Source organism: Alligator mississippiensis, chromosome 8 (assembly GCF_030867095.1).
Source record: "Alligator mississippiensis isolate rAllMis1 chromosome 8, rAllMis1, whole genome shotgun sequence".
Lineage (NCBI taxonomy): Eukaryota > Metazoa > Chordata > Crocodylia > Alligatoridae > Alligator > Alligator mississippiensis.
The window spans coordinates 38006328-38150506 of NC_081831.1; positions in this window are offsets into that span (position 1 = coordinate 38006328).

The window sequence follows — 144179 nt, forward strand, 5'->3', positions numbered from 1 at the left end:
GCCCCTGGCCCCTATCTGGCTGCACACCTCTCAGGTGCTGGGCCCCTGGCACCTGTCTGTCAGGCCTCAGGCCCCTGTCTGGCTCTGCAGTCATGCACTTTGCATCTCTCTGGGCTCAACAATGGCTAGACCCTTGAGCCTGCCCCTGGCAAGGCTCAAAGCAATCATGTCTCCTTTGGGCACTACATGGGCACTAATAAGACCTCTGTAAACCACCTCTATAATCCCAACCCAAACCGCCAGTGTAAATATGTCAACACAAGCCCCCAAGCTATAACATAAATAACAGTAGTGAAAACAGCCGTCTGCCCCTTTAAGAGGGCAAATCTTCCTTCATCCCTTGCACTGGCATACCACCCGGCCTAGGCTCCTTGTGATCTCCCTGAGCCTCAGTGTTCCTGCAGGCAGCAAAGCAGGCAGTCTATCATCCCTGTGCAGAAACTCCTAGTCCTGTGGCTTACCAGCCCAAGCCCCAGGCTTATATCCTGCCAGGGCCCTGGCTACTTCCGGTCAGCAGGCTGCCTGCAGGTGCCTAGTAATTGCCTCACTGGCCTTTTGCCCCAACAACTGGCAGCTGCTGCAGCCTACTTAGCCTGCAGTGCTCCCTTGCTGGGCTGCTTTTATCTTAAAGGAACAGAGAGCCCCAGGCTCTCTGTCACACATATGTTTATACTAATATAATAATAATAATAATAATAATGTAACAAGGAGGCCCTTCTTGCCTGCATCCCCCATTTTGTGCATTTCTTTTTCCTTCTGAGTATTGGCAAAGACCTAGCACACTCATTGCATGGGTGTGGCAAGGCTCAGAGCAAGCCAGAAAGCTGAAGTGGCTTTCTGTAGGAGAAATTTATAAACTACACTGACATATTGATTGAGCTAAGTGTCACTAAAGAAAACAAAAGAACTAAAATATCCACTTCAAAGACTGTAAATATATCCTGGTGCTGTTCCCAGTAGCCTTTGATCCTCACCATCTCACATTGCATTTTTATATATTTCGCACAGTGCATTTTTATATTTCATCTGTCTCACCTTTGTCATGGCATTTTGTATTTTATATTTTATGCTTTTAAACCCTTAAGGAATGTACTCCCTGTAGAATGAAGTTACACCCTGGACCACTGTTAAAAAAACAACTATTGAAATTGCAATTGTAAAGTGATTAAATCTGCTATATTGGGCTGGACCCTTGAGTGAATGCAAGTATGTATGAGTCAGGACAAAGCAAGAACCTCTGGCTGTTAATTGACAATAGCCTATCCAGAAAAACTTACCATCACAAAAGTCTACTCTACAAGCCATTTTAAGCTAATCAAGCCACCTGAAACCTGAAAGCACACAGCCATTGAATCAATCAATCAATCAAGTCAAGGGTGGACTCCCCAAACTGCACCACCAGGTGAAACCCCAAGTGACTGTGACTAACAGCTGTCATGCACTACTCAAGACCCATGTGGGACAGTGACCTCTGGATTGGGCAGCCAAGATGATGCTGGGGGATCATACAAGTCTGCCAGAAAGGGATAAAAAACAGTGAAGCATGGCCCTCAGTGGTGCCCTTTCATCCAGCACCTGACCTACTGAGACAGAAGGACAAGCAGGCGACTCCCTTCTGGAGAAGACATCGCCTTGAAGGAAGCTGACCATCAACAATAGACCCCAGGGCTTTGGATAGGTAGATATACTGACACCAGTGCTCTCACAATCACTACAGCAGCTACTATACACTATATTACATGGGTTTAAATGACATGGGTTTGAATGAGTGAGTGCATGTGTGTGTGTGCGCGCTAAGGTAACCAGTACTTCTTATAACTCAAAGTTTGCATTTATGATTTTATTGGTAACTTCACATCTCGTACAATACATTAGAATTTATTATGATCCTGTGAGTTGGTCCTTTGTAGCCAACGTTACGATGATGATGATGTAAGCCATCCGCCAGGCCATGGATGGGGTTCAAATTTAGAGGTTTAACCCCAACTTTCTGGCTTGAGCCTGCACTCAGGAACCTGGCAAGACGAATCTTAACTGGGTGTTCTAAAGTGAACAAGCTTCCCCACTTGAAAGCAACATTTCACTAAACATGATTTGTTACAGGGGAAAAAGGGATAAACGCAGAACCTTAGAGAAAACCTTAACCACTAAACATTAAATGAAAACCAAATAGTTAATAACAGGAGTAGGCAATTATTTCTGCTGGTGGGCCACTTAACGAGTTTTGATAAGCTTTTGAAGGCTGCACACATAAAATCTTTCAGAAGATATCATTTAAACAAATTATAGATAAAACCAAATCATACACTAAAAATCAACCATCAACTATAACATATTTTATTTTATTTTAAAAAACATTTTTTGTCCCCATTTCTGTGTTTGAGTAGTGTATATAGAGGTGGTTGCCTAATCACTCAAAATAAAGTCTTTCTCTTGTATATTGTGTGTGGGTAAGGGGCTGGGGAGGTTTGCGGGGTTGGCAGTGTGTATGGGGAGGTAGGTATGAGGGGGGAGTATACGCATGTGTTTTGGGGGCTGCCTACATGCTAGTTCCTGGAAGCCAGCCAGGGGAAGGGGATCAGGGGATGCGTGCAGCAGAGCTTGCTGCACAGTGCAGTGCAGTTTAGATGCAGTCTACCCCCACACTCCATCCAGCCCACGGCTGCCCCTGTGGTGCTCTGTTTGGGGCTAAACCCTACCTACTTCTACCTGGAGAAGCCCACACCACACTTCTGCGTGCACTTCCCAATGATCCTGACCCTAGCGCAACCCTGTGGGTGGCCGATTGGGTGGAAGATGGCTGGGAGCTGGAGCCCTGTGCACTGGGGTAGAAATCACCCAGCTGCAATTTACCCCCACCTGGCTGGGCATGTGATGCATGGCACATGTCCCTATGGATGCCATCCTTCCCTGCACTATCTGCTGCCTGGAATGATGGAACAGCCCTGCCAAGAAGCTGTGCATGCTGGCTAGGGCCAGGACCATTGACAGGTACTGAAGGAGTGTGGCACGGGCTGCTCTGGGCTGAAGTGGGTGGGGCTCGGCTCTACGTGGAGCACTGCAGAGGCAGCCACAGGCTGGATACCATCAACTGGCAGGTGCCCAACCATGGGCCAAATTCAATCAGTTGGTGGGCTGGGTCCAGCCCATGGACTGTATTTTGTTCACCCCTGGTTAATAGTTTCAGTGTTGGGAAAGGAAACTCACCCAAGTATACTGTCTGGGGGCTGTACCCCCTATGCCAGCCAAACTGACTGCCAGACAGTAAGACCCTGGCCTACAAACAGTTAAACAGGCATAAAATAGCCTTCAAACTTCACATAATAATGAGGGTATGCAAAGGAGGAGTCCACAGTAGAACGTAATTGTGACGTCTTGTGCCCTTCTGGCCTCCTGGCCTGTTGGGATGTGGCCCCTCCCCTCAACTTGTCTGCCATGGCTTTGATGTTAAACTTACTATAAGAGGGGTCTTCAGTGGAGATCTTTCCCAGGTGGGCCCTCCCGATGGACAGCGGTATTACGATCGTCGGACGCGATGTTCCACAGGGCTCTGCCTCCCCTACACCCCGTCCACTTGCCATCCGGTTGGTGATGTGTTGATGATGATCTCTGCAGGATGGCTGAGGGCCTGTCTACCAGGTTCCAGTCGCTCTTTCTCCCCTCTCGGCGGTCATTTTACTTCAAAGAAAATATTCCTCTGAGTAGGAGGGGACTGCAGGGCTGCCTCCCTTATCCCAGCCCCCTCTAGGGATCTCAGATGCCTTTTCCCTCCTACTGTAAGCAGGGAGCTCCCCTGCCGCCTTGGTCTCAGCTTCTTCCAGGAGCTGTGGGGGGTGCCCCTGCTTTGCCTTCCACAGGAGGCTTAAAGCTTTCCCTGGTGCTTCCTGTAAGGGCCGTGCAAGCTGGGTTGCTTCCTCCCCGTGCCGGAGCCTGCCTAACGAGCTGCCGGCCCGCTTTCTCTCTCTCTGGCTCTCCTTCTGCCCCAGATCCAGTGGGGCTTTTAAACTTTCCCGCAGTGGTCGGTACAGCCACTGGGATTGGCTCAGCTGTTTCCAGCACCAGAAATAGCTGATTAAACAGCGGGCGTAATGTCGGTTCACACGGCTCCTGCTCTGGCTGCCCTGCAGGAGGTAAGTTAGCTCCACCAGAGGCCTGCTCTCGGGGTATGGGGCCCACGGGTTTCACTCTCTCCCCCTCAAGAGCCTGTGGTGGTGCCTCACTGCCACAGACCTCCCCCCTTAAGTTGCCTCATGGTGTCTGTTTTTCTCGTGCGATGGCTTGTACCACCTGATGCTCCTCCCCATGGATGTGACCCGATCATTCTTCTGGCTTGTCTGGGCCTTCCCATATGGACAAAAAATCAGCCACAAAGTTACCTTTGCTCGGATGGTGTACCACAGTGAACTTCAATGGCTGCAATGCCAAGGCCCAGCGGGTGATTCGGGCGTTCATGCTTTGTTTCTGTGTCAACCACTGTAGTGGGGTGTGGTCCGTCACTACCACAAATTCCCTCCCCATTAGGTAGTACTTAAAGTATTCTATTGTCCAGCATATTGCCAGACACTTCCTTTCAACCGTGGTATACCTGGTCTCTGCACAGCTGAGTTTTTGGCTGGCGAACGTGATCGGGTGCTCTTGCCCGCATTTCTGGAGTAATACTGCTCCCAGGGCCCGGCCTGATGCATCTGTCTGTAGAACGAAAGGGGCATTAAAGTTAGGGGTGTGCACAATAACATGGTGGTGCATTGCCTCTTTCAAGTCTTGGAAGCTCTTCCACATCTCTGGTGTCTAGTTCAACGGAGCTACGGACACCCCGGCCAATGTGTCCGTGAGCAGTGCAGAGAGAGTTGCGAAATAGGGTATGAACTGCTGATAATAGTTGACCAGCCCCAAGAAGGAACGCAGTTGTTTGTGGGTTTGCAGTTCCTGAAATTGCCTTATGGCTTCGATCTTGTCGGTAAGGGGCCGAATTGTCTCTTGGCCTACTCAAAATCCCAGGTATGCTGTTTCTCTTCCCACTAGCTTACATTTCTTGGGGTTGGCAGTCAGCCCCGCTGTTTGGAGTTCTCCTAGGACAGCTCTCAGGGCTTTAAGGTGTTGTTGCCAACTGGGGGAAAATATAATGATATATATATATCATCGATATATGCCGCCACATATGCCACATGTGGTGCCAACAAGTTATCCATCAACCTTTGGAATGTCGCAGCAGTGCTGTTGATTCATAGATTCATAGATTCATAGATGTTAGGGTCGGAAGGGACCTCAATAGATCATCAAGTCCGACCCCCTGCATAGGCAGGAAAGAGTGCTGGGTCTAGATGACCCCAGCTAGATGCTTATCTAACCTCCTCTTGAAGACCCCCAAGGTAGGGGAGAGCACCACCTCCCTTGGGAGCCCATTCCAGACCTTGGCCACTCGAACTGTGAAGAAGTTCTTCCTAACGTCCAGTTTAAATCTGCTCTCTGCTAGCTTGTGGCCATTATTTCTTGTAACCCCCGGGGGCGCCTTGGTGAATAAAACTTCACCAATTCCCTTCTGTGCCCCCGTGATGAACTTATAGGCAGCCACAAGGTCGCCTCTCAACCTTCTCTTGCGGAGGCTGAAAAGGTCCAGGTTCTCTAGTCTCTCCTCGTAGGGCTTGGTCTGCAAGCCCTTAACCATACGAGTGGCCCTTCTCTGGACTCTCTCCAGGTTATCCGCATCCCTCTTGAAGTGCGGCACCCAGAATTGCACGCAGTACTCCAACTGTGGTCTGACCAGCACCCGATAGAGGGGAAGTATCACCTCCTTGGACCTATTCGTCATGCATCTGCTGATGCACGATAAAGTGCCATTGGCTTTTCTGATGGCTTCGTCACACTGCCGACTCATGTTCATCTGTTCATCTTTCCACTTCCGTGCCACCCAGCAGGTCATTCCCTAGGCTGTAGGTGTGCTGGACATTTTTCCTCCCTAGGTGCAGCACTTTGCATTTCTCCTTGTTGAACTGCATCCTGTTGTTTTCTGCCCACTTGTCCAACCTGCCTAGGTCTGCTTGCAGCTGTTCCCTGCCCTCCGGCGTGTCCACTTCTCCCCATAGCTTTGTGTCATCTGCAAACTTGGACAGAGTACACTTCACTCCCTCGTCCAAGTCGCTGATGAAGACATTAAAGAGTATCGGTCCACGGACCGAGCCCTGCGGGACCCCACTGCCCACACCCTTCCAGGTCGAAACCGACCCATCCACCATGACTCTCTGGGTGCGACCCTCTAGCCAATTCGCCACCCACTGGACTGTGTAGTCATCCAAGTCATAGCCTCTTAACTTGTTCACCAGTATGGGGTGGGATACCATATCGAAGGCCTTCCTGAAGTCTAAGTATACAATATCCACCCCTCCTTCTGTGTCCAGGCATTTCGTAACCTGGTCATAAAAAGAGACTAGATTAGTCAGGCACGATCTGCCTGCTACGAACCCGTGCTGGTTTCCCCTCAGCATAATTTGTCCTGCTGGGCTCTCGCAAATATGAGCCTTGATAATTTTTTCAAAGACTTTGCCAAGGATGGAGGTGAGACTGACTGGCCTATAGTAGCCCAGGTCCTCCTTCCTCCCCTTCTTGAAAATGGGGACCACATTGGCCCTTTTCCAGTCCTCCGGGACTTGGCCTGTGCACCATGAGCGTTCAAATATTCCCACCAGAGGCTATGCAATGATGTCGGCCAGTGCCTTCAGTACCCTCGGATGGAGCTCATCCAGGCCTGCCGACTTAGAGGCATCCAATTCTTCCAAGTGACTCTGCACCATCTCAGGGTCTACGCACGGTAGTCTGACACCTTGCTGCTGCCTCTCTACAACCCCAGTGAGAGACTTGTCATGCCCCTCGCTTAGGAACACTGAGGCAAAGAACTCGTTGAGGAGTTCAGCCTTGTCCCCCCTGTCCGTCACCAATTGTTTCTGCCCATTTAGTAGGGGTCCTATTCCTCCCTGGGCCTTCCTTTTACTCCCTATATATCAAAAAAACAATTTCTTGTTGTCCTTTACTTGGGATGCCATCCTCAGCTCCATGGTAGCTTTGGCCCATCTAACTGCCTCCCTACAAGCACGAGCAGAGGAGGTATACTCCTCTTTGGTGATCTCTCCCTGTTTCCACTTTTTATGTGCCCCCCTTTTGGCTCTTAGGCTGCCCTGGATTTCTCTGGTCAGCCAGGGAAGCCTCCTGGCCCCTTTCCCTCTTTTTCCTCGCATCGGGATTGTCTCGCTTTGTGCCCGAAGGATCGTTTCCTTAAGGCACAGCCACCCTTCTTGGGCTCCCATCACTTCAAAACTCCTACTCTGCAGTGCGTCCTTGACTAATTGCCCAATTTCATTGAAATCAGCTTTCCTAAAGTCTAGCACTTTCACCCTAGTAGTTACCTTACCCACTCAACATCTTATGGTGAATTCTATTATTATGTGATCACTGTCCCCCAGATGGCTACCGATCTGTAGGTCCCCTACCATGTCATCCCCTGTTGCCGAAACCAGATCCAGTATGGCATTGCCCCTAGTGGGACTGTGTACCTCCTGTGTCAGGTGGAGGTCCTGTACACAGGTTAGAAACCTGTGTGAATGGTGGGACTTTGCTGTCTGCGTCTCCCAGCAGATGTCTGGGTAGTTTAGGTTCCCCATGACTACCGCCTCTTTAGCTTTTATGGTCTCCGAGAGCTGCCTCAGGAGTTCCGAGTCTATTTCTTCCCCTTGGTGTGGGGGTCTGTAGCAGACCCGTACCACCAAATCCCTTTCTCCTTGCCCCCCATGTAGCCTAACCCACAATCCTTCTACTTCCTCATCCTTTGATTCTGTCTTTATGAGGGTCGATGTATATTGCTCATTGACATAGAGCCAAAGGGGATTGAGGCCAAAGGGTTGAGGCCAAAGGGGATCCGTGTGAACTCAAATAAGCCCCATGGGGTTCCAAAGGCTGTTTTGGCATAATCCATGGAGTGCATAGGGATCTGCCAGTACCCCTTTGCTAGATCAAGCGTAGATATATACTGTACTTCACAGATCTTCTCAACGAGATGAGTGACATGTGGCATTGGGAAGGCATTAAAGGTTGTCAGGGCATTAAGCTTCCTGTAGTCTATACATATGCGCAGTGACCCATCCGGCTTGACCACAGGCACTATGGGACTCTGCCAAAGACTATGGGATGGTCGTATAATCCCCTGTTCCTGCATCTTCGTGATCTTCCGCCTTATTTCCTGTTGCCAACGTTGGCGTAAAAGCCTCCACCTTTCCCTAACCATGGCCCCCTGAGGTGTTCTGATCTCATGTTCCACTCACGTTACCTGTCCTGGGGCTTCTTGAAACACTGTCTGAAAATCTTCTATCAAGGCTAATAGTTTCTGGTGTTGTTGGCTATTCAGCTCCTTGCCTATTTGTACCGACCCCTCCTCTGGGGATCTCCCCAACCCGGGGCAGAGCAGTCCCAGGTCCTCCCTCATATCCTCTTCTTGTGCAATCCAGTCTTCCACTCCTTAAGCAGGTTCACGTGGTAAATCTGGTGCTCTCGGCAGTGACCTGGTTTGAGTAATTCGTAATCTAGTGGCCCCACTTGTCTAGCAACTGTAAATGGGCTGGGCCACATTGCCAGCTGTTTGCTTGAAGCGACTGGAAGTGATACCAAAACCCTGTCTCCTGGCTGGAAGGTTTGTGTTCTTGTCTTTTCATTATAGTGCATCTCTTGCTGCTCTTGGGCGCTCCTCAGATTTCAACTGGCGATCTGTTGGGTCCTGGTAATTCGGTTTTGCAACTCCTTGCGGTACCTTTCTGCCGATATTCCCAATCCCATCGGCCGCTCCCATTCTCCCCTGACAACCTGTAGCAGCCCCCTCGGACTGTGGCCATACACCAACTGAAATGGAGAGTACTGTGTCGATTCTTGAGGTGCATCCCTCAGGGAAACAACAAGAGCGTCAAGATGGTATCCCACCTCCGGGGGTCTTCCTGAGAGCAACGTCTGAGCAGACGCTTGATGGTTCCATTTAATCTTTCCACAAGACAGTTGGTTTGGGGATGATAGACCAAAGTCTTTAACTGGATGATGCCAAGGGTTTTACATAAGGCTTTCATCACCCCAGACATAAAGTTCATCCCCTGGTCCGTGAGTATTTCCCACGGTATGCCCACCCGTGCTATCCATTTGAGTAACTCTTCCACCACTTGCGTAGCTGTTATAGATCTCAGAGGAACTGCTTCCGGGAACTGGGTGGCATAATCCACCATTACCAAAATATATTGATATCCATTATGGGACCTCAGGAGGGGGCCCACTATATCCAGTGCAACTTGTGAGAATGGTGTTTCTATTATTGGCATGGGATTCAGGGGTGCCCTTGGGGGTCTCCACTCTTGTGCTCTGTGACACTCTGGGCACGTGGCCACCCACCTTTCCATGTCCTCTTGGAGACGTGGCCAAAAGAATTCTTGGGCCAGCCTAGCCCGGGTCTTAGTGCATCCCAAATGGCCACCCATGGGAGAGTCATGAGCCAATCTCCACATCGTGCGGCGAAGTGAGGACGGGACCACTAACTGCCTCCCTTTCATGGTGCACTCCTCACCCCATTGGACCCAATATAATAACCCCCCAATTACCTCAAACCCAGGACGACTCCGTGACAATTCTTCCCTGGAGTCTGTGTCCCATAGCCGCTGGAGTTCTGGGTCTTCATTTTGGGCCCTATGGAATTGGGCCGCGCTCACCAGCTGCTCCAGGTTGATGCTGCCTGACACTATTTCGTTTGGATGGGCCGAGCCCTCACCGGCCCATCCCTCTACCCTCCTAAGCCATTTCCTTTCTTCTTCCATTGCTCTCACTCATTCTAGAACTGTGTAGAATGGCCCCCATTCTTGTCCCAGGATCATCTCACAAGCCAGGGCCGGGGCTAGTCCGACTCACAGCTCCCCACAAAACTCCATCACCCGGAATGGCACGTAACAACTCTGGAACCGCATCTCTCCCCCTAATATACAGGTCATTGTCAGGGGTCCCACGTTCTTCCGTCCTGTCTGCGGGGCGAGGTCTGCACGTAGTAGAGACTGGGAACACCCTGTGTCCAACGTTGCCTTGACTGCCTTGCCTCCGATCCAGGTGGTTACTACAGGTTGGTTCCATCCTCCTTCTTGAGTGGCCAACCCAAAACTGCAATCCATAGGCTCCCCCTTCTCCGTTTCTTTGCCTCTCACGGGACAGAGGATATCCTGCTGGTGTGCGGCTCAACTCGCTCAGGCCCATACTGCATTCGCGGGAGATGTGTCCCATTTGCCCACAGCGATAGCACACCACCCCTCCCGGTGTTCCTGTCTCGGGCCCGTCCGCCTCTCCCCTTCATTTGTCTCCTTCGAGACTCACGAGCCTTGCCCATATCCTCTTTCCTTTTCTGAATTACTGAAGGCCTCGCCCAAGTGGAGTGCTTTTTCACTGGACTGTGGCTGGTGTCTTCATACCCATCTCTGGGTGTCTTCCTCCAAATCCCAGAGAAACTGTTCTAGTAGGATCTGGTCCATCACCCACTCCCGGTCAAACTTACCTGCTGCTAACCATTTATTAAGTGAATCTTTTAAAGCTTGCAACAAGCCCTGGGATTGCTTAGCCTCCCTGGGCTTTCAGGCCCTGAAGGCCTGCTGGTGACTTTCTGAAGAATCTCAAGCCTGTAGAGGATTGCCGCCTTGACTGTCTCATAATCCCGGGCTTCCTCTCTCGGCAGGGTCCGGTAGGCAGCTTGAGCCTGATCTATCACTAGCGCCCCTAGGTGATGACCCACTGACTACGGTCCAGCCCCGTCTGGATAACGGTTCTCTCGAAAGCTTCAATATAAGCTTCGGGATCATCTTCCCTAGTCATTCGGGGCATTTTGAATAGAGCAGCATTTCGCTGCATCCACTCCTGCTGGTGTGCTACTGCAGCTCCACCACTTGCCCTATGTCCTGAATCGCCTGCGTAAGCAGCTCTGCATGAGTTATTACTGGCTGCTGCATCTCTGCTTAACCCTGGGTCGGGAACGCTGTCCCGTTGATGACGTACAAGACTTCGCCGGCCAATGCACCACTGCGATGTCTTGCGCCCTTCTGGCTGCCCGGCCTGTCGGGGTGTGGCCCCTCCCCTCAACTCGCCTGCCATGACTTTGATGTTAAACTTACTATAAGAGGGGTCTTCAGTGGAGATCTTTCCCAGGTGGGCCCTCCCGATGGATGGTGGTACTTACGATCATTGGATGCGATGTTCCATGGGGCTCTGCCTCCCCTACACACCTTCCACTCGCCAACTGGTTGGTGATGTGTTGATGATAATCTCTGGCCCTGCAGGATGGCCGAGGGCCTGTCTACCGGGTTCCAGTCACTCTTTCTCCCCTCTCAGGGGTCATTTTACTTCAAAGAAAATATTCCTCTGAGTAGGAGGGGACTGCAGGGCTGCCTCCCTTATCCCAGTCCCCTCTAGGGATCTCAGATGCCTCTTCCCTCCTACTGTAAGCAGGGAGCTCCCCTGCCGCCTCGGTCTCAGCTTCTTCCAGGAGCTGTGGGGGTGCCCCTGCTTTGCCTCCCACAGGAGGCTTAAAGCTTTCCCTGGTGCTGCCTGTAAGGGCCGTGCAAGCTGGGTTGCTTCCTCACCATGCCAGAGCCTGCCTAATGAGCTGCCGGCCCACTCTCTCTCTCTCCAGCTCTCCCTCCACCCCAGATCCGGTGGGGCTTTTAAACTTTCCCGCAGCAGTGGGTACGGCCGCTGGGGTTGGCTCAGCTGTTTCCCGTGCCGGAAACAGCTGATTAAACAGCCGGCGTAATGCCAGTTTGCGCGGCTGCAGCCGCGGGCACGGCTCCTGCTTTGGCTGCCCTGCGGGAGGTAAGTTAGCTCCGCTGGGGGCCTGCTCTCGGGTTATGGGGCCTGCGGGGTTCACTCTCTCCCCCTCAAGAGCCTGTGGTGGTGCCTCGTCGCCACAGTAATCATTGCTAAACCTATGTAACATAATTAGGGTCACAGCAAGGATGGCAGCAACAGTTTTATACCATGCTGCCCCCACCCCAGGAGTTCCTTATGCACTTACACACCCTGATACCCCTGACCACACCTCATGTTGGGCTGCTTCCACCCCAGCCCATGTCCCAGTGTACCTCCACCAGCCCTGCTCCCCCCATCCCAGCATGGGCTCTCCCCACTTCTAGCCCTGCAGTTCCATCCTGGCCACACCTCCCTGCTTCTTGTCCTACCTGGTGCCTCAGACTTCCTGGGGCTGTGCAGTCCTGTCTACCCTAAAAGGTGAGCATCCATTACAGGCAGGCGATGGAATGCAGTAACAGCAGGGTGGTTGAAGTGAATGAATGGGCCTAAGGAGGCTCTTATGAGCTCCAAAGCCATGACAGAGAGCTCCCTGCAGGGCACTGAGCTGTGCTTCCACTCAGAGACAAAATAGTGCTGTTCTGCTCTGTCTGTCCATCAACACTTGCATCCAGTCTCATCCTGAGGAGAGACCTTCAATCAAGTTCTGTTAGTTTTTTTGTTTTGAAATACAGACTGTCTGTGAATTGCAGCAGGGGGAGTGGCTGTAGTTGAGGACAAACATCTGTCACAGGCAGCCCTACTGCCGTGGTGAGGCTCCCTCTGCAGGCTGTGGGTAGGCTTTAGGTATTAATGGTACTGCCCTAGCTGTCACAGAACAAAGTCCACATCTCTGTAGTGGCCTACACTGACATCTGTTGTTGGTCTTGGCCTGCCTGCATTATATTACATTTCTGAGTGAGTGCTTGCAATGGTCATGGCCTCCTGTCACAGGGCTACCATGTTCTGTATCCTCACCACATTTGGTGCAGTGAGGCACTGTAGACTATGTTCCATGCCCAGGTGTGATGTCTGTAGGTATTGTAGAGCTTGCTAGTACTGCCCTATGCTTGTCTGCCTACAGATGGCGACAGGGTAGACCTTGGCTCTGGATCACCAGGTCTGCCAGGAAGTGGATCTTACGTTTTTTTGCTTGCCATGACTTTGATGACCTATATATTCCCGGGAGGCAATGCCCACGGTGATCCTGGTCTTGATCCCTGTGTCTTCTGTGGGGCTCCAAACCTCCCCTTTACCCCAGCCTAGCCTCTTCAGATGGTGTTTACGATATTTTTCCTCAGCCAGGTTGCAGTGCTGCCTGTTGTAACCTCATTTGCCCCTACCCCAGGGTATCCTAGTGCCTCTTTTGGGTACACCCTTCCAGGGGCCAGTCTTGGACTGTGCTCAAAAAATCAAAATAAACAGGAAAAATAAATCACAGAAAACCCCGGCTGCTTCTCAGCCTTCTTGTCAGGCTCTAGCAATGTTCCTTTTTCTCGTGATCAGGTGCTCTACCTCCCAATCACCATAATTCAGGCAAAACAATCCCTTAGTCCATTCTTTGCTGTGTGCTAGCCTTCCCTGCACCCCTATGAATGTTCACAGTCTCTTTGGGGTTTCTCCCTATGCAGGAAGGCTCTACCTGTGGCTGTAGATTTTTTTGCTTCAGGCCCTCCTCCAGATCCTCTGTTGGAAAACTCCAGTCCAGAGATTCTCTCAGACCTTGTGGACTCCTCACTCTGGATCCTCAGATTACCACTATCCACTTGTTTGCAGGCCTCAGCCTGCCTCAGGGTCACTCCCGCATTATTCCTCAGGCATGTTCTGCAGTTTCTGCCTGCCGAGATGCTCAGCCACTCCTCTCTCCCTGTGGCCTGCAGGGAACTAACCCCTCTCTGCCCCTCTTCGGGGCCGGACATATCTTTGAGCAGCCTCCCTCCACCAATCCTGAGTGAGATGCTGCTCTGGAAATTGGGAGAGTATTTGCATTCCTTTCCAGGCTGCAGCCCTGCCGGCCCTCCATACTGTAAGTTCTGTTTCACTCCTTCACACCAGGCAACCAGATGTTCCCTTGCCAGATATGTGGGGAAAATGGAGAGAAGCACAGGATGACAGTCCCCAGGGAGCAGGCGTAACCCCAGCCTTGGGGGTCTTGACCTCATACTGGACTGCAGACGGTACACCTAGGACATGAGATCAGCACCGCTACCTCAAACCCTCCATGAGAGGTCTGCAGCATGTTGGGATTCCCAAAGGCTCATCCTCCCAGGTGACAATTTTGGTGGCAGTGATTTGACAGCCACCAAGTTCCACCTGCTCTATGATGGAAGCAAGGTCCAGTGGGTGGAATAGGATTCTGCCATAAATGTAGCTAGGAAGAACACAGCAAAGTTAACTAGACACACAGTAATGCATTGTGCAATTTCCCCCACTCATCTTTCAGTTGCATGGCTTATAAATATTATCTGCAGCTCTGGCCAGCAACTCATGTTAGAAATAAGTGCATTTGACATCAAGGTCTCTGACTATCCAACTGAATCCTGTGAAATATTTTATGCCAGAGTTTCTATTAACACTGTAACAACAAAGCATTGCAGTTGGCTTCCATCTCCCATTCAGTGCCAACTGAGCAGGGGGCTGAGTAGCTTGATGTGCATTTGGATAATGAGATATCATTATCTCTTTGAAAATGAGGGGAGTAAAAAAATGGCACTTCACAGAGTTGTGAAAATCAGTGATGGAATGGACCTGTCATGGATAGAAAGCACAGTGGCACCCACAATATAATCTTAAATGCTTTGTCTGATTTGCTATAACTACTTTCTTCGCTGCCCCTGGAAGATATTCCAGTTTTGTTGCAGAGGTCTCTCAGTAAGTGCACAGGTCAGCGGCTCTGGTCTCAGTACTGTTTCTAGAAGGTCCTTCACAAGGCCTGCCGCCCCAGCCAGACAGGTTGTCCAGTGGCAGCACTCCCACTGTTTGGACTCTGCTGGTGGGATGTTAAAAAATCATAGCAGCGATGCCACAATTGTATCTGGGGAGTATATGCTGGCCTTCAGAGTCAGAGCAGAAAATGCTGAAAGCAGAGATCAGGGCAGCAATATTCTTCTTTGCCAAATACCAAAAGGTCCAAAACCTGAAAGACTGAAAGAGCTGCTTTCCCAGCCTGAAAGTCCTTTATACAGGTCCCACCCAGAATGTAATTTGCAGCCTGTAGTTTGCAGCCTATCAAGTATGGCCTGTATCTCCCAGGACCAATGTCAAAGGAGGCCCTTGGCTTCCACACAACAACTTCATCACCCAACCTGTCAAGAGGAACAAAGAGAGCCTTGTTCTGTAGTTTAGCAAAAAGGGAGAGTGCTCTATTTGCAGTCTGTCTATTGTATCCAACGGTTGGTTAATGCAAACTGCAGAAATACCCCTGGGGCAGAACCCAGAACCCCGTCCCTCTGTGACAATGTCTACCTCACTAAGCTGTAGAGTTCAAGCTCTTAGCCCCATGTAGCTGCTGCATTGGTAGCTGGGGAACTTTGCTGTGAAGTGAAAGAAGTGGGTTCAAACCCTCTCTGAGTGAGGGAACCTAGAGCCTGTGCCTGTCCTTCCGTAGGCAGCTTCCTAAATCACTGAGCTATTGGGTGGGAGAAGTCTTTTCCTCCACTGTCAAGCAGTCACTAGTCATGTTTATTCTTCAACTGATCCTTCAAGGACTTGAAAGGAGTTAAGTGCTTTCCTAGGCAGCATAGGATTGCAAGAGAGTGCATTCCACCTGAGCAAAGAGTTGTGCAGGGAGAAAGATCTAATTCCATATATGTATCTAGTTTGAACAGGTAAATAGGGGTGTGTGAAGCTTCAGTTGCCAATTCAATTTGGAGAAGATTCGACCTGATTTGGAGGCCAGATCACCAAATCCAAATCAAATTGGGAGGGAAAAAAATCCCTCTGAATTGATTCAGAAAAGATTTGGAGATTCAGAGATTCTGAAGGCAGTCTTTCAGGAGAACATAAACTGAGTAGACAGAGGGGGAGCAGGGGGGGAAAGACTGACATGTGTAGCTGGCCAGTGGCTGTGATCTTTTCCTGAGTCCCCTTCCAATCACAATGCTCTGGAGGAGGGACGTAGAAACAGCATATAAGCCTCTGTCTGCAGGCTTTCTTTGCCTTTTGTGAGCTGTTTCTGCCTGAGCAACTGCGTCTGAAAGGTACTGGACTGACTTAGCTTCCTACCTAGTCAGTCTCCTGCTAGTTTCTGTTCTTGGAAAGGATTGGAAACAGCTTACTAACTAGAATTCTTCTACTTATCCCTATCCAATCCATTTATTTCAGCTTATTCTCCCCCACAAAACCTCTTATTTGTTCTTGGGTCCTCCCCCCCCCCCCCACACACACTTTTTAAAAAGAAAGGTGTGTTTTCCCTGGCAGTGTGATCCATCACTGTTCAGGAAAGCACATACATTACACACACACACACACACATACACAGAGAAGAAGAAGAGATATTATATAGTTACACACAGAAACAGACTAAACAGAACACAGAAGAAGTCAGACACACATACATCATAAAAGAAGAAGAAGAGATATTATAAAACACAACAGAAGAAGTCAGACAGTCATACATCAGAGAAGAAGAAGAGATATTATTTTAGTTACACCCACAACAGTAAACACAACACAGAAGAAGTCAGACACAGTCATACATCAGAGAAGAAGAAGACATATTACAGCTGCACACACACACAGACACCAAGTCCAGCACAGGAAAGATTAATATGAAGTGAGCTGGAACGGCAGGTGACAGGTCTTCTGGCAGGGGGGGGAGAGGGGCTAGAGGGGGTAGGGGGAGAGCTAGAGCTGCAAGCCCCCCCCCCCATAGATACATCCTCTTTCCTGGCAGCCATGAGTCTTCTACTGCCAGTGGAAGCAAGGGGTTGGGAGCAGTACCTGTCCCTGCACCTGCACCACCTCCCCTAACACCAGAAATAGCCACCAGCAGCAGAATGACAGTGTCTTCCACCCCAGTGTCATCTCCCAGCATGAGTCTCCCCGTGCCAGAGGAGGAGCTGAATCTGTAACCAGGGGACCTGAGCACCCTAGCTAAAGAAATTCTGCGGACTGAGGGTGAATCTGAGTTTGTGCTCTGCTCCCCTCAAGTTCCTCTAGAGCCAGGTCTCCTTCTCAGGAAAGCACCTCAGAGGAGGTTGTGGGGGCAAGTGGCTCAGCTTCCCCTGTTGTTGTGCCTCTGCCTGCTTAGGAGGAGGAGAAGGCACTATCCCCATCGTCAACCCAGAAGTGTGTGTGTGGGGGGGGTAGTGTAGCATGGGATCATTTTGAGGTGGCAGATGATCCCAAGTATGCTATCTGCCAGCTCTGCCAAAGGCAGATTAGCTGGGGCAAGGAGGTGAAACTCTTCACCACCATGACGATGCTGCTGCATCTCAGGAGGCAGCACCCCCTTGCCTTTCTTCCTCCTCAGCCTGGCACCGGTGGGATCATGCCCAAAGGGAAGTCCCCCCTCTCTCTCCAAAACCCCCCACCCCCATGAAGCAGAGGCAGGCCACCCTGGAGCAGTGGGGGAAAGCTGCAGACAAAGTGGGGTATGTTCCGAAGATGAGCAAGGTCACCCAAAGCATTGGGGAGATGCTTGCTCTGGATGGCCAGCCCTTTTCCTTAGTTGAGCAGCCAGGGATCAGTTGGCTCATGGCACTCATGGCCCCATCCTACTAAGTGCCCATATGTGCCATCTTTAGCGGAATGGTGGTGCCCTCCTTGTATGAGGCATGCAGGGAGTACTTGAGGGGGGAGCTACACAAGGCAGGGCCTCAGGTAGCCTTGCACTTAACTTCTGACATCTGGAGGAGTTAGGGTGCAGATCATGCCTACCTCTCCCTCACAGGGCACTGGTGTGATCAGTCAGACTGTCAGTGGGCCCTCCTACAAGCTGAGGTGATAGATGAGTCCCACATGGCAAGGGAGATCATGGTGGCCATGAACCGCATGGTGCAGGGGTGGCTTGCTGGGCAGGGCAAGCTCACCCATGGGTTCATGGTCAGTGACAGTGGGGCCAATATGGTCAAGGCGGTCCATGATGCCAACTTTGTTGGCATCCACTGTGTTGTACACAAGCTGCACCTCATAGTTCAGGATGCCTTAGAGGGGGACAGGGCTGCTAGTGATGGTGCCATCACTACCACCCAGCTGATTTCCAGATGCAGGAAGGTGGTGGGTTATTTCCACTGCAGCATCAAGAGGGGTAAGATGCTGCGGGAGAAACAGGCAGAGCTGAGCAACCTGCAGCACATAATCATGCAGGATGTGGAGACTCAGTGTGAACTCCACATACCTAATGCTGGAAAGGATGGTGGAGCAACAGAAGGCCACTCACAAGATGGCCTTGCTCAGGGAGATTGGGATCAGTGGCCCCCTTAACAAAGCAGAGTGGGATATCATCTCCCAGATCTTGGTGCTCCTCAAGCCATTCCTTGAGGCCACCGAGAGTCTCAACACAGGCGATGCCCTCCTCAGCCAGGTGATCCCCCTAGTGAGGGAACTTGAGAACCAAATGGAGAAATTCCAGGGGATCAGTGTTCCTGGCTGGGGCAAACTGCTGTCACCAGATGTGCAGGCACTGGTGAGGTGGCTGAAGGAGGGCATCAGGAAATGGCTGGATCTGTTACAGTCCAGTACATCCACATGCTGATGGGCATGTACGACCAGAGAGTGAAGGGGAGCATGTGCACTGGCAGCACCAAAACCCTCAATCACTGGATGGAGGTGCTGGTGAACAGAGTCAGGGAGGCAGAAGGGCAGAAGTAAGGGGACGTGGAAGAGGGGGATCCACTTTCCTGTGCCAGCACTCTCAGCACCAGCCAGTATCCTCCATGCCAGCCACTGCCAATGTGGGCCAATGGCATGGCTTCAGTGTTGGGGTCCAGATGCACCAGACCACAGCCTCGGGCAGGTAGCATCGAGGCTTCAGTGGCTACGTATATCACTGAGGATGTGGAGCTGCTGGACTGCGACCCTTGGCCTATTGGGCAACCCACAACTTGATCTGGCAGGATCTGGCCACGGTTGCCCAGGAACACCAGTCCTGTGCACCAATCAGCGTTCTGAGTGAGAGGCTGTTCAGCATTGCTGGGGATGTTGTGACACCCCACAACACCTCCTTGGATCCTGGTTTGGTAGAGCAGGTGGTGTTCCTCAAGGTGAACCTCCCACTGCTGGGGTTCCCCAAGCTCCACCTGCAGATGAAGTGAGTGCCACCCTCCTCACTCCATCCACACCTATTTCCATTTTTTTTTAAACCAGTTAATGCCCTGCTCTCTGACCTGGGGGCGGCACTCACTGCACCACCAGCAGCAGGGAAAGGACATGTTTCTGCTGAGCTCCCAAGATATATTTCTCTAACTATTCAGTTGGTCTACTAAAAGATACCAGATTGACCCAAAGAAACCTTTCTGCCAGTGCCATGTCCTTAGACCAACACCCCTAGCACCTATCCCCAGTCAGCTGACTGGAAGGAGGCAAGGCCCCAGGCACATCTAAGCCCCAGGGCTGGGGCTGGCAGGGAGAGTTCTCTGGCAGCTGCTGGAGAAGAAGCTCCTGCAGGAAAGGAAAGAAAGGCTCTGTGACAGTTTAGCTGCCTGAGATGCTAGAGCTACTGTGCTGCTTACCTGTTGTTATTTAAAGTGATGGACCAGACTGAGGCTGTATGGGAGGAGGAGGCCTCATTGGGGCACACTACCGTGTTGTGTAGAGGCCTGAGCGCCAGTGAGGGCATGCCTTAACACACACACACAGTCACACAAGTCACAAGTTTTGCTTGTCAGCAGCCTGAGGTACAGTTTCCCAGAAAGCCCTGCACCTATCTCCTTGAAACCTGGCAGGTTTCCTGGCCTCATCAGGGGCTACCATGCCTGCAGTTTTCATCCTGCTGCACCTTAACAGACACACAGTGTCACACATGTCACCAGTTTTGCTTGTCAGCAGCTTGAGGTGCAGTTTCCCAGAAACCCCTGCACCTATCTCCTTGAAACTTGGCAGACCTGATGCCCTCAGAAGGGGCTACTATCCTCACTGTTTTCATCCAAATCTGCCTTAACAGTCACACAACATGAGTTTAGCTTTCAGCAGTTTGAGGTGCAGTTTCCCAGAACCCCCTGAACGTATCTCCTTGAAACTTGGCAACTTCATGGCCTCAGAAGGGGCTACCATCCCTGAAATTTTTATCAGAATCACCCCAAAAATGGCAAATTATAGGTATTTCAGTGATTCCCCATTATAGTCTATGGCCAAATCTCCAAATCCGCGTCAAATCTTCCAAAGCCAATTCAGCCGTATCAATTTGGGACAGTAATCCGAATCCCCAAATCGAATCACTGTCCTCTGAATTGGCCAAATCCAAATCTGATTTGAATACTTCCCTATTTGCATAAGCCTAACATATATACAGAGAGAGAAAGAGAGAGAGAGAGAGAGAGATTGATCAGTTGGGCAATATCTTATTGATATAGTTACAATTTTAAAGCAGTTTGGGGGGTAAGGTGTGTGTGTGGCGGGGAGTGTGTGATGTGTGGTTCAGGGGGAGGTGTGTGCAGTAGGGGTAGGGGAAACCCTGCCTAGACCCTCATCTTGAGTCATTCCAGAGGCCACCCCCGCCTTTCCTATAGTCCTCATCTGAGCTAAACGTCCATATCGGGATCTGGTGAATCTAGGTGCACACCTTTTGTTGGCAGCAGGGTGAATGGTAAGGGCTCAAATGAGTGGAAGCATCCTAATATGGATCAGCAGCCACCAAGCTTCAGGCTCCTGGCAGAGGATCCTTCTTGGACAATGGCAAGAGCTACATAGCCAAGTTAGCAGGTGCTGAGGGGCAGATACAGGACTCTCCTGCTGTGGAGCCTCAGCCCTCTGCTGGGCAATGGTTGTGGCATCCCAGAGCATGCATCCTGTTACTACACACTGCAGGTTGCATGTTAAACTATTTTGCATGGACAATCTACTGTTACTAATAGTTTTCACCCTCCCATTATTTCACCATCATCATCCACTAACCCTTCATGAAAAGACTTGTGGCGAGACTTTCCTAGGAGGTGCCAACAGGCCTGAGAAGCTGGAATCTGGTAGCCAAAAATCTCCTCAGAAGTGGCCTAGGTGTGTGAGTCGCACAACTCTCCCTTGGCAATGGGAATATGAGGTCCTACTTTGGTGATCAGGCAGCTCTAATTAGTGAAGCCCCAGCTGCCTCAATCAGAAGAAAGGCCTTATAGAAGTTGGGGTAAAAAAGGCTTGCCTCTCACCGATTCCCGGCTGTTTTCCCATGATCATCAGGATCTCCATTTTAAATGGGAGAAGTAATCACAGAAATGGGCAGAAACTGACATTCAGATGCTGAAACATTCATATACTACTTGATTCAAGGGAAAATCAAGCACTTAGAAGAATGGCACTAGTAGCGAAAGAGCTATACAGGTATCAAATAGATATCTCTGACTTATCCGAGACTAGACTACATGACAGCGGTGTGCTTAGAGAAAAAGAATACACTTTCTACTGGTCAGGTAACAAGGCAGACCACAACACCAGTCTACATGGGGTAGGACTCACAATAGCAAATGCCATCGTTAATAAAATACCACAGGATCCAATGCCAATATCTGAGTGTCTAATGACATTGTGGATACCACTGTCCCACAACAGCTTTCTGGCAATAATAAGCACCTATGGCCCAATACTACTTTCTCTTGAAGAAATGAAGACTCAGTTTGACAGCCAGCTGAGTGACGCTCTAAGAAACATATCCAGCAGTGATAAAATCCTACTACTGGGTGACTTCAATGCATGCATTAGAGATGACCACACCATTTGGAACAGAATCATGGGGAACATCTGACGTGGGTCTCTAAACGCAATTGAAGAACTACTCTTAACACTCTGCACACTGTTTGACCTTGCTGTTATGAACACCTTTTTCAACATGCCAGAAAAATGGTTCTAGTCTTGGCAGCACCTTTTCAAAATGATGGCATCTTTTAGGCCAGGGGTGGGCAAAATGGTGGATCTGGCCAGCAGCCAACTCCATTTCCCAGAAACTTCTGCCCACATCACTGCAGCCATTTTCCATGCAGACCCCAGGAGTGGCAGAGCCCTGACAGCTTGAGGCCAGGCTTTCCATGGAGACCAGTCCCAGCAGCACTGGCAGGGCACGTGGCTAGGTGTGGAGCTGCTCTGGGACAAGAGCTGGAATCTTGCAGCGGTGGTAGTGTGGCCTAAAGCTGGGGAAGAGCTGTGATCTGCTGCCTGCATGCCTCTTCTCAGGGTATGCGGTTCACGGATTGCAGCTTTGCCCCAGCTCTGGTCCATGCTGTGACTGCCGCAAGATCCTGGCCCCAGAGCAGCTTCCTGTGCTGCTGTGTGCCCTGCCAGTGCTGCTGGGCTGATCTCCATGGAAAACCTGGTCCTGCACTGTCACTTCTCTGCCACTCCTGGGGTCTCCATGGAAACTGGCTGCAGTGATGTAGGCAGGGGCTGCTGGGAAATGGAGTTCAGCACAAGCCTGATTTGGCCTGTGGGCTGGATTTGGCCTGCCCTTGTTCTAGACTATGTCAGGCTCAACATTAGGAAAAACTTCACAGACAGGGTGTCCAGACTGAGGAATAAGCTCCCTCCAAAAGTGGTGCAATCACCTACCCTGGAAATCTTCAAGAAGAGACTGGACGGTCACCCGGGTGGGGTCACCTGACCCCAGTTGTCTTTCCTGCTTGGTGCAGGGGGCTGGACCTGACGATCTTAAGGTCCCTTCCAGCTGTCTATGAATCTATGAATCACTTGCCACAATGATCTGAGCAATGTTTACATTACTAGGGCTACGTGAGGGGTAGAATGTTCTATGGATCACCAGCTTATCCCTAGTAAACCGAACATCAGGTTTCATACTCCCAGACAGAAAGTTGCCCCAAAACCAAATCAATGTGTTGATGTTTCAAAACTTTTAACAGAAGAGGGGAGAACCCAGTTAGCAATTTCCACTCATGCTGCACTATCAAACCATGCCAATGCAAAAGCAAGTGGAACTCTTCATGAAATATGGGGCACATTTTGGACTGTAGTGCAATGAACAGCTAAAGAAGTCGTTGGTGTCCCAACTCAGCGAAATGTGGTTTGTTTTGATGCAAATGAGAACAATACTCAAGCACTCCTTGCAGCCCACTGAGCCATGCACCAAGTTAAACTGAGCAACTCCATTTCTCTCATAGCTGCAGAAGCCTTCATGAAATCAAAATCTGAAGTGCAGAAAAAGCTGCGGGAGATGGAGGACACTTGGCGGAAAAACAAAGCAACAGAACTACAAGCTCTTGCAGATACTAATAATACCTGAGGTTTTTTCAGGGCTTAAAGTCCATTTGTGGACCATGAAGAGCCAATACCTGTCCAATCTCATCCACCAAGGGCACCGCCTTCCTGTCTGAGCACAGTATGATATTAGAAAAATGGAAAGAACATTTTGTGACCCTCCTCAATTATGATTCAAGTGCAAATGATCAAATAGTAGACTCAATCAAGCAAAGATGAGTTTGATTTGAACTTAAAGAGCCACCAAATCTGGAGGAGACTAAGAGTGCACTTATGGAAATGGCAAATGGAAAGGCAGTGGAGCTGATGAAATCCCAGCTGAAGTGCTTAAATATGGTGGTCCTACACTTCACAACACCCTGTCAGACCTATTTACTTTCTGCTGGGAAAATGATGCTTTACTCCAGGATTTCAAAGATGCCAAACTCAACAATCTACAGCTGCAGAGGAGAAAGACATGACTGTGGCAGTTATCATGGCATTTCACTCCTCTCCATTGCTGGTACAACCTTTGGTAAACTGCTGCTGGAAAGGCTCCAGGTAATTTCAGATGATGAGTTCCCTGAATCCCATTGTGGTTATCATTCATCACGCAGCACTGCTGACATGACATTTACCCTACGCCAGTTACAGGAGAAAGCTGGTGAACAGCAAATATCCTTGTACATTGCATTTGTTGACTTTAGCAAGACATTTGACTCTGTTGGACATTCTGCTCTTTGGTGCCTTTTTGCAAACTTTGGCTGCCCAGACAAACTAGTCAACCTCATATGCTGCTTCCATGACAACATGCAGGCCCATGTATCAGTGGGTGCTGTCTCATATGATGCCTTTCCTGTAGCCCCTGGAGTTAAACAGGGCTGTGTGCTTGCCCCTACATTATTTACTCTGTTCTTGGCTGGAGTGCTAGAAGTTGTGGCAGAATGTCACCTCTGTCTCTCCCCCAAAACTCCACTATGTGACAATTTGGTTAACATGGTCACTGCAAAGGGCAGACTCCTCTTCCCCATCTCTTCAGGTGACCCTGAGTTGCAACCTGAGCTGGATACATTCCTGAGGGAGCGGGGAAACCTGCTCCCTCTGCCCACGTGACTGGCATCACATACCGGGGTGGGGGGCTTAAACTCCCTATTGTTCTAAGCAATGCCAACCCGACTGGGAGGGGGAAAAGGACCCTATCAATATACCTGGTAACCAGTGATTTGCATTTCAAATTGGTTGGCTGGCAGCCAACAGGTGCTGGCCTCCACTGGACCAGGTAAATGGGGTCATAAGGTCTATATAAGTTAAGGCCTGCTCAGGAGGAGGGGCAGTAGCCATGATGAAAACTCAGAGAGAAGAGCTGGACCATCTGAAACTTGCTCTCTCTCTCTTGAAACTCATGATCAATGAACTGCTTGCCTCCAGAGGGAATCTCTACCTGCCTCTGGATGATACTGGTGAGTAAGCTACCCAAGATCTAACTAGATATATAACTTTCAGTAACTCAGATTCGTGATCAAAGGCTACCCAGCCACCCTGTTTGCTCTATGGGATTTCTCTGATATTGCTCTACCCTGTACCCTATCCCAAACCTACTCCTTGTAACCAATAAAGTTCTCCTTTGTACCTAGCATGGGATACTTATTGGGAGTAGGTCTAGATTATGCCTTTGGGTCCCTTTGGTTCAGCTGACTAAGGGAGACCACTATTTGTGCTTCAGACTAAAGGAAGCACCCCAAGTTCTTGTAGTGATTCAAGCACTCTCAAGGACTACTAGACCTGTGTTTCTTAGGAGACACAGGGCCAGTATAAGTCCAGACCCTGGGTGGTGGCAGCTTGTGCTACATCCCTTTTTGGCCTCTGTATCAATGTATAGAAAACCAAAGTCCTGTACCAATCATTTCCTGGCAGAAATCCGTCACCTCCATCACCACTAGAAACAAAACTAAATGGCAGCCAATTAAACAATGTCAAGTCCTTCTGCTGCCTAGGTAGCACAGTTACTGATGACACCAGCATTGACAATGAGCTTTCAGTACACTTAAAGTCAGTTGTTTCAGCTTTCAGTCACCTACAGAAAAGACTATGGACAAAACAGAGTGTCAAATATCTACAAAATGCCAAGTTTACAGAGCCATTGTGCTCCCTTGTCTCCTATACTCATTAGAGACCTGCCCCCTTCATTGTCACCATATAAAAAAACTTAACTGCCTGCAAGGCCAACTATGCAGCATAATAAGGATTAAATGGTCTGACAAAATCACCAACAATGAAGTACTACAACTGGCACTTATGCCAAGCATGGAAGCCATGTTAGCACAGAGGCAAATTACCTGGGTTGGTCATATCATACACATGGACAACAATCAACTGCTTAAGAGAATTCTGTACAGTGAATTTGAAAAAGGCAATGTATGGATACTTTGAAGATTGTTATGTACAAGCTGTTACATGAGTGTGGGGACTGCAGAAGGGAACTGGAGGAAACAGAAAAGTAGGCTGAGCATGGCTCTCTGCATAAACAATCTTTATCATTCTATAGGCGTAACTCGTTTTTTTTTAAACAACACATGGTATCAGGAATGGGGGTACAAAAAATACAGAAAAATGGAGCATCTCAGAATTCCAGAGAAGTTAAAGCTGTCCAGCAATGCAGCAGAAAACTGGAAGAAATTTAAGCAGAGCTTCACCATATATATGGCAGCCCATGGAGTTACAGAGAAGGATGATCCACTCAAGGTAGCTATTTTTTTAAACATAACAGGCCCAGAAGCTCTGTCTGTTTACAATAACCTACAGCTGTCAGAACAGAAAAATTATGGCACAGTAATAAAAATGTTTGAGGAATATTGTATACCCTACTTTGGATTCCTTTAAGAGTCAATTGGATGTTTATCTTCCTGGGATCCTGTGACCTCAGCTGACTTCCTGCCCTTGGGGCAGGGGGCAGGACTTGATGATCTTCCAAGGTCCCTTCCAGCCCTAATGTCTATGAAATCTATGAAAATGAAACTTTTGAATGGTATAATTTCCATATGACACAGCAGAAAGAATGTGAGACAATAGAGGAGTTTGTCAAAGACCTGAGATTGCTGAGCCAGATATGTAACTTTGGAAACCTAAAAGAGTCCATGATCAGAGACCAAATAGTATTAGGCACAAGGGATACAAGCCTCAGGAAAAGACTTCTAGAGGATCCTGATCTTAATTTGGAAAAGGCAGCTAGAATTTGCCAAGTGGCTGAGATAACAAATGCCAGGCTGCAGAAACTGAAGGAAAAAACAACAAGATGAACTAGACAGGATTACAAGATTGCAAAAACCTAAGGCTACACACAAACAATACAGAAAGGAGGACCTCACTATGAAGTAGACAAGCAGAAGTCAAAGAGAATTGCTTGAAGAAACAATGGTTAGCTGCAGGTGCTGTGTGGGTTACCACAAATCCAAGCAATTCCCTGCACTTGGTAAGTGCCGAAACAAATGCAAAAGATTCAATCACTTTGCAAGAATTTACAGAAAGGTGCAGGATGCATCACACAAGAAACAGCAGGTGCAAGCTCTATGCAATGAGGAAGAGGAAGAATTCCTCATTGGCACAATGCAAGATGAAGTTCATTCTTCTGAGGACTGGTCAATCACCCTGGACACCAATAGACTAATGGTAACTGTGATGTTCCCTCTGATTGCCTTGTCTATGGCCTCCTGCAGCTATTCTGACTCTCACCTACCACGTCTTTATTAATTTCGATGTTATTAGTTGGGAGGTATTATTGCTGGAGTAGGATACTGGCAATCTATTGAGGTTCCTATCAGTGGCCCAACCTATTTAATGGCTCTCTAGACTGACACCCCAAATTTATGTCATCACTTGAATCCCAGTTGTATTGGAGTTGAACAATTCTCTTTATTATTCTTTTTTCTTTTACATTCACAACTATTTCACAAACATATGTATTGTGGCTATTTGCAACTGCTGGGTTTTTTTTATTTCGTTTTGTTTTTGATAGTCTTTTGTAAACACCTTTTATGAAGTTTCTTCTTTACTAATATACAACAGTATAAAATTAACTTTGAAACCGTTTCTTTAACTATACAGAAACTTTTACTTTCATTTTCTTCCTTCCTTTTTTCTTATGCAATATCTTATCTTGTTAAACCCTTCAGGACACTCCCGTGTTCTTTCTGCTAGGGTGGGGAAGTAGCCTCAACTTTGGCTCTCTCCTCGTTCTCCTCTCAAACACTCTTGAAGAACAGTTAGTCCCCGTCAACATAAAACGGACCTCAACTCAACTGTCTTGAGTTTAAAAAGTTTGCAAACAAATATGGATTCTGTCACAACACTTCAAGTCCTAAATACCTACAATCCAACATAAAACAAAACCAAAAGCAAACCAGAGTAACCTCAACTTGTTTGGTTTTTTTTCCTCAGGAGCATCCGCGGCTCCTTTTTTTCCTCACTGCTTCTCTCTGCTCTGTACCTCTATTATATTCCGTGTCATCCGAGAGTCAATTTACTTACTCTGGAGACTCCCAGCTTCCTTAGTCATGCCTTCCCCGGTATGCTGGACTGACCCCTGGGATCTCCCTGACCCAGCAGTCTTCTCCCAGCTCTCACTTCCAGAGTCTCCTTTTGCTCCCATCTCCTCCTCCATGCCACGCCGTCCCGCCCCAGGCTTTTTAATATGCAGGGAATAGCTGCTTCTGCGTCCCTGTTCTCCCAGCTCAATCTCTTTTCCTGCTTTTTCCTCCACGGGGAGGTGGGTCCCGCACAGCCTCGCACAACCTATTATGCCCCCAGGCCGTGGGGGCTCAGCAGCACAGGTGCCCATGGTGGGCACTTCCAGTTTCACTTATCATACAAGCCAGCATGCTGATTAATGGAGCATGCCAGCTTGTAAGATGCCAGATAACAGAACTTTTACTGTACATATTAATCAAATTAAAGAGTGATACCTGTCACAGATAAACTGTGGGCACTAATTGCAGACGCTACTGCTCAGGACACATTGCAAAAAGTGATAACAGCCATTTGTGCTGGTTGTCCTGGAAAACATATACCTAGCACCTACTCTCAGTTCAAGGAAAAGCCGTCAGTACTGGATGGCATTTTGTTCAAAGGCTCACTACTTGTTGTTTGAGCAGTGCTAAAGAAAGGCATGTTAAACAAGGGGTGCTCTATAAGCAGGTCCAAGGAGGTGATCCTCCCCCTCTATGCGACACTGGTCAGGCCACAGTTGGAGTACTGCATCCAGTTCTGGGTGCCGCACTTCAGGAGGGATGTGGCCAACATGGAGAGGGTCCAGATCAGGGGTCAACAGGGCAGGCCCTGTGAGGAGAGGTTAAGGGACCTGAACCTGTTCAGCCTCCACAAGAGAAGGCTGAGGGGGGATCTAGTGGCCTGTTACAAACTAGTCAGAGGGGACCAGCAGGTATTGGGGGAGTCCCTGTTCCCCTGAGCACTACCAGGAGCGACAAGAAATAACGGTCACAAGCTGGCAGAGGGTAGATTTAGGCTAGACATCAGGAGGTGCTACTTCACTGTCAGGGCGGCTAGGATCTGGAACCAACTTCCAAGAGAAGTGGTGCTGGCCCCTAACCTGGGGGTCTTTAAGAGGAGGCTGGATGAACACCTTGCCGGGGTCGTTTGACTCCAGTACTCTTTGCTGCCGTGGCAGGGGGTCGGACTTGATGATCTGTTCAGGTCCCTTCCGACCCTACCAACTATGAAACTATATTGAGCCAACATAAATAATGACATAGAAGATGCTGTAAAAACTTGAATAACATGTCTAAAGTACAGATAAGCACAAAGAAAAGAGCCCATGATGGTCATGGAGGAGCCCGTAGCTCCGTGGTATCAAGTGGGCATAGACTTATTTATAGATGAAGGAAAAAAATTATGTATTAATGCTTGATTATTATTCTCACTATCCTGAAATTGCATTGCTTCAAAGCACAACAGCAAACCATGTCATAACTCACATTGAATTGATTTTTGCTGGGCATGGAATTCCACAAATTGTGAGAACAGACAACAGACCTCAATTCAACTGTCTTGAGTTTAAAAAGTTTGCAAGCAAATATGGATTCTGTCACACCACTTCAAGTCCTAAATACCTACAATCCAACTGTCTGGTGGAAAATGGATCACAAATAGTGAAGAAATAGTTGAAAAAAGCTACAGATTCACATACCAATGTTTACATGTCACTTTTAAATTACAGGGTAACACCCATGAAACATGGATTGTCCCCGGCAGAAATGTTTAACAGCAAACTCAAAACCAGGCTGCCAGATCTTGTGGATGATGCTCATCAGAATGAAAAGCAAGATGTGAAAACATTTAAAAAATTCAACAAACTTAAAAAAATGGTACTGTGACAGGGGTTCCAGGGAGCTACCACAACTGCACAGCAAAGATATGGTGCTTATTTCAGATGAACAAATGTGGAAACAAAAAGCATTAGTTTCCCATCATGTAGCTCCCAGATCCTATAAACTAATCACACTGGAAAGGCAGCTGTTAAGAAGGAACATACGACACTTGCATCTTGTAAAGGGGAGAAAAGAAGCAGCATCACAAGATTCACTAAAGGAAACAGAGCTAACTTCAAAGCAACACAAAATGACAGAGGAGATTGAAAATGACACAAAAGTAGAAACATCTGAACAAGGAAACCAAACAAGAACTGAACCAGTAAGGACTGAGAATACAGAAAAACTGAAAAGGTTACTTAGAGCCAAAAACCCAACACAAAGACTAATAGAGACCTGTTAAAATGTGCTTTAACTATAGATTGAACTAAACTTCTAATGTCAGTATTACACTGGGGATATGTTACATGTAAAGGGGAAATATGTGTGGAAACCTTTTAAGAATGTTATGTATAAATTGTTACATTGGCCCAGGGATTGCAGGAGGGAACCAGAGGGAATAGCAGAACAGTAGGCGGAGCGGGGCTCTCTGCATAAACAAGCTTTATCCTTTTATCAGCTTAATTCCATGGCCTTTTGAGAACAACACAGGCAGTAGTAAGGACGGCCATCACAAACGCCGCTACAAGGACTGCATAAAGCAGCACATACAGTCTACCAGGCTGAACTTAATGACCTGGGAGGATACAACCGATGATAGGCAAGTTTGGCACTCCACTACAAAAGGAAGCAGAATGCACAGCAGAGCATCATTGCACTGGTTTGGCTGACAGCAGGAGGGAATGTAGAGACCAACTTGCCCTGGAACGTTTCCTGAACCCTACATGTGGAAACTGATTTCCAGTATCAGTAATAGCCATACTCAAATATGAATGACGGTCATTATTATTAGGGTGTGGGGGTGAGTGGGGGTGCGTGTGGTGGGGGGTGGGGGGGTGTATGTGTACAGGGGGTGTGTGTGGAGGGTGTGTAAGTGTGTATGTGAGTATGGTGGGGTGTGTGGGGGGCATGGGTCTGCATGGGGTGGGGTGGGTGTGCATGTGTTGGGGGCTGGCCAAGCACTAGATCCTGGGAGCTGGCTGGAGGGAGAGGCAGGGGGCACATGCAGCAGAGTTCACCTGGGCAGTGCAGGTGCAGTCTGCCTCTGCTCACCTGTGGTTCGCAGCTGCTCCCTGGCACTCTGCATGGGGCTGAGCCCTGACTGCTCCCACCTGCACCTGCCCTGCACATGCACCTGTGGCTGCCTCACACTCCTGCCTGCAACCACCCCATGCTCCCGTCTCAGCCATCCTGGCCTCAGACCTGGCTCTAGCCCTGGCCCTGGTCAGCACATACAATTTCCTTGCAGGGCTGCTTTCCACCCACTTGGCAGCCTGCAGATGGCTCCTGATTGTGCTGGGCAGGTGGAGTAGGTGGATGGCTGCCAGGAGCTGGAGCCCTTACCTGCCACTGCTTCCCTTGCCTACCTGCTGCCTGAAGTGCTGCAGCAAGGACAGGAGGAGGAGCTGCTGGAGGCAGGGGGAGCTGAACAGTTCCCTGGGGGCTGCTGCATGAGCAGCCCTTCCAGGAAGTTGTGCATGCTGGCCAGGCCTGGGATGGAAGCAGGCGGGGATCAGCCCCAGGTGGAATATAGTAGGGCCGGCTCAGGCCAGATACAATTAATTGGTGGGCCACCTGGCTGCGGATCCAACCTGCTGGCTGTATTTTGGCCACCTCTGGTCAGGGGCCTAGCCCAGTTGCTATTCTGTTGCACCAGGCAATTCCTGCTGGCTCCACCCAGACTGTCTCTTGTGGTGCCACACTTCCTGGAGTGGTGCCCAAGTCCCAAGGTGCCCAAGTTCCTAGAGAACTTACTATTTAGCACAGTGCTGTTTCATGCTGGGAAAGACAGTGACATCTCAGGAAAATGCCCAGTGTAGAAAGGGCTTTGAAATTGGACTCCAGCCCAGGACAGGGCAGGGCCTGAAGCTACAGATTTTTCCCTCCTGCTGCCCCTCTGCTGCAGGAGACAAGGCTACAGAGAAAGGTGGCAAGTGGGACCACCTAATAGTGCCACCTTGGAGTCATCTGCTTCAACAGGCCTTGTGCTGCTGTGCCCAAGATGGTGCTTCAGTCCTGGTGGCCCAGTTCATGTCAGGCTCTTGGGACTCCTTCAATCTTCAGGGGTCTTTTGCCTTTCTCCAGCACAGTGTCTCTGAGCAGCTCAGATTGCTTGATGGTGATGCGATTAATTCACACTCTTCAAAGGACTGTGGCCCCACGTTTAGGGCATGAACTGCTACTCAGGTGATTCAGATTCCCTGTGTGAGTTCGATGAAGCAAAGAGCTGGTGAGGGAGGCAGCCATTACAGAAATCCTAGCAAAACAAGCCCTAGTTGCAGTCTGTGTTGCCGGGGTTAGAAGTGCCTTGCTGGTGTCTTTGTGATTCTTAACTGGCTGAATTTCACAAGTAGATGTATAAACAAGTAATAAGGGAATGGTGCAAATGCTTGTGGAAATGTTCTCCCAGAGCCTGCCATTTCTGATTGACAATCAAGATCGCGGCTCTGGAGACAGGAAGAGCTCAGGGTGCAAAGGATGCCGAAAGCTATGCTAACCTTCCTTTCCCTTAGGCTGGGCCTCCCAGAGGGGCAGCACTAAGTAAACTTCAGGCCTTTCTGGAAAGCTGAGTTGATGGCAGACCTTTCTGATTACATTTAAGTCTCTCTACAGACACTCCTGCTCTTGCTTTCGTTTATCAGTGGAAACTGAATTTACCCCAGGGCTTTTTTTCAGACACTTCGTGCTGATGCTTTTGCAAAGCATTCTCTTGGTGTGCTCTGCTTTTCCTGGGCAGCTTTTCCTTCTCTCTGATGTTTGTGTGGAGTGGACAAAATGGAACGTTCCTCCTTTCACTGGTGCTATCGTCAATGAAGGTCAGAGAGCAAGTGGTATTTATAGTCTCAGTCTTCAGTGCTGTTTAGACAACAGATGCTGGAAGAGGAAACAGGACAAGGACACTGATGAAACCACTAAAAAATAGTAAAACCAAGATATTAAAAATGATGAACCTTGCAAAGCAATTTTATTTGCTTAGAAAGTCCTTGCAGTTATGAAATAGTTTCTTATTTACTCTTGATAATTTATGGATATTATAATTTATCAAAAAAGGAAGAAGCATTGGAGCCAAAGTTATTATTTTTAATTTCATCTTTAATTAGAGCTAGTGACAGGCAGCTTGGGTGCTGCTTTGTCAAGAGCAGATTCATTGTCAATTTCCACCTAATATATTCACTTGAGTGACTATGAAGATTAGGGCTTTATTAATATGAATGAAGTTGCATTATGTTCAATTGAGTGCAGAAACTAATTTAATTGTACAGAATGCTCATCTGATCAGCACCAGAATTGATGGACAGAGTTACATTTGGCTGAGTTTCCCAAGCTGGTGTAGAAGAAACCCAGTATCTGGGTATAGGAGTGGCCTTGGAGTTGGACTAGTTCAGCTGGGGTCTGCCCTCACTCAGAGAATCCAGGGTTGAGTTTCCATCACTAGGATGGAGTTCCAGCTGAGACAGGTACTTGGTAGGACAGGGACTTCCAGTCTCTTTGGAGTCTTCTGCTATGTCTCTCCCATCCCTCACCTCCAACGGCAGACAGAGTGTTCATTCAGCCTGGCATGCTGCAGCAATGAGATACCTAGGCCACCCCCCACACTGATGCCAGCGCAAAGTTTTGGCTTGGCTCAGGTCAGAAACAGAGCATCTTCGTCCTGTTTCTGTCTGTGTGCTATCAGCTTTTTGCTAGTGCTCAGTTTTGTAGTTCAGGCAACTAGGTAAACACATTCCAGTGGCCAGTGGGTAGGTTAGTTACACTACCAACAGGCTGCAGTCATTCAAATTGTTCCAGTTGTAATCAAAATGGAAAAACTCCCAGTGGAGGTCACACAGAGGAAGTTGAACACCAGGTAAATAGGAACCTGACCCCTGTCACTGGAACCAACTGGGGGATCTCAGAATGAAAGAGGGGAGAGGTTGAACAATGAGATCTGACCCAGGCCCTGGAGCCAGTATATGATAATTCTCTAGTCTATTCTCCAGGCCCATCTGCTATGCCCATATGCAGTGCACAGCATAACACCAGTAATCAGAGCGATACTAACAGCAGTAGTGACAATGAGTGTTAATCAGAAGTTATCATATCACAATGTCATGCTAATTACAATGTCATACTAATTACATTACTGCAGCTGAACTGCCCTGCACAGATCCCAGAATGCCAGGAGCTCACAAGCACCAGGTGGCTGTAGAGGGAGAGTGGGTGTATTTGTTTTCAAAAGTAACTTTCCTGAAAAGCAATGCAATGGTAAATGCTATGGGGCAATCAATCTCACATCCCCACAAAGCTGGGCACACTGAGGCTGATGTTACATAATGCTAGAGGAAGCTTCTGGTTCTAATAGCCTCACATGCAATAACCCAGCTAAGTGTGGCTAAATGCTTTCTGTTTTCAGCCTTCAACAATCATGTCATAATCAATGGGCAACAAATGCTGGGGATGCAGCCCAGCACAGCATCTCCCTGATCCCTCTGAGTAATCACTTTTGGCAGAGGTATAATAGGAGCCTGAAGCTGAGATCATTACTGAGTGACTTATCAATATAATAGTGCAGTGTGGGGCTGGCTGTGGTGTGGTTGTATCTGAGGCTGATGAGAAGCTAGCTGGCTGGCAAAGCAAATAATTCGTGAAACCAAACAAAGTCCTCAAATTTTATCAAATTAATTGGGTGAGGAGATCCATCATGGCGAGGAGAGAGGAAAGCAGCTCCTGGTGCTGAAGAAAATTGATAGCGCAATGCAGTGTGCCCCAGGCCACTTCTGCTCCTGTTACAGGGATGTGGTCAAGCCAGTGTCGTCTCTGTGGGATCAGGAAACAAGCATAATGTTAATAAGCACCTTGTGGGGCAGCCCTGTGTTTCAGGGATATAATTAGCATTTCAGGTCTTTTTCTAGGAGCAGCACATTAACTTCAGGGTGGCAATCTAGGCTCCATGATCCTGGGTTGGTAGTGAGAATCAAAAGGGAAGACAAAACCATCCTGTCCAGCATCCTGGCCCAGCTCAGGGAAAATGAGAGACAGTAGGTCTACCAAGGCAGTGGAAAGGCAGCACTATTATGACAAGTGCTGCTGCAGGTGTGACTAGAGGCCTTGTTAACAGCACAGTTGGGGAGTAAAATACTGAGCCCACCTGGGACCTGCAAGGGCTCAACCACTTTGGATGTCTGGCTATCATGGTCCTGGAAGGGGCAGCACCAGTAGCTGCTGGACATTGTCCTGCTCCTGGCCCTCTGTCACTTGGTAGCCCAGCCAAGAGCAGGGTGTGCTGCTTGGCCTGTGCATGGTAGGTAGGTAGCTAGTCAGTGGAAGTTGGGATAGTGTTAGGATGTACTGAGAGGGAGCTGGAAAGGCAGCGCCTGCCCTGGTTTGGCTGGCAGGTGCCATGCCACATGTGGCACAGTATCAGCACCAAAAGGTCCAGGCAGTAGGTGCAGGCCCTGGCAATGATGCTCCAACCTGTCTCTCCAGTCGGGCTCTTCACTTGCCCAGTGACTCAGTCTGACTCAGACTCTCTGTACATCAGCAGCTCCTAGCCTTTGTGACATGGAGCCAGCTGGTTAAAGAGGGAGAGACCCACGCTGCGACCCAACAGTATTGGGTCGTGGCGCATGGGCCAAGTCCCGGAGGACTGGAAAAGGGCCAACGTGGTCCCCATTTTCAAAAAGGGGAGGAAGGAGGACCCGGGCAACTATAGGCCAGTCAGTCTCACCTCCATCCTTGGCAAAGTCTTTGAAAAAATTATCAAGGCTCACATTTGTGAGAGCCCAGCAGGACAAATTATGCTGAGGGGAAACCAGCATGGGTTTGTGGCAGGCAGATCGTGCCTGACCAATCTAGTCTCTTTTTATGACCAGGTTACGAAACGCCTGGACACAGGAGGAGGGGTGGATGTCGTATACTTAGACTTCAGGAAGGCCTTCGATACGGTATCCCACCCCATACTGGTGAACAAGTTAAGAGGCTGTGACTTGGATGACTACACAGTCCAGTGGGTGGCGAATTGGCTGGAGGGTCGCACCCAGAGAGTCGTGGTAGATGGATCGGTTTCAACCTGGAAGGGTGTGGGCAGTGGGGTCCCGCAGGGCTCGGTCCTTGGACCGATACTCTTTAATGTCTTCATCAGCAACTTGGACGAGGGAGTGAAGTGTACTCTGTCCAAGTTTGCAGATGACACAAAGCTATGGGGAGATGTGGACATGCCGGAGGGCAGGGAACAGCTGCAGGCAGACCTGGACAGGTTGGACAAGTGGGCAGAAAACAACAGAATGCAGTTTAACAAGGAGAAATGCAAAGTGCTGCACCTAAGGAGGAAAAATGTCCAGCACACCTACAGCCTAGGAAATGACCTGTTGGGTGGCACAGAGGTGGAAAGGGATCTTGGAGTCCTAGTGGACTCCAAGATGAACATGAGTCGGCAGTGTGATGAAGCCATCAAAAAAGCCAGTGGCACTTTATCGTGCATCAGCAGATGCATGACGAATAGATCCAAGGAGGTGATACTTCCCCTCTATCGGGCGCTGGTCAGACCGCAGTTGGAGTACTGTGTGCAATTCTGGGTGCCACACTTCAAGAAGGATGCGGATAACCTGGAGAGGGTCCAGAGAAGGGCAACTCTTATGGTTAAGGGCCTGCAGACCAAGCCCTACGAGAAGAGACTAGAGAAACTGGACCTTTTCAGCCTCCGCAAGAGAAGGTTGAGAGGCGACCTTGTGGCTGCCTATAAGTTCATCACGGGGGCACAGAAGGGAATTGGTGAGGTTTTATTCAGCAAGGCGCCCCTGGGGGTTACAAGAAACAATGGCCACAAGCTAGCAGAGAGCAGATTTAGATTGGACATTAGGAAGAACTTCTTCACAGTTCGAGTGGCCAAGGTCTGGAACGGGCTCCCAAGGGAGGTGGTGCTCTCCCCTACCCTGGGGGTCTTCAAGAGGAGGTTAGATGAGTATCTAGCTGGGGTCATCTAGACCCAGCACTCTTTCCTGCTTATTCAGGCGGTTGGACTCGATGATCTTTTGAGGTCCCTTCCGACCCTAACATGTATGAATCTATTGTGCCTTGAGCTGCCCAGTAGCGGGAATGACATACCCAGCTGACATTCTCCAGCCAGTTGGCAGTTTTTTCCGTTCACTGGTAGTGCTCTTTGGGGGCCTGGATAGCAGGGAGACTGCTCCCTGTATTCAGCCCTTTAAATATGACATGTTTTCCACTGTGTCTGCTGCTCAGCTGAGTGGGGGAGGGCAGCCAGCTTGGGAGAACTTAGCAGGAAGTACATGCACTGTTCCCTCTCTTTCCAACTTCCTTTGCTTTTCTTCACCTCCAAACTGCCATGTAGACTGAAAGTGCACGTGCTGTTTTGTAGGAGAAACAGCTGCAGAGACTAGCTGGCTAGCTACCCACTCTCATGCACAGTCATCCTTTTGTCCATCTACAGTATTTATATGTGGTGGACTTGCCTGCTCAACCCTGGTGCATCCCGGGCTTGAGAATTCTCAGTTCCGATTGGTGGAGCCCACCCACCAGCCAGGGAAAAGCGGGGAGGAGCAGGTGCTGCACCTTTCCCGAAGGGAGGGGGCGAGGAGCTCCCAGACCAAGTTGGGACCTGCAAGCTGCAGGTCCGCTGAACTTCAGGGAGTGGAGCCCCCTAAGGGTATAAAAGGAGAGGCAGGAGCCACACAAGGGGATGCGGCAAGGGATGTTGAAGAGGGAAGAGCCTGAAGAGGGCCTCCACCAGGATCCCTTCTTTGCTCCAGTGGTGAGCAGATCAGTGCACGGGGCTCAGGCTCTGGGAACTGCATCAAGGTGGCTTGAGCCTGCATCCCCAGCAGGGAGCTGGATGGAGTGGTGTGCAAACCAATACATGGAGAGCCGGTCATGGGAGCAGCTCGAGGCTGCTTGGGCCCCACATGGTGTGCAGACCGGCACACAGAGAGACGACCCTGGGAGCAGCTTGCGGCTGCTCAGATTAGCCCTGGCGTAGGTTGGATAGTCAGAGCCCCGCAGTGTGGCCCGGCCAAAGAATTAAAAGAGCCCTGGAGCCTAGAGCAGGGCCCGGGAAAGGGAAGGCCCAGGCTGGGTAAACTCAGCCAGCAGTGGCTGGATTCCCTCCCCCCCCACTCCCCGAGAGCTGGATGAACCCTCGGTGCCCAAAGTGGGGCACAGGACCAGGAGGGGATGTCTTGGAGAGAGGCAGACTGCGTCAGGGGGCCTCTGACTGAGCAGAGGACCCTGAGGCCTGGTCGGAAGTTCCTCAGAGAGGACTGTGAGTTGCTAGTGGAATTGGGTCCCTCAGAGGAGCCATTCCTGAAATAAGGCCCCCGCCAGAGGGAAGGCCCAGGTGAAAGATACCATCCCAGCTAGAGCCATAGGAGGGGTGGTACCCCTTGCTAACTGGAATCTAGGGGTAGACGCACCTTATATCATGTAAAGCTGTGCCTTATATTTTGTAAGACTGTTATCATAATTATGGATATCTTGTACAATATGTGATGGGATTGGTTTATTTTGGATAATTGTTTCCTCATTGATGTGCTGCCTGCTCACACCTTTGCCCACCCACTCCTTCCTTTTCTACCCAGTTGTACTCTGCCAATGCTTTCTCTGGGTTCCTTGTAGACTCCCTGTTGACCCTAAGTTACCTGGTTCACCCATCTGGGTATTCACCTCTCCTCCTTGCATGGGCATCCTGAGGACTCACCAGTTGCGCCAGGCCTCTGTAGGGCGCAGGGTTGAAAGGGCCATCCCTGAGGTGGGTTGCCCATTAGGACAAGCAGTCCCAGGAGGTGGTTCCTGGTTTACCATATTGTAAATATTTATCTGTATACCCTTGGTGTTGTTGAATGATATCATTGGAACTACTTACCAGAAGTTTTCCTTTATTTGTTGGGTGATACCTACTGAAATACTTACCTGCATATATTGGATAAGAATAGTAAGTATATTATAATCTAATAAACTGTAAATAGTTAAGAGCATTGGTGTGGAGCTGACTCTATAGAGGAAAGAGGGACCTGAGCTCAAATCACAGTTGTCCCTCTTACAGCACTGTCACCTGTCTCATCTATCCCTTCCAGTTGAGGATGGGCACACCAGGGGCTATTCCTGGGTTACATATAAACTGCCTCTGTTACCATAAAAGCTGAGCCCTTGCCAGTCAGTAACATATTCACAGTGTCTCTATTGTATACAGGCCTCTCATGCACATCCTGTGAGGTAGAGCAAATACTATTATTCCTATTTGCAGATTATAGGTGGTTAACTGTGTTAGTCTGAAGTTAGGCAGAAGGCAGGGCAGGGTGGCACCTTAGACACGAGCTTTCACAGGCAACAGTCTACAACATCAGATGCTGTTAATGGACCAGCACAAATGAAAGGGTTTTATATAGAAGACAAAGGGCCAGGACACTAGTAGGAGGTAAAAAGCAAGGGGATTAGATCAACAGAAATGAACACAAGGCAGTTAACACTTTGAGGCACAGAAGCATGCCACACAGAGCAGAGGTACTTTTGTTCAAAACCGAATCATACATGCCCAGACCAAAATGCCCTCTACCATTTGCAGGGTAGTGAAACCTTGATTATTGGACTGGAAACAGTGGGAAAACTAAATGTGATTTGGATAAAGAGGGAGTACACAGGCATAGGGCATCCACTCCTCCAGACTGAGCTGTCCGATTGCTGAAGCAGTGGGAGATTCAAATCAGTCAGACAGAAGGATAATTCAGGCCACACTGCTCTGCACAAATAAGCTGTGTAATAAAGCACAGAAAAGATAAGCTGGAGACAACCAGTGCTCACAACCACTGTCTGGTCCTAAAGTACATGGTCACTCAGCGTGTGCTTGCAGGATGCCTACTCTACCACTTTCCCCAGCACTTAAGAGCTAGCTTGGGAAGGGAGAAAAGACAAAAGGGAAGAAAAATGGATATGGCAGCTTTGAGGTGTGTTTCAGCATTTTAAGTCAAAAGCTAAAGCTCTTTAATAGGAGCATCCCAGAAATCAGAGCTGTTGCAGCACAGTCTTCTTCCTCTGAGCTCTTCTGCAAAGGTGCTTTCAGTTTTTGGACAGCTTGTCCAGTCCTCCAGAAGGTTTGGTCAAACCTGGACTTGCCAGCCATGAAACACTGAGATCTCAGGTGAACATCTCAGTAAGGGAAGGGGTTTTACCAGCTGTTCACAGTCTCTGGTATTCCTCTCTGTAGGGCAGGGTAAGTGTTCTGTCAAAGTTCTGGGTTACACCTCACACTGCCCAATCCAAGAAAATAAAAGTTTAGGAACAATCTGAGACATCATTGCTGTGTGATATCACATGACCCTTCTACAGGCACCCCAGGCTGAGTTTGGTGTCTGTGAATGCTGGCAGCATAGTAAAGTGGCCTGGAGATGATCCCATTGGAATCAGTGCAATGAACTGGGGATGAGGGTTCAATTCTCAGGATTGCTACTCTCACTGGTAAGAGGAAAATAACAAGGACCAGAGGGTCTGTAATTAAAGTACTATAAACCTCAGCTCTTAGCTTGCTGTCTAACCCACTACAAACCTTCCCCACCCACCCTGAAATCACCAGCCTACCTCCAGCTGTTTGGCTAATCAAGGCAGTATCTGCATGGGGAAGAAGCTGTGAGAGCCCAGTGAGTGGGAGTGGAAGCATAGTTGTGCATTCCCAGGCACATTCCTCCAGAGGGGTCCTTCACCCCTTGTGCATAAGAGAAGGACACACCACTTTAGCCAGGGATCCTTGGATTCCCCCCTGGAGGGTCAGAAACTTACTTGAGAGCCCCTGGTGAGGCCATGCAGTGCTGGGAGGGGGTATCTCATTTCCCCTGGGTTCCCCAGGATTTCTCTCTCCTCCCCTTCCCACACTCACTTCATCCATCTACAGCTGCTGGCTCTGCACCAGGATAGCAAAGGCCCGCAGCAGAGTGGTTTGGATGAGGTGCAGCAGGCAGCGGTGGATGGAGCACAGAGTTCCCCAGATGGATGCTCAGTCTGCAATGGGCTGAAATAGTGCTGGAAAACCTGCAGCTGGATGGGAAGGGACACTGGGAGTGAGGTGGGACAGGCCTGGGGAGCTACCACCTCAGGGGGCGGGGGAAAATGAGGCAGAAGGAGAAGACTGTGACTAGAGCAGGACAGCTGGGGTAGGCACTAGGGCTGTGGGAAGCTTCGGATGGTGATTCGATTCAGAGGAGATTCGGCCTGATTTGGTGGCTGAATCTCTGAATCTGAATTGAATCAGGGGATCTATTTAAAGGTTTTAATTGATTCAAAGCTCTTCGAATCTTTGGAAAAGATTCAGAGAGCTTTGATGATTTGGGCAGTCCTCCATGGCTACAGCAGGGATCTGCAGCCAGACTCTGAGCTGGTAGGTACTAGGGGTGGGAGAGGGGACCATGGGGGGACCCCTGCCAGCCCCCACCAACCCCTCCTGCTCCCCCATGGCTGCCCTGCCTGCCCCATCTCTGTGTGGTTTAAAGAAAAGCCCTGGTGCTCACTGGGTGCTGCCAGGTGGGGGGGGAGGTGATGTCTGCTGCCCCCCACTGCCCCATGCTTCATGGGGGGCTCTGCTATGAGCCCCCCGCCCCTCCCCTCACTCCCTTAGCACCCCCATGTGTGCCCTGCCTGGGCCAGCTCTGGTCCTTTAAGAAAAAAAGACTCTCTGCTTTTGGGACAGCCTTGGGGCTTTGGGGGGCTCGTGCAGAGCACCCACATGGTGCAGGGCAATGTGGAGCAGCGAGAATTGCCCCCTGCTTGGCAGGAGGGGTGAGTGCAGGGCTTTTATCTGTTTTTTTTTCCTAAAAGGCTGGAGCTGGCCCAGGCAGGGCACTTGTGGTGGGGCTGGGGGGTTGGGGGGGCTTGTGCAGAATCCCCCATGCAGCGTGGTGCAGTGGCCTTGGGGATCACCCCCCTGGCAGCATCCACTGATCCAGGGCTTTTTTTTCTCCAAAGAGCCGGGAGCTGGGGCGGGTGGGGCAGCCATTGCTGGGCTAGGAGAGAGGGCAGGGGATAGGCCTGGCTGATTCAGAGACTCAGCAGGAGCCAAATCTCTGAATCAGATTTGGCCGAATCGATTTGGGACAGTGATTCAAATCACCGAATCAAATCACTGTCCCCCAATTGGTTGAATCCAAAGCAAATACTAGCCACTTCACACAGCCCTAGTAGGCACTGCTCTACACACGTGTCCTTTTTATCTGTTAGAGAGCAAAGCCCTATGCTTTTTTCCTGCTGAAGACCCTGAAATGCCCCCTGCACTTGTGTCACCCTTGCCTCCAGGAGTCAGCTTTTCCAATGGGGTAAGTAGAGCAATGGCATTGTCTGACACCCTCCAAGGGTGAGGGCAACACATGGTACCCAGTGGCCTCATGGGCAGAAGTTGGGATCCAACCCAGAGATTTCATGCCAGGCACTCACTCCCTTGCAAGGGGCCACCCTTGTCCTCTGTCCAACAGTGGCAAGATAAAACCCAGCCCATGAGGCACCCAGGAAGCAAGGATAGTGAGCTAGGGTAGGGGTTAAAGAAAGGAGATGGGGCCTGGGGAGATGGAAGAAGAGAGAAGCAGGGGTGGGCGGGGGTAGATGGAGAAGTAGAGGGGAACTTCCCCACCAGGGATGGCTGTACTCCTTGTTCTGTTCATCAGCTCCATATTGTGGAAGTCCAGCTCTGGGCTCCCTGCTGGTGCCAAAAAATGTGGCAGCGCCACAGCTGGAAGGTCATTCTCTAGTCTAGGGTAGGAGAAAGGCTGTGACGATCACTGGTCTCTGCAAGCTGCCTCTGTGACATCTCCATGTTCCATGTGGCATGGTTTTGGCTTAATGGGACGGGATCACTAAGTCCAAGTGTGTGCAGTATTGATGAGAGGGGGAAATTTTCTGGGTGAATTCCCTTGTCCTGTCAGATGCCTCTCAGAAGGGAGAAGCTAGTCTCCAGTAAGGTCTCAGTGCTCAGAGGGTGGATCTCCAAAAGCTGAGGGCTGGGTGTGGTCATTGTCAGAGCTGGAGAGAGAGGGACTTGAAGAGAGATAAGTCCCCAATACTGGAAGGGTTCTGAAGATGGAGTGGGCCATTCCTAGTTCCTGGATGTAGCTGGCAACAAATTTGGGAGCAGGTCTTTGTTTCCAGGCAGAGCCAGGGAAGGATCCTGATAACAAAATTGAGGTCAGGGACCCCAGGTCAGATGAGAAGAAGGCTGCTGTAGGTGGGGCTGAGGACATGTCCCTGTTGTCATGTGAGGGTGAGGTTAATAGGGTCATTGTTCCTTTGCCCCTTACCTCACTGGTACAGGATCAATTCATATAGTCAGATATTTGTCTCCCTCACTGGCAGACAGAAGTCAGCATTCAGGTTGTCCACAAACAAGTCCAGATTGTCCACCAGGCACCCTGGCCAGCTGGACTGATTTGCTCTGTGGAGAGAGTTGCTCCCTCAGTATCCAAGCTTCCCCTTAGCATGGGTCTTTTTGTGAGCAGAGGGAGTCTGACCAAACCACAAGCTTTGGCTCCTGGGCTTCTCTGATTGGCAGGGAACCCACAGTGGGCGCAGAGTGGGTTCTAGTTCAGGATCAAGCTGAACAGATTACTTGTGGGCAGCTCCTCCACCAAATCCTGCTGAAAAGTAGACAAAATGGGGGTCAGCTTGCAAGAATCCTCACCCATCAACTGCTTTGCCTCCAAGGCCTGCAGGAATACTGCTGCAATGCATGCCTATCAGCCCAGCCCATCCCCTCAGAGGCCAGTCTTTCAGCCTTGTCCAAGGGAGCAACACAATCCTGGAGACAGCCCCTTGTCCCCACCCTGTGATCCAGTCCCTCACTCACAGTGATCTAGCATAGCAGGTCTCTCCGGAGGCTCTGATGCTCAAAGGTGTATTGGCCAGAATGGAGTATAACATTGCCAAACACAGAGATGCCCACCTGGAAGTTCAGCTTTTTAGCATCACCCTGAGAGGCAGAGATGGTTAGAAGGAAGGAAGGAAGGACTTTTGACTTTTAACAACTTTATTTCACAAAAGATCAGGTACAGAAAGCAAAAAAACCATCAAACCACACCAAAGAGAAACCATTCCAGGACATTCAGAACATCACACCGTGACAAACACCTTCGCAGTAATACACATCGTGTCTAACATGCTATTTATATATATAGCCCTCGAGAAACGAACAATTCCACCCTTCCCTGTCCCATAGTACACGTACAAAACCCTTCTTCTTCTCACCCCGAGAAAATAAACAACAGCAGCCTGGTGAGGGCCCAGGGCACGGCACAAGCCGGAAGCCACAGTCCGCCACCGCACCCGCCCGGTCGCCCAGACCGGTCACGACATCAGAGCGCGTATTTGAGACGGCCGTCCTCCACGTGGCACAGCGCTCCCTCAAGGGCCCAGAGTGCCTCGAAGGCGGGCACCCCCCGCCGGAGCACAGCGTGCTCAAACTCCAGCGAGAGGCGCGCCCGCACTAGGAGGCCAAAGAGCCGCGGGGCATCGTCTGAGCCGGTGCCGGCAAGCCGGTTACGGCGGCTCTTGAGGACGGCCATCTTGGCCTGGCCCAGCAAAAAGTTGGCCAGGCAGATGGCGCCCCGCTCGGCCGCCCGGTACGGGTAGGAGCATATGTAGGTGGTCTCTGAGAGGCTCCTGCCCAGCGCCCGCAGCGGCAGCTCGAGGGTGGCAAAGAGCGGCCGCCAGCGGGGACAGTCCAGGAAGGCGTGAAAGAGATCCTCCTCCACGCCCCCAGGGCAGAAGGGGCAGGCCGTCGAAGCGGCTGGGTCAAAGTGGGACGCAAACGTGCCAGTGGCTAGGATGCCGTGCAGCAACCACCACTGCAGGTCGCCAGTCTTCTTGGCGGTCGGCGGCTTATACAATGTGCGCCACGCCGGGTGGGCCGGTGGGGAAGCCGGTGGCCCCAGGCGCCGTCGCCACGGTGTATCGGGGCGTCCCGCCAGCACCTGAGCATGGCGGACACAGACCACCCAGGCATACAAGCTTCTACGCGATAGAGAAGCAAAGGGACAACCCGTGTCACTATCGGGAGGCATGGGGAGCTGCAACAGAGTGCCCGGCCCACCGGCCAACTCTGCGGCCACAGCCGGGGAAGGAAGGAAGGAAGGAAGGAAGGAAGGAAGGAAGGACTTTTGACTTTTGACAACTTTATTTCACAAAAGATCAGGTACAGAAAGCAAAAAAACCATCAAACCACACCAAAGAGAAACCATTCCCGGACGTTCAGAACATCACACCGTGACAAACACCTTCGCAGTAATACACATCGTGTCTAACATGCTATTTATGTATACAGCCCTCGAGAAACGAACAATTCCACCCTTCCCTGTCCCATAGTACACGTACAAAACCCTTCGACTTCTCACCCCGAGAAAATGAACAAAAGCAGCTTGGTGAGGGCCCAGGGCACGGCACAAGCCGGAAGCCACAGTCCGCCACCGCGCCCGCCCGGTCGCCCAGACCGGTCACAACATCAGAGCGCGTATTTGAGACGGCCGTCCTCCACGTGGCACAGCGCTCCCTCAAGGGCCCAGAGTGCCTCGAAGGCGGGCACCCCCCGCCGGAGCACAGCGTGCTCAAACTCCAGCGAGAGGCGCGCCCGCACTAGGAGGCCAAAGAGCCGCGGGGCATCGTCTGAGCCGGTGCCGGCAAGCCGGTTACGGCGGCTCTTGAGGACGGCCATCTTGGCCTGGCCCAGCAAAAAGTTGGCCAGGCAGATGGCGCCCCGCTCGGCCGCCCGGTACGGGCAGGAGCATATGTAGGTGGTCTCTGAGAGGCTCCTGCCCAGCGCCCGCAGCGGCAGCTCGAGGGTGGCAAAGAGCGGCCGCAGGCGGGGACAGTCCAGGAAGGCGTGAAAGAGATCCTCCTCCACGCCCCCAGGGCAGAAGGGGCAGGCCGTCGAAGCGGCTGGGTCAAAGTGGGACGCATACGTGCCAGTGGCTAGGATGCCGTGCAGCAACCGCCACTGCAGGTCGCCAGTCTTCTTGGCGGTCGGCGGCTTATACAATGTGCGCCACGCCGGGTGGGCCGGTGGGGAAGCCGGTGGCCCCAGGCGCCGTCGCCACGGTGTATCGGGGCGTCCCGCCAGCACCTGAGCATGGCGGACACAGACCACCCAGGCATACAAGCTTCTACGCGATAGAGAAGCAAAGGGACAACCCGTGTCACTATCGGGAGGCATGGGGAGCTGCAACAGAGTGCCCGGCCCACCGGCCAACTCTGCGGCCACAGCCGGGGAAGGAAGGAAGGAAGGAAGGAAGGAAGGAAGGAAGGAAGGAAGGAAGGAAGGAAGGAAGAGACAAGTCAGAGCAGCATCAGGGGAACCTGGGAGTGGAGCTCTTGAGTCTTTGAGGCTCACATGGGGCTCCCATATAGAATCTTCATGGGAATCATAGAAAATTAGGGTTGGAAGGGACTTCAGGAGGTCATCTATTCCAACTCCCTTCTTAAAGTAGGACCATACCCAACTAGATCATTCCAGCCAAGGCTTTGTCTAGCCAGGTCTTAAAAACCTCCAGAGATGGAAAACCAATTCTCCTAGACTCGTCTCCCCTTCAGACTGGCCTCACAGGGGATCCTGCCCATGAGTTCCCTTAGTGAGTCAAAGTCTACTTTTCTGAAGTCCAGGGTCCATACTCTGCTGCTCTCCATCCTTTCTTTCTTCAGGATCCTGGATTCAGTCATCCTGTGGTCACTGCTGCTTAAGTTGCCATCTGCTTCTACATTCCCCACCACTTCTTCCCTGTGTGTGAGCTGCAGGTCAAGAAGAGCATGGCCCCTAGCTGGTCTTGTCACAGGGTACCCAGAAACAATTTCTGAGATACCCTGCTCTATGGGCAGTCTGCCCAGCTTTCTCCTGACACACCTTGATGTTAGCCAGTATACAGAGTGCGGGAGACTGTCCTGGTCTTATTACAGTGACCACCTGGCCTTGTGGTCCAATTGCATGGCTCTGTACTTTCCCTACACCATGCCCCATGCCTCGCAGATGGCATCCTTACAGATGTTCTACCAATTGCTGATGCAGCCCCTTCTGACCCCAAGGGGCCTCTCTCAGCCACTCTGGGCCTTCTGACCCCTCGGACTCTCTCAGCCCCACCCTGGGCCTGCAGACCTCTCAGTCCCTCTGCATAGCCTCTTCCTGGGCTGCTAGACCCCTCAGTGTCCCCTGCAGCCCCACTTGAGTTGCCAGACCCCTCAGTCTCTCCTCTAGCCCTTCTCTGGGCCCTCAGACCCCTCAGGCTCTCAGAACCACTTCCAGGGCTACCAGGCCCCTCAGTCTTTCTCCTGGCCCCTCTCTGGGCTGCCAGCCCCTTCTGGTCCCTTGTCCTGGACCCATTCAGTCCTTCACTTTCTTGGAGACTCGTTCAGCCCTGCACTCTAGCCTCTGGACCCCTCTGGTCTCACTATGCTTGCTGGGCCTCACTGTGTGCCTCAGGCCCCTCACTGGGCCTCTGGACCCCTGTGATCCAGGTCTTCCTTGTCCCCTCTCTGGACCCCTGTGGTCCATGTAGTTTTCCTTGCCAGATGCTTTTCTGTTGGCGGGTGCTCCCCTAGCCTTCCCCATCCATGAAGTAACCCATAAGACAGTGAGAGCTGAGGCTTTCCAACATTCCATCCTTGCCTTTCCCTGGAGTGTTCCATGTGTGGTATTTCATGGAGGCTGCCCTGCCACATGCAGCTCCGCCATGCTACCAGCCTTAGTAGGGTGCAGTTTCAGTCTTCAGACCTACCTTATCTTACTTGTCTCTCTCAGGGCTCCCCCTTAGATATCCCACATTCCTTCTGGGTTGCTAACCACCGGGCCCCCAGATCTGGCTCCATCTCCCACCTAAGTCCTTTGTCTCTGACCCCCAGCTCACTCTCAAACCCCTTTCCTAGATCCTTCCTCATTAGATGGCTTAGTGCCAGCCATCGTCATCCTGGGTGTATGGCCCTTGACCCCTTCCTCTTGCCTGTGGCCACACAAGGACCTTTGGCCTCTCCTAGGACTTGACCCTGCCACTCAAAAGGCCCACAGACTCTTAGCCCCTCTCCCAGGGCTTGCCTAGCCTCTCACTAGGCCTCAGGCACTCAGCCCTCTTCTCAGGGCTCTGGACCCTCACATTGGGTCCTGAAGAACCTCCTCCAACCCCTTAGTTCCTACCCAAACCTTCAGATGTTTCAGATGTTATTCTCCTTGCTGTCATTCAGGAACTGAGGACTTCCTGCTGGATGATGTTCCTACACCAGCTCCCAAGAAGTTACCACCAGCCTGCTTATACCCTGGGCTTATACCCTGTCTAAACCCAGTCCTCCTCCAATCAGGTGACTCCCTTGATCAGGCCTAGCCTCACCTGCCAGCTCCCTGGGTCAGCTGACTGCAATTAGCCCTGACTCCCACCTGCCCATGGCTCAGCAGGCTGCCTGACCTCTTCAAGTGTCAGGCATATCAAGTGCCCTGCCACAGGCCTCTCCAGCATTTGCACCAGGAAGTTGTCCCCAACATTCTCTAAAAGCCTCCTGGATTGCCTGTGTGGTGCTATATTCTCTCCCAGCAGATATCAGGGTGATTTAAGTTCCATGTGAGAACTAGGGCCTGTGATCAGGAAACTTCCACTAGGTTTTTTGAAGAAAAACTCATCCACCACATTCTCCTGGTCTGGTGGTCTGTAGCAGCATTTCTCAACCCATGGGTCATGACCCAAAAGTGGGTTGCCAGAATCTATGAAAGGGTCATGAACAAACTTTAAAATGGATCAACAAACTTTAAAAATGGATTATCCTTTAAAGGAGAAAACCATGGGAAACCATGGCTTTTCCCTTGCAGGCTGACAGAGTTAGCCTGCAGGGGGCTGCTTGGGCCTTCCCATTCCCCACACACCCACTCCTACACACACCCCCTGCCCCATACACTGGGAGGAGGGTGGGGGGCAGTGGGTTGGAAGCAAGGGGCACTGGGTTGGTACTGGCCATTGATGTTTACAAATGGGTCCTGGTACAAAACAGGTTGAGAACCATTGTTCTATAGCATACACCTACCATGACATCACCCTTGTTGATTTCCGCTCTGACCCTAACCCAGAGACTTTCAACAGGCCTATCTCCAGTTTCATATTTCAACTCTGAGCAATCATACAGCTCTTTTACATAAAGCACAACTCTTTCTCCTCTTCTCTCCTGCCTGTCCTTCCTGAACAATTATACAGTGCTCCAGTCATGCAAGCTATTCCACCAAGTCTCTGCTATTCTAATCACATCATAGTGCTGTGACTGTTCAAGGACTTCCAATTCTTTCTGCTTGATTCACAGGCTCCGTGGACTGTGTACACCTAGTCCACTACATGGGTTTCCTAACCTTTGGTAAAATCAGTAATTCGCTGATTGTCCTACTTTCTCAGGAAGAATGAGAACACCTCCCCTGTTGTCCTCTCCTGCTTGTGCTTCCTCCAGATCACCCAGGTCACCCACTTACCTCAGGGCTTTGGTCTCTATCCCCTGGTGAAACTAGTTTAAAGCCCTCCTCACTAGGTTAGCAAGCCTGTCTGAGAAGATGCTCTTCCCTGTCTTCATCAGGTGGATCCCATCTCTTCTTAGAAATCCTTCATCTTGGAACAACATCCCATGGGCAAAGAAACCAAAGGCCTGCTGGTGACACCATCTGCACAGTCACACATTAATCTGCAGGATGTGCCTGCTCCTGCCTGGGCCCTTTCCCTTGACCTGAAGGATTGAGGATAACACCACCTGAGCCCCTGTCCCTTTACCTTTGCACCCAGAGCCCTGTAATCACATCTGATCTGCTCAGGGTCTCTCCTATGGATTCTTTGTGGCATGCCTTCCATTGAGAGGGTTTGGTGTCCGTGGATGGGGAGGATCCCTAGAAGAAGCCTTGGAGTCCAGGGGGTGATTGCCCCCTCTAGGGGGAGCCCCCAGAGTCTATAGAATGAATTATCCCTCTTGAGGAGCCTGGAATACACAGGGGTTAGTATACCCCTTTGGGGAGGCAATGGGCAGGGTAGAATTCTAAATAATATGTCCCTCTTATGTCCATCTCTCCCAAGCAACCTGGCTTGATGGTAGGAATGGGGAATCTCAGGAAGCAGGCAGGGTCCAACCTGGCCAGGCTTTTTAAGGTATTCCAGGACAAGGTTCATTAGGACATTTCTGGGCACTGTGCATGGAATGGAGGGTGTTGTTTCTGTTCAAGGGCCCACAGGGGAGAGGACTCCACAGAATATTCCAGGACCCTTTGGAGGCTGCTCTCAACTTATCAAGGTGAGGCCTGGGAATTGGCTGTATGGGAGCCTGCAGACCTGGGCTGTTGATTTTCACTTCTGAGGCTCCTCTCACTCTGGGATTCTGAACACAAGCATGCACACCAGGCTCTGAGTCTGGTCCTATCAGTTTCAAACAGATCTCAGGTGGGGAAGATGGACCGAAATCTCAGGATCTGGGACGGCGCCCCATGCCCTAGTAGGGCAGGATCAAAGCTAGGTACAGTGGGATGGGTGCCTCCTACTCCCCAGGGGAGATATTCCCTTGGGTGGCCAGGAAAGCATTGGTGGGTAAAGCTTGTCCCCTGGAAGTTGAGCAGAAGGTGCAGGTCATGGCTCCCCAGCCTATCTGGGAGCTTTCTCTTCATATGGATGGTATGGATCTCACTGTTGATACTTTCCTCAGGAGACAGGGCCTGCAGAGAGAAGAGACCATGAGAGTTCAATGTGGGAAGAGAACAGACATGCATCACCAGGCACATTTCCGCAGAGGGGCCCTTTACCCTCAGCCCCAAGCCTCTGTGTAAGTGTGGGGCTGCCTGTACTAGCCTGCCTGGTGCTCCCTGGGTGTTCAGAGATTTCCGTGAGAGTCCCTAGAAAGGTCTCACAGTGCTGGTGCTGAAATAGTGCAGGGAAACTCATAGCTGGATCAGAAGGGACAACAGGAGTGAGCCCTTCCAATGGGACAGGCAGAACAGCTGACACTGCCTGACACCTCACAGAGCTGAGAATACTGCACAATGGGCTGTGGGGATGGAGGGTTCCATTCTTTGTTGCTGGATGAAGCTGGAAACAGGTCAGCTGGACAGAGAGCACGTGGCTGTTGTAGATGGGACCAAGGCATGTATTGCTGCTGCATGTGGCTGTGGTAAGAAGGTCCCTGTTCCTGTGTCCCTTAGCTCACTGTTGTATGTCCAGTTCATAGAGATGGTAAAGTGCCTCCTTCTCTAGCAGATGGGCGTCATCACTTAGTTGAGTTACAAAAAGACCCAGATTGGCCACTAGGTGCCCTGGCTATCTAGACTTGGATTTCTTTCATAAGGAAATTTTCTTCATCACTATCTGAGTGTCCTTTGCATTTACCTTCTTGCTGGGGGTGTTGGTAGGAGGAAGGGAATCTGACCTTCTTTGGGGGATCCTGGTTGGTGGGTGGAAGAGTGAAAACCCAGTCCACTACATGGGTTTCCCAACCTTTCCTACATTTTTACAGAGACCCAGGGGGGTGACAGCACTCCAGGGACTACAAATCACCTGGAAGTTCACCATCAGCGCAGCCTTATGCAGCAGCTTTGAGAACTGCAGCTTGAGACCTGAGGGAGTTTGGTGCTCTCAGGATGTACTTGATCACTAGGCCAGCCAGGTTCATATGGGGCAGCTCCTCCACCAATTCCAGCCAGAAAGTAGATAATATGGACATCAACGTCCAGGGAAGGGGAGGGTCTAATCCATATTTTATCCATTCTAATCTATTCTATATCAATATCTAATCTATATCTAATCTATGTTGTTACAGGGATGACAAGACCCTGTTACTGAAGAAACAGTTTCTACTTTGGGAGGGGTCATTGGCAGGCCACAGCTGAAAATGAAACTATGCCCAGCTGCAGCCACTTGCAGCTTCCCAGGATAATAGAAGAAAGCTCCCTGCTAAAAGCCAGAGATGGGAGATAAAAAAACCCCAGCAGGGTACCAGGAATGAGGAGGCTGGCTGGACACCAGAGAGCACAGAGGTCTCAAGAGAGAGGTTCTGAAGAACCCCGAAGTGAATGCCGACAGCATGAAGGTAAATGAAGTAAAAGGGAGACTACTTATGAAAGTAGGGATCAGCCAGGGGGACCAAGAGAGAAACCGCGGTGAGATCAGCAGAGGCAGCGCAGCTGGTGTGAGGAGCCGAGACGGCATCTTGTGACTACAGGGCTCTGGGCTCTGGGGGCTGGGCTTAAGGATCTGGGGACACAGATAGTTTTTTCTTCAATCCTCCAAGTCACAGGACATGGGCTTTGCAGGGATAGGTGCATCGGTGTGGTGAATAGAAGACTCTGGCAATGGTGCCATCGTGAGGAGTTTGGCTTCCTCGACAATGGTCCACACTTCAGAGAGAGCAGACTGTTGGGAAGGGATGGCCTCCACCTCACCTGGAAAAGGAAGAAGCTCTTCTCCGCCAGAATGGCTGACCTTCTTGACAGGGCTTTAAACTAAGACCCGTGGGGGTCAGGTGGTCTATTAACAGTTCTAGCCCAGGTCATGCCAGCCACACTACCAATAACTTGGGCAGCCCAAGGGAACCTGCTCTAGTGACAGCCCAAGGAAAGGTCCTGCTTCCCCCCCCTGAGGGAAGCATTGGGCTTCTCATGGCAGACTTAATTGCCTGTACATGAATGCCAGGACCTTAGGAAATAAGCATGAGGAACTGGCCTTTCTCCTATGTGAAAATGACACTGGCCTTGTAGGGGTAATGGAGACCTGATGGGACTCTACATATGATTGATTGGTTGCTTTAGAGGGTTACACCTTGTATAGGAGAGACCATGTGGGGAAGAGGGATGGAGGTGTTGCTCTCTATGTCAAGGATCAGTTCACCTTGTAGACTGAGTTTTCCAACCAGGAATCGCATTTTGAAACCCTCTGGGTCAAAATACAAGGAGAACCTGGGGAGGGTGACATACTTGTAGGAGTCTACTATAGACCTCCCCACCAAGAGAAAGAACTAGACCAGGAATTCAATAGGAAACTGGTCAAAGCCGCGTGCTCCCCACGCATGATCGTCAGGGGAGACTTCAACTTCCCTGACATCTCTTGGGATGAGCGCACGGCCAAATCTGACAGGTCACATAACTTTCTCATTTACACGGATGACCTCTACCTAATGCAGGAGGTCTATGGGCCAACTAGGGGTAAAGCATTGCTTGATCTGGTCCTGGCGAAAGGGAAGGGCCTGGTGAGCGATATGAGGATTGAGGGGAAGCCTGCTGATAGCAACCATGAATTGGTTGCCTTCTTAGTTCACCGAAGAGCAGGCAAACCCCTCAGTAAAACAGAAGTCCTTAACTTTGGGAAGGCTGACTTTTGCAAACTCAGAGAATTGGTCAGTTATGCAATTAGAGGCCATACCCCACTAGAAAAGGGAGTACATGAGGAATGGTCATCTCCCAAAAACATAATCCTAAAAGCACAAGGGAAAGCCATTCCATCTCGCAAGAAATGCAGTCAATGGGGCAAGAAAGCCCCCTTGGCTGACCAAGAAACTGTTGGACCTTATTAAACTCAAGAGAGAAACGTACACCAGTTGGAAGCATCACCAAAGAGGACTACTCAGAACTTGCCTGCACCTGTAGAGAGCAGTCCAGAAAAGCCAAGGCACAAACAGAACTCAGGTTAGCTACAGGAATCAAGGACAACAAAAAGTCCTTCTTCAGAAACGTTGAAATGAGAAAAAGGAAGTAAAAAAAAGAAAAAAGATAGCATTGGGCCTCTGCGAGATCCAACTGGGCAACTGACATATGACATCCAAGAATGGGCCAATCTCCTAAATGATGTTTTTGCATCAGTTTTTCACCCTCCCAGGAGCATCACACTGTCAGAAAGGACACAAACCATTCTGGGAGCAGGTGACAGGCCCAAAATTGATGTGGATCAGGTGAGGAAACACCTTAAGAAACTGGACATTCACAAGTCCACGGGCCCAGATGGAATGCACCTGAGAGTCTTGAAGGAGCTGGCAGACATCATTGTATCCCCGTTGACAGAGATATTTGAAAATTTGTGGTGCTCAGGCAAAGTCCCAGAAGACTGGAAGGGAGCCAGTGTGGTCCCTATCTTCAAGAAAGAAAGGAGGGATGATGTGGGGAATTATAGACCAATCAGTCTGATGTCCCTCCCTGGAAAAATCCTGGAAAAAATTGTCAAGGGATCCATCAACACCAGTTTAATGGAAGGCAAGCATCTGAATGCTAGCCAATGTGGTTTTGTGACTGGCAGGTCTTGCCTGACCAACCTCATCTCCTTCTATGACCAGGTAACACATGCCCTGGACAAGCTGGGGAACCAGTGGCCTTGATTATCTTACAGTCTGATGGCTAGGTAACTGGCTATGGGGTTGGACCCAAAGAGTACTAGTTGACAGGAGCAAATCAACACAGTGCAGGATGACCAGTGGAGTCTCTCAGGGCTCAGTACTTGGGCCAGTACTCTTTAACATCTTCATTAACAATCTGGATTCAGGAGTCAGATGTGAACTGGTCAATTTCATGGATGATACCAAACTATGGGGAAGGGTGGTCACACCACAGGAGAGGCTAGGGATACAGGCTGACTTGGACACACTCTCAAGTTGGGCCGACCAAAACCTTATGGTCTTCAATGTAGAGAAGTGTAAGGTGCTGCACCTTGGTAGCAAGAACCTTCAATGTACTTACAGGCCTGGCTGTGCTATGCTTGCTAGCACCATGACCAGAAGAGACTTGGGAGTCTTGATTGGCCACAAGATAAATATAAGCCACCAATGCAATGCTGTGGCTGGCAAAGCAAACCAAACTCTGGTGTGCATCCACCGATGCATCTCAAGTGAAACCACAGAAGTCATCCTCCCGCTTTACTCAGCCCTGGTGAGACTGCAGCTGGAGTACTGCATCCAGTATTGGGCCCCCCACTTCAGGAGGGATGTGGAGAATCTTGAGAGAGTCCAGAGGAGAGCCACTCATATGATCCAAGGCCTGGAGGGCAGGCCATATGAGGAGAGGCTGAAGGACTTGGGACTCTTCAGTCTGGAAAAGAGAAGGCTCAGGGGGGACCTGGTGGCAGCCTACCGTTACATAAGAGGGGTACATCAGGACCTGGGAGAATAGCTGTTCACCAGAGCTCCCTAAGGGATAACAAGGTCTAATGGCCATAAACTCCAGGAAGGCCGATTTAGACTAGACATAAGAAAAAAGTTCTTTACAGTGCGAGTGTCCAGGGTCTGGAACAAACTCCATCCAGAGGTGGTGCAAGCACCTCCTCTGGACTCTTTCAAAAAATGTGGATGTATTTCTTGCTGGGGTCACTTGATCCCAGCTGACTTCCGCCTATGGCAGGGGAGCTGGACTCAATGATCTCATGAGGTCCCTTCCAGCCCCTAATGCCTATGAAATCTATGAAATCCCACTGGAGATGGAGAATGCAGTGGCAGGAACAGCAGCTGCAGCGTGGTCATGGAGACCAGACCTGTAAGAGAGAGACAAGAAGTCTGCATCAGAGAGACCAACTGGTAGCTTTGGCAATGGTGTCTCGAGGCAGGCTTCAGCTTCCTTGACAATGACCCACACATCACGATGAGAGACATGCTCAGTTGGGATGGGCTTCACCTGTCCCCCAAAGGTAAGCGTGTGTTTTCTTCTAGGTTGGCGGATCTCCTCCGGCGGGCTTTAAACTAGGCTCATCGGGGGGAGGGGAAGATGAGGGTGGGGGAAGCTGTGGACCACCAAACCATGTGGCACCCACAAGGACAGCCCAGCCTGAAGAAGGAGAACATTGGGAACCTGCAATCCATGGGGCGGCCAGCAGTACACCACAGGTAAGCAATAAGCAGGTAAGCAATAAGGGGCCTTTAGGCATCAGAGCCGGGGCTGACCAGAGAAATCCAGAGCAGCCTACGGGCAAAAAGGGGGGCATATAAAAAGTGGAAATGGGGAGAGATTACTAGAGGAGTATACCTCCCCTGCTCGCACTTGTAGGGAGGCAGTTAGAAAGGCCAAAGCTACCATGGAGCTGAGGATGGCATCTGTGGAATCAAAAAAAAATATATGCCTTAAACTTTGATTATTTTAGTTATAAGATGACATAACCGCTTTGTGTAAAATTGCTGGCTCTATACAGTAGAACAGATAAGGGCAAGTGTTTGTTCTTTGTAACTCTTCTGCAACTGCTTCGCTCACTGCGGCCTTGAAGGTAACAAAAAAAAAAGTATATACAAAATAGATTTCCAGGTGCAAGAAGGAGGTTTGTGAACTAACCTCACCTCCCCCATAATTCCCATCCTGATTACAGCAAAAAAATAATAAAGTAATATTATAGCCGCTTTTCATGCTAATTTCACTATATGATCACGTGAGTTATAAGCGACTGTTAAAAAGTATATAAGCCTCCTGATTTTGCTCTTGGAGGGGACCCCTTCCAAGTGCTTGGGAAATCCATGTCACTTTGGAACTCTCCCTACAGCTGTAGTTTCTTTTAAATAAAAGCTTCTGCTGGCCTGACCCAAAAATACTCTGTGTGTGTTTCCACAACAATTCCTGGTGCCATGACTTGGATCCAGAACACAGGCTGAGGAAGGAGGACCGCAGGCTACCCCCACCCCCCCGAACCCTGAGGCACCAAACTTGAGAGGTAAGAGACCTAATTCAAAATCTCTATTGGGGTTTCGGAGGAGGACTGCCTGTAGGCTCCCAACTTGGCCGTGGTAACTGGATCTGAACCTTGTTAAAACAGGTCAGTCTGAACCTTACTGCCAGCTAAAATTTTCTGTCTGGTAAAGGATCCCATTTTGTGTCTGGTAACGTACGTTTTAGGGAGAAACTGTTTGAGGCACCTTCATCCAACAGCACATCGGGCTTGTAGTTAATTAACTAAGGCGGTGTGGGGTAGGAGGTCTGGCTGACTGAATAAATGTGCATGTGTGTGTATTTAGAAATATGAGCCACTGACCAGGACTGAGACTACGGTTGGGCTCAGCCGCCCCAATTCTGCCTGACAGGGCAGATTTGAAAGCAAGGGGGCCCAACTGGAACCTCGTGACCCAGTGGACAGGGCTTATTGAATGAATGTGTGTGTGTATTTAGAAATATGAGCCACTGACCAGGACTGAGACTACGGTTGGGTTCAGCCGCCCCAATTCTGCCTGACAGGGCAGTTTTGAAAGCAAGGGGACCCAACTGGAACCTCGTGACCCAGTGGACAGGGCGTCTGAGTGATTTTGTCTTTTCCAAACCCCTTGTCCCAGTAGCTTCTGCCAAAAGCAGGAGTGAAAGGATCCCTCTAGTGTTTCCCTCCCCATTTCCATTTTATGAGCCGGTGTCGGGTCAGAAGCCTTTTGTCTGGGCAGTGAAAAACTGCGGGGCAAGGCACTGAACGGCCCGGACATCCTAAATAAGCCTCTCCTACGTCTTCCTGTGTGACTGAAAATGGGAACAAGTCAGTCTAAACAGGTTCCTGTCCCCCCTAAGGGGACTCCGGCGTACTTTATGTACACACACTATTCTCCCGAGACTTGCAAGTACCTGGATAAGTGGAACTGGTATACTAGGGATGATCCTGTGAAACATTTTCCACAGGAAGGAACATTTGATCAGGATAAAATAGTGCACTTGAGAGGGGCGTTAGAGTCCCGTGGATCCAAAACACCACAAAACCAGTGGGACGCGTTCTTTTATTGGTATGATGAAATGTCCAAAAGGCGGACAGAATCTCAAACTAGGAGCCTAAAAGACTCTCAAGAAAAATTAAAACAGCAGTTAAAAGCTGTTCGGGAGAAATTGGCTGCTCCGCCAAATTACACGCTGGCCACCGCTCCGATGTATCCAGCATTGCCCGGGGCGCCCCCACCACCGGAGCCAGCAGAGGATATCCTTGACCTTTGTTCGAACCCTGCTCTCCTGGGACTCCCACATCAGCAACAACCGGTTCAACATCAGGCTGCAGCCCAGGCTAGTGACCCATTAGCTGAAGCTCCTTCAGTAAATCCATCCACGGAGCTTAATAGTCCGGACTCATCCACCATATCTGCCACTCAATCATCACCAGTGTGGCAATTTACTCCTGGGTCACAACCCACCACAGGTGTATTTAGAAGAATGGGAATAGGCATGGAAAGATCTCCCATCAATCTGAGATCCCGAACTGCACAAGTTTACCCCCTAAGACAAATGCCAGGCATTGGCACTGATGGACAAAATATAGTAACTGTGCATGCACCCTGGACTCCAGGTGATCTCTACAATTTAACTCAAAAGTTCCCAAAAATCAGGGAAGACCCAAAAAAATTTCAGGAAGAATTGCAGATTGTTATAAATTGTTATAATCCAACATGGGCTGACATTAATCAGCTCATGCGATCCATTTTGCCCAAGGAAACTATGCTACGTCTGTCCGCTACCTGTACTTGGCCAGATCAAAACCCAGGGATTGGCCAAGACTTTATTGACAAGAGAAATGCTTTGGTTCAGGCAGTTCTCACAATTTGCCCAAAAAAGGCAGACTGGACCAAAATAAATACCTGTAAACAAAACAAAAATGAACACCCCAGTGACTATTTAGAACGCCTCAAACAGACATTTAAACGATACTCAGGAATGGATAACCCAGTCGGAAATGCTAAACAAACAATAGTGGCAGCATTCGTCCAGGGACTTAACCCTAAAATTGCTGAGAAAATTCAAACAGTAATTATTGGCTGGGAAACTAAAGATTTGACCGAAGTCCTTGCTGCGGCTAACCATTTTCATAACAAATTGGAACGGTCTAAAGACAGTGCCGAGTTTAAGTTAATGGCCTTACAGATTTCTCAGCTGCAGGGTCCAGGTAGAGGAAGGGGACGAGGACGGGGAAGGGGAGGCCCGGGTAGATTCAGGGGAAGAGATAGATCCTTGAGCCCACAAAACCCAGGCTATGGGAACCAATGTCATTATTGCAAGCAAGAAGGACATTGGAAATCAGAATGCCCCAACCGCTCCGGCCAAGGACCCAGACCCCAGCCCCCACCTCCACTTCCTGTCAATTTTCCCAGTGTTGAATAGAACAGCCTGAGGGACAGTGACATCTTTGCTCCTTTGCTTGCTACTGACCAGTCTAGTCCGTTTGTTGAATGCCTTATTTCTGGTAAACCTGTCTCCTGTCTTGTCGACACCGGAGCGTCCCGCTCCATGCTAAAGGCTGCTGAGTTTCCTTTTCTACCTTATTCTCCTGAAACTGTAAATGCTGTCGGTATAGGTGGACAACCTATCCCACATCCTGTCTCTGAACCTGTCTCCATCTCTATTGGCCCTTTGTCTGAAAATCATGCTTTTCTTCTTAGCCCCTGTGCACCTGTCAACCTTCTTGGTAAGGATTTGCTGTGTAAACTGGGATGCGTGATTTATTATAGCCCAGATGGTGTTTACCTTGAGGTACCGGAACATAGGGAAACTGAGCTTGTGGCTTTGCTAACCCAGGAGTACTCTGATCCTGACACTTCCTACTTGCAAGAGGAACTGTTGGCACGAGTACCTCCACAGCTGTGGTCCACCCATGCGAATGAAGTGGGGCACATGCTGAGTGCTGAACCAGTGCGTATCATCCTGAACCCTGCCAAGCCACTTCCTCGTGTCCCGCAGTACCCCATCTCAAAGGAAGCTGAGGAAGGGATCAAGCCTGTCGTTTCCTCACTCCTTGAGCAAGGGATTATTGTCCCAATACGCTCCCCTTGCAACACACCTATCCTACCTGTCAAAAAACCTGGTAAAGATACGTATCGCTTTGTGCAAGATCTTCGAGCTGTAAATGCCGCTGTGTTACCCGCTTTCCCCGTGGTCCCTAACCCTGCCACTATTCTTTCCTGTATCCCTTCAGATGCTACATATTTCACAGTAGTGGATCTTTGTTCTGCTTTTTTCTCTATCCCCGTTCATAAGGATAGCCAGTATCTGTTTGCATTTACTTATCAGGGATTTCAATATACCTGGACAAGACTCCCTCAGGGATATACAGAGTCCCCAACCCTGTTTTCCCAGATCCTAAAAAAAGATTTGGATCCTATCACGTTCAAAGGGGGGTCCACCCTTGTTCAGTACGTTGATGATCTATTGTTAGCCTCACCCACTTTAAAGGCCTGTGAGCAAGATACTTTGACACTCCTCACAGCTTTAGCTCAGAAAGGCCACAAGGCCTCAAAATCTAAATTGCAGCTCTGCAAGTCTAAGGTACATTATTTAGGGCATGATATCTCAGCAGGAGAACGACACCTTTCCCCTAGTAGAGTTGAAGCTATCCTCAACATTCCCAAACCTATGACTAGAAAACAGATGAGGGGATTCTTAGGTGCAACGGGTTATTGTAGACAGTGGATCCTGGGTTATGCTGCTTTCGCAAAACCCTTGCAAGCATTCACTCATGATACCACCCCGGAACCCCTCCCTTGGACTCCTGAAGCCGAACAAGCATTTGTGGCCCTTAAGCAAGCCCTCACTCTTGCTCCTGCTCTTGGACTTCCTAATTATAAGAAACCCTTTACCTTGTTTTGTCATGAACGGGAAGGAATCGCTTTAGGAGTACTCACTCAGCTGCATGGTGAAAAACATCGCCCAATTGCATATTACAGCTCTGCCCTTGATCCCGTAGCTGCGGGACTTCCTCCTTGCCTCCGTTCAGTTGCAGCTGCTGCCTTGTTGGTTGAAAAGGCAGATTCTCTAGTTTTGGGACACTCTTTAACCGCTGCAGTTCCACATGCAATGATGGCCCTTCTGCTCAAGGGCAAAACTCAGCACATTTCCAATTCCCGTCTTACTAAATATGAGAAACTTCTACTGTCAGCTGCAAATGTAACCTTAAATCGCTGTTCAATTCTGAATCCTGCGTCACTTCTGCCTATTGCCTCTGATGGTGAGCCTCATGATTGCCTGTCTATCACAACTCAATTGTTAACCCCTCAAACTGACCTCAAGGACGGACATTCCTATCCCGAACTCTGACCTTGTTTTGTTTGTTGATGGTTCCTGTCTTAGAAATGATGCAGGCAAATTAGTTGCGGGATATGCAGTATGCACTCAGTATGCTGTTTTAAAAGCCTATTCTTTACCCCAAGTTCGTTCTGCTCAAGTTGCTAAACTCATTGCTTTAACACGTGCTTGCATTCTTGCAAAAAATCAAACCACAACCATTTATACTGACTCTAAGTATGCTTTTGGTGTTGTTCATGATTTTGGACAAATCTGGAAACAAAGAGGGTTCCTCACTTCATCAGGGACCCAAATCAGTCATGGTTGCTATGTAAAAGCGCTCTTATGTTCAATTGCCTCTTGCTATTGCTATTGTTAAATGTAAAGCTCATGAAAAACCCTTTGATGATGTCACACAAGGAAATGATCTGGCAGACCGTTCTGCCAGAAATGCAGCCCTTTCTGGCCCACAGGCTCCTAACTCTGTTTTTGTTTGTTTTTCAGCAGACCAGTCTCCTTTGGCTAGCCTTTCAAGTCTGGCCCTTCTTCAAAATCAGGCCCCAAAAAAGAAAATAAATGACTGGCTGCGTGCAGGATGTTCACTGCACCCCGACTGTCTCTGGCACTCCCCGGATGGCCGCCTAGTGGCGCCTAGAGAGCTTTTGCCACATCTTGCTCGTTTAACCCACTCTGTGGCCCATACGACCAAAGGAAGAATGCTTGCTACAGTACAAAGAAATTGGTTTGCCCCAAATTTTCCTTCCATGGCACAACAGTACTGTAGCTCCTGTCCCATCTGCTTAGCTCACAACTTTGGGCAATGGGTAAAAACGACACCCGCAGCCCATCCCCCTCCATGGGGACCGTTTGTAAATCTGCAAATTGATTTTGTGCAGCTACCTAAGTGCTGTTCTTATGAGTACATTCTTGTTATTATTGATGTGTTCTCTGGATGGGTGGAAGCCTACCCATGCGTACATGCTGATTCCATCACTGTAGCAAAAAAATTGCTCAAAGAATTCATCCCTAGATTTGGATTGCCCCTCACAATAGATAGTGACCGTGGCACCCATTTCACAGGACAGATAGTAAAAAACATCTGCCAAGCACTCAACATACAACAACACCTACACTGTAGTTATCATCCACAATCAAGTGGTGCTATAGAACGTAAAAACTTTGATTTAAAAACGCGCATTTCGAAGATTTGTGCTGAAACAGGCCTCAAATGGCCTGATGCACTGCCCATTGCTCTTATGCACATTAAAAACACTGTTAACAGAAAACATGGCCTAACCCCTTATAAAATACTCATGGCACGACCCATGAGGATGCCAGCTACACCACCTGTTGCCCCTCACCAAACAGACCTACAATTAACTGATGAAACTGTACTAAATTATTGCAAGGCATTAATGAAGTATGCCAGGTCTGTTCATTCACAGGTCCAAGAAGCCTTACCTCAACCACTGGATGTTCCCTGTCACAACCTCGAACCAGGGGATTGGATCTACATAAAGGTCTATCAACGGAAAAATGCACTTCAACCTAGATGAAAAGGACCTTTCCAGGTACTTCTGACCACTAATTCTGCTGTTCGTTGCCAAGGTCACCAAACGTGGACTCACGCCTCGCACTGCAAGAAGGTATCACCTCCATTGGACCCCGAAGCAGCTGTATTCCAACCAAGGTTGGGATCTTTCCCTGAGGCCAAGGACAAAGACCCTCAGGACCTCACTCAGGCAAGTGAGGAGCATCAGGGTGCAAGTGCTAATAACCTCTCCCCTGCACCCAACACCTCAGCCCAGCCGGATTCATCAGTTAAAGAACGAAGATATCATCTTCGGCCTCAAAAAAAGCGAATGCTCCCATTCGGAAGATCACCACCTCGATCAAGACCAAGAGCCGACATTATCAGTCCTTTAGGTAACTTGAGCCCAGAGGACGAAAAAAGACTTTGGCTGCCATCCTGGGTTTGGCTGGTAGTGTTCTTTTTCTTACTGGTGCTGGTTATGTTTGTTGTTAAGATCCTTTGTCCCTCCTGTATCTAAAAATGGCACTGATATCCTTATATATCACACTTGGGTATCTCAGTATCACCCAAGGGGGGTGGGAGAAAAATTTGTATTTACAGATCTCCCATGCGGTGGCTCAAGCTGAAAATAAAAGTGACTGCTGGATATGCTCTCACAGCCCAGCACACCTCCACCAAGGAATCCCAATGATCAGAATACCAATATCCCTCCAGCAATGGGAAACAATAAATGTCGGCTTCGTTAGACTCTACTCGTTAGCTGCCCATCTGTCCGCTCCTAAAGAATGGAGGGCCGCCCCTGCTAACTGGATAATCTCCCCAAGAATAGAGGCGCCTTTCTGTTACAGATCCAACAACACCGGAGCTTATAATAAAGCAACACCTGTAGGACACTACCCTCATTGCCTAACTACTCTAGATTATAGCCCTAGTAGCACCAGTGGAATCCTGTTGGATAACGTACCCTCTCTCAATTGTACAGGATTCATGGTCTACAACTTTTCTAAGGAACCTCATGTTGCTCTCATTACAAACAGATCAGAATTTTACATTGACTCCAATTTTACTTCTTGTAATATATCTCGGTCCAGCAGGATAGCAGCTGAACGTGGACCGTCCTATACGATACATATCAATCAAAAATGCCAGATAGGGCACAACAACTGTCAAGATTTAAATACCCTTTCTGCCCCAGGCCTTTACTGGCTCTGCGGAAACAGGGCTCATAAAATCTTGCCCTGGAATTGGGTGGGGGCATGCACTCTTGGACGTGTTATCCCTGGTTTCAAAATGCATAGTGCAATATATCTGGAACAAATAAAAAATTTCAACCATCACATGAAAAGGGCGGTTAACCCCTTAGCTACCAGAAACACAGGGTTCCATCGATTTGTGAGAACCTTCATACCGTGGCTTGGAGTAAGAGAATTGGAACTAGCCATAATTAACATTTCAGCCACAATAAAAGCTATGGGAAATGCCACTGCGGATGCAATTCAGGCTCTGCAAAAAGAGATCTCCCAGATCTCACAAGTAACTATACAACACCGCATAGTCCTAGATTACCTATTGGTATCCCAGGGAGGAGTATGTGCCTTAATAAACTCCACCTGTTGTGTCTATGTCAATCAGGACATGCGAATCAAAACTGACATTCACAAAATCCGAAATCAGTTAAGGGTCCTACATCAAGTGGCCTCAGAAAATACTGACTGGGGTCTAGAAGAAATGTGGTCTTGGCTAACCTCCTGGCTCCCAGATTTCGGGGCCCTTGGCAAGAAAATCCTGTATGGAATATTGTTTGTCTTGATAGTTCTGATAATGTTCTATGTCTTAATGCAACTGATCCTCTGCTGCGTAAAAGCCAGCAGGAAAAGCTTTAGCAAGGCAAGAAAACCCACAACAGAGTCTAAAATAATGGTATTACAAAAGTGTAAACAGATTAAAAAAAAACATGAAAGGCTGCATGATGAAATAGAGGGGCTCATGAGAATGAAAATTTAAGGCTAAAGTGAGACTAAATAGTCTCAAAGGGGGGGGCTGTGGAATCAAAAAAAAATATATGCCTTAAACTTTGATTATTTTAGTTATAAGATGACATAACCGCTTTGTGTAAAATTGCTGGCTCTATACAGTAGAACAGATAAGGGCAAGTGTTTGTTCTTTGTAACTCTTCTGCAACTGCTTCACTCACCGTGGCCTTGAAGGTAACAAAAAAAAAAGTATATACAAAATAGATTTCCAGGAGCAAGAAGGAGGTTTGTGAACTAACCTCACCTCCCCCATAATTCACATCCTGATTACAGCAAAAAAATAATAAAGTAATATTATAGCCGCTTTTCATGCTAATTTCACTATATGATCACGTGAGTTATAAGCGACTGTTAAAAAGTATATAAGCCTCCTGATTTTGCTCTTGGTGGGGGACCCCTTCCAAGTGCTTGGAAAATCCATGTCACTTTGGAACTCCCCCTACAGCTATAGTTTCTTTTAAATAAAAGCTTCTGCTGACCTGACCCAAAAATACTCTGTGTGTGTTTCCACGACACATCCCAAGTAAAGGATAACAAAAAATTGTTTTTTAGATGTATAGGGAGTAAAAGGAAGGCCCAGGGTGGAATAGGACCTCTACTAAATGGGCAAAAGCAATTGGTGACAGACAGGGGGGACAAGGCTGAACTCCTCAATGAGTTCTTTGCCTCAGTGTTCCTAAGCGAGGGGCAAGACAAGTCTCTCACTGGGATTGTAGAGAGGCAGCAGCAGGGTGCCAGACTACCAAGCGTAGACCCCGAGATGGTGCAGAGGCATTTGGAAGAACTGGATGCGTTTAAGTCAGCAGGCCTGGATGAGCTCCATCCGAGGGTACTGAAGGCACTGGCGGACATCATTGCACAGCCACTGGTGGGAATATTTGAACATTCATGGCACACGGGCCAGGTCCCAGAGGGCTGGAAAAGAGCCAATGTGGTCCCCATTTTCAAGAAGGGGAGGAAGGAGGACCCAGGCAACTATAGACCAGTCAGTTTCACCTCCATCCTTGGCAAAGTCTTTGAAAAAATTATCAAGGCTCACATTTGCGAGAGCCCGGCAGGAAAAATTATGCTGAGGGGAAACCAGCACGGGTTCGTAGCAGGCAGATCGTGCCTGACTAATCTAGTCTCTTTTTATGACCAGGTTACAAAACACCTGGACACAGGAGTAGGGGTAGACATCATTTACTTGGACTTCAGGAAGGCCTTTGATATGGTATCCCACCCCAAACTGGTGAACAAATTAAGAGGCTGTGACTTGGATGATTACACAGTCTGGTGGGTGACAAATTGGCTAGAGGGTCGTACCCAGAGAGTGGTGGTAGATGTGTTGGTATCGACCTGGAAGGATATGGGCAGTGGGGTCCTGCAGGGCTCGGTCCTTGGACCAATACTCTTCAATGTCTTCTTCAGTGACTTGGACGAAGGAGTGAAGTGTACTCTGTCCAAGTTTACAGATGATACAAAACTGTGTGGAGAAGTGGACACACCGGAGGGCAGGGAACAGCTGCAAGCAGACCTGGATAGGTTGGACAAGTGTGCAGAAAACAACAGAATACAATTCAACAAGGAGAAATGCAAAGTGCTGCACCTAGGAAGGAAAAATGTCCAGCATACCTACTGCCTAGGAAATGACCTGCTTGGTGGCACGGAAGCGAAAAGGGATCTTGGAGTCCTAGTGGACTCCAAGATGAACATGAGTTGTCAGTGTGATGAAGCCATCAGAAAAGATAATGGCACTTTATCGTGCATCAACAGATGCATGACGAACAGAACCAAGGAGGTGATAATTCCCCTCTATCGGGCGCTGGTCAGACCGCAGTTGGAGTACTGCGTGCTATTTTGGGCGCCGCACTTCAAGAGGGATGTGGATAACCTGGAGAGGGTCCAGAGAAGGGCCACTTGTATGGGTAAGGGCTTGCAGGCCAAGACCTATGAGGAGAGACTAGGGCACCTGGACCTCTTCAGCCTCTGCAAGAGAAGGTTGAGAGGCGACCTTGTGGCTGCCTATTAGTTCATCATGGGGGTGCAGAAGGGAATTGGTGAGGCTTTACTCACCAAGGCGCCCCCTGGGGGTTACAAGAAATAATGGCCACAAGCTAGCAGACAGCAGATTTAGACTAGACATTAGGAAGAACTTCTTCACAGTTAGAGTGGCCAAAATCTGGAATGGGCTCCCTTGGGAGGTGGTGCTCTCCCCTACCCTGGGGGTCTTCAAGAGGAGGTTAGATAAGCATCTAGCTGGGGTCATCTAGACCCAGCACTCTTTCCTGCCTATGCAGGGGGTCAGACTCGATGATCTATTGAGGTTCCTTCCGACCCTAACATCTATGAATCTATGAAAGTCCCCATGTGAATGAGAGGGAGAAGTTATTGCTGTGGGAAGGCTTAGGGAACCTGACAGAGAAAGGGGAAAGCGGCAGGTGTGGTGACAGTTACATTTTGTTACTTTTATTCTTAGGTACCAGCAAGATTGTACCTTTTCCTTTGACACCTAGTAAACAGCTTTCATGTTCCTTAAAGGGCTACTCACCTGAGTCTTCTTTTCTTCAGTTCTCCCATCAAAGGCATGGGAGGGGAGTTAGACCAGGAAAGCCCTTATATAGCCACAGAACCTGGTAAAATATGTCTAATCTCGGTCTATCTAATCTAATTAAATCCCTATCTAATCTGTGTAAAATCAGTGCATAATCTGTATGCATATTTAATCCATATCCATATCTAATCCACATCTAATCCACATCTATGTCAAAACCTATCTAATCTATGTCTAATATAATCAAATCTATATCTATCTACTCTATATCTAATCTATGTCTAAAATAATACAAGCACCTGGCTGGGGTCACCTGATCCCATGGCTCTTTCCTGCCCAGGATGGGGGGTCAGACTCGATGATCTACTAAGGTCCTTTCCAACCCTAAACGTCTCTGAAATCTATATGTAATCTATATCTGTATTTAATGCATATTTTATCTAGATCTATAACTAAATCTAATCTACAGCTATAACTACATCTATAAGCATATCCTATCTATATCCAATTTAATATGTATCTAATCTAATATCTAATCATAACAATAATTTTATTATATCTCTTTATATATATATATAATCTATATGTAATTGTGAAGGAGTGAGACAAAACTCACAACATGGAGGGCCAACAGGGCTGCAGCTAGAGACTGGAATGGAAGGAAAATACCCACCCAACTTCTGGAGCAGCCTCTCGCTCAGGATTGGAGGAGGGAGGCCACCCAAAGGTATTTCCAGCCTCAGAGGGACAGAGCGGGGGTCAGTTCCCTGCAGGCCACAGGGAGAGAGGAGTGGCTGAGCGTCTTTTCAGGCAGAAACTGTGGAAGGTGCCTGAGGAATGCTGCAGGAGTGAACCTGAGGCAGGTGGAGGCTTGCACACACGTGGCTGGTGGTAATCTCCAGAGTGGAGCTGCAGCTGAGGATCCGGAGCGAGGGAGTCCACAAGGCCTGAGAGAGTCTCGGGAGTGGATTTTTTCAACAGAGGATCCAGAGGAGTGCATGAGGAAAAACTCCAGCCACAAGTAGAGCCACCCTGCACATGGGGGAGACCCCAAAGAGACTGTGAACATTCATAGGGGTGCAGGGCAGGCTAGCACATAGCCAAGAATGGACTAAAGGATTTTAGTCTGAATTATGGTGATTGGGATGTTGAGCACTTGATCACAAGTAAAAGAGACATTGCCGGAGCCTGACAAGAAGGGTGAGAAGCAGCCAGGATTTTCTGTGGTTTTTTTCCTTTTGATTTTCTTGAGCACAGGCCAAGACCAGCCCCTGGAAGGGTGTACCCAAAAGAGGCCCAAGGACACCCTGGGGTAGGGGGACCAAAATAAGGCTACAACAGGCAGCACTGCGACCTGGCTGTGGAAGAATATTGTGAACACCATCTGGTGAGGCTAGGCTGGGGTAAAGGGGAGGTTTTGGTGCCCCACAGAAGAAACAGGGATCAAGACCAGGCAGGATCACCGTGGGCAGCGCCTCCCAGGAATATATATGTCATCAAAGTCATGGCAGGTGAGAAACATAACATCCACTTCCTGGCAGACCAGGTGATCCAGAACCAAGGTCCACCCTGTCGCCACCTGTAGGCAGATTAGCACAGGGCAGTACTAGCAAGCCTTATAATACCTACAGTCATCACAGTAATAAACATCTAATTTATATGTATAACCATATTACGTCTAATCTATAGATAGTCTGCATCTAATCCATATCCTTATCTAATCCATAACAAAATCATATCCATATCAAATATATATTTAATCTATATCTAATCAATATCTAATCTACTCAGCATAAACTAAATTGCATCTACATATAATCTATATCTATATTTAATCCATAATTTATTTATACCCATATCTAATTCATACATATGTTTCATCTAATGTAATATATATCTAATATAATCTATACCTAATCCATATCTAATCTGTCTACTCTATACCTATAACCATATCTATATATCTATAATCATATCCAATCTATATCTAATCCATATTTACATCTAATCCATGTCTAATTTATATACACATCTATATTAATAAAAGTGCATGTGTGTGTATGTGTGTGTGTGTGTGTGTGTGTGTGTGTTAGTACCATAGCTCTAAGACCGTGATACCTAGAGACCCGAAACTTTGCATGCGTACTAAGGGGACCCTGGGGGCACCTACCTGGGTGCTATTTTTTTGATTTAGCTCAAAAAAAAATTGGCTGATTTTTTGATCTATACTGCATAACTCCCTGTGATAGGTCAGCCCCAGGAAGCAGAATAAATTTGCATGTGCAAAACATTCTTTTAGCAAAGCTCAAAGCTCCTGGCTGAGGTCAGCTTGTACAACTGGAGAAGGCACTACATTTAGGAGTATTCCCCTAAGGGCTGTGGTTGGGACTGGTTAACAGGACCTGGGAGCACCCACAGGCGGAGTGAGGGCTTAAGGAAGGTCCAGAGAGAAAACCATTCTGGGTCTTCTCAGGAACTGATTAGGGGGTTGTGAGAGGCATTCTCTGTAAGGCAATCTAGAAGAAGCAAACTTGCCAAAAATTGACTTGCAAAAGCTGCAGCCAGAGCAGCTGAGACTCCAGAGCAGCAAGTTGCAAGACGACAAACAAACAGAGCAGCAATGGCTGCAACCAGAGCAACTGAAACTCCTGCACAGCAAGTTGCAAACAGAGCAGCAATGGCTGCAGCCAGGAACCAGCCCTGGAGGGAAAGAGAAAACTCTGCATTTGTCTACAGTCCAGCCTTGGATTATGGTTCTGATCCATTAGTTGCAATTGGCTCAATGGCGACTTCTTGCAGCTACTGCCTTGCAATGAGATGGAAAGGGGAAGCTCCAGGGATATGTTGCAACACTGGCAAGGTTCAACTACCCCAGAGGAATGATTCTCCTGAGCCCCTTCATACACTGTTGGCAGGCAACACTCCAGATGCAGCTTCTTTCAAAAGCAACATTAGAAGATACAACTCATGCAGCCAAATGACATCTTTTGGCACCACAAAAGACATCAGAGAATCTGGTTACCTGCCTGTGATGCCTTGCGCCCTTCATGCTGCGCAGCCTGTCGGAGTGTAGCCCTGCCCCGCGAATCGCCTGCCACAACTTTGATGTCAAAACTATTATGAAAGGGGGTCTTCAGTAGCCACAGGGCTCCACCTCCCCTACACCCTGTCCACTCGCCAACCGGGTGGATATCCATTAATAACGGTCTTCGGCCCTGTAGGATGGCCCAGGGCCTGCCTTCCTGGTTTCAGTTGCTTTGTTCCCCCTCACGGGGCTTGTCTTAATTCAGAAAAAATATTCCCCTGAGGAGGAGGGTGTTGCAGAGCTGCCTCCTTTACCCCTGCCTCCTGTAGGGGGCTCAAATGTCTCCTCCCTCCTGCTGTCCACAGGGAACTCCCCTGCCTCCTCGGCCTCTGCTTCCACCGGGAGCTGGATGGGTGCCCCTGCTTTGCCTCTGGCCGGGGGCTTAAAGTTTTCCCTGGTGCTGCCTACGGGAGCCACACAGTCTGTGTGGCTCCCTTCCTGCACTGGAGCCGCAGCCCGCTTAGTGAGCTGCTGGCTCGCGCTCTCTGTCTTCGGCTCCCTCCCTGCCCTAGTTCCAGAGGGGCTTTTAAACTTTCCCGCGGTGGCCGGTACAGCCGGTACAGCCACTGGGATTGATCCAGCTGTTTCCCGCACCGGAAACAGCTGATTAAACAGCTGGTGTAACACCAGTTCGCGCAGCTGCGGCTGCGGCCGCGGTTGCAGTCGCAGTCGCGGCTCCTGCTCTGGCTGCCCTGTGGGAGGTGCGTTATCCCTGCAGGGGGTCTGGTCCCAGGGCATGGGGTCCACGGGGTTTACTCTCTCCCCTTTGGGAGCCTGTGGTAGTGCCTCACCACTACAGACCTCCCCGCTTAATTTGCCTCATGGCGTCTAGTTTCCGCATGCGAAGTCTTGTATCACCCGATGCTCCTCCCCATGGATGTGACCCAATCTCTCTTCCAGCTTGTCTGGGCCTTCCCATCTGGACAGAAAATCAGCCACAAAATTATCTTTGCCCAGGCGGTGTACCACGGTGAACTTGAATAGCTACAACTTGGCTCAGCAAGGCCTTTGACACTGTCTCCCACCCCCTCCTCATTAAAAAAACTAGGCGACTGTGGCATTGATGCCTACATGGTCAGATGGATTGCTAATTGGCTGAAGGGTCATACTCAGAGGGTGGTGGTGGACGGGTCATATTCAACCTGGGGGAAAGTGGGCAGCGGAGTCCCCCAGGGCTCGGTCCTTGGGCCCGCGCTGTTCAATTTCTTTATCAGCGATTTGGACGATGGGGTGAAAAGCAACCTGTTCAAATTTGCTGATGATACCAAAATTTGGGGTGAGGTGGGCACGCTAGTAGGGCGGGAAAGACTGCAGAAAGACTTGGATAGGTTGCAAGGGTGGGCTAAGAAAAACAGGATGCGTTTCAATACGGACAAGTGCCGGGTGCTGCACTTGGGCAGTAGTAACCGGCAACACACTTATAAGATGGGAAACTCCCTTCTTGAGAGCACGGAGGCAGAAAGGGATCTTGGAGTCATCATTGACTCCAAGAAGAAAATGGGCCGACAATGTGAGGTCACGGTCGGCAGGGCTAACCGGACCCTATCGTGCATCCACAGGTGCATCTCAAGTAGGGCCAAGGAGGTGATCCTCCCCCTCTACACGATACTGGTCAGGCCACAGCTGGAGTACTGTGTCCAGTTCTGGGCACCCCACTTCAAGAGGGATGTGGACAACATTGAGAGGGTCCAGAGGAGGGCCACCCGCATGATCCGGGGACAGCAGGGCAGACCCTACAATGAGAGGCTACGGGACCTGAACCTGTTCAGCCTTCACAAGAGAAGGCTGAGGGGGGACCTGGTGACCGTCTATAAACTCACTAGGGGGGACCAGAAGGGTTTGGGGGAGACCTTGTTTCCCCTAGCGCCCCCCGGGATAACAAGGAATAACAGCCACAAGTTGTTGGAGAGTAGGTTTAGATTAGACATCCGTAAGAACTACTTCACAGTTAGGGCGGCTAGGATCTGGAACCAACTTCCAAGGGAAGTGGTGCTGGCTCCTACCCTAGGGGTCTTTAAGAAGCAGCTCGATGCCTACAGCTGATTAAATGGCCGGGGTCACTTGAACCCAGTTTTTCTCCTGCCCAGGCATCCATGAGCGGTGCAGAGAGAGTTGTAAAAGAAGGTATAAACCGTCAATTATAATTAACAAGTCCCAAGAAGGAATGCAGCTGTTTACAGGTGCGCGGTTCCGGAAATTGTCTTATAGCTTTGATCTTATCGGTTAGGGGGTGAATTGTCCCTCGGCCTACCCGAAATCCCAGGTATGCCATTTCTCTTCCCGCTAGCTTACGCTTCTTGGGGTTGGCAGTGAGCCCCGCTGTTCTGAGCTCTCTCAGGATGGCTTTCAGGGCTTCAAGGTGTTCTTGCGAATTGGGAGTAAATATAATGATATCATCAATGTATGCCGCCATATATGCCGCATGTGGTGCCAGCAAGTTATTCATCAACCTTTGGAATGTTGCGGCTGAGCCGTTGAGGCCAAAGGGCATCCATACAAACTTGAATAAGCCCCATGGGGTTCCAAAAGCTGTTCTGGCACAATCTGTGGGGTGCATAGGGATCTGCCAATACCCCTTTGCCAGATCAAGCGTAGATATATACCATGCCTTGCCGATCCTCTTGACGAGGTGTGTGATGTGTGGCATTTGGAATGCATCAAAGGTCGTCAGGGCATTAAGCTTCTTATAATCTATGCATATGTGTAGTGACCCATCCGGCTTGACCACGGGCACAATGGGACTCCACCAAGGACTATGGAACGGTCGTATAATCCCTTGTTCCTGCATCTTCTTTATCTCCCACCTTATTTCCTGCTGCCAACGTTGGGGTATTGGCTTCCATCTTTCCCTAACCAGGGCCCCCTGAGGTGTTCTGATCTCATGTTCCATTCCCGTCACTTGTCCCAGGACTTCTTGGAACACCGCCCGAAAATCTTCTATTAAGGCCAATAGCTCCTGTCATTGTTGGCTATCCAGCTCCTTGCCTATTTGCACCAATTCCTCTTCTGGGGATCTGCTTAACCTGGGGCATGGCGGTCCCAGGTCCTCCCCTGTATCCTCTTTTTGTGCCATCCAGCCCTCTGGGGTTTTCCACTCCTTAAGCAGGTTCACATGGTAAATCTGGTGCTCCCGGCGGTGACCCGGTTTGAGCAATTCGTAATCCACTGGCCCCACTTGTCAAACAACTGTAAACGGGCCTTGCCACATTGCAAGCTGTTTGCTTGAGGAGGCTGGAAGTGACGCCAAAACCCGGTCTCCGGGCTGGAAGTTTCGAGTTCTTGCCTTCTCATTATAGTGAGTCTCCTGTTGCTCTTGGACGTTCCTCAAATTTTGCCCAGTGATCCGTTGGGCCCTGGTGATCCGGTCCTGCAATTCTTGGCGGTACCTTTCTGCCAATATTCCTAACCCCATCAGCCACTCCCATTCCCACCTGACGACCTGTAGCAGCCCCCTGGGACTGTGGCCGAACACCAACTGAAATGGAGAGTACTGTGTCGATTCTTGGGGTGCGTCCCTCAGGGCAAACAACAATGGCGTCAAGATGGTATCCCACCTCTGGGGGTCTTCCTGAGAGCAGCGTCTGAGCAGACGCTTGGTGGTTCCATTTAATCTTTCCACAAGACCGTTGGTCTGGGGATGATACACCAAGGTCTTCAACTGTGTGATGCCGAGGGTTTTACATAAGGCTTTCATCACACCCAACATAAAGTTCGTTCCCTGGTCCGTGAGTATTTTCTGAGGTATGCCCACCTGTGCTATCCATTTAAGTAATTCCTCTGCCACTCACATAGCTATTATCGACCTCAGAGGAACCACCTCCGGGAACCGAGTGGCATAATCCACCAATACTAAAATATATTGGTAAGCATTATGGGACCTTGGGAGGGGGCCCACTATATCCAGCACGACTGGGGAGAACGGTGTTTCTATTATCGGCATGGGATTGAGGGGTGCCCTTGGGGGTCTCCATTCTTGTGCCCTCTGGCACTCTGGGCAAGCGGCCCCCCACCTTTCCATGTCCTCTTGCAGACATGGCAAAAGAATTCTCAGACCAGCCTAGCCCAGGTCTCAGTGTGTCCCAAGTGGCCCCCCATGGGGGAGTCATGAGCCAATCTCCACATTGCCCGGCGGAGTGAGGACGGGACCACTAGCTGCCTCCCTTTTGTGGTGCCCTCCTCTCCCCGTTGGACCCAATACAATAACCCCCTGATTACCTTGAAGCCGGGCCGACGCCATGACAATCCTTCCCTGGGGTCTGTGGCCCATAGCCGCTGGAGTTTCGGGTCTTTGTGTTGGGCCCAACGGAACTGGGCTGCACTCACTAGCTGCTCCAGATGGATACTGCCTGATGCTACTTTGTTTGGGTGGGCTGGGCTCTCGCCGGCCCATCCTTCTCCCTTCTTGAGCCGCTTCCTTTCTTCTTCTGCCACTCTCACTCATTTGAGGACTGTATAGAATGGCCCCCATTCTCGCCCCAGGATCATCTCACAGGCCAGGGTAGGGGCTAGTCTGACTCACAGCTTCCCGCAAAACTCCATCACCCAGAATGGCAAATAAGAGCTCTGGAACTGCAACTCTCCCCCTAGTTTACAGGTCATTGTAAGTGGTCCCACGTCCTTCTGCCCTGTCTGTGGAGCGAGGTCTGTGTGGAGTAGGGACTGGGAATACCCCGTGTCCAGCGTTGCCCTGACTGCCTTGCCTCTGATCCAGGCGGTTACTATGGGGTGGTTCCATCCTCCTTCTTGAGTGGCCAACCCAAAACTGCAATCCATGGGCTCCCCCTTCTCTGTCTCCTTGCCTCTCTCATGGGGCGGAGGGTATCCTACTGGCACGGGGCTCAACTCGCTCAAGCCCATGCCACATTCATGGGAGATGTGTCCCGTTCGCCCACAGCGATAGCACACCACCCCTCTCAGTGTTCCTCATCTCGAGCCCTCCCGCCTCCCCCCTGCATTCGGCTGGCCCTCCTTCAAGCCTCGTGAGCCTTGCCCATATCCTCTTTTCTTTTCTGAATTAGTGAAGGCCTCAGCCAAGCGGAGAGCTTCTTCACTGGTCTGCAGCTGGTGTCTCCATACCCATCTCTGGGTGTCTTCTTCCAAATCCCAAAGGAACTGCTCTAGTAGGATTTGGTCCATCACTCCCTCATGGTTGAACTTGCCCGCCGGTAACCATTTATTGAATGAGTCCTTTAAAGCTTGCAACAGCCCTGGGGTTGCTTAACTTCTCTGGGCTTTCGAGCCCTGAAGGCTTGCCGGTGACTTTCCAGGGAGATCTTGAGCCTGTAGAGGATTGCTGCTTTGACGGTCTCATAATCCCGGGCTTCTTCCCTTGACAGGGAATGGTAGGCAGCTTGGGCCTGATCTATCACCAGCACCCCTAGGTGGTGACCCCACTGACTAGGGTCCAGTCTGGATAGCAGTCCTCTCAAAGTCTTCTAAGTACGCTTCGGGATCATCTTCCCTAGTCATTTGGGGCATCTTGAATAGAGCAGCATTACGCTGCATCCACTTTTGCTGGTGTGTGCCCTGTAGCTGCTGCACCTCCAGCACTTGCCCTATGGCCTGAAGCACCTGTGTAAGCAGCTCCACGTGAGTTATTGCTGGCTGCTGCATCTCTGCTTAACCCTGGGTCAGGAACTCTGTCCCATTGATGTAAAAGCGCTTTCTGGCCAATGCACCACTGTGACGTTTTGCAACCTTCATGCTGCCCCGCCTGTCAGAGTGTAGCCCCTCCCCTCGACTTGCCTGCCACGACTTTGATGTCAAAACTACTATGAAACAAGGTCTTTAGTGGAAATCTTTCCTGGGGCCCTCCTAACAGACGGCAGTACTCACGGTCACTTGGCGTGATGTTCCACGGGGCTCTGCCTCCCCTACACCCCGTCCACTCGCCAACCGGGTGGATATCTGTTAATAATAGAATTAGGCCCTGTAGGATGGCCTAGATCCTGCCTTCCTGGTTTCAGTTGCTTTTTTCCCCTTCTCAGGGCTTGTCTTAATTCAGAAAAAATATTCCCCTGAGGAGGAGGGGGTTGCAGAGCTGCCTCCTTTACCCCTGCCTCCTGTAGGGGGCTCAAATGTCCCCTCCCTCCTGCTGTCCACAGGGAACTCCCCTGCCTCCTCGGCCTCTGCTTCCACTGGGAGCTGGATGAGTTCCCCTGCTTTGCCTCCGGCTGGGGGCTTAATGGTCTCCCTGGTGCTGCCTGCAGGAGCCACGGAGTCTCTGTTGCTCCCTTTCCACACCGGAGCTGCAGCCCGCTTAGTGAGCTGCTGGCCTGCACTCTCTCTCTTCAGCTCCCTCCCCTCTGTAGTTCCAGTGGGGCTTTTAAACTTTCCCGCAAGCCTGTGGTGGTGCCTCGCCTCTGCAATGCCCACATTTAAAGTTCAGGGCCAGGCTTATCATCGGATTGGCAGTCTGATGCCATGCCCAAATGAAGAGGCCAAATTTCCACAGAGCTACTTCATGGGTGACAATACAAAGCAGGCTGAACAGTGTTGCAACAATGTCATTCAAACCAACCTGCAGGTGGTGTTGCAGTTGCAAGACATGCTTCACAAGGAAAGCAACTATGTTCACAGTTTCAAGTGTGCCATGGAGTCATTGGCATCATCAGGTATTGCTGCCACACTGTTGACATGAGGAAGAACAGCTCACTCAGCCTTCAAGTTGCCCTTAAATCTGGCAAGTACAGAGGCACCAACCTGCAACATTGCCAGGGGTCCTGGCAAAGCTCCTGGCCTGTGGGGGATCCCTAGCAGGGCCGGGGGGGCAGAGATTGGGGGCCCCCACACCTGTCCAGCAGGTGCCTGTCTTAGGGCTCTGGAGGTGCAGGTGAGGGAGCTCCAGGAGGAGGTTAGCAGGCTGAGGGGGATCAGGGAGGCAGAGGATGAAATTGACAGTTATTTTCTTTCCCTGCAGGCCCAGGCACCCAAGGAAGAAGCAGCCCGGGGAGTGCCCTCCGCAGCAGAGTGGCAGACGGTCACAGCCAGGACCGGCGCAGCTCGCAGCGAACCGGTACCAGCTTCTCCAGTCCGACTGGTGAACAGGTACAAGGCCCTGGCGACCCTGCAGGAGATGGAAGGGGAGGAGGAAACCCTTGGGCAAGAAGAAACACCACGTTCTTCACACTCCGAACAGATCAAGAGATCCACGAGGACCCAGAGGAGGAGGCGATGAGTGCTCATCCTAGGCGACTCCATCCTGAGAGGTACGGAAGGACCCATCTGTCGCCAGGACCCCTCGGCACGAGAGGTATGCTGCCTCCCTGGAGCAAAGATTCGGGATGTGACAGAGGTAATCCAGGCCAGGATCAAGCCCACCGATTACTACCCCATGGTCCTAGTCCATGTGGGTACTAATGATGCGGCCACGAGAATCCCCGATCACCTGATGGCGGACTACAGTGCTCTGGGTGGCGTGCTGAAGGAGTTCGGTGCACAGGTGGTTTTCTCTTCCATCCTACCAGTGACCGGACGAGGAAGATGGCAGCAGAACTGCATCTGAGAAACCAACTGGCAGCTTCGGCAGTGGTGTCTCGAGGCAGGCTTCGGCTTCCTGGACAATGACCCGCACATCACGACGAGGGACATGCTCAGCTGGGATGGGCTTCACCTGTCCCCCAAAGGTAAGTGTGTGTTTTCTACTAGGTTGGCAGATCTCCTCCGGTGGGCTTTAAACTAGGCTCGTCGGGGGGAGGGGAGTACGAGGGCAGGGGATGCTGTGGACCACCAAACCATGTGGCACCCACAAGGACAGCCCAGCCTGAAGAAGGAGAACATTGGAAACCTGAAAGCCATGGGGAGACCAGCACAACAGAACAGGTAAGAAACAAGAAGGTAAGAAACAATGGGCCCCTTGGGACTTGGAGCGGGGGGGCAGCAAAGGCACCAGTCGCAGGGCTCAAGTGCCTATATACTAATGCTAGGAGCATGGGGAACAAGCAGGATGAACTAGCGCTCCTGCTTGCACTAAACACCTATGACTTAGTGGGGCTAACAGAGACCTGGTGGGATTCATCCCATGACTGGGCGGTACATATTGAGGGCTATAGATTGTACAGAAAGGACAGGTTGGCGAAGAAAGGGGGGGGGGTTACACTTTATGTCAGTGAGCAATATACATCAACCCTCATCAAGACAGAATCCGAGGTTGAGGAAGTAGAAGGATTGTGGGTTAGGCTACATGGGGGGCAAGGAGAAAGGGATTTGGTGGTACGGGTCTGCTACAGACCCCCACACCAAGGGGAAGAAATAGATGCTCCTGAGGCAACTCTCGGAGACCATAAAAGCTAAAGAGGTGGTAGTCATGGGGGACCTAAACTACCCGGACATCTGCTGGGAGACGCAGACAGCAAGGTCCCATCGCTCACGCAGGTTTCTAACCTGTGTACAGGACCTCCACCTGACACAGGAGGTGCATGGTCCCACTAGGGGGAATGCCATACTGGATCTGGTATTGGCAACAGGGGATGACATGATAGGGGACCTCCAGATCGGTAGCCATTTGGGAGACAGTGATCACCTAATAATAGAATTCAACATAAGACGTCGAGTGGGTAAGGTAACTAGTAGGGTGAAAGTGCTAGACTTTAGGAAAGCTGATTTCAATGCACTCAGGCGATTAGTCAAGGATGCACTGCAGAGTAGGAGTTTTGAAGGGATGGGAGCCCAAGAAGGGTGGCTGTGCCTTAAGGAAACGATCCTTCGGGCACAAAGCAAGATGATCCCCGAGCGAGGCAAAAAAGGGAAAGGGGCCAGGAGGCTTCCATGGCTGACCAGAGAAATCCAGGGCAGCCTAAGGGCCAAAAGGGGAGCACATAAAAAGTGGAAACAGGGTGAGATCACTAAAGATGAATATACCTCCTCTGCTCGTGCTTGTAGGGAGGCAGTTAGGCAGGCCAAAGCTACCATGGAGCTGAGGATGGCAACCCAAGTAAAAGACAACAAGAAATTGTTTTTTAGATATATTGGGAGTAAAAGGAAGGCCCAGGGAGGAATAGGACCTCTGCTAAATGGGCAGAAACAATTGGTGACAGACAGGGGGGACAAGGCTGAACTCCTCAACGAGTTCTTTGCCTCAGTGTTCCTAAGTGAGGGGCACGACAAGTCTCTCACTGGGGTTGTAGAGAGGCAGCAGCAAGGCGCCAGACTTCCATGCGTAGACCCTGAGATGGTGCAGAGTCACTTGGAAGAACTGGATGCCTTTAAGTCGGCAGGCACGGATGAGCTCCATCCGAGGGTGCTGAAGGCACTGGCCGACATCATTGCAGAGCCACTGGCGGGAATATTCGAATGCTCGTGGCGCACAGGCCAAGTCCCGGAGGACTGGAAAAGGGCTAACGTGGTCCCCATTTTCAAGAAGGGGAGGAAGGAGGACCCGGGCAACTATAGGCCAGTCAGTCTCACCTCCATCCTTGGTAAAGTCTTTGAAAAAATTATCAAGGCTCACATTTGTGAGAGCCCGGCAGGGCAAATTATGCTGAGGGGAAACCAGCACGGGTTTGTGGCAGGCAGATCGTGCCTGACCAATCTAGTCTCCTTCTATGACCAGGTTACGAAACGCCTGGACACAGGAGGAGGGGTGGATGTCGTATACTTAGACTTCAGGAAGGCCTTCGATACAGTATCCCACCCCATACTGGTGAACAAGTTAAGAGGCTGTGATGTGGATGACTACACAGTCCGTTGGGTGGCGAATTGGCTGGAGGGTCACATCCAGAGAGTCGTGGTGGATGGGTCGGTCTCGACCTGGAAGGGTGTGGGCAGTGGGGTCCCGCAGGGCTTGGTCCTTGGACCGATACTCTTTAATGTCTTCATCAGTGACTTGGACGAGGGAGTCAAATGTACTCTGTCCAAGTTTGCAGATGACACAAAACTATGGGGAGAAGTGGACACGCCGGAGGGCAGGGAACAGCTGCAGGCAGACCTGGATAGGTTGGACAAGTGGGCAGAAAACAACAGGATGCAGTTCAACAAGGAGAAATGCAAAGTGCTGCACCTAGGGAGGAAAAATGTCCAGCACACCTACAGCCTAGGGAATGACCTGCTGGGTGGCACAGAGGTGGAAAGGGATCTTGGAGTCCTAGTGGACTCCAAGATGAACATGAGCTGGCAGTGTGACGAAGCCATCAGAAAAGCCAATGGCACTTTATCGTGCATCAGCAGATGCATGACGAATAGGTTCAGGGAGGTGATACTTCCCCGCTATAGGGCGCTGGTCAGACCGCAGTTGGAGTACTGCATGCAATTCTGGGTGCCACACTTCAAGAAAGATGCGGATAACCTGGAGAGGGTCCAGAGAAGGGCAACTCGTATGGTCAAGGCCCTGCAGACCAAGCCCTACGAGGAGAGACTAGAGAAACTGGACCTTTTCAGCCTCCGCAAGAGAAGGTTGAGAGGCGACCTTGTGGCTGCCTTTAAGTTCATCACGGGGGCACAGAAGGGAATTGGTGTGTATTTATTCACCAAGGTGCCCCGGGGGGTCACAAGAAACAATGGCCACAAGCTAGCAGAGAGCAGATTTAGACTGGACATTAGGAGGAACTTCTTCACAGTTCGAGTGGCCAAGGTGTGGAACGGGCTCCCAAGGGAGGTGGTGCTCTCCCCTACCCTGGGGGTCTTCAAGAGGAGGTTACATGAGTATCTAGCTGGGGTCATCTAGACCCAGCACTCTTTCCTGCTTATGCAGGGGGTCGGACTCGATGATCTATTGAGGTCCCTTCCAACCCTAACATCTATGAATTTATGAATCTAAGCAAAGATCCTGCAGGAGTGCTAGCTCATTGTCTGGGATGAGTGCACATCTATAAACATATCCAATCTATATCCAAGATACATCTAATAATATCTACATCTAATCCATATCTATCTATCTATCTATCTATCTATCTATCTATCTATCTATCTATCTAATCAATTTCCATATCTCATTTATATCAATATCTAATCTAATCTAATCTATTCTTGTCTAATCTATTCTGTAGCCATAACTAATCTATGTCTAATCTATTTCTACATCTAATTCATTTTTAATTGATATCTGTGGTGGTGAGATGCCCCCACAGGCTCCCAAAAGGGAGGGGGCAGTCCGCGTGGACCCCAAGCCTCATAAGCAGCCCTCCCACCAGGGAAACTTACCTCCAGGGACACTGCTGGAGCTGGAGCAGGAGCTGCAGCCATGGCCATGGCCACAGCCGCAGTAACTTTCGTTACACCGGCTGTTTAATCAGCTGTTCCCCAGGCAGGGAAAAACAGAGCCAATCACTTTGGCTGGAGCAGCCACTGCGGGAAGATTTAAAAGCCCCACCGGGGCCCAGGAGGGAGTGAGAGAGGGAACACACTGGTATGGAGCACGCCAGGCATGGTGAGGTTCCTGTGGCGGGTGGGAGCATTGCAGCTGTCTCAGTTCTGGCATCCTGAGTCAGGGGAAGCTGAGCCCCTGTAAAAGGCTGGGAGGGAGGAGGCAGTTTGACCCCCTCTTCTCCTGTCCAGTGGCCTATTTAGTGAAGAGCAATTAGAGGCATCCCTCCCAAAGGTGGCAAGGAGGATGCCAGCCTATGGAAGCCTAGCTTATCAGCATCCGAGGCAGAGACGCTAGCCAGCATGCCAGCCAGGCTAGCCCACCAGGACCCACACTGACGCTGGTCCCCCTGACAAAAAGGGTCAATGGGACACGGCCGAACCACACAGGTGGCACTCATGCGGTTGGTGAGTGGACGGGGTGTAGGGGAGGCAGAGTCCCACGGAACATTGTGCCAAGACAGTGAGTACTACCGTCCCCGGGGTCCCCCAGGAAGAGGATCTCCACTGAACCCCTCCCTTTCATCCAGTAACATCAAGCCGTGGCAGGCGAGTTGAGGGGAGGGGCCCTGCGCCAGACAGATAATATGTCACCCAACATAGAGCCCACCTAAGGCACCTTTTTCCACAATATCCATATCTAATCTATATCAATTCTATATCTAAATATGCCCATATCTAATCTGTACAGGTTTTCCATAATGCATTCCCAGGGAATGGCTCATAAATCGAATTTGCATAAAGAGAATCCAGTTTAAAATGAAACAGATAGGGATGTGTTCCCATGGCAGTGAGGGAAGGAGGGAGCAAGGCTGGGGCTAGGGAAGGAGTGGGGAGAGGGATGTGGCATAGACGAGTGGCTGCAAGCAGGTGGTGTCTGCCATTCCCAGGGCTGCAGCAGGGGCAGTAATGGACTCTTCGCGGGGCTCGGGATGGGTGGCATCCCCACTCACTTCACTTCTCCGCATTCATCCCAGTGCTCTGCTTCTCTCCACTCACCTCAGCCCCTGCTGCAGCAGCCCTGGGAACGGCCTACACCAGCTGTCTGCAGCCACTGGGCTGCACTGTGCCTCAAACCCCGAGGCACAGCACAAGCAGGTGGCATCCACCATTTCCAGGGCTGCAGCAATGGCAGGCAGCAGCCTGCAGTGGGAGAAGAGCAGGCTGGGGCTGGCGGCCCCATCGGCCCCAGCCTGGTCTTGTCCTGCAGCAGGTGGCTGCCTGCCTGTGCTGAAGCCCTGGGAGTGGTGGATGCTGCCTGCTTGCGGCCTCTGGGCTACGCTACACCAAGGGGTTGAGGGCAGTGTGCCCCGGCAGAAGTTGAGCCTCAGGGAGTTTGGGGCATGAACTCCTGAATGACTACTTCACCTCGTTCTTTCACTGGACCCAGGGGAAAACCATGGCAGGTACAGTAGAGGATGAGCACGGTAGGAATAATCACCTTCCTACTATTGCTGTAGAATTGATGTATGACCAATTAAAAAAATTAGACATATATAAATCAGCGGGACCAGATGATCTTCATCCAAGAGTGCTGAAGGAGCTGGCCAAAGTCATTGCGTAGTAACCCCTGGCAAAACTCTTCCACAACTTGTGGCACTGTGGAAAAGTTCCTGAGGACTGGAAGAGGGTCAGTGTTGTGCCTATCCACAAGAAGGGCAGGTGGGAGGACCCAGGTAACTATAGGCCAATCAGCCTAACATCTGTCCTAGGAAAAATCTTAGAAAAGTTCATCAAGAAGTCTATCTGAGATAAGCTTGCAGAAGGTAAGATTTTGAGTGACAGCCAGCATGGCTTCATCGCAGGCGGGTCTTGCCTTACCAACCTCATCTCCTTCTATGACCAGGTAACATGCCACCTGGACACAAGAGAACAGGTTGACACTGCGTACCTTGATTCCAAAAGGCTTTTGATCTAGTATCCTACACTGCCTCACAAGAAAGTTGGAGGATTGTGGGCTTAACTCCAAGAAAGCCAGGTGGGTGAGAAACTGGCTGCAGGATAGAACCCAGAGAGTCATAGTGAACCTGTGCCAACCTGGCGAGAAGTGGGCAGCGGTGTTCCGCAGGGGTCGGTGCTCGGCCCAGTACTTTTCAAAATCTTTATTAATGATTTGGATGTGGGGATGAAGAGCTCACTGGCCAAGTTCGCAGACAACGCCAACTTATGGGGGAGCATGGTCACGCTTGAAGATAGGCTACAGTTCACCAGGGCACCCAAGGGGAAAACCAGGGGTAATGGCCACAAATTCCTGGAATATTGATTCAGGCTCAACATTAGGAAAAATTTCTTCACAGCCAGGGTGTCCAGACTTCAAATCAGCAGGTTCAGATGATCTCCACCCATGGGTGCTGAGGGAATTGACAGAGGCCACTGCAGGACCCCTAGCACAGCTCTACGAGCACTCATGGTGCTCTGGTGAGGTGCCACAGGATTGGAAAAGGGCCAATGTGGTCCCCATTTCAAAAGAGGGAGGAAGGAGCACCCAAGAAACTATATGCTCATTAGTCTTACTTCCATCCTGGGGAAGCTCTTTGAGAAAATTATCCAAAAACACATCTGCGAGGCACCGGCAGGGGAGATTATGCTTAGGGGCAACCGTCACAGGGGCAACCAGATGAAAGAGCCCTGAACCACACCATGGGGGCTCCTAGGGTGGGGCCATGCATGGAAAAAAAAAAAACACAAGAAAAACACTTACCTGCTTCAGGGCCTGCAGCGCAGCCACAGCGGAGAAGGGAACCCGCACGGATTGTAAGCTGTGCCTTTATACAGCTGAGGCCAACCAGTGACATCATCGGCAATCACTGTGGGACTGGGGAGGAGAGGAGGAGAGAGAGTCAGTGCAGGCTGTCTGCGCTGGCGACAGCAGACATATTCAGGAGGGGAGAGATCCAAAAGAGGCTCCCTATAGCAGTGACGACCGGCGTGCTCGGGAGGAGGAAGAGCCGATGGAGACTCTCTGCACTGGTGGAGGCGGGTGTGCCTGAGAACCAGGAGAGCCAGAGGAGGCTCTCTGCACTGGCAGAGGCTGGTGGGAGCAAGAAGGAAAGCCTGTCAGGGAAGTAACAGGCTTGGCACCAGCCCACAGCACAGGCAGCAGCCAACCAGGGCAGGAAGGACCGTGGGGCGCTGGAAGCAGAATGTCACAGGTGATGTTGTGGGAGAGCGACTCCACAAGCTGCACTCAGCAGCATGAGGGGAATAACGGCCCAGGAAGAGGAACCTTAGTCACCCCTGGCCAGACGTCGGAGCATCAGCCAGAGAGTCCCCAGGTAGTGGGTGCGGAATACTGATTGGCAGGGACGAGGGCGAAAAAGTCTTAGAAAGAAAGTAACAAGGAGGCACCTCCGTGTCCTAACAGTAGGGTCAGGGAGGGAACCGAGTAGACCCTTCCCCCAACTCATAATTTTGTTTCGTTCTTCTTTTTCTTTTCCCCCTTTTGGAGGGGTTGTGTGGCAGGATAGACAACCACCAAGGAACTAAATCTCCTAGCAAGAGAGAAGTCTTGGTTAAGGGGAAGAGAGTGCAGCATACAGGCACCATTAGGGCGGCTTCTTTCCATTCCTTTTTTTTCCATTTGCTGTTGGCCTTTTTTGGTCTCTAGTTTGAGGTAGCTTAGGCAGTAAGAGATCCAGCTTGGGCTACATAGGGTATCAGTTGGGCCACCAGAGGAGAAAGTGCTTAGGACATAAGACTCTAGAGAACGTTGGGGTCAAGAGCACAGCTGCAGTGGAGGGATGGCCGACTCAAGACCCAGTGACCCGTCGAAGGTTGGCATGAGTTTGGGGTGTAGGGGAGGTGGAGCCCCACGGAGGGCCGTCCAGCGGACTACCCATCACTGAGGAGCCCCTGATGGTTCACCCCCCCCACCACTGAGATTACATTCAAAGTCATGGCAGGCGAGTCTGGGGGTGGCCACCTAGGTGATAAGTATCTTCCTCAGGGTTTACAAGAAACCTCAGTATGTCCGTTACTGACGTCTGGGCCAAGGCAGCATGCGACTGGCTGTTCGAGGCTAGGCAGTCACAAACTGGTGCATTGGCTGGGAAGCAACTAGAAGATCCGGCCCCAGAAGAACAACCCAACATGCAACCAGTGGCCATGGTTCCTCCTGATATGCTGGGACAGAATTTGCAAGCTCTGATGCAAATACTTGATGCCCAACAGCAAATGATGGAGCATCAACAAGACTGGCTACAGCACAGGCTCACAGCCTTTAAGATGCCAAAAATGATGAGGAATGACAACCCTGAAGCCTACATTGAGGTGTTCGAATGCCATGCCATCATGAGATGCCTGGACAATGGATACTGGGCCAGTCAGCTTGGGGACCTTATGGTGGGGAAGGCCCAGCCAGCATATAGGGCACTCCCCAAAGATGAAGCCCGTGATTATGACCTGGTTAAGGCTGCCATTTTGTATTGATTGGAAATTAACACGGATCATTACAGGTGTTTGTTCAGGGCCAAAAAGAGGCCGGAGGAGAAGTGGCCCAGGCTTCTTTTACAACTATTATGGGACTTGTTTAGCAAATGGATAAACCTCGTATCCGCAACACCCTGGCAGACCAGGTAGTGTTAGAACAGTTGCTTAATGATTTGGAAGAGCGCACTCAGCGATGGGTGCGACAACATTTTCCTCGCAACTGTGAAGAAGCATTGAAGTTGGCCATGGTCTTTGTGGCCTCAGAAGTTAATTAGTCCCTGGAGAGGCGCAGCCCCGCCCCTCCGATCCCAGCCCTTAAGGAACCGGAGAAACAATGGTCTGCCTTGAGGGGGCCAATGAGAGATATGGTCTGCTTTCATTGTGGAAAGGTCAGTCACTTTTCAAGGGAGTGCTCAAGCAATTCATCGGAGAGATGGCATGCCGTTAGCTTGGCTCGGGGACTGGTAGAAGGACGTAAAGAACAAACACAGGTTGAGCCCATGGACTGTAGTTTTGTGACTGGAGGTGAAGGCACCATATCGGATTGTCCAGTAGTCCAAGTGTGGATTGGGAATTGTCCTGTTAGGGCAGTTTTAGACTCCGGGTGTGCTTAGTCCCTGGTGAATGTGAGCCTAGCTGCCTCCCACCAAGGCCATGAGGCAGAGCCGGTGAGAGTATCTTGCCTCCAGGGGGAAATCAAACAGGTTCACCAACAGCGGATACCTCTACGGGTCATGGAACATCGTGCGAAGTTGCTAGTAGGTTTAGTTCCCCATCTAGCTTGCAACATGTTACTTGGATGGGACTGGGCCCCTATTTATGACATGCTGGAGAGGGTCCGAGATGTGGAAACGACATGGAGGAGCCCCGTGGAAGCATGAGGGATGGCTTGGGGAGCACAAGGACAGTGGAGAGCCAGTAGATGACATGGATGTACTGGACCTGCATGATATGGCCAGAGGTTGGCAGTTCAGGGAAGCTCAAGGGGAAGATGCAGAATTACAAGGATTGAGGTCAACAGCCTTGGACACCCCCCCAGCAGTGACCTTGGGGACCACACCCTGGTTTGAGGTAAGGAACCAACTCCTATATATTGAGTTCAACCTGGTGGGGTGGGGGAGCCCGAAAGGACACAGCTTGTAGTACCCTCCCGTTTCCAGCAGATCATTTGGCAACTCGCCCATTCCAACCCCACTGGGGGACACATGGGGTGAGATAGAACCACTGCCAGGATATCTCGATGGTTTTTCTGGCCAGGATTAGGGGAAGATGTGGCCTGCCATTGCACAGCCTGTCCTAAGTGCCAGAAAGTCAGGGAAAACCACCCGCCGAGGGCCCCTCTCCAACCCATGCCAGTTATTGATCTTCCTTTTTTAAGGATAGAGATGGATGTTATCGGACCACTGCCCAATAGTAGTGCTGGTCATCAGTATATATTAGTATTTGTGGATTATGCCATGTGATACCCAGATGCAGTGCCTCTGAGAGCGGTAACTGCCCCCCAGATTGCAGAGGAGCTCGTCAAGTAGATCGCAAGGATGGGAATTTCCCAAGAGATCCCGACAGATCAGGGGCATAACTTTATGTCAGGGGTGCTACAAGGGGTATGCCGTACTCTAAAAATAAAACATCTGCACACCTCAGTGTACCATCCACAGATGAACAGGCTGGTAGCAAGGCTCAATGGGACAATAAAGAAAATGTTGTGCCAGTGCATAAGAGGGGAACCTCAGAAGTGGGATCTACTCCTCCACTTAGTGTTGTTTGTCCTTAGAGAAACCCTTTCAGAATCATTGATGTATTCCCTTTTTGAGCTAGTGTTGGGCCACTGCCCCAGGGGCCTACCGCAGATCTTGAGGGAAGATTGGGAGCATGATGCAGCAGACACTTGAGATCCCACATTGTATTGACAAGGGTTCCAACACAGGGTGCAACTAGCCAGGAACCTGGCTAAGGACAATTTGCAATAGGTGCAACACCACCAGAAGGAAAGGTACGATGCCCACTTGAAGATACGGGAGTTTGATTCAGGGCAGAAGGTGTTGGTATCGTTACCCAAGTCCCTGAACAAGCTATTGGACTCAGTGGCATGGCCCTTTTGAGGTAATCTGGAGGGTGGGCCCGGTGGATTATGAAGTCCATCGGCCAGGTCATCTTCGCGAGACAAATTTATCACATTAACCTCTTACGTGATTGGCACCAACCCGAAGGCTGGGTAGCTTTCACAGAAAGGGAATTTGAAGACCTAGGTCCCCAGAAGAGCACCCTAAACACCTGGATAGTGGAAATAGAAACCAGATCTGGTTCAGGGAAGAGCTGACGGCAGCACAAAAATACGAGATACAAGCCCTCATTAAAGAATTCAAGGACGTATTCAGAGAGGAACCTGGGTGGGTTTGGGGCATGTATCATTTGATACATACAACTCCAGGATCAGTAGTACAAGAAAGGTGGTGACCGATACCTCATCATCTTTCCAATGAGATATGCAAAGAGGTTGGAAAATGTTAGAACTAGGAATCATACAACCCTCTTGAAGCCCATGGCGTAGTCTCTTGGTCCCCATACCCAAGCCCGATGGCTCCTTGAGACTATGCATTGATTACTGCACCTGTTGAGGAAGAACCAGCAGCATACCTACAAGCTGGGGAACTCCCTTCTCATCAGCACAGAGGCAGAAAAAGATGTTGGAGTCATTATTGATTCCAAGATGAACATGGGCTGCCAATGTGAGGATGAGGTCAGTAGGGCCAACTGCACCTTGTCATGCATCAATAGATGCATCACAAGCAGGTCCAAGGAGGTGATCCTCCCCCTTTGTGAGACATTGGTCAGGCCACAGTTGGAGTACTGCATCCAATTCTGGTTGCTACACTTCAGGAAGAATGTGGACAGCATTGAGAAGGTCCAAAGGAGGGCCACTCGCATGATCAGGGGGCAGCAGAGCAGGCCCTATGAGGGGAGGCTATGGGACCTGGACCTGTTCAGCTTCCACAAGAGAAGGCTGAGAGGGGATCTGGTGGCCATCTATAAACTTACCAAGGGGGACCAGCGGTGAATGGGAGAGATCCTGTTCCCCCGCGCACTACCAGAATTAACTAGGAATAACGGCCATAAGTTGCCTGAGAGTAGGTTCAGGCTGGACATCAGGAAGCACTACTTTACAGTCAGGACGGCTAGGATCTGGAACCAACTTCCAAGGGAAGTGGTCCTTGCTCCTACCATGGGGGTCTTCAAAAGGAGGCTAGATAATCATCTTGCTGGGTTCATTTGACCCCAGCATTCTTTCCTGCCCATGGCAGGAGGTTGGACTTGATGATCTGCTCAGGTCCCTTCCGACCCTACCAACTATGAAACTATGACTGTGGAATAAGCTCCCTTCGGAGGTGGTGCAATCACCTACCCTGGAAATCTTTAAGAGGAGACTAGATAGTCACCTTGCTGGTGCCACCTGACCCCCAGTTATCTTTTCTGCTTTATGTAGGAGGCTGGACCCAATGATCTTCTGAGGCCCCAACTAGGTAGCAGGGGAGACTGCTGACCTCATTGTGATCTGGGGTGAGGCTGAGGTGTAGAGACAGTTCTGCTAGGGCACCCAGGTGAATGCAGACTTTTACAAGGATATGGCAGCCTGCATGCAGGACCGAGGCCATGAATGGTCCAGGAGGTAGTGCTGAATCAAGGTGAAGGACCTGTGGGCTCAGTGGGTCTGTGAGACCAACCACAATTGATGGTCCAAGGTTGCCTAGGAGTCTATGCAAGAACTGGACCAAATCCTGGCTCCCAGGTACCAAGGCCACGGGTGGCACATTTATTCAAGCATAGGTGGGATGCCAGAGCCCCCACTGCAGCCCAGCCCTGAGGAGGAGTTGCCAGAGGAGAGACCCTCAGGCCAGCAGTGGCAACAACTGGCGCAATATCCACCCCTGGCTGCATCATCCAGCATGGACAGCCTGAGATGGCACCTGCCCTGGCAACTGCAGGCACTCACACACAGTGGGGCAGACAGGTCAGGGATCACCCCGCCCATGGCCAGCTGCAGCTCCTTCCCAGAGGCAGCCACTGCCCATGCGGTCAGGTGCTGGACTTCCACACCCCAGCACCCCAGGCAGCTAGACCACCTCCCTACCACCAGGACCAGAGTCCAACCGCTGGGACTACCTGCCAGCCAGTAAGCCCCAAAAAGGGAGAAGGCCTGGGGTGGGAGAAAGGGGCACCATGACCATCTGTGCCCATGCCACCTCACCTCCCCAGCCTCGGGCTGCATGTCTGGAGCAAGGGGGCCTCATACAGGAGGTGGGGATCCCCCTTCCTGTCCCTTCTCCTCTCCTTCTCACCCTGTCTAGCCAAGTTCCCCCCAGCCCCCTGTAGGTCCCCCACTATAGCACACAGGGAGGCTGGAGGCAATGCAGAATTCTACTGAGCAGCCAGCACCCTCCCAGCTAGGCAACCGGGACCTTTCACATACAGAGAAACTCACTGATGGCAGTGATGATCCCCTCAGCTGCAGGGGTCAGAGACTTGTAGCATTGGCAGAGGTACCCCTCCAGGCAGTGGCACATATTGCAGGGAAGCGCAGGTTTGCCTGGGGTACCATCAAAGCTCAGGGCCACAAACCAGGCTCTCAGCTGCACCTGGGGTACCATGGTGATCAACAGCATAGTGGGCCAGGCAGTCCTTGGTGTGCTCAAAGAGCAAATTGTGGCTCACCTGGGGGACCCTCAGCAGGGGCATGCTCAGGCACAGGCCACATAAGGGGTAGGGGGGCCCTGCCCTGGGTTGTCTTTCTGAAGGGTCCTACTGGGGAGAGGTCAGGAGCATCACCAGCTACATGTCCCAGCCAGGTGGGAGACCCTTGCCTCCATGACCTTGTCTGGAGCAGGCCTAGCACCATGGGAGCAAACTGCCTTGCTTGCAGGAGGAGAAGGGAGCAGCTGTGGTAGCTGCTGTCAGGAGCCAGCCCTGGCCCAGCCTGGGTATGGGATTGGGAAGGCAGGCTGCCTGCAGCAAGCACCAAGTGGGCCACTTGCCCCTCAGAGGGAGCAGGGATGGAGGGCTTGGGCAGTGGCCACCTGTGGCAGGGCCTGCCCTGTGTGCACATGACCCTCAATCTAAGGCTGGGGGCACACAGCTCCTTGGTACAGTGAATCTTCTCTTTGAAATAATTCAATCTCTCACATACTTTCTCTGTCCTTGCTCTGCAGGTCTAGCAGATGCTCATGGGGGAGAGACACAAGTCACCACTGGGGATGTGGCATCAGGGACAGTGTCTCCGATGACCAGTGCCCTTCACATGAGCCATCTCTGCCAGTGGCACACCCAAAATCACACCCTCCTCCTCAACTGGCTAGTCACCATGGTGGAGGAATGGATGGTGGACTTGTGGGCCTGGCATGCTGAGGACATTGTGTAGAAATGGGATAGGATAATGTGCAAGTGGGAGAGGGTCACGTATGAGCAGGACTGTGAGGAATAAGTGTTCCGTACCAGGTTCCTGGACCTCAAGGACAGGCACGTTGCTCATCTTGAGAAAATGATGGATGCCCAGGAGTGGCAGGCTGCCATGGGGGCTCGGGCGGTGGGACCACAGAGGAGGACTGCCAGGTACTCAACACCATCTTGGCCGTGGCAGCCTCCTTCATGCTGCCTACTGCCCAGCTGCTGCCCAGGCCCACCTGCCACCTGGCAGCCACCTGCCACCCAGCTGGTGGCCCTGGCTTCTTCCTGGCAGCCACCTGCTGCTCAAGCATCAGCCCTGGCCCTGCCTGCTGGCTGGCAGCTGCCTGCTGCCCAGCCTCCAGTCCCAGCCCTGGCTCCAGCCCCTCCTCTGGCCCCAGCCTCAGTCCTGGCTCTGCCTCCCACCTGAAAGTCAGCAGTGGCCCAATGCCAAACCCCTCCAATGGGTCTGGGAGGAGGTTCAGTGGTGGCTGCAATGCCCAGGGCCTCCTGCCCCCATGCTGGGTCCCCTGGCATCTAGGCCACCTACCTGAGATGCTGCCCTCTGTTCACCTACTCGTCATGTGGCCCCTGAGTGAAAATGGCCTCTGCAGCCCCATGGAGGGGGGGGGGGGCAGAGCAGGCTGGGCAGCACCCATCTTCACTCCTCGCCGAGCCTCCAGGCCACCGGCCTTACTGCAGTATCTGCATCTGCAGGGGTGCCATCAGAGGCCAGGATGCTAGGTGCCCCACCCTAGGCTCCACACCATTGGTCCTGCCAGTCCACCATCTCCCCCTGATACCACACCAATCACAATGTTGTAAATAGTTGCATGGGGAAGGTGTTTTATTGATGTTGGGTGTTGGGGAGTGTTGTTGGTGGGGGTGGGGGTGGTGGGAAGGAGTGTGTCATGGTGGAGGGAAATAAAGATTTGTGATTGTAAACTATCCAGAATGCATGTGGTCTCGTGGGGTATTCTGTGGGCCTAAGATCCATGGCAGTAGACCAGGTGCCCTACTGTGGGGGATGGGGGAGGAGGTGGTCTGTGGGTGCCTTGTAGGGTGCCCTGTTTGCCATTGCTGGGGGAAGGGGACAGTATCCCCTTCCCACAGGCTCCCAGGACAGTATCCCCTGCCAGGCTGAGCCTGCCCCACTCTTGGAGACCCTTGCCAGGTTCAGCCTGCCCTCCTCCTTGGAGATCTCTGGTGCCCAGGCAGCTGCAGCTCCCCCTGGCTGCTGCAGGAGGTCAGAGCAGGGCAGGATCAGGAGCAGGCCTGAATCTATCTAATCCTATAGGGTGCATCCAGAACAAGTGTGGTCGTGCAGTATGTGGCACCACAAAAACATTTGCATGCAAACATCCATGCTACAAGGGCATGCCCCATTTTTTTTTTTTTTTTTACCTCTGGACCCTCCGGTTGGCAGCTGGTCAATGGGGGATCCCCTCTGGTCATGACACTCGGGAGGCACTGGTCACCCATGAATAGTCTGTATTTGTAATGAAGTGAAAGAAAGAATTTAGCTTTTGGCAGCAGAAGGAGTCCCACCAGCCCCACCAGAGCCAACAGCACTTGGAGACCAGCACCTATGTTGGTTTACAAGCAGCTGCTATATCCAAATTGGCTCCACCCATGTCAGTGTGGAGATTTTTGGCTCGCAGCCAGAGCTGGGAGGAGGAGCGGTGGGGAGCAACAAGATGCAAGAGGGAAGCTGGGGACGCTGCCGGGAAGAGGAAGGAACTCCAGACCCGAGAGCGGGGGAGAGAGCAGCTCCCAGGATCCCAGAGTGTCTTGGTAAGCCTGAGGGTGGAGAGAGGGACCGCAGAGGCAGCAAGGGAGAGGAGTGTCATCAGGACTTTTCCAAGATTTTTTATTTTTAGTTCATTTTTTTTCAATGGGTCACAGAGCCCAGGAGGCTGGGTTGTAGCTCCAGGGATGGGACACAGGACTGTTACACACCAGCTTGGGTGTGCCGGTGGGGAGTTGATTGCGGGCTCACCCAGGAGTGGAGTGAGCGAGGATTGGCGGACAGACACACTATGCCTTGAAAGGCGGCAGGGTGCCACAGAAACTTTGAGATTAGATGTGGGCGTGTCTAAGGCAGAGACATGCCTGAGAGGGGCGAAGAGGATCTGAAAACCCTTATTTTTCTTTTCAGTTTCACTTTATTACTCTGGGGAAGGGCTTGGCAGCAGAGAAAGACCCACAGCCCCAGGATCTGGATGTTCTTGGGGCAAGGGAGGACCTCCACAGCTGTGGAACCTATTTTCCTTGGTGAAGCCTATTTTAACTTTCAGTTTCACATTGAGTTATTTTATCTTTCTGATCCGCTAACTAATTGAAGACTGACTGATTTGGGGATTGGCACTGGTACAACCTCAGTAGACTATGTTTAAAACGCTCATGACCTGTCCGAAGTAAAGAACAACTAAAGATGGCCAATTGAGAGATGAAGGTGCAATGAACAAAAGAACAACAGGGTTGCCAGGACAGGGTGTAGGGGAGGTTGGAGCCCCAAAGAAGAACCAGACCTGGTACATCCAGAGTTTCACTCAATAGAAGTGGGTCACCTCTTGAACAAGACAAGTCCAACATCAAGGCGTGGCAGATAAGTATTGGGTAACTTCCATTCAGCATAATCATTGAGTGAGTCTACCCCCCAATGGCACAGTCTCATAGGGTGCAGGGCCACTGTGTCCCATGGCCCTATGCTATACTGCACCAACAAACTGGTGCATTGGCCAGGAACATCAACAACAGTGTGATAGAGCTGGGAATATGGATCTTCCCACCCCCATGATGGCAGGACCAGAGGCAATGCAACAGATTCTCCATCTGGTGGGCCAGCTGTTGCAGCAATGACAGCAAGTGGGCCACCAGATAGTCCTGGAGGAAAAGTGGCTGCATCAAGAAACCGTGAGCTCAGAGGAATCAGGTGGAATTGAAGGTCTGCAAGATGACTCCACAACATGATCCAGAGGCATTTCTGGCAAGTTTTGAAGGGGCCGTCTTAGCTTTCAGACTAGATAGGGGTTGTTGGGCTGGACAACTAGGGGTGCTCCCAAATGGACAAGCCCAGGTGCATACCATGCCATGTCTCACAGAGACTCCTTGGATTATGACCAGGTGAAGAAGAAAATCCTGTATCGCCAAGAAATATCAACAAACTTTCAGGGCAAAGAACAAGAAGGAAGACAAGTCCCCGCAAGTCCTATTACAGTGGCTGGTGGACCTCCTAGATAAGTGGTTGAAGCTGCTTGAGACGTGTAAGGTAGAGATCCTCAACCAGATTCTGTTGGAACAGTTTCTGTTAGACCTAGATGAAAATATACAGAGATGGTTAAGGTGCCACTGCCCAAAGACCTTGGTCGAAGCTTTACAGCTGGCCGAAGACTTTGATAGCACACAAGGGGAGAACATGAGAGACTGGGGACTGAAAGGAAGCTTAAACACCACTCTCAGACACCTAGACAGAAGAGAAGAAGAGATGAAAGAACCCTGCAGATCCCCCAGTGCAGTGGTAGTCTGTTTCTGGTGTGGGAGGACAGGGCACATGGCTAGAGAATGTGTAAGTAACCCTTGACCAGGCCCTCGCCTGGGTGACACACTCACTGAAACCAGAGATCCTTGGACTGGCCAAAAGGATAACAGCAAGGTTGAGTTGATGGACTGCAGCCTAGGCAAAATGATCCAAAGAGGCAATTGGGAGAAACCCACCATCCAAGTGGAAGTGGGAGAAAGGAAGATGAAAGCCATCTCAGACACTGGTTATGCTCAGACCTTGATCCATGCTGACTTGGCCCCCTTGGGCCAAGGCCCTGATGCTGGTCCAGTGTGAATGATCTGCAGGCATGGACAACCCTCTACTTACCCGAGGAAGAAATACAATGTGAAGGTCTCAGACATGGTAAGGGAAGTGCTGGTGTGGTTAGCCCATGATCTACCCTACCCGATGGTGCTAGGCTCAGACTGGACCAAAATATATGATGTTCTGGACTTAGTAAGAGAACAAGGCAGGATGGAAATGGGTCTAGTCAGAGGGGAAGTGGACATAGACTCCCAGGATACCTTCTATTTAGAAAACCTATCTAGCAGTACACACTTCAAGGAAGCTCAAGAAGAGACGGCAGTTTTCAGGACCATAGTCAAGATGGAATTGGCCAAGCAAGAGGACCAGGTAATTTGTCCTGAACAATTCACACTGCTCTCAAGGTATAAAATACAGAAGGGGCTATTCTACAGGATCAAAATGGGAAGGCAGGAGGGACAAGGGGTGCCCCAGCTGTTGTTACCTCTCAGTTCTGTGTTCTTGGGGAACTCTGGCACAGGACACAGCCTGTCTGACTCACAAAGAACTCTCCCCCTCCCCGCCTCTGCCTGAACAAGAACTGATTAGAGGAAGGACTTACAAAAGACAAGTAAGATGCAGTGGGAGATGTACCTAAAGCCCTCCGGACAAGGGTGATAAAAGCGAAGCAACTCCCCTGGTCTCATTTGCATCTGCGATGGAACCAGATGACAACTCATCTAAACGGGAAATGGGACAGGCATGCACCTTCATTAGCATTCAGGATGGAGAACAGAGATTCCAAGGCAAGGAATTCTGAACCAGAATTCTGGGACCAGAGAAGCAGGGGAGCACTGCATGATGGGGGATCCCTGCTCCAAATGCTAATCAACCCACATCTACACACGCCCAACTCAGCATTTATCAGACCAATTCTAGTAATGACTCCTCTATTGGTTTCCAAAACATTGAATCTCCCTGTCTGCATTGTGAGCTCCCTCAGAGTAATGCCACCCATAGCCAGGAGTGATCAGTTCCTACTATCCAGCATATGAGCCATTGTTTACCCACAAACAAACCTAATGTTCTCCCTGGAGCCATTGTTAGTACAATGGCTCTACAAAAACCCCTACCCAAGCTCAAGTTTCTGTCCTGGTGCTTGGATCCAAAGCTGCACCAGTTTCACTCCTTTTCTGCCTGGAATCTCTCCATTGAATCATGCTCAGAACTCTGCCTGTCTGCAAGCTCCAACAACACTTGGGAACCTTCACTGGTTCAAGCTCCGACTCTAGGAACCTGACTTTTATTCTCTTACTCCAGACACAGCTTTCTAAACCTAACTTTTGCTTTCTTACTCCAGGAACAGCTTTCTAGACTGGACTTTTGCTGATCACTCTCTCTCTCCACCTCCAGGAACCTGACTTTTATTCTCTTACTCTAAGAACAGCTTTCTAAACCAGACTTCTGCTGATCACTCTCTCTCTCTCTCTTTGCCTCCAGGAACCTGACTTTTATTCTCTTATTCCAGGTACAGCTTTCTAAATCTGACTTTTGCTAATCAAACTCGAGCTAGACTTCCCCAAAAACCTAATTGAAACTATGTAATATTCTAACTGTTTATTTGTCTTTCTCTTGTATGGCTATTATTACCGGTATCATCATAAGTTCATATACCTGGCAATAAATAACTTTTATGGTCAAGCTGATTGCTATAGCTTTTTTCTGAACCTCACCTACTTTTTCTTCCCCTTCACCTCCCCCTTTGCTCTGCAGCAATATTTCTATTACTTAAGCCAAAGATCCCTGTAATGACCAAACCCCCTTGATGAGGGAGGGAACACAGAGCCAGATAAGAGCCCAGGTGTAGGTTGCCATGACAACTGGCTAATAAAGGAATTGGCCGCACCTGCACCTGGTTACCTGGCTGGAAGAGGCAGGGCCCTAGGCCCATATAAACCCTAGGGCTGGGACCCAGCAGTTCAGTTCCCTGCTGGCAGCCAGAGTGGAAGGAACCTCCAGGGAGGGCCTTAGGGGTAACACGGCCATCCTTAGGGACCCCATCCCTTGACAGAAAGGTATCCAGAGTAGGTGCTTGCACCACTTCTGGGGGAAGTCTATTCCAGAACCTGGAGACTTGAACGATAAAGAAGTTTTTCCTTATGTTCAGTCTAAAACGGTCTTCTACCAGTTTATGACCATTCGACCTTGTCTTCCCTTGGGGTGCTCTCGTGAACAGACATTCTCCCAGTTCCTGATGCACACCCCTTATATACTGATAGGCTGCCACCAAGTCACCCCTAAGCCTTCGCTTCTCCAAATTGAAGAGTGATGGCTGCCCTAGACCTACCAAACCCCATTTCGACCACTGGGACAGAGTCCAAAGGCCAGACCAAGTCCAGACATTCAGTGTAGCTTATGCCAGACAGCAAGTGATTAGAGCTGCTGCTGACTGCCTAACACCTCAGTGAGGGCGCACTTCCATCAGGGTGATGACCCTTAGTCTCACTCCAACCAAGAAATACCCACAAGGAGCAGGGGCTAGGGCTCTGAGGCACCCTGTACCCACCTTACTCTGGGGGTTGCAACTGCGAAGGGGCTCCTTGTGCCTCTTCAGAGGAAAAGAAAGACTCGTGCTAGACCTCACCAACAGGCGCCGCCATGATGTTGAGGCAGGGAACCCCAGTGCAGCTGGAACCTTGCTTATCTAGATGCTGCATTCTCCATATTGGTTCCCTGCACCACTCTCTGTCTTTTTCCAGCCAGGACTTCTCCTCAGCTGGGGTGTGACAGGGAAAATGATCCTGCCATGAGACGAGACTCACCAAGGAGACTATGTGGCAGGGAAAACTATCCTGCCATGAGACGAGACTCATCAAGGAGACTGGAACAATGATGATGTGGGCAGCCAGCTGTGAGAGTGGCATGGGCTGAGGAACATCCAGTGCTGGTGTGGGAATGTTTTATAAATGTGTGCCACCATGGGGAACCTGCATGATGGGTTAAAGCTGGCCCGGATCAGCACAGCAGGGGAACCGGAAGTGAGTTCCCCTTATCCACGGATGCCACGCGGTGAGACAGAGTGCCCTGGCAGGGGTGACTCATGGAAGCCAGAGATGAGATGGCTTTATACCAGAACTGACTTGGAGGAATCAGTGTACTCACCAGAGCAGCAGATGTGGATGCCAGAGCCAGACAACTGGAACTGGAGTGACGACAACACTGGAAGAAAACTGCCAGAAAAGCAGCAAGACTGTGGATAAAAGGAGTTGTGTATCATCCTTGTCAGGGTGCCCACACCCTACTTACTGTGAGAAGGGAGATTTAAGTTGGATTAAGTGCAGTTAAGGGCAGAGTGGCTATATGGACATTATAATAGAAGACAGAGCCTTTTCCCCCCTTTTGTACACTAGTGTGGCTACAGATAACTAAGAACAGCTGGTTGGGACCATACTTATGAGAAGTGACCTTGGAACATCAGGTTGGTGCTAGGTGGGGTGTAAGGGAGGTGGAACCCCAGGTCTGACAGCACTATGTGCAACCCCAAGAGACACCAAGGAAGGCAGGGACAAGATCTTCCTCCCTTACCTTATAACATCAAAGACGTGGCAGGAGAGAACCTTTGGTATCTTTAAGAGTGTACATAGCAGTCCAAACTGTCGGCTCACAAGGGAGCAGAAGGGGCCAGCTGGTCAGGAAAAAGCAAATGACTGACCACAGACTGGCACGGCAAGTTACATGGGGGCTTAAGGGAAGGGAGACAGCTGAAGTGAGGTGCATGTTCTCCTTAAAGCCTCTGACACCTAGCCCCAGGAATGGGGGTTGAGACCGCTTACCGGTCAGATTGCTCAGAGGAGCTCCAAGGAAGAGAAGTGTTCTGCCCAGCGCAGCAGCATCTGAGACTAAGTCCCTGAAGCAGAGAGACAGCAACGAGAGGGCTCCCAACAGAGAGGGAAGTTTTCTTTTATTACTTTCTTGCAGGGACTTCCCAATTATTTAAACCCTAAGTGGGAGTTTCATGGTAATCAGGAAGATATTGGCCTGAGGCATGAGGAGGTGGCACAACTGGCTTCTGCTATGTTTAGCAGGCATAACTGCTTTGAAAAGTTTAGTGCAATTTGGAAACAATTCTCAGATTATTTTGATAATTAAAATATTAATCTTTGTACACTTCTCTTTTCTTCTTCTATCCTTCCCCCTTCCCTCCTTCTTTCTTTTCCTTCCCCTTTATTACTTATTGTTACAAACATATATTTAGTTCATAGTATATATATAGTTGATATATAAATCTGATTTTTGTGCTACATTATTAAAGAATCAATAAAAATAAATAAATAAAGAGGATGGTAATCAGTTCTGAGTGCACAGGAGACAGGCTGGCCAACTATGTTGAACTAACCAACATATAATGAAAGCAACAGTGTGTCCAATCAGAGATCCAGGAAACAGGATGAGGGTGATAGAAGCAAAAGGAGCTCAGCTAAGAATAATGGGGATTAAGAGAGGTACTGGGCCACAGTGCTATCAGTTAGGAATGGACTGGAAGCCACATCACATGGCATATAAAAAGCAGTTTGAGCAAAACCTAGGGATGATTCAGCATTGGAAACCTGTAATAGGCTGCACACTTCAGGTCTTTAGCCCAGCCGAAAATTGGCAGGCTTGTAATTACCCTCTGCCTTGACAGATTGGGTCAGCTAATACTGATGTAACAGGCTGTAGCAGAAGGGATACTCACGTGTAGGGAGTGCTCCATGGTGAGCCAAAACCAGGCTGAGCCTGGGAGATTTCCCTGCCTTCCCCAAGGATGCCAGAATAAAAGGACTGGAGTAATTCTGCCTTCAGGCCCTGGAAACCTCTCGGTCCCAGAGTTCCGCAGCCAGGATGGGTTGGGTGCCAGGGTCGGGTGCAGAAGGTTGGCCACTGGGAACAGTTGGGGGTGTGAGGGAGGGACAAACCACTGTGAGGATACAGCAGGGATCTCATTGAGGGGGCAGAGTGGCAAGTGTGGGAGGCTGCAGGAGCCAAGCCACCTGTTGCATGAGAGGGAAATGAGCAGAGCCCGGAGGCAAGCCCTGGCTCTGATTAAAGAGGAAGCACCCAGAACTGGGAGTTGGTGAGTGGGCATAGCCCTCTCTTCTTGTAGTGGACCCTCACATGGGGGGCCCTGAGGGAGAGAGCAACTAGGAAAGTAGACCCACCAGCCCTATCTGAGGGGCAGAAAGCAGGTGTCGTGGGGAAGAGTTTGTTTATTATAGGAAGCCAAGTATGGGCACCAGCCGACATCAGGAGTATTGCCCTGGGGCCATTGAGGAAGCTCCCATCGCACCCACACCTGAATGATTACACTTGCCTAAACTAAGGTGACATCAAGACAACAGTAGTCAACTGAAAGACTGTTAATTTGGGTGTCTACATCAGACGTACCAGGGGAGTGATCACCTACCTATATGTGTACATATGTTGTTACCAAGTTATATATCTATATATCTATCAGCATTGAATTCATTAGTATTATTCCATAAGTTAATTGAGTTATGAATTAAACCTTAGAATAGATAGCAATGTATGTGTACAAATATAAATATATGTGCGTATGTAAATATTTGAATATAAATTAATATGTATCTATACATATATATTGTACATAATAATTATTGTAAATAGTACCTATTCTGTCCGAGTACTGTTACAGGACGTATCCCCATATTGGGATCCTGAGGTTCCTCCTTAGCCCAAAAGAACCAACAAGACGGGTCTAGCTGGTGCCCCCAGGGTTCCACAAATTGCCATTGGCAGTGGTTAGCACCCTGCAGAGGGGTGTTACACTGATAAGTATATAAGGGGTGTGTATAAGGGGTGTATATAAGGGGTGTGCAACTGGGAAAACATCTTTGCCACCAGGGCACCCCAAGGGAAGATAAGGTCTAATGGTCACAAACTGCTGGAAGACTGTTTTAGACCGGACATAAGGAAAAACTTTTTTACCGTCCGAGTCTCCAGAGTCTGGAATAGACTTCCTCCAGAAGTGGTGCAAGTACCTACTCTGGATATCTTTAAGAAATGCTTGGATGCTTATCTTGCTGGGGTGATCTGACCCCAGCTGACTTCCTGCCCCTTGGGCAGGGGGCTGGACCCGATGATCTCACAGGGTCCCTTCCAGGGTCCCTTCTCTAATGTCTATATCAAGGAGGCAGTTACCTCTGCAAAATGAGGAATGAAACGTCGGTAATAGCTGGCCAGGCCTAGGAAGGTATTCCTTCTGGGTCTGGGAAAAGACCTTGTGCTATTTATATGTTTATTGCTGATTGCATTGATTCCTGCTGAGGGGACTACTCCTGGAATTAAGGGCATCTACACATGAGATGGACCTCTGCTCTGCTTCTGGTCTAACTACCCCATCCCAGGAACCCAGTGGCCAAGGGCAAACACTATAGCCATGTAGACATGACCAAAGACCATAAGCAAAGACTGTCTGGGCTGAGCAGTCCCCAACCTGCTACAGAACCTATCTGGATGTTCCCACCACACATCCAGATGGCAGAATCCCAGAGGAAATCAGCAATTAACAATATTTGAACACTGACAATTGATCTTAGGCTTCATCTTATACAACAAAAGATCCTTTTTTGCCTGCATGGGGCTCCCCCTAAATTAAAAAAAAATATATATATATTGCCAGTAGATACATGCTGGGGATGTGATGCACTGCAGGAAGCACTTGGTCACATTCTGTGGTCATGCTGTATAATCAGGGTTTTTTGGAAATAAATTCTAACTAGGGTTAACATAGTTTTGAACACAGGGATACCTGTAGCAAATGTGTGTTCTTGGTGTATCCCTATGGAATTTAATTGATACCTACCTAGATTGGAAACACTTGTTAAAATGTATCAGCCACAGAAATCCTTTAACTGAAATGCATTAGACCTCAAGGAGACACCCCATGAGCTGGGCCTGGCATGAAAGCCTGCAAAAGGCTCTTTGTCTCTAACTGAGACTGGACTGTTGAGTCACCCCTGCAGCAGTCTCAGGACTGAAATAGACAGTTCAAGTAGAACCTAGCTACCTTCTACAAGCTGAGTGGAGGAAAAAGTATATCCACCAACATTTATGGGTCTGTCTTCGATGCCTGGCTACCAAGACAGTCAGGATTCCCCTGTCTTTCAGTGATAGAATCCTTGTCTACCACACAGGAGACCTGGGTTCGATTCTCAGACACTTATACAACTACAGCCATGGAGGCACCAAACATCTGGACTCAGTTTGGTCTTTGGATTCTGTCTCAGTGATCTAAAAGGAGGATGGAAGGTCTGGGCAGTCTGAGCAACCTCCACTCCTCCAAAAATTCCTGCTCAGGTACATGCATCAAAGGTCTGGGTGGCCCTTATGCATACACCATGATCCAGGAGGATTAATGGTTGCCACAAAGATAGTCTCAGACTATGGATGCTGAATGAAGGATTTACTGTCCAGGGCCAGTTTGGGACCCTTGCAACTGGCAGAGTCAGAGTGATCCAGACAGCTCTTGGTAAGGAGAAGCCTATAGGGCTAGGAGAGGCTTCAAGGCTTCTGCAGAAAACCAGAATGAGCCATAAGGGATGCAGAAGAATGGGATCTTGCTTCCAGGGCATGGGTGCATGAAGCTGAGATGACAGTCACTACAGTGACAGGAACACATAAGCCTCATATCTCCAAGAAGTGGTGGAGGGTGAGAGCAATAAAGCATGATCTGAACCAGCTGAAAGAAAAAGGGCCCTCCCTAATGAAGTGAGAACAGGTGTAGAGAGAAGGACCAGGGTGTGGGAACTGGCAGCACTCTCAGAGCAGGAGTTGGGAATTTATAATGCTGAGGGTAGCACAGTGCAGACCATTTCTGGCAAAGTGACAAAAGAACCCAGAAACATGTACCAGAGCATGAGCCTAGGTACCCTATACCTAGAGGGCATTATATATATGGCCCCTGAAATACTAGGTGCTAAGAAAGGAGAGAAGGAATCAAGACAGGCTGAACATGGGAATGAAACAAGGATGAGAGAAAGGATTGTGTATGGGACATGAGGCTGAGGAGGAATATGTAATATAGGCAACTGGACAACCTGGAAGAACCCACTGGGAAATTACTTCAATGTCTTGTCCTTCGTCTGATGACCTTGGATGACAGGGCTGACAGCTCCAGGCTGGAGATGCCATGTCTGTGGGGCTGGGATTGTGGTGGTTTTCAACCATCACCAAGCAGAAGTCAGCAAACAGCTGCCACACTTGGCACAGAGACATCATCTTTCAGTTCCTAGATTGCTAAAGGGAACTCCTAAGGCCAGTGTCAATGCCATTAGCCCTTGCCGCCACACCGTCTATACCTGGTACACTGTTAGTCCCTTTGGCTACACAAGACTCTGACTACACAGTTGTTGCTGCACAGTCATTTAGTACTTGCATACACAAGTACTAAATGACTGTGCAGTAACTGAAGTTACTGCATAGTAGTGTCGCCGAATGGCTTTAGGTGATGCTGACTGCGCAGTAGCTTGTTACTATTGCTCAGGAGTATTGCATTGCACTTTGTGCCATGTGATGCTACTGCACAATAGTTATGAGCTACTGCACAGAGTCTTGTGTAGATGTGGCCTTTGTGGTTGAATGTACTGCAGCATTAGTGGATGCAATAACTGCAGCTGCCTCTGCAGACGCAGCCCTCAGTTGCATTGACTTGGCTTTCCTGATCTATCACAGTCTATTTTTGATTCATTCCCATCCCTTTCCAGCTTTGCTACTTCCCAGTATTTAGCTGTGCCTTGAATTATTCCCCTCAAGGTAGATTAGCTACCTATTTCCACAAGGATGCTCTTTTTTTTTTTTTTTTTGTCTGCTTTCTCATTTTTCTGATAAGCAGGCTTCCTGAAGAGCTCAGATAGCTCACTGGGTGCACACTGGATGCTCACTTTCTCTGAAACTCTATCCTTGCCTTTTTGGATTAGGGTGCTGTCCCCACAGAGGTTTGCAGCAAATTATCTGGAAACAGATGCTTCCTCCATCAATATACTTCATCCTCCCCTGCCCCCTTGTTAGATTGCATCCTCTTTGGGGCAGAGATTCTGGCTTCCAATGTACATGTGCAGTGCCCTGCACAATGGGACCCTGATATTGACTTTCCTACTGGGTGCTACTATAACACAAACACACAGTTAATTAAATGAATAGTGATAATCCAGCAGTTCATTAAGGAGAAATAACCAAATCCAAACACATTACATCTATCCCATTCTCTTCAATCGCTACTGCTACAGTTTGGTTTGTTACAGGGTAGTAGTGTTTGTTCTAGGTGTAACAGGGAGTCAGGAACTCCTGTTATTTGAAGAAGGAAGCACAACAGGCAAGTCCTGCTGTCTGAGGCAGGTGCTAGGAAGTAAGCAGTTTAGAGGCCAAAGGGATGGGAGTTACCAGACTGAGAATGACTAGCTTCACTGCAATAGGTAGCAAGAAGCAGAACTCCAAGCAGCCAGGGGAGTAAAGGCTGCAGAGTAGATGGGTTGTCTGCAGAAGAAGGAAATCCAGTCATTAAGTTGAAGGGAAACCCCTGTGCATAGCAGGTGAAGCATGTGAGTGGAAGGGGTGGTGCTTTGAGGAATATAAACCCAGCTCCTGAGCCAGAGCAGGTAGTCTGGTGTTGACTGGTATAGGGAGAGGATCTTCTAGTAGTTGAAGCTGTAAGGCAGTCTTGACTTGCCTGCTGTAGGGAAAGAAGCTACAGGCAGAACCAGCTGCCACGCAAGAGACAGGTTAGGGGAAACTGGAGAGCACAGTGGACTGCCAGGGATGTTGGGCACTGTGGTTGGATCCCCAGACTGCTGCACTAGGCAAACTCATAATACCTATTGCTCCTGGCTCTGTAGTTTCTAAATAAACAATTGTCCCAGGGACAGTTGGCACATAATCCTGTTTTAGTTCGCATGCCCAAACATAGTTAACTCTGTACCACCCTCCTCTTGAAACTGGGCCAGTAAGCAGTCAAGTGAAAGAGATATGTGAAGGATTTAAAGAGTATGTGGCTTAGTGAAGTAACTGCTGCTCTAGAAAGGAGATGCTTCAGGTTTTAGTCTGGACCCTTGCTTTTAAGGGAGCAGAAATTTCCCTACTTTTCTCCATCCATTAAGTACAAGACACAGCAACTGAACTTCACAAGACAGGCAGGAAAGGAATCTGGATACTGCCCAACTTGTGGCCCGGTAGCTAGTGCACTGCTGGGGTGTGGCCTTTACTTAGGTGCCTAAATACCATTTCAGTGCAGTCTTCTGCCTGAGATGTGAGGTAGGCCTGGTCTTGTATGTCAAAATCTGGGCCTTTTTGCTAATCACTTAGATGGCTTAGGACACAAGCAGGCGGAACTAGATATGCTCCCTTGCTTGGATACACAAGCCAGTGTGGATATCTGATTTCCTGTAGGTACGTGGATATCACTTTGACCTGTACTCAGGTAGATTAGATATCAGATATATTTAATAATAAGGAACATTAGAGAACACAAAATGGAGATTGCAAGAGTAAGGAAAAAGGAAATGTTGAGTGGAAGTTCATTCATGCTTATCTCTCTGAACTGTGCCTTGGCAAAAGCACCCTGTGCTGGCAGAGCCAAAAGAGCTGAGGGCATGCAAAAAGTATCGCCTCCCCCAGTACCTCTTTCCCTTACCACAACTGTCTTCTTGAATCCTATCTCCAGTGCAGATGACCCTGTATTATGGTGCTGTGAATGCTCTCAGTATTTCACACTGCTTCCAATGCAGCATTGGTGATAGATGCGTATTGCTGAAGTTGAAAGTCTTAGTTAAATACAATTCAGCATGGCCATCGGTTACATGATTTTTTTTCAGGTAGGCAGAGATTTTTCCATACCAATTAAGACATGGTCTCAGGAACAGGAGCACATTTTGGCCCTTTCAAGTCAAGCAGTGAAGCAGCAGCTGTGGCCAGGAAAGCCCTTCCACCTGCATCTTCCCATACAGAAGGAAGCAGAACCCTGGTCTGGCCAGCACACATTTCCTAACAGTGACTGTGCTACTGGGAACGCTTAGTGCTCTTTAGCTGCCATGGCTCTCTCCAGGCCATGTGGGAACCCAACTGCTACCATTTTGCCAAGCTTCTAGTCAGATGCAAAGGTGGCTTAAAGATAGCAGGGAAAGCATCAGACTGAAACCGAGATGAGAAAGCCCCCTTGTTAGATGCTTGTGCAGGTTAACACTTAGTGAGGACCACACTCATTTCCAACACAGCTGCTGGGGGACCATCACTGCAAAACATGGAAGTGGGAATTTAAAGGCAAAGTGAGATTAAAAAGTGCAGTTAAATACGGGAAAAGGCAGCCAGTGACTGGCACCTTTTGTCATGCCTGAGAGGAAGGAGCCATAGTCAATGAGAGGCAAAGCCTTGAGTTCCCAGTGTCCTCACTTAGGCCACTGTAGCATTGCCCACCCTTTTTCCAGACAGAACTGGGGGAGGGACCCTGCTTGCATTTAATGACCAGCTATGGGCATCCGACACCTCCGCACTTTCACACTGACAGGACGGAGCAACTACCAGAGTGACGCTACCAGGGTGGGAACAAGGCTGGTCCCAGACTTAGCCATCCCAGGTGAACTTGTTTGTGCACACATGACCTGCAATGCCCACTAATGGCACAATGTTTATTTTCAATGCTGGCTCTAAGGACATTTAATACTTGGCAAAGCCCCTCTTGTTGCTCTCAGTCTCTATAGTGACAGCAACTAAATGCCTTCTGACCCTGACTCCACCAGGCAATTTGTGATTTGGTCTACCAATGGCTCTGTATATAAGGGGAAAATCTTCTTACCCACAGAATGTGCCAGTTGGTAAAGCCAGCTGTGCACAATTTGCACCGTTTTATGCTATGCGTTGCTGCCAGGCAGTGCTAAGGGTGACAGCCTAAGGGCTGAGGGTCCCTGCTGTCGATCTAGGCCTGCTGAGTGAAAGCAGTTCCTACGAAACCGGTATTTGCTGGGTGAATGTGATGGATTTCAGCTCCAGGTGTTGCCACAAACTTATACCAGTGCTTGTTGCCAGCTAGCAAACTGAGTGGTAATAACTAACAGGCTGTGCTGGGGAGCTGGTACAGAGGCTGAGAGAGGAAACCTCAGAGTCTGGGTTCCCCTCAGACCTGTTGAGGCCTTCTGAAGGGAAGTTCATGCTCTTTGCTCTAGGGCTTTCCATTTACAGCTGCTCCCATTTACAGATCAGGCTGTTCAATGGGAGGAGCCACTCCAGGCACTTTCAAGCCTTCACAGCTCCAGCTGACACCCAAAAGTAACATGCCAAGGTACTCAGATAGGACCTTAGGACCCACCCCTGGCAGGGAGGACAAGAGCCCATTTGAAGAAGCATCTTCTCCTGAAATTTCCAGGCACTGGTTCCAGTTGCTGCTGGGGATGATGTCTTGGACCCTGTGGCATTTGTTGTGGTGCCAGAGAACAGTGCTGTTTGTGATCCAGTAGTATGTGTGGGTTCGGATTTCAGAGCCATCTCTATCCCACTTTAACATCATTTCAACACAGGAATGTGTCAGGGCTCCCAGTCTGTCACGCTGCAGTACAGTAGGGAAGCTCTGCTCTCCCTTATTTAGACTGGACATTAGGAAGAACTTCTTCACAGTTCGAGTGGCCAAGGTCTGGAACGGGCTCCCAAGGGAGGTGGTGCTCTCCCCTACCCTGGGGTCTTCAAGAGGAGGTTAGATGAGTATCTAGCTGGGGTCATCTAGACCCAGCACTCTTTTCTGCTTATGCAGGGGGTCAGACTCGATGATCTATTGAGGTCCCTTCTGACCCTAACATCTATGAATCTATGAAGCCAGGGAGACTCTCTTTTGGCTGGTGTCATTGGCTCCAGCTGCCTTTCCTGCAAGGGCCTTTCAGACAGGGCTTCTGTAGCCATGAGGGAGTCTCATGGAATCAGAGGCCTGGGCTATTTTTTGGCACCCAAAACAAGGATTCTCCAGTGAATGACCCAGCTAAACAAGTAGAAGAAAACATGCATCTTCAGCTCCAAGAGAACAGAAGGGGCTTTATATGAATGTCTGAAAGACTGGCACAAAGACAGCCCCTGGTGTGGGCACATACAGTAGTGGGCAGCCTCCATTGTGATAGCACCTTGTGATATCAGTATAGTTCCCATAATGTATTATTACATTATGGGAACATTCCATCATTTAGGACCCGTTTGAGCTGTAGAGGCAGGGTAGAAACCATCCTTCTTTGCCTTGCTGGAGGCTGCAGGTATTGCAAATCTACCTTAGAGGATCAAGATTCCTAGGCAACCGCCCATACATGAAGATGCTCATCAAACTCGACCCTGTCACAGAGGAAATCATAGGGGAATCCTCAATGCAAATCCTCACCATGTGGACTCACAATCCCAGGGAGGTACTTTTCCCTGTGCATTCACTGCTGCAGCTGCTGTTGACCTAGGAGAGGTAGCCAGTGGGGTGGACTGCAGATGCAAAACACTTCTGGATCTGTACACATTGTGTTGACTGTTCATAAGACTGAGCTACTTACAGTGCAGCAACAGCTGGGCTCATCACCTGGTTTAAGCACCACCACTCATTTGCATGTCTGAGATGCGGTGGTGTTGAAATTGCAACACATCCTCTTGTGTCAAAACATTCCAAAACATGTTGTGTTGCCCCATTGCACTGCACTGTTTATTTCATGGGCTCCCAGGGACATTTTAGTGGCTGTCACTCTTTCATTGCAGAACTGCCCTTTTCAAATCTGAAAATGAAAGATAGATCAGAACCCATCAAGTCTGGCTCTTTTTAAAATAAGACTTCATATAGTACCACTGCTGATAGGAACCACAAGGTGGCAGCAAATCCACAGAGACCAATGACCAAAGTTAGCAGGAAAAGAGTAAGCTGGGGATGGGTCACTGGGGGTGTGCAGAGCACTAGGGTTAAGTGTTTGAGATGATCCTGGTGAGGAACACTGTTTTAGGAGAGTAATGACAATCACCTGTTGTGGGTGAGGATCAAACAGGAGTGGGTTACATGAGCACTTAAAGGGGGGATCCGTAGGCCTGTGTGAATAGGCAGCTATTCAATTTTGGCTTTTGATCCGTCCGCTTCAGATGCCAGCGATCTGATCTGGAGCTCCGGATTGGTCTCCCACTTTGATTCGGCAGAAGAGGCTCCAAAGCTTCGGAGCTGCTTCAGAGATCCGGCCATAGGGTATAACAGGGAATCAATGAAATATCTATAATTTTTTTTTTGTCTGATTTTGATGAAACCTGCAGGTGTGGTAGCCTCTGCTGAGAGCATGAATCTTGCCAAGTTTCAAAAAGATAGGTGCAGGGGTTTGGGGGGAACTGCACCCCAAATTATTGAAAGCAAAACTCATGTCACGTGTATGTGACATGTACCACAGGGGCGTGAAAACTGCAGGGGTGGCCCCTGCTGAGGTCACAAAGCCTGCCAAGTTTCAAGAAGATAGATACAGGGACTTGGGGGGAACTGTACCTCAAGCTGCTGACAGGCAAAACTTGTGACATAGATGACCCTGTGTTTGTTAAGGTGCAGCCGGGTGAAAGGTGCAGGCCTGCTAAACCCTGCTGTGACCACAAAGCCTGTCAGCTGTCGAGGAGATGGGTGCAGGGGGCTTCTGGGGCCCTGCACCCCTATCTGCAGACAGACAAAACTCATGACATGGGTGCTTGTGCAACTGACTGACTCTGTCTTGGGGCAGTTGATTGTCTGTATTGATTATTTCCTCTCCTTAGTCTGTGGTTTTGTAGGTGTTAATCCTTGCTAATTAACTGGTTACATTAGCTAGGTCCTGTGTATTGAGCTGGTCCCTGAGTCAATCATGATTGATTGGTAACTGTTAACACAGTATCTTAGCAGCCAGGCCTGCAGTAGTCCCCCCACCTCCCACCCCGTGCTCCAAGACAGACACAGTTGCGCAAGAACCCATGATACGAGTTTTGCCTGTCATCAGCTAGAGGTGCAGGGCCCCAGAACCCCTGCACCTTTCTTCTTGACAGCTGGCAGGCTTCCTGGCCTCAGCAGGGGCTACCATCCCTGCAGCTGTCACCCTGCTGCTCCTTAACACACAGTGCCACCCATGTCATGAGTTTTGATCGTCTGCAACTTAAGGTGCAGTTTCTCCCAAACCCCTGCACCTAGCTCCTTGAAACTTGGCAGGCTTTGTGGCCTCATCAGGGGCCACCACCCCTGTAGTTTTCAGCCTGCTGTGCCTTAACACACATGGGGTCATCTATGTCACTGGTTTTGCCTGTCAGAAGCTTGAGGTGCAGTTCCCCCCAAACCCCTGCACCTATCTCCTTGAAACTCTACCATCCCTGCAGTTTTCACCCCCCCCCCCCCCCCCCGTGGTGTAACACATATACATGACATGAGTTTTGCTTTCAAGAATTTGGGGTGCAGTTTCCCTCAAATCCCTGAACCTATCTTCTTGAAACTTGGCAGGCTTCATGCTCTCAGCAGAGACTATCACGCCTGCAAGTTCTATCCAAACCAGACAAAAGCAACAAAGCTATAGCTATTTCATTGATTCCCCATTATACCCTATGGCCAGATCTCCAAAGCGGCTTCGAAGCTTTTCCAAAGCAGTTTGGAAGCTCTGAACTGCTTTGGAAAGCCTGAAGAAGCCATTGCTTTGATCTGGACATGCTTCTTTGGCGTCCAAAGTGTCCGAATCTTCTCCAGATCTGAAGCGTGGTCCGACGCCTCGTGTAGCCCTAGTGATCATCCCTAGGAGAAGAGATTTTCTGGAATAAGCCCTTTGAGTGAATGAAAAGGTGGAACACTTTGAGGGCAGGAGGCCAGAGGCTGGTGAACAGTGGGGAGAGGTGAGTGAAAGTTAAGACCTGGCCTTTTTCAAGGGTGTCTTGAGTCTAATGGGGACAGCAGGGCAGACCCTACAATGAGAGGCTACAGGACCTGAACCTGTTCAGCCTTCACAAGAGAAGGCTGAGGGGGGACCTGGTGACCATCTATAAACTCACTAGGGGGGACCAGAAGGGTTTGGGGGAGACCTTGTTTCCCCTAGCGCCCCCCGGGATAACAAGGAATAACGGCCACAAGTTGTTGGAGAGTAGGTTTGGATTAGACATCCGTAAGAACTACTTCACAGTCAGGGCGGCTAGGATCTGGAACCAGCTTCCAAGGGAAGTGGTGCTGGCTTCTACCCTGGGGGTCTTTAAGAAGCGGCTTGATGCCTACCTGACTGGGATCATTTGAGCTCAGTTTCCTCCTGCGCAGGCAGGGGGTTGGACTTGAAGATCGACAAGGTCCCTTCTGACCCTACTTCTATGATAATGGTTTAAAAGAGACCAAGAAGTGCAGTGAGACAGGGAGACAAGCATAGGGAAATATGTTACACTGCAGGAATAAGCACTACAGGAAACTGAAAATCCTGAGATAGACCCAAATCAACATAAACTTATGGAGAAATAATCAAGTGTTTTCTTTAGTCTACTGCCAGCTAATGCATACATTACATGGTTAGTTGATAATTTAATGACACAGGAATAGTCATGCCTTCCTTTGGATCAGGGACTCCACTTATCATCTATTCACCCTTCAGACAGGAGAAATTCCATCCACGTCCCATTCAAGGGGCGCCTTGAATCTAAAAAGGTTGAGAACCATGGCGTTAAATTATCATACTGCATCAATCCCACCACATGTGCCTGATAAGGCTCTTGTGAAATGTCTGTATTGACCTGAGTCTTCTCTGAAAAGACTTGTGTTTCACTTGATCAACACAACGTTTGTGTATTGCATCTCCTGGGTAGAAAATACTCCAATAATCAGTGCCTATTCAAAATGGTTTTTCTTTCATTCTTAAATGCAGAGCTACCAGGGGAGATTGTTTCCAAGCAAATCCTAAGAGATCTATCAACTTCAGAGAACATCCACTCAGGGGCTGTTCTCTCCCTACCACCCTCAGGTCAGGTCCAGAGTAAAGCAGGGCCTGCCACTAAAGGATCCAATCACTTTATACTGTCAAATCTACACCAGCAGTTGATTCAGCCTCCCTGCAACCTTTAAACAGATGTGTCCCACTTCTCCAGACTCAGGTTTGATGCTGAAGCATCTACAGCAAGTGACTGACTGCAGTTCAGGAGCGTTCTGTGGCTAGAGATGGGCTGTGGCCTGTGAAGGTACCACAAGGAGGCAGTTGGTCAGTGTCAGGATAGTGCTTGGGGCCTTCCTGAGTTAGCAGTTTAAGCCTCACTGAACTAACTTGCCAGAACACAGTCTTAAGACTTGTTTGTCTGAACAGAGGTTTATTGTTCCAAAGGCTGACCCCCACCTCCTGGCAGTCTGCTTCACTGGATCTTGCTAAGTAGCTACAGGCACAGCAGGGACTTTTATTGTCCCACTGGACTTTGACTCACCACTCCTAAGTGCTACTGTGACTCTCATCTACAATTTTGATTTACACAGGGCTGCCAATGACAGAACCTTGTCCCTGGCTCAGAGGGAACAGTTACCACTTACTACATTTGTATCCTGACACACACTTGGATGTTGTAACATCATGATTTTATACCCAAAACGTAGTTTGCGTGCTGTGATGTGTCATTACAATTGATGATCAGCTGCTGATCCTGAGCCCCGCATACCAAGCATCTCAGAGAACATACCAGTGCAGAAAATCTGTTTTCAAAGCTGAACTCCATTTTCATGGATGACAACATTCTATGGGCAGATACAACTGCAATCTCTTCTGATGCAGCCAGCACCAATGTTGGCAAGAACAACTCTGTCTTAAGCAGAGAAAAGTGTCACTTTCTCTAGCTTGCCTTCCAGTCATGCCTTATTGTTGCCACAGTCAAAGCCAGTCCCAAGTCAGTGAAAGACATGCTAGCAAGATATCTTCTACTGCTACTTCAAGACCAAAATTTGGCTATCACCAGTATCAAAAGTAGTGTTATGTAGACAAGTTGTCCTGGAAACCATATAATTAAAACACTTAATCAGACTGTAATAAGGAGGGATACAGGTTGTAGACATGTTGGTCTGCGGGCAACAGGAATTCGAACTCTTGGTAGAGGTGATATCTTTTATTAGACCAACTAGATATTTGAAAAAATAATAATAATAACTCTTTATTTACAAGCTTTTAGGCACTTGCACCCTTCTTCAAGCACAGGAGACTGCAAAGATTGTAAAATTTCTCCTAGGCGGAAATGAAAATTCTTATTGCACAGGAGAGCTAAAAGGTGTTGTAAGATCTCCTGGTTGGAAATGTTCATTTTGTGCAAATTAGGCTCAGATAAAAGTTAGAGCAGTCTATTTACCTCAAAGTTGTCTGATGGCAAGCAGGATATTATGCTTCCTTCTGGTTATGATGTAGTAAGATGCAGTTAGTCATGGGGATCACTGTTTGCATGTTTTGATAGTAGTTCTGAAGTTTAGAAGCAAGACAAGTGTGTTGCTTGTTACTTAAAAGGTAGTGAAATGCTGCTGTATTTCCTCTTTTGGAACATGTCCTGAACAATGTATCACATTTCAAGCAGAAGATGTAAGGTTAGTTTATACATGGAGAAGAGAGCTGGTATCATCTAAGGTAACTCCTGAAGATGTGTTTTGTCTAAGGCAGCAATTGATGCTGCAGATGTAACCCATCTAGACTCAAGAAAACAAACTTCAGGAAGAAAACAGGAAACTTTCCATTATCATCAAAATGAATACCTCCATATCAGACAACACTGTCCTTCTGTGCTGCAGTTAATAAGTAGCTGAAGAAGCTGCCACTACAGGACCAAACTCTACAGAATCAAGGAATATTGCAGACTGAAACAGAAGGAACTGTGAGGGTGAGCCAATTTGTCGTCTCCTACCTTAGGAAGCTTTCACACCAATCTCCTCAGAAGGAGCACAAAGTCCTGCCCCAGTGTAATGCATTTCAAGTAGATCATTCATTCCTCAAGAAAGCAAATTAGATATATGATAGAGCCAAATGTTTGCTTTAAACAGAGAAGGCTGCCCAAATAACTGTTACCCACACCCAACCAAAAGGATCACAGCTGTGTTGTTTCTGCCATATGAGCAGACCAACAAAGTATATGTGTTTTCAGGGAGACAGGGAAATAAAACTGTTCCATGGACATATGTCCAGCAGACTGCTGTCTGTAAAACAAACTGTTGTGCCTTGAATAGTTCTCAGTTTACACCAAACACTGAGCTGATACAGATGGTAAAGCAAGTTCCCACAAATATTTCTAGCATTGAGATCAACTGACAGTGGTGGAACAAACCTGCATTTTGGGTCAACCACCTTATAAGGCAGTGACTAGAAATGGCCCCAACTGCTTTCTCTGGCACTAGGAGCACTTATAAGAGGGTGGTGATGCAACCTAAGCAGAACAAGCTTGGGAGACAAAGTGTGCATCTACACATGCATTTGATCTAGGACCATTTTACTTGCAAGTAAATTACTTATGAGTAAATGCTCCTGGGCAGGCATCTACACATGCAGGGACATGGGAACAGATTTGCTGCTTCTAGTAGCAAACTGCTCCTGCTTCCTGTGGCCCTGCAATGGGCCCTGGCTGCCATTATGGGGAGCTCGAGGCTCTGGACACACCTGCCAGCAGCCAGAAGCCATCTTTAAAAGGTAGCCCCACTCCCTGCTCCTTGGCCAGCTGCTTTTCTGGCCGGGAGCAGCATGCAGAGGCTGGGGCCAGTATGCGGTGGATCTCTTGCCACAGCCTGCCTTCCTGCACTATGGCTGCTCCAGCCCCTGCCCCTGGCAGCAACATCCAGTGCCCTGCTGGCCATGGTGCTGGCTCTGCTGGCCCCAGGGGGCCCCCGCCACTGAGGCCCCAGGTGAGCTACACACCTGCCAGCGGGAGCCAGGGCACTGAGTGCAAGAGGCACTGGCTGACCACCTCCTCCTGCACTCCCCACTGTAACCTTCTTGGACAGCCACCCATGGACCCCCCCACCCCACTGCCCTCCCCCAGCACCATGTTCACTGCAGACAGTTCTCAGGAAAACACTTTATTGATCTCACAACAAACAGACCCCTGCTCCACTCTCCCTCCTCAACACCAGAGCCAATCCCTCCTCCCTCCCCAACACCAGAGCCCCTCCACCACCCACCCCACCCACCCACCCACCCACCAACAATAAAACACTCTCTTCCCTGTGCAAACTATATAGAAAGTGGCCTATGTGTATGCCTTCCTGGGAAGGGTGGCTGTAGGGTGAGGGCACCTAGGAGGTAGGGCCTGGGGACAGGTGGCCAGCACCCCAGCTTCTGGCTGTTCCTCCACAGATACACACACTGTGGCAAGCCCAGCAGGTGGGGGGCTCATCCAGAGGCAACGGCAGCTGCTGGTCTGCTGGTGTGGGTAGCTCCCCCTCCAGCAGCCTTTGTCCAGGGCCAGCAGGGCTGGCATGAGTTCCTGGCCCCACTTCAGGCAGCTTGGAAGAGAAAGTGTATTTCTAGGGAAGGAAAAGAGATAGCCCGACAGAGGACAGAGAGTAGGGAAGGGGCAGGCAATTATTTTGGCTGGAGGACTGCTTAACAGCTCTTGGTGAGCTGTTGAGGGCTGCAAGGGTATCCCTGCCCCCTGATTGCCATCTTGGGACTGGAAATCCTATCCCTAACCAGAAGTCCCTCCCCTTGCCCCTGGAAGTACTCCTTTGCGGGGGGGGGGGGGGGTGCCACCTTGAAAACAGAAAAAAAACAAGAAATCATATATTAAAAATCTAACATCTACTATAACATATTTTAATTTTATTTCAAAAATATTTTTGTCTTGATTTACATGTGTTTGCATAGTGTATATAGAGGTGATTGCATAATAGCTTAACTAGCTTAAAATAAACTCTTGTATATTGTGTGGGGGTAGTTGGGAGGTGGATTTGTGGGGGGTTTATGAAGGTATGTGGGGGGTGTGGGGGTGAGGTCTATGGGGCAGTGTGTGTGGGATATGTTGGGGAGTGGGTGTGGCAGGGCACTGTTTGTGCCTGTCACTTTAGGAGCCAGAAGACAGCAGCCGGCAGGTGCCTGATTAGTGCAGCCATTTTAGATTCAGGGCTGCCCATATAAACAGAGCATTTTGTTGCTGGAGGCCAGGCAACAACATCACCTGGTTGCAGGGCTGCTGGTATCATCTGGAGGTAAGGGAGGAGCTGTAGGGGATGGTCAGGAGGCTCCTGGTCCTGGGCATGACCTTAAACTGCACCTTGCTGGGAGTGGGTGGCCTTGTGGGGCTCTCAGTGGTACGGGAGCCCCCAGGAAATACCAGGCCAGTTACCACCTTGGTGAAAGGCGGGTTGGGGCGCCTAACCCCTAGCCCCCACAACTGGGTGGGTTACCCACTTTGTAGGGTCTGGAAGGTAGACCTCAGACAGAGTCGGGCCATAGGCTCAACCTGTCTTGACATCCCCAGACTGGTCTAAGCTTGGGACAGGGCTGGAAGGATCAAAGGGCCAGGGGCCCATCGCGAGGAATGCCCAAGAGCTGAGGACCTGGGGTTCCAACTGGCCTGGAGGTGGGCCAGGGCCAGTAGAGCTGAAGGTCCTGGGGGAACCACACCTGTAAGGGGGAAGCAGCTCAGGGAGCTATGCAGCCAGGAATGAAGGCAGAATAGGCTGCCTGAACGGAGGGATTTAAGTGGGGTCCAACTAGTAGGATTCTGGGGCCCAGTGAGGGGCCAGTGATATGGATAACATCTGGATGCCATCTGTGAGGCTTGGGCTGCGGTGTAGGGGAGGAATGGAGCTGCAGATAGCACCCCCTGGCATTGGGGCAAGAAATGGGCAGCCTCCCGCTTTATTAACATCAATTAATTAACAACAAGGCGTGGCGGGAGAGAAGGCGGGCGGTTAACCCAGAAACAGGTGGGTGGGCCATAGGGAAATTGGCCCCAAGAAGACCCCCTGTTATAGTGGGTGTAGAGTTTGTGGGTGGGTGTGAGCCCCCTGGCACATACCCACCCATCCAACAGGCCCCCTGCCCCCATGGTGCACAGCCCCTGCCACTGGCAACAGCAGCAGATGGTGAGCCTTCAGGGAACTCATGGCCCATAACAGGCAGAGCCCAGTAGGATGTTGAGCTGGGCTGCACAATGGGATGCTCTGAGAAGTGGGTAGAGTTTGATGCTGGCATTTCCCCTTGGAACTCTTGGGCTAGGTGAATCCAGGGGAGCAGGCTTGTGAATTTAGGACTCATCGTTCATGCTGGAGTGACAGCTCTCAGGGACAAGACCCTCTTTGTACCCACAGAACGAGGTTTCAGGACTTGGCTGCCCAGTTGGCAGGAGGGTGGCTGAGGGAGCAAGGTGTCCACAGTGATTTTCCTCCATTTGCTAACTCTGCATTTGCCTCAGAACATCACCTATGGCCCACTGCCCATTGAATGATGTCTGTTCATGCACTGTTCTGCCCCTAGGGAAAGGGGAGTTAAATGCAGGTGGGACATCCATGAAACCAGGATCTCATATTTCATCTCAGTTTCCTGGAACATCCCCATTACTTTCCTGCATGACAGAGAGCTTCCTCCTGAAGCCATTCAGTAAAGGAGAGACACTTGCTCACCTAAGGCTGACACCTCTTCATCCTTTGCAGATACTTTCTCTTGAAGCCCCTTTACACTGAGTGCAACTCCTAGGGAAAGCATCACCCCTCACAGGAGCTGTGCCTCCTCTCCAACCATAAAATGGGGCTGGAGAGGATGGAGGTCACAACTGCTGCATCCACACAGCACCCACTGCCTGAGAGAGAACACGAATGGGGAAGAGGTATGTGCTAGGCTTTTCCTAGCTGCTGCAGAGTGGTCTCATGTGAGATGGCACCCCATGACCCTCCCAGGCTCAGGCCATGCTGCATCTTATCTCAGCTGGTGCTTCTGCTTTTGCTGGCTTATATTCTGGCCTGACATCCCATCTTCTGCTGTGCATCTCCTTGTCCCCCTTCAGGGACACAAATTATACCTCAAGGGGCTGTGCTTTGCTGAGCCTCTCTGGATCTTGAGGCTGTGGCTGAGAGAGGCAGCATGGACTAGTGAGAAGGCTCTGACTCAGCAGCCCCCTGCCTGACTCCTGCTGTGGCATTTAATTTAATGTGGCACCTGTGCGGCAGGCAGCTCAGGGGTACTACCTGCTGTCCCTGGGTTCCAGACTGGTGTCCCAGCTGAATGGCCTTGGATTCAGCTCCATGTATGCTGCTGTTGGTTGGAAGAGGGATCACAAAGCCGTAAGTATTTTGAGTCTGTGTTAATTATCCAGTGTTTATTCAGTGCTTTGGAGCTGGATTGTGCTAAGTGTTATTCTTGTTAATCACCAGTTCATGGCCCTGAGCATCATAGCATGAAATTGAATTGAACCCATCCCAGATCTGAAAGCAGTAGCTGGAGCCTTCTCCTCTGGCTGGCATGTGGTGCTAAGCAGGAGATTGCACACTTTCAGAGCAAGAGAAGCTCTTTAGATCTAATGGCTGTAGAAAGGGATGAGCCAGGGCAGAAGTGAGGGGAAAGGACACAGGTAAGGTTGCAAAGAGAACCTGTCCCTCCACTAACCTGTTGTCATCCTCATCACCCCCAGCCTCTGTGGCAGAATACCATCTCTGTCTCTCCCCAAATGCTGCTTTCTGACAACTTGGTTACCATGGTCACTGCAAAGGGCAGACACCTCTGGCTCCATCTGCTTCAGGTAACCATGCTGGATGCATTCCTGAGGGAGGGGGGAAACCTGCTCCCTCTGCCTACATGACTGGACACACATACCTGGGTGGGGGGTTTAAACTCCCTACTGTTCTAAGCAATGCCAACATGACTGGGAGGGGGCTAAAGACCCTGCTGGTCTACCTGGCAACCAATGATGCATTTCAAATTGGTTGGCTGGCAGCCAACAGTTCCTGGTTTTCATTGGATCAGGTAAATGAGGTCATACGGACTATATAAGCGAAGGACTGCCCAGAAGGAGGGGCTGGAGCCATGATGAAAACTCACAGAGAAGCTAAACCATCTGAAACTTTCTCTCTCTCTCGAAACTCATGAACAATGAACTGTTTGCCTCCAGAGGAAATCTCTACCTGCCTCTGGATGATACTCATGAGTAAGCTACCTGAGATCTAACTAGATATACAGCTTGCAGTAACTCAGATGCGTGATCAAAGGCTACCATGCCACTGTTTTCCCTGCGATATTTCTCTGATATTGCTCTACCCTGTACCTTATTCCAAACCTACTCCTTGTAACCAATACAGTTCTCCTTTGCATGAGAGACATATTGGGAGAGTGTCTAGATTATGCCTTGGGGTTCCCTTGGTTTGGCTGACTAGGGTAGGCCACTATTTGTGCTTTAGACTGAGGGAAGCACCCTAAGTTCTTGCAGTGGGTTGAGTACCCTCAAGGACTACTAGGCCTGTGTTTCCCAGAGGGCACAGGTCCAAAATCAGTCCAAACTCTGGGTGGTGGCAGCATTACCCCCAGGCTTGTGGATGTGCTCTGGGAAGGGGGTTGCCTGGCTGTGAGGTGCCCCCAGGGAGGCATTCAGAGCCTGGAGGGTGGTTGGGCACAGTGAAGTGGGTGGCTCAGTGTAGGAGAGCTTCCAACTGACCCGTCACACGTGGTGGGAGAAGTGGGATCTGACAAGCTGCTGTCTTGAAGGCATCATTTGCGGAAGGGAATAGAGTTAATGAAAATCCTTGAGCAAACAATCTCTAATTTGGCACTGGATCAAGTGGATAGTATAGATAGCTAGAATGGCTGACAAGTATGACCACCTGACCATGGACCAATTGATGGAGAAGCTGAAGGAGGTAGGCATTCAAAGAAAAAGAGGGCAAAAGAGACAGGACCTGACTGCAGTCCTGCTGGACTATGAGCAAACCAGGGAAGTGCCCACCCCGGTTCCAAGTGGGAGTGGAGATGATGGAACTGTGTTTCCCAGAGGGCGCAGGTCCAAGATCAGTCCAAGGTTATTCTGCAATACTTTTCTATCCTGTCCCCTTCCCCAAGCCTTCCCACTGTAACCAATAAAGTTCCTCACTGTACCAAGAGTGGTGAACTTGTTGGGAGAGGCATGGCTTTGTGCCCCCTTGGTCTGGCTGACTAAGGGAGGCTACTTTTTTGTGCTTCAGGCTAGAGGAAGCACCCCAAGCTTTTGCAGTGGATCAAGCACCCTCAAGAACACCAAGGCCTGTGTACCCTAGGGGCACAGGGCCCAGAAACAGTCCAGACCCCTGGGTGGTGGCAGCGTTACCTCCAGGCTTCCGGGTGTGCTCCAGGAAGGGGGTTGGCCAGATGTGAGGCACCCCCAGGGAGGCACTCGAAGCCATGAAGGTGGTTGGGTGCAGTGAGGTGAGTGGCTCAATGGAGGAACACCTCCTACTGGCCTGCCACAGCCTTAAGCTTGGCAGCTTTCTAAGCTAGCCATGGGCCAGTACAACCCAGTAGCCAACTCTCTACAGGACTCTAGGCCAAAGGAGTAGCTGAGTCCTTTTTTGCACATTTAGTCCCATCTCCCTCTGCTGGAAATTGCCTGCCTATCAGGGGAACTTTCTTCTCCTGCTGAAAGGCACTGGGGTCTGGGCCCTGTGTAGGAGTGATGAAGCACTGACTGCTCTGTATGGTAGGCTCTTGCTACTGCACACCAGAACTCTCCTGGCCAAGGCACTAAAGGTCCCAGTGCTGCCTTGCTGCCACTGTGGGGATGATTAACCCTTCATAGTGGCATGCTAGTGCTGCTGGTGGGGCAGCAGCTCTGGGCTTTGGTCCAGCAAACTTCCCCACATGTCAGACAGCAAGGGGCACTGCCAGGGTTGGTGAATGAAAAATGGCCTAGGCCTCTGCTCAGGGCATGACAGGTTCCTGGGACATGGTCCAAGGGCAAAGTGGAATGAGAGGATGTGGGACATCAGCCCCTCTGCTCTAGTGCCCATTGATCTACCCAGGGTGCTTCTGTGTGCATGTGAGGTTGCCTTCCTACAGTCTTTCCTGACCCAGACCTATCTGCTGAGGCAGCTGAAGCCAGTTTTCCCTGTAATCTTTAAAGAGACAGAAGTTGTTAGTGACACCCAGGTCATTTCACACAGTCCCACCCCTCACCTTTGTGGCCACACCATGGCCAGGACAGAGCTAGGCTGGAGTCCAGCTGGTAGACTAGTAGTGCAGACCCCAGACCTGATCCTGAGTTGGCTGCTCACATGGTGCCATCTCACTTTTTTTCTGCTGCTCAGAAGTGGGCTGTCCCCACCTATCTGTGCACAGGCCCCTGGGTCAATTGCTGGGGTTGTTCCCAGGTATTACTTTTGGCCACCAGAAGCTGTCAGTTTGACATAATACCAATGGGAAGGGAAGCCCACGTAAGATGCCCTCCTTTGAGATGCGGGTGCCTTTGGCCTATGCTGCTCCAGGGACTCCTTGCGCTTCAGACACAGCAATCCCCAGACTGCTCCATTTTCCCTCATCTGCCCAGGTTCTCACTCATCTCTGCTCTTCACAGACAGATCTACTGATGCTGCCTTCTCATTGCTCTGGGAAGAAGATGGGATTGTGTCCCCAGACCTGGGTACAACACTTCTCACAAAGATTGCTTCAGGCCTATCCCCACTCTAGTGCATGAGGCTGTTTGAAGTCCCTCCACATGCATTTGTCTGATATACACCCCAGCTCCTGCGAGCATAGAAGCCCTGCCCCTCCCCACTGCTGAGAGCATAAGCCACACAACCCCCTGCCCTGCCCTGCCCTGCCCTGCCCTGCCCTGCCCTTCCCCTCTCCCGAGATTCAGCAGGAAAGCCCTGGCCTATGTGCTCAACATGTCTGTTACACAAACTGGGCCGCTGAAACATTCCTGCCCTTCTGGCGCCAAGCAGTAAGCAGCTTCCAAAGAGACCTTAAGAGTTCCCTGGGTATGTGGCTGGGGAAAGGTTGGCAGGTTACATTTAGCTCCCTTGCCTCTTCCTACCTCTTTTGGTGGATCCCTGTACAGCAAGTCCTCTGCAGGAGCAGACAACAGTTTAGGTCCTTCAGCACCTGTCCCTCTGTCCTGCTTGCTAATCATTGTCTGTGGCAGAGCAGGGGCCCATGTTCTCCTCCCCACTCTGCAGTCAAGTGGCTTTGCTGGGGCCATAATGACAGTTGCAGTTGTCAGGTTGCACTGAGCCCCACAAATAGCACAGAGGATGCGCCCATTGGGAAGAGATGATAGGAATTGACATGCATTTCCATGACGTGGTATATAACATATGCGGGAATATAGGCCAGGGCATAACAGTGGAGCGGCCCTATGAGAATGCCTGAATAATTTGCCCCTTATGTCTCTCTTTCAGATTAGACTGACAGAGTAATCATGTGTACCAAACCCTGCAGCCCCAGGAAATGGCACAGGAAGCTGAAAAGGGAAGTTCCCACTTCTATATATAGAAAATGCTAGGGCTGTGATGCATGAAGAGCAGAAGGATGTACTGGGACCTACATGCTCTGGAAAGACATGATTCATTCCCAAGAGATGTCAGGCCAAGATACTGGTGTGGCATTCCCTTGCATCCTGAGGGCAACTCCCCATCCAGCAGGCAGAGTTGGATTGGTGTATTGATTCCCATCATCTTGTGCTGTGCCTAGAGACACTGTCAAGAAAAGTAGGATGTAGGTCCTGCAGGGGACTCTCCTGCTGAAGCAATGCTGAGTATGACAGGGCCCCTCAAAGAAGAGCAACAGCTTCTGATCCATCTAGTTCTAGCAATGCAATGTCACAGGCAAGGGGGCATGGTGGTGCAGGTGGAGTTCTATCTAGAGATTCCCCACTATGAGAGGAGCAAGGAGCTATTTCCAGGTGACACTCATTTGAAGGACAGGCCAGCAACACTCCTTGGGAAAGACTGGGAAGCTGCAAACTGGCAGTATGGTGTGTCCCTTGCCTGGGGCACTCAGGCTTGCATACCTTTGTAGTGGCTCAGAGATGAATTAGGGTGAGACATCATAGATCGTGTGACACTATCTAGGGGCTGGCATTACTGAGAAATGCTGGCACATATTGGGACATTCCCATTGGGCCTGGAGCTGCAGAGGTTTCATACTCTGCCCAGCAGGAGTATGAGACCTACCTGCTGCAGAGGTCTCATACTCTCCCAAACCCACTGGTCCTTTTCAAACGTCTCCAAAGGAGATCAGTGATGCTGTCTTGCCTAGCCTCACTGGGGTGACAGCACTGTAGAATCAGAGCTTCTCCAGCCTGGGTCTTGGATTCAGGTTATGTTGGGCCACCGTTATGCTTTTGCCTGATTCCTAGTTACCATATTTTTGGGAAGGGGAGAGGCTAGCTCACTGCTTGCTGCCTATGTTGCTGCCAGCACCCAGAGCAGAGTGGTGCCAGTGCCTGTCCAGCACCCTGACTTGGCCTATCTCTTACTTGAAAGTAGGGAGACCATGCTGGGCATGAACATGGAGAGCACCAGGTCTGGAGACCCATCTTCGTATCAGGAGAGATTTTATGACTCATGGCCCTACATTGGTATCTTCTGAGATGGACCTGATCTGTCTAATCAGCTCAGAATGTTTTGACAAGACAGGACATGGACAGCTTGGGAAGAGTCCTGTGCAGGGCAACAAAAATGACTAGGGCCCTGGAGATAAGACCTATATGGGAAAAGACTGAAAGAATTTGGGTTATTTAGCCTGCAGAAGAGAAGACTAAGGGGAGATTTGATAACAGTCTTCAAATACCTGAAAGGTGATTATAGAGAGGGTTTTCTCTGTGGCTGTCAGGGAAGGGACTAGAAGCAACAGCCTCAAGCTTCAGTAGGGGAAATTTAGGCTGGAGATTAGGAAGAACTTTCTGACTCTGAGGCATTGGAATAGGCTTTGGTACAGGCTTCCTAGGAAAGCTGTGAAATCTGCATCCTTGGAATCTTTCAACAGTGGATTAGACAGACAGCTGGCTGCATGGTTTAGTTGGGAATAATCCTGAATTGAGCAGAGAGCTGGACTAGATGACCTTATGAGTTCTTTTCCACCCCTACTTTCCTATGATCCTATGAACTGTGAACAGAAAGACAAGACCTTCAAAGAGTCCAGGCATAGTGGGGCAGTGCATGGGGACTGATTAAACTCCAGTTGTCAGGGACTGCCATGCGGCATTGCACGGTGAGGCAAGCACAGCAAGTCACTGAGAAACGGCAGCAATTTCCTGCTCTGACTATTTGCATCCCACTGTCCTGTGCATCGCTTTAGTAAGAATCCCATAAGTCAACAAACCAGTTCAGCTGGGAGAGCTCCGTCACCTAGCCCCACAGGGTCCTTGAGCTTGGCTGATGCCAGAGGGGGTTGTCTGACAGAGGGGTTGTCAGTGCTGTAGTGCCAGTGACACTTGCAATAAGACACCGGCTTACTCCACAGATGTTGCTGGACAGCTGCTATGGGACAATGTGCCCCAGAGCCCATGTGCCCCAGAGCCACCCAGTTTGGCTCCAGCTGAGCTCCTGCCATTTTGCCCAGTGTAACTTTTTGCCTTTTTAATTAAAGTCTGGTGAAGCGCTCATTTGTGCCATCTCATTTAAAGGGAGAGCTAATTAATTTTATGAGGCTTTAACGTGTCTATTTTATTTTTCAATTGATGTCCTGGATGTGGTGCCTGGGAGTTTAGTGCAAAGGGCATCTCTCAGCTTTATGAGGGGTGTCTAGACAAGGCAAGACTCATAAATGTCTCTGGCTGTGCTGAGTTATGGAAGCCCTTAGTGTTATTAGCTCACCCCTTTGCCTCCTGTGGCTGCTCTTAGCTCCACATGGGCTCTCTTCCAGCCTGCTGGTACTGACAGCCTGTACTGTTCTAGCAGGCCCTGAATTTTGGTCAGGCTGTAGCACCTGAAGAATGCTCACTCTGAGACATGGCCTTCAGCAACAGCAGAGCCTGAGAGGGGCCAGAAATGTGCCAGCTCAGGGCATTTCATGTTGGCTGGTCAGCTGGGTGCTGGCTGGAAAATGTAAATACCTTTCCCTGAAAAGTGGCACCTTTAAAAAATTCAGCTGGAACTGGGAGGAAAGGTCCAAACAGATTTATTTCTCAAGCAAAGGGATTTATAGAACAATAGAAGTAGAAGTAAGGAGATTTATGCTGGCTGACTGCCAGAGAGGCACTCAATCTCTCCAGTTGCCCACCTGCCTAGAGCTGAGCCACCCAGCTCTTTTCCCTTTCCAGCAGCCACTGGTGAGGAGGGAGATGGGAACTAATGAGATCTGAGGTGGCTGCAGGATGAGACCCACCAAGACAGCTTAGCCTACTTCTGGTCACCTGGCAGGCTAAGACGAATTGCTTAATTTCTGACCTGTGGGCAGAAAGGGCATTTGAGAATTGCCTTCCAGATGGGTGGTAGGGGAGCCATTTCCTGCCCATGCATCAGAAACCTCCAGAGCAGGGACAGGAAAAGGTTTCACTTGGGACACAGCCCTTGAAGGGCAAAAAGGCCTAGGAGCAGTGTTTGGTGAGGGGGTGGGGAAGCAGGGAGGTTTCTGGCCTTGGGTTGGCAATTTCTTCACTGGGCACCATGTAGAAGGATGCTAGTTGAAGGATATGCTAGGTGAGGAGGTGCAGGACTGCCTGAATCCCTGTCTGGCACTTGCAGTCCTGTTCCCAGGGTGTCTCAGTATTTGTGCTGCATGAAGCAAAACAGGCTTCTCCTCAGCATTCCCCTCTGGCTGGCTGGGCCGAGCCCATAAGAACTAGATAGTGCATGGTCCTTTTCCAGGGACTGGTTCTTGGCAGCTCTAATACGAGTGGGGACAGTTTCATTCATTCCCCACTAGTAACGATGCCTGAATTCCACATTTGGGGGAGCCATTACTCCAGGGCTGAGTCTCAGTGATAGCTACACGCAATACTAAGTATTCTCAGACCCTGCCAGCTGTATGGTGAGCTGCTCTCAGTGCAGTGTTTTTTGAGGACTGCAGCAGTGAGCAACCCACCTGGGCTGGGCACAAATTCAGTCTGTCTAATTCTGTTGGTGAGACAGCCAGATCCCAGGAACACTGACGTAACAGAAATGGAGAGCAGCAATATTAGTCACAACAATCCCGTTGCCCATGCCAGGGAGAAGGCACTAACTGCATCATGGACCGGGTGTGGTGCTGACAGCCCTGAAGACCAGAGCTACAGAACTACCATGGTCTAAGTAAGGGGGGCACCTTCCCCATCAGGCTGCCTCAGGCTGGCCCTGCAGGACTCTCCCACCATGCCCTGGCTATGCCAGCCCTTCCTGCAGGACCCCTTCTTCCTAGACTTCATCACCAGGTTGCTGTGGGGCTGATGAGCCTAAGGTGGGAATTTAGTCTCTGTACACCATGCAGCCTTGGCTAGTGTTGAGTACCAGCAGAAGGGCTGGTCCTGACAGACAGTTCTATAGCAGGGTCTGAATCCAAGTCATGTCACAGTGGCCAGCATTCAGAGACTGGTTGACAACAGCCTTGAATCACGACCAGTGTAGATCAGACTTTCACTGGAGACCTTGAATGCCAGCCTTGTTATCTCAGCCTCAACACTCATTCTGGAGCCTCCAGGCCCCTCAACAGTGCTGGGGACCTCCAGGTCCTCCCCTCCACATTCACTAGGCAGTCTCCTTACCACCTGCACTAGCCTGTGTCAGACTGAAACCATCTGTGCTTTATGGGTGCCTAGACCTTCCTCAACTGCTCATACAGAGCTTTCTGTCACATTATTTTATGAAGGGGAAGTGCACTCCTTTTGGCTGGGCTTAGGTACTCTGTCAGGGGATCAGCAGATGCACACTGAATTCCCTGCTTGATGCCTTAGCCTCCTTTGCCCTCAGGTCTGGAGGGCCTTTGTTAATGATTCCAGGGCACTGCAGTTAAGGGGAAAGAAGGAGAGTACAATTGGCACTTTGGCTGCAAGCCATGGGGCGGCCAGCAGTACAGCACAGGTAAGCAATAAGCAGGTAAGCAATAAGGGGCCCATTAGGCATCTGAGCCAGGGGGGCAACAAATGCGCCAGTCACAGGGCTCAAGTGCCTATACACTAATGCTAGGAGCATGGGGATCAAGCAGGATGAACTAGCACTCCTGCTTGCAGAAAACACTTACGACTTAGTGGGGTTAATAGAAATCTGGTAGGGCGCTACCCACAACTGGGCGGTACACATTGAGGGCTATAAGCTGTACAGAAAGGATAGAGTGGGGAGGAGAGAGGGAGGGGTTGCGCTTTATGTCAAGGAGCGTTATACATTGACCCTTATCGAAATGGAATTGGAGGAGGAGAAAGTAGAAGGATTGTGGGTTAGGATACATGGAGGTCAAGCGGAAAGGGATTTGGTGGTAGGGGTCTGCTACAGACCCCCACACGAAGGGAAAGAACTAGACTTGGAACTCCTGAGGCAGCTCTCAGAGAACAGAAAGACTAGGGAAGAGGTACTCATGGGGGACCTAAACTACTTTGACATCTGTTGGGAGACGCAGACAGCAAATTCCCACCGTTCACACAGGTTCCTATCCTGTCTACAGGACCTCCACCTGACACAGGAGGTGCATGGTCCCATTAGGGGGAATGCCTTGCTGGACCTGGTATTGGCAACAGGGAATGACATGGTAGGGGACCTACAGATCAGTGGTCACCTGGGGGACAGTGACCACCAAATAATAGAATTCATCATAAGGCGTAGAGTGGGTAAGGTAACTAGTAGGGTGGAAATGCTACACTGTAGGAAGGCTGACTTCAGCAAGCTCAGGCATTTAGTCAATGACACACTGCAGAGTATGAGATTTGGTGAGATGGGAGCCCAGGAAGGGTGGCTATGCCTTAAGGAAGTGATCCTTCGGGCACAGAGGGAGATGATCCTGATGAGGGGGAAAAGGGGGAAAGGGGCCAAGAGGCTTCCTTGGCTGACCAAAGAAATCCAGAGCAGCCTAAGGGCAAAAAGGGGGGCATATAAGCAGTGGAAACAGGGAGGGATTACTAAAGAGGAGTATACCTTCTCAGCTCACATTTATAGGGAGGCAGTTAGAAAGGCCAAAGCTACCATGGAGCTGAGGATGGCATCCCAAGTTAAGAATAACAAAAAATCGTTTTTCAGATATATAAGGAGTAAAAGGAAGGCCCAGGGCAGTATAGGACCACTACTGAATGGGCAGAAGCAATTGGTGACAGATGGGGGGACAAGGCTGAACTCCTCAACGAGTTCTTTGCCTCAGTGTTCCTAAGCGAGGGGCAAGACAAGTCTCACAGTGGGATTGTAGAGAGGCAACAGCAGGGTGCCAGACTACCAAGCGTTGACCCTGAGATGTTGCAGAGTCACTTGGAAGGACTGGATGCGTTTAAGTTGGCAGGCCCAGATGAGCTCCGTCTGAGGGTACTGAAGGCACTGGCTGATGTCATTGCACAGCCACTGGCAAGAATATTTGAGCACTCGTGGCACACGGGCCAGGTCCTGGAGGACTGGAAAAGGGCCAACGTGGTCCCTATTTTCAAGAAGGGGAGGAAGGAGGATCCAGGCAACTACAGGCCAGTCAGTCTCACCTCCATCCTTGGCAAAGTCTTTGAAAAGATTATTAAAGCTCATATATGTGAGAGCCCAGCAGGAATAATTATGCTGAGGGGAAGCCAGCATGGGTTCGTAGCAGGTAGATCATGCCTGACTAATCTAGTCTCTTTTTATGACTAGGTTACAAAACACCTGGACACAGGAGTAGGGGTAGACATCATTTACTTGTACTTCAGGAAGGCCTTCGATACAGTATCCCACCCCAAACTGGTGAACAAATTAAGAGGCTGTGACTTGGATGATTACACAGTCTGGTGGGTAGCAAATTGGCTAGAGGGTCGTACCCAGAGGGTGGTGGTGGATGTGTTGGTATTGACCTGGAAGGACATGGGCAGTGGGGTCCTGCAGGGCTCGGTCCTTGGACCAATACTCTTCAATGTCTTCATCAGCGACTTGGACGAGGGAGTGAAGTGTACTCTGTCCAAGTTTGCAGATGATACAAAACTATGGGGAGAAGTGGACACGCCGTAGGGCAGGGAACAACTACAGGCAGACCTGGACAGGTTGGACAAGTGGGCAGAAAACAATAGAATGCAATTTAACAAGGAGAAATGCAAAGTGCTGCACCTAGGGGGGAAAAATGTCCAGCACATCTACTGCCTAGGAAATGACCTGCTCAGTAGCACAGAAGCGGAAAGGGATCTCGGAGTCCTAGTGGACTCCAAGATGAATATGAGTCGGCAGTGTGACGAAGTCATCAGAAAAGCTAACTGCACTTTATCATGCATCAGCAGGTGCATGACAAACAGAACCAAGGAGTTGATGCTTCCCCTCTATCGGGCGCTGGTCAGACTGCAGTTGGAGTACTGCGTGCAGTTTTGGGCGCCACACTTTAAGAGGGATGTGGATAACCTGGAGAAGGTCCAGAGAAGGGCCACGCATATGATTAAGGGCTTGCAGGCCAAGCCCTATGAGGAGAGACTAGGGCACTTGGACCTCTTCAGCCTCCACAAGAGAAGGTTGAGAGGAGACCTTGTGGCTGCCTATAAATTCATCATGGGGGTGCAGAAGGGAATTGGTGAGGCTTTACTCACCAAGGCACCCCGGGGGTCACAAGAAATAATGGCCATAAGCTAGCAGAGAGCAGATTTAGACTGGACATTAGGAAGAACTTCTTCACAGTTCGAGTGGCCAAAATCTGGAACGGGTTCCCAAGGGAGGTGGTGCTCTCCCCTACTCTGGGGGTCTTCAAGAGGAGGTTAGATATGCATCTAGCTGGGGTCATCTGAACCCAGTACTCTTTCCTGCCTATGCAGGGGGTCAGACTCGATGATCCATTGAGGTCCCTTCCAACCCTAACATCTATGAATCTATGAATTGGCAGTATCCAGGGGTGGGGAGGACAGTGCAGGGACTGGGAACTGAGCTCTATGCCTCCCCAGGACCGTCTTAATCTGGTGGCTCAATGGTTCAGGTGGGACAAAATGACTCTCTGTTGAGACAAGTGCCATGGTATACAGCAGTCCTAGAGCTGGCCCTTAACCCTCTGCTGTCAGTACTCATGGAGAGATCTGGTACTAAATGAATCAGGAAGGCCATGAAACCCTCCTCCACAATAACCTCCTCTTAGAATGGCCCTTCTAGCTCAGGGCTGCAGCTGGTTGACAGGAGGCAGGGGAGGAAGCTCATCTATTGCAGGCAGTGTTGCTTCTGTTTTAGGCTATACAGAAGGTTTTTTTAATCACTTCCAGGCACCAAACCTCCTTGAAACAGCTCAGCCCCAGCCCATGGAACCATCCTGATGCCATTTCAAGGCCACTGAGTCTCTTCAGTGTTACTCTGTGAGGGCCCCCCAGCCATGTGCCTGCACGCCCTCCCCCCCCCCACACACACACTCCCTACACAATAGCACAGTGAGTGGAGGAGCATCCTGCTGGTGGAGTCAACAAGGCAAGCTGATTTCCCTGGGACTGGCAGGTTCCTGTTTTACTGCTGGCTATAAAGGGCTTGGTATTAAACTGTGATTGAAAACATGAATCATCTCTCTAATTAAACAAAGTCGTGCAGAGCCAGGAAATCTCTCTCCTTGTCAGGATCTTTGTTTTTAAAGGGGCATAAATCTCAGGCAAGGCGGGAGATTGACTTTTGGACTCTTTATCACAGCCTGGCAGGATGATTTATCCCCCGTGCTCTGGCACCAGAGAAGGAATAATATTAATAATAAATATTTATTTATAAGGTGCAGTGAATTGGAGTGTCTAAACTACTGCAACATGATCAGGATTTTAAATGCCCTGGCCTGCCATTTTCTTTCAGAGGCTTTCCCAACAAAATCCAGTCTTGTCCCCACTGGAAAATTGGGTGATGCAAAGGCTTTGCAAAAGGTCAAGTTTATGGTAGGTCCAAAATGGAACCAAAGCCCCTGCCCCAACCACTAAATAGTACAGACCAAGGCCAGGCATCTGCAGACAACCAGGTCCTAACTGGCATATATCCACTGTCAAGGAGGATGCCTCGGACCTGCCCTGAGGTGCATCTTTGTACAGCCAGGGCTCTTGAGAGAAGGGACATCATAACACAATGAGCACCCCCATTCCACATACTCTGTCTCACACAGGATGTGCTGAGGCTATTGGGACTGCCTAATGCAAGAGGAAGGGTGAGGAGGACCTTGGATCTGCTCCAGTCAGGCAGTTCCTGTGTTCCTACTGTACAGCAATTGATGGCAACTTGATTGCTGAGTCCTTTGGGGGAAAGCCTAGGATAGGGATTCAGGAACGTGCCATCCTGGGCTCTGCACCGTGACTCTTATTTCATAGTAGTTAGGGGGTCAGAAGGGACCTGAATAGATCATCTAGTCTAACCCCGCACCACTGGTCAGAGCACACGCTGGGATCACGCAACCCCAGACTCTGGATAGGTCATTTCCCTTGCTTCTACAGCCTGGGGATCAGGATTCTTCCCTTCTTCACAGGGAGGCTGTGGATCTTAGCTCGCTGTTTGTAAGGACCCTGGAGTTCCTTGGGCAGAAGGTACTGGATAAATGGCCTGAGGTACATTTGTTAGGTGGCAAAAAATCAGTACAGGGAGCTTGGCAGCACTGAGCTGCTGCATCCAGCAAGAGTAAATGGTACCTGTAAATGGTATTTACAGAGCCATATGTCAATATTTCCACCTTTAAGTCACAGGGGAAGGATCCTTGACACAAGAGATATGGCCCACAGCAACTTCCAGATATGCTGATGATATGAAAGCAAAGGCTCTGCAAACCCATGCTGAAGGATGGCTCCTCTATGCCAGGAACTACCCCCTGCTACATTAGAGTGTTGGGCTTAAGCAACGGTGAGATCATTGCTGTGCAGCACTGCTGCCTTTGCTCGTGCAGCAGTTGGGCCTCATAGACCCCTGCTATATTTTACATATTATTCAATTAGCTGATCGCGCAATAAATTTGGACCAGTCACATATACAAAGTAAATGTCACAGGATAAAAATGAATATCCAGCTATAAAAAGAGCCAGCCAGCTATAAAGTTAGTGCTTGAAAATGTGTACCAGCTTTATAGCTGATTTCTATCCAGCTTTAATTTTAACGTGTAGCAGGGCCCATAGTCACAGATTTTGGAACAGATCCTAAATAGTTGGAAAACAGCAACTCTCCCTGTACTGAGAGCCAGAGACTTTTCCTTTGCAGTGCAGTAAACGTGAGCACTGTTTGCAATGGCCATTTCTATTACCAGCCTCTGCTTCTGCCCCCTGCCAACATGGGATCAGTACATCAGCCTAACCTTCCTCCAGCTCAGCCAGTCCAGGGCCTGCCCTTCTGGCATTTGCATGCTCTGTAAAGCTGTAAGGCAAGGGTGGGCAGAATATGGTCTGCAGGCCAGATTTGGCCCACCAACTGATTGGATCCAGCCCATGAGTGGGGGCCTGTGAATTGAGTGTATCAGGCCTGTGGTTTGCCCCTGTGGCATTTTGCATGGGTCTGAGTACTGCCCATGCTCACCAGATAGCACTGCCCCGGCCCCAGCCCCAGTTCTGGCCCAGCCCTATGCTCGGCCCAGGCCCTGGCTCCTGCCAGTATGCATAGCTTCCTGGAGGGGCTCCTGCCATAGTCTCCCAGGTACTGCTCAGTTCCTGCTGCCTCCAGCAGCTCTTCCTGCCCCTGCTGCACTACTCTAGGCAGCAGGTAGTGTGGAGGAGCTGTGGGGACATGTGCTGGGCAGCAGATGCCAAGTCAGGTTGGGGGGGGCAGCTGCCTCCAGGCAGCCCTTGCCCCAGCTCACAGGGCTCCAACTCTAGTTCCTGGCCAACTTCCAACCACTTGGCCACCCGCAGGTAGCTGCTCATCACTGCTCACCCACTCCCCATACATATACACCACCCCCACACACATACACATTCACACATACTCACATACACAAGAGTAAGACTTTATTTTGAACTATTATGCAATTGCTATTATGGATGGTACTCAAAATTACATGGTACTCAAAAATTATTTTTTTGAAATAAAATTAAAATATGCTATAGTCAATTTTTGTTTGATTTTTAGTATATGCTTTTTATCTATAAATTGTTAAAATGATATCTTTTTAAAGATTTTATGGGTGTGGCCCTCAACAGCTCACCAAAACTGGTTAAATGGCCCACCAGCTGAAATAATTGCCATCCCCTGCTGTAAGTCACCATCATGACTCAGCTCTCTGGACACCTAACGTGTACTCTGGGTTGGGGGGGGAGGGGGGCAGGGAGCTGGGACATTCCCCTCCCCTGCAACTCTTTCCAAGCCCTGTGCCTCAATAGCCTGATTAGGGTATGGGGCTGGAATCTGCCCCTGACTCAGTTCCCAGCCCCTGCTCCATGATTGCAGAGCAGGGGCTGGGAGCCTGTTGCCTGCCCAACTTTGTGCTCGTGGAGCTGGGCAGGGAACAGACTCCCCAGCCCCCACCAGCTGGGAACTCTCAGCCTCCACTCTGCAGTCAGTGGGGCTAGGGCTGGGAGATCCTTATCTCCAAGAGCCAGCTCCATGGGCCGTGGGGCTCAGGCTGGGATATCCTTATCTCTGGCCCCAAGTAAAATTAGTTAATATATGCCATAACCAGTTGGGATCAAAAAGAAATTTCTGTTGCATTATTCAACACACCCAGAGCAACTATCTCTGTTATTCTGAGTTTAATTTTAGAATAAGAAAAAAACCAAGGGTGTATGTCTTCTCAGTTATATACTGCACCAGCTCAGCTTTCCACAATGGCAGCATCTCCAACAGACACAAAGCTCTTAAACACACAGGATGCAGAAAACAATCCTAGTGACTACAGTGCCTGGCTACATATGCCATCTCATCACTGACTTCACATTGTCCAATTAGGTACATTTTCACAGAGCTAAGCTTTTCTCTGAAACAATAGGACAGTCAATAACAGGGCAGTCAAATTCAGGTCCCTTTGCTCTGATCCTAGAATATGCTGTCTCTGAACAGAAAGAATTTACTCCACAATTCTTCTCACAATCTGGCTATGAATTCACTTAGGGTGGAAATCAGAAGATTTCTCAGTACGAACAGAATGAATCTTTGGAAGTTTTCTCAGCAAAATGCAAGGAACCTCCATCTTTTTAAAAGTGAACTGGCTAAACTATTATCTATGGCATGAATGCCGCATACCCCCGGCAGCTGGGGGGGCATGGCTGCGCTGGCAGTGGTGGGAGCATGGCAACGGGAGCTTGGCGGCGGTAAGCTGAGAGCTGCTGCAGACGCCACTGGTACTGGCGGCAGTGGGGGGGCTTGGCGAGCGCTGACCAGGGGTCAGCGACCACCCACAGGTGCCGCCAGCAGCATTGGCGTTGGCCAGGGGCAATCATGGACAGCCTGCAGATGCTGCTGGCGGTGCCAACAGTAGGATGGCAAGCGGTGACTGCCCATGGGCATCGCTGATATAGCGGTGGCGTCTTTTTGCAGGGGGTGTGCCGCCATGTTTAGGGGGTGCACATGCACCTGCATGCACCCGCTATGCATCGCCCCTGATCTATGACATGGTACAGATATTCTTGGTGTTTTGCCCATTGTTCCTTGTACCTGTGCATGATGGTTGGTAGTGGCAATTCTGGAGATTCCTTTAGTAAACAATAGCTGTGAATGCAGGACGCTGGACTTGATGGCCCAGGAGGTCCCTTTCCAGTAGGCCTGTGTGAGTAGGCAGGTATTCGATCCAGCTTCACATACAGCCACTTGGATGTCAGAGATGTGATCTGGAGCTCCGGATCGGTTTACCTCTTCGATTTGACTGAAGTGGCTCCGAAGCTTCGGAGCTGCCTCGGAGATCTGGCCATAGGGTATAATGGGGGATCAATGAAATATCTATAACTTTGTTGTTTTGTCTCTGATTTGGGTGAAACTTGTAGGGATGGTAGCCTCTGCTGAAAGCATGAAGCCTGCCAAATTTCAAGATTGGTACAGGGATTTGGGGAGAACTGCACCCCAAATTCTTGAAAGCAAACTCATATCACCTCTATGTGTTACACCACAGGGGTTGAAAACTGCAGGGGTGGCCCCTGCTGAGGCCACAAAGCCTGCCAAGTTTCAAGAAGATAGGTGCAGGGGTTTGGGGGTTACAGGACCTCAAGCTGCTGACAGGCAAAACTCATGACATAGATGACCCTGTGTGTGTTATGGCGCAGTGGGCTGATAACTGCAGGGGTGGTGGCCCATGCTGAGGCCATGAAGACTGCCAGCTGTGTGTGTGTCTTGCTGGGGGAGTCTGTCTTCTAGGGCCCTGCACTTCTGGCTGCTAACAGGCAGAACTCGTGATGTGGGTGGGTGACACTGTGCATGTGTTAAAGTGAAAGGGGGATGTAGCAGTGCCAGGCCAGCCTCTGGCTTCTTTACTATTCCTTCCATCCAGGAGCAACTGCAGGTGCTTCCTCAGCCTGACAATGGGGTTTTCAACCCTAAAGCTGGCATCCCAGGCAGCTAAGCTGAGCTCACCAGGAGCCTCACAGCTGCACTGCAACCAGCAAGCATCAGGCCTGTCAAAGACATGACAGATCTGGGTGTTCCCCATCCAGGACTTTGTGCATGCGTGTGTTAGCTGGAGGTTATGGCACCTCCTACCCCCACTTTCACCAGGGGATCGTTGGTCCTGGCATTTATGGGGCTGCTGCACCACCAGCAGTTCCACCAGGTCTCCCTACCCAGGCAGGGTGCAGTTTTAGTGGTCATGCCCAGGATCTGGGGCCTCCTCCTTCCCCATAGCCCCAATTCCATACCTCCAAGTTCATCCTGGCAGGGAAATGAGCTCAGCAGGGACATGTTCTTCCCCTGCTGGTTGGTGGTGCAGTTAGTGCCCCCACCAGCTGAGAGTGGGGCATTACTCAGCTTTTAAAAAACTCAAAAAACGAAATTGGTGCAGACAAAGTGAGGAGGGTGGCACTCAGTCCGTCTGCAGGTGGAGCTTGGGGAATCCCAGTAGCAGGAGATTCACCTTTAGGAACACCAGCTGCTCCACCAACGTAGGATCCAAGGAGGTGCGGTGGGGTATCACAATGTCCCCAGCAATGCTGAACACCCTCTCGCTTGGAACACTGGTCGGTGGACAGGACAGGTGTTGCCAGGCAACTGTGGCCAGATCCTGCCAGATCTGGCTGTGGCTTGCCCTGTAGGCCAAGGGGTCACAGTCCAGTGGCTCCACATCCTCAGCGAGATAGGTAGCCACCGAAGCCTCAGATCTACCTGCCCGAGGCTGGGGTCTGGTGTGTTTGGACCCCAGCATGGAAGCCATGCCCATGGCCCACATTGACAGTGACTGATGTGGAGGAGACTGGCTGGTGCTGGCACCGGTGCTGGTGCTGGGAGTGTTGGCACGGGAATGTAGATCCCCCTCTTCCACATCCCCTTGCCTCTGCACCTTGGCCTCCCTGACTTTGTTCACCAGCACCTGTGTCCAGTGATCAAAGGCTTTGGTGCTGTCAGTGCACATGCTCTCCTTCACCCTTGGGTCACACATGCCCACCATCATGTGAACTGTACTGGACCGCAAGGGATCTGGCCATCTCCTGATGCCTTTTTTCAGCTGCCTCACCAGTGCCTGCACATCTGGTGACAGTGGCCTGCCCCAGCCAGGAACATTGATCCCCTTGAACTTCTCCATTTGGTACTCCAGTTCCCTCACTAGGGGGATCACCTGGCTGAGGAGGGCATCGCCAGCGCTAAGGGTCTCAGTGGCCTCGAGGAAGGGCTTGAGGACCACCAAGATCTGGGAGATGGTACCCCACTCAGCTCTGTTCAGGGGGGTGCCGATCCCAATCTCCCCAAGCAAGGCCATGTCATGGATGGCCTTCTGTTGCTCCACAAACCTTTTGAGCATCAGGTATGTGGAGCTTCACTGAGTCTCCACATCCTGCATGATTCTGTGCTGCGGGATGCTCAGCTCTGCCTGTTTCTCCCGCAGCATCTTGCCCCCTTGATGCTGCGGTGGAAGTAGCCCACCACCTTCCTGCATTTCGAAAGCAGCTGGCTTATAGCAGTACTGGTGGCGGCGCCGTCACCAGCAGCCCTGTGCCCATCTAAAGCATCCCTCACTATTAGGTGCAGCCTGTGTGCCACACAGCGGATGCCAACAAGGTTGGTATCATGGACAGCCTTCATCATATTGGCCCCATTGTCAGTCACCATGAACCCACGGGTGAGCTCGCCCTGCCCAATGAGCCACCCCTGCACCATGTGGTTCATGGCCCCCATGACCTCCCTTGCTGTGTGGGACTCATCCAGCACCTCGGCTTGCAGTAGAGCCCACTAATGGCCTGACTGAGTGCAACAGTGCCCCATGAGGGAGAGGTAGGCGTGATCGCCACCTTGGGTGCTCCAGATGTCGGAGGTGAAGTGCAAGGCTACCTACGCTTCTGCCTTGCGCAGCTCCTCCTTTAAGTAGTCCCTGCATGCCTTGTACAGGGAGGGCACCACCACCCTGCTAAAGGTGGTGCATGCGGGCACTTAGTAAAATGGACCAGAAGTGCTATGAACCACCTGAACCCTGGTCGCTCAACTAGGGAGAAGGACTGCAGCAGCCTCTCCATGGTGAAGAAGTGTCTCATGTCCTTGCCACAGCTCATGTGCCTTTGGTAGTGTGGGCAGGTGGCAAACCTGGGATTATCTGCCACCTCAAAATGCTCCCACACTACACTACTCCCCCACTTCTGGGTTCAGGGTGAGGATCCTGCCTTTTCCCCCTTCTCAGCAGGCTGAGGCTCAACAGCAGCAGGAGCTACCTCAGCTGAGCCACTTGCTTCCACAACCTCAGCCTCCTCTGAGGAGCTGCTTTCCATAGGAGACCTGGGTCTAGGGGAAACTTGAGGGGTGTGGAGCACAAACTCTGATTCCCCCTCAGTTCCCAGAATTGCTTGAGCCAGTGTGCTCAGCATCCCTGCTTCCAGCTCCAGCTCCTCCTCTGGCAGTGGGAGGCTCATGCTGAGAGCTGAAATTGGGGTGGAGGAGACAGTGATTCCACTTCTGGTGCCCACTTCTGGACTGAGCAGAGGTGGTGCAGGTACAGGGACATCAGGTGCAGACACTGCTCCCACCGCCTGGCTTCCACTGGCAGCACTGATGTCATGGCTGCTCGGGAATAGAACGTGTCTGTGTTTGGGACCCGGAGGTGAGGGCTTGCAGCTCTATCTCTCCCCTTACCCCCTCTCCCTCCCCTGTCAGAAGACCTGGCACCTGCCTTTCCAGCACGCTTTATATTGACCTTTCCTGTGCTGCAAAAGGTCTGTGTGTGTGTGTGTGTGTGAATCCTTTTGTATTGTGCGTTTTATTCCCTCTGTTGCATGTGTACACTGGCCTCTTTTTGAATGTCTACTTCGGTGTTAAGGGTTATGTAAAAATTGTGTGCTGTCTGTCTGTCTTCTGCTATGAATATCTAATTTTTCTCTATATTGTCTGTGTATCTGTGTGTGTATGTGTGTGCGTGCAAGCAATCTGCGCCTACCTGCATAGTGATAGATCACACTGGCAGGGAAAACACACCTTTCTTTCTTCAAAGTTTAAAAAAAAAAAAGATCAAATATAAATTCAAAGAAATAAATTGAATAGTAATACTAATAATAATTGACTAGAATAGCTAAGCTAAGCTAAGCTAAATCCTACCCACTCCTTTGTAACAAGAAAAAGGAGCAGGCAAGTTCAACTAGTACCAAGCCAGGAAGCCACAATACCTCAGTCTGAGCATTCCTCTGTCATACAGTTGCTGACAGGGAACAAGCTGGGAAAAGACACAACACACCTCTGAACTGCTTCAGATAGCTTGCCAGAGCCTGCACTTCAATCTGGGCATGCCACTTCGGGCGCTGAAGCGGCACCGGATCCAAAGCATGATCCAAAGACTCGCACAGCCTTAGTGTGTATGTGTATCTAACTGCATTTATTATTGTCCTGCCGAGATAAGGGTGTGCTGAACCAGGGCCCATGAGGGTGTCAGCTTGGAAGTGCTGAGTAACCCTGTCCACTCAGAGGTACCCTATTAACCTGTGTGCATGTGTCTGACTGTTTTATTGATTGTCCTACTGTGCTGAGCTGTGGCATATGAGGAGGTCAGTCTGTAAATGATGACTGACCCTGCCGACTCAGACATACTCTATTCCTGTGCTGAGGTTGGGGTATATGAGGGTATAAGCCCGGAAATGCTGAGTAACCTGGCTGGACTCAAATGTTCTCTGTTAACCTGTATGTGTGTATGTGTTCGATTGATTTGTTAGTTGGAGAAACCCAGCCCCATTGAAACTAAACCCTGCAAGGTATCTCCGGGGGGAGGGGGGGACTTGCAGAAGGGAGAGATACAGCTCCATATAGAAACACAAGTGACACAAGCATCACATTGATAAAATTACAGCAACCCCAGAAAAGTAACTGTAATAAATGAGCATACCCCAAAGGGATGGGCAAATCTGGTAACAAGCTTGTGCTTTAGGGTGCAAGGACTCTGCCTGTTGCATTTCTGTTGACCAATAAAATATGTTTCTGTCTGAGAGCTGCCTGCTTCAGAGACTAAAGCTGGGGGTCCCAGGAAAGAGCTCCTCTGAGAAAATCTATGACGCCATCCCATTCATATCTGTTGTCTTCCCCAGTGGCACAGGAGTCCCCAGAAGCCATTGTACCTATTGACATGGAGTCTGGTGGCCATTTTCTAAACAGAAACACCAAGCTTTGGGACATGCAGCAAATCTAAAAGATATCTACAGCAGTGTCAAGTCCTTGCTGTGCTGCAGGTATTCTCCTGGCACCACCTTGCCCAGCAGTTTGGGGACTTCTGGTCAAATTTTCTTCTCTTTAAAGAACTTCTGACCTCTGCTGCTCTATGGGACCCTGTGGCAGAGCACTGTGTGTGCTGCCACTTTAAGGGCCTGAGGCTGGCAGCTGGCAGGTGCCTGATGAGGGCAGCCATTTTGAACCTAGGGCTGCCCATATAAACAGGGCAGTTTTACTGCTGGAGGTAAGGGAGGAGCTGTAGGGGATGGTCAGGTGGTTCCTGGTCCTGACCTAAAATTGCACCCTGCTGGGAGTGGGTGGAGCTCTCAGTGGTATGGGAGCCCCACCCTGGTGAAAGGTGGGTTGGGGTGCCTTAACCGCTAGCCCCCATGACTGGGTGGGTTACCCCTTGTTTGGAGGGTGGACCCTTGGGAGGGACAGAGACAGAGACTCAGGTCTGTCTGGACTTCCCCTGATGGGTCCATGCTGGGGCCAGGACTGGAAGGGCTGGGGGCCACTGTGAGCAACACCCAAGAGCTGAGGGCTTAGGGGTCTGACTGGCCTGGAGGTGAGCCAGGGCTAGTGGCCAAAGGTCCTGAGGGGACCACACCTTAAGAGGAAGCAGTTCAGGAAGCTATGCTGCCTTGTATGAAGGCAGATGAGACCGCCTGAGGAGAGGAATCCAGGTGGGGTTCAATTAGGAGGATTCTGGGGCCCAGTGCGGGGCTGGTGATTATGATAACATCTAGATGCCATCTGTGAGGCTTGGGCTGCAGTGTAGGGGAGGAATGGAGCTGCAGGTAGCACCCCCTGGCATTGGGGCAGGAAATGGGCGGCCTCCTGCTTAATTACATCAATAAACTAATTAACAACAAGGTGTGGTGGGTGGTTAGCCCAGAAACAGGTGGGTGGACCACAATTGAATCGACCTCAAGAAGCCCCTTGTTACAGACCCTCTTACTGTAGGGAAGCTGTCTCCCCAGGGGACAGAATGATGGTGACTAGAAACAAGGACACATCGAATATACAAGGTCAACTCAATTGAGATTAACCATTCTAAACCCTGTTGGTCAGTCATTTGAAATAGTCTGACTTAAGATAAAGTCTCCTGTACTTTTCCATCTCTAGATGAGTAGGAACACGCTTGCTTTCTCTGTTAGACTCTCTGAGCCCTGGTGGCTGTGAGGGTGTGTCCAATCCAGTGTTTTAATCCCTACAGATATAGTAGAAGTTACCCAGACTGTAGGGAAGCTGGTGTCTTATCTCGTATCCAAAGACAGACACTCAGTGACACATTCCCTCCAGTGGTTAAAAATAAGTCACCCATGCAGCAGATAATACCACAACCCTACCACCCTCATCGCACCTGGTGATCGAGCATTTTGAATTCCAAGCATAGGTAACGCATGGGGGGAGGGGGAAGGAACATATGTACCCCCCTGTGATTGGCCCTTGCTCTCTGGAGAGTGGGGACACTGAGTGAAATGCTGGCTGGTGCCCCCCCCTGGCATTGGTGCTTACTGGCACTGAGAAGCACTGGCAGCACTGAGAGAAGTGTCAGTGGCACTTGTGGTTTTGCTACCAGCACTTCCAGTTTTGCCACTGGCATTGTGATTGGTCATGGGGGAGACTCTCCCCTCTTCCCCCCCCCCCCCCGCCCTGACTCTGGAGGCAGCAGATGCCCATGATTCAAAGTATCTGTCACCTGCCAGAAAACAGAGTGGTTGCAAGTTCCCTGTGTCCTCAGAGGGCATTGTGAATGCAGCCTCCAAGTCGGACTCTGCTGCTTCTTAGAAAGACAGATGCTTGATGGCTGCTCACAGCTGGAAAGCATTTGTTGTACATAATCCCTGTTCACTCAGTGGCTAGGGGCAGACATTACGCATAAACCAGTTTAAGTGATCAGAAACTGGTTTAAACCTGTATCAGAACAGACATTAAGTGCATAAAAACCAGTTTCAAAATGGCCAAAACTGGTTTGAGATAAACCTGGTTGAATGTAGAATCAGACTTAACTGATTTGGCTCACACTGGCTTATGCATCGTCTGTCCCAGACCCCCTTGCTGGTTTAAGATAAATCAGAGACCCCCAGCATCCCATCATGCTCTCTGGGCTGAGCAGGGCTCTCTGCTCCAGCCACAGGGATGGCCCCTCCCCTCTGCTCTCTAGCCAGTGCAGGGACTAGCCCTAGCAGAGACACTGGCCAGCATGACTCTGTTAAGGCAAAGTGGGTAGGGAGGGGGTTAGTTCTTCCCTCTGCATGTGGGGTCTGCCTGTATGCTGGGGAGCAGAGGGGAGCGGGTTAGGGTTAGACCCAGGCTGCAGGGAAGGGAGGAATTAACTCTTCTCCCTGACTCCTTCACTTCAACAGGGCCATACTGGGTAGGTTGTCCCACAGGGTGGTAAGTGGGGCTCTGTTCCATGCTGGAGGGGACTCTTCCCTCTCTTCCTCCTCCCAGGGTGGGGAGGGGGACTTTGTGAGGTTCTGGATCTGGACTCTTCCTCCTCCTCTCCTTCCCCTGGTGAGGGGGGGGGGGGGGGCTTCATGGGATGCTGCCCCGTCTCGGGGCAGGGGGAGGCTCTGTTCCATGCTGGGGGAACACCTCCCCCTCCCCATTCTCTCCCCAGAGGGGCTTAGCTGAGCAGGGTCAGGGCAGGGGCTGTAGGGACCCTCACACACTCCCCCTATGGCTGCAGCCCCTGGTGACTGGCAGCAGTAGCAGGCAGGGATATCTGGGCATTCCTACCTGATGCAGGTGCTGCTCTGGCCAGTGTTGGGTGGGGGGAGGGAGCAGAACTTGCCTTAACCCCCACTGGGGCTCTGCTCCCCACACCTGTATCTCCAGCTATGACAGTGGGGGAAGCTCCGCACTGGAGCCTGCTGTCTCCCACACTGCAGGCTGCAAAGCACTCTGCCTGGAGTGGAAGAAGCCCTGTCCCTGCTTCCCCACAGAGTCTAGCCTGGGGCTTTGCCTCTGAGAGAGCCAAGCTGTAGGCAGGCAGTTTCCCCCACCTGCACACACCCACGCTGCCCAGCTGAGCTCCATGCTCCCACTGCCCCTCTAGGAGGAGGAGGGGAAGAGTCTCCCCCAGAATGGAACAGAGCTTCCCTCTGCCCTTGGTGGGGAAGGAGTGGGGAAAAGAGTCCCCCTCTGGGGCTGGGGAGCAGACCATAGAGCACCCCCCCTGCCACCCTGCAGCAATAAGGGAGAAGGAGAGGGAAGAGTCCCCCTCTGGGGCCAGGCAGCCTTACAGAGCCCCCTTCCCTACCCCACAGTACCAGCAGGGGAGGAGGAGGGAAAAGAGCTCCCACAGCCCTGAACAGGTTCCCCACTTCCCATCCCAGATTGGTGGGGGAGAGGGAGGAGGGAGAAGAGTTCCCCCCTGTGGCTAGGCAGCCCTGTGTGCCTGGATTGCTCCTGGCTGTCAAGGAGCCACTAGGGTGGGCCTGCTGGGGCCTGGCCATATCCCCCTCCCCCCCCAGCTCATCTTCCCTGTGGAAGGGAAGAAGGGCTGCTGTAGCATCCTTGGGCTTCTGGCCTGAACTACTGCAGGCATGTGTCGAACATCTATCCACTTGGAAACTGGTTCACTCTCTGCAGTTTAAGACTAACCTGCCAAGACTGAATCAATTCAGGCTTGGGCTTTTTCAATGTCTGTCCCTAGCCTATGACATTTCAAGAGGTTAATCTCATCCACACCTCTGTGGCTGCAGGAACAGCAGGTCAGAGCCCCAAGTCCATTCCAATCTCTGTCATATTTACAAAGGGGAGTGTCATAGGGCTATATTCTAATTCAGCTATTAGGTACAAAAATGGTTTCAGGGGCCTAAGTGAAGTGCTGTTCCACACTGCTGGAATCCCTGAAAAACAGTTGGTACAAAAAGGTGGGTGGGTCCTCCTCCTTGCTGCTTCTTTGTGACTCAGTCATAAGGGTCAGATGACGGTGTGTTACAACAGTAGGTGCATTCATGGATTTTCAGGGACTTTTCAGGGTGGAATAGAATCACACTGAGATGCATAAGTCCATTTAGATGCCTAATGGGTAGAATAGAATCTGGCCTATAGTGTCCAGGCCAGGGGATTGCATTGGGCATGCTCAGCGCTCCAGAGATGTGCGTAGCTGGACTGAGATCCTCCCTGCAGTGTATACAGCCCATTAATCTACAGCATGAGCTCTGTCTGTCTGTCTCACGGAAGTAGGAGCAGAGGCTGCATTTATGTGTTGCTACATTTAATGCTGTAATATACATGCAATTCCAGCAGGAGCATCTGCTTTATTTAAAATATATGGCTAATCCCTTCACCTCACAACCAGAACTATGCCTCCCCCCCGGTGATCACACCTGTTCTACAAATCTCTCTGTCCAACAACCATAACCCTTACTCTCTTAAGCCCAACCTACTTTGGAGTCACTTCCTTCACAGACTCCTCAGTCATTGGCACTCTTTCCTCCACAGCCCCTTACTAGCCCAGCTCACTCGACATTCTGTCCATGGCCTTTACCATTGGTCTGGCCAGTGCTGACAGACACTGAGCATTCCCAAAAGGAGTTCAGGCATGTGAGCACCTTGCAGGACTGGGACATCTGAGAGCTGGGCTATTTAGACACCACCTTGCAGCCACATTCTAGAACAGACACATGCCCCTAGAGAGGGACTGGCTGCAGTAGCACTAGAGCAGGGCTGGGAAAAAATATGGCCCATGGGCCAGATTTGGCCTGCC